General features: G+C 40.1%; 2 protein-coding genes across 8 annotated transcripts; one reads left to right on the top strand and one right to left on the bottom strand.

Moving 5' to 3' along the window:
- Positions 1-7,203: 7,203 nt before the first annotated feature.
- On the bottom strand, positions 7,204-54,295 carry LOC309879926 (gamma-aminobutyric acid receptor subunit pi-like). The gene is made up of 10 exons (XM_082764278.1): positions 54,263-54,295; positions 46,352-46,440; positions 40,312-40,415; positions 31,408-31,475; positions 29,756-29,973; positions 29,023-29,105; positions 24,245-24,382; positions 14,440-14,592; positions 13,383-13,576; positions 7,204-7,855 (listed from the first exon to the last, which is right to left on the bottom strand). The coding sequence occupies exons 2-10, from the start codon at positions 46,405-46,407 to the stop codon at positions 7,544-7,546; spliced, it is 1,326 nt and encodes a 441-aa protein (XP_082620404.1). The 5' UTR covers positions 46,408-46,440; positions 54,263-54,295; the 3' UTR covers positions 7,204-7,543.
- Positions 54,296-56,700: 2,405 nt separating this feature from the next.
- ENTPD1 (ectonucleoside triphosphate diphosphohydrolase 1) lies at positions 56,701-109,959 on the top strand. Of its 7 annotated transcripts, none has more exons than XM_082765003.1 (11): positions 56,701-56,781; positions 77,213-77,380; positions 100,042-100,175; positions 100,575-100,692; positions 101,758-101,908; positions 102,642-102,801; positions 103,382-103,618; positions 104,154-104,414; positions 105,027-105,143; positions 105,352-105,489; positions 105,646-109,959. In XM_082765003.1, the coding sequence occupies exons 3-11, from the start codon at positions 100,062-100,064 to the stop codon at positions 105,850-105,852; spliced, it is 1,503 nt and encodes a 500-aa protein (XP_082621129.1). In that variant the 5' UTR covers positions 56,701-56,781; positions 77,213-77,380; positions 100,042-100,061; the 3' UTR covers positions 105,853-109,959. The 7 variants fall into 7 exon arrangements, with proteins under 7 accessions (XP_082621129.1, XP_082621128.1, XP_082621132.1 ...); XM_082765002.1 differs by having other exon boundaries at positions 77,213-77,399; XM_082765006.1 differs by lacking the exon at positions 56,701-56,781 and adding an exon at positions 76,331-76,456 and having other exon boundaries at positions 77,213-77,399.
- The last annotated feature ends 735 nt before the right edge of the window (positions 109,960-110,694 follow it).

The raw sequence follows: 110,694 nt of genomic DNA, 5'->3' as shown, positions 1-110,694 counted from the left end.
GAGAGATTTAAATTCAGCTGGAAAAAAAAAAAAAAAAAAAAAAAAAAAAAAGTCTAATACTGAAAGAGAGCATTTAAAAAGATGAAAGAATAAGGAAATTGGAGGGGGGGGGATAGTAACATAAATATTTTCCTATAGTAATAGCAGCATCATTGCATCATTTGTACAGTTTTCTCACAAAAGACAGGCTAAAATCATAAATTCTAACTCCCTCTGTAATTTAGGAAAGAAGCAAAGGGAGCAGTGCCTCTGTCCTTTTTCCTCACATTCAGTCTCTGAGGACCAGAGAGGAAAAACTGTTCATGAATGTTAGAGCAAATGAAGCCTGATTTTCTCCAGATTTGTGTTTCTGTGTTGACTGACTCTCAAGTCTAGAAGATGTAAATTGTCATTGAATCTTTCCCCACATTTAAGGCATTTAGATGTGCTCTCTTTAGTGTGTATTCTCTGGGATCTAAAAGAGTTTGAGCTCATGCTGTCTTTTTCTCAGTGGGGAAGCAATCAGATGTCTCTCTGACTTGGACATCTCCTTTCATAAAGCTCCTAAGAACGTCCTGTCTCAGGGATTTCTATTCTTTCATTACATTTGGTGAAAAAATATAACAATGGGTTCAAAAAACTAGGTAGCATGGACTAGTGGGCAGATATATCAATATATCTGGCCTTATGTATTTTTCATCCCATCTACTTAAGTCTCTGAAGCCTCTTGTAGGGGGCCCTAGGTAGGCAGAAGTTTGGGTAAAGGTTCCCTTTGGTGTGGGTAGTGGTTCACATGAGAAATGAACCAAGACAAGAGTGGCCAGCAGCCCTGACTAAAGAGAGCCCTGCACTGTGGATGAGTTGGTACATTTTAGGGTAAGTCATCCTGCTGCTACCAGCACCCACCTGCAGAGAGGGAGATTTACACACCAGCATACACTCTCAGCATCGTGCATGTTGAAAGCCAATAGAGATAAAATTGGAAGATACAAACAAAATCCTATTATATGATAAGGAAGCCAGGATAGACAGAGACAGCAGAGAGATAAGAGGGTCATGAAAGCTAACAGAGCAATTTGGATCTGAGAAAGTGGATGCACAATTCACCAGATGCACTCAGCCACATTGGATTGCCAGATGAGCCTAGACCTTGTCAAATTGTAACAGATTAGCCTCTTCAGCTCTCTCTACATTTAAGGCTCTGGCACAGACCATTTTAGACAAATACAGATTGATGGCTGCAGTGCACACAGGAATGACACAAGACAAGAATGATGTTGAAATATCATTAAAATTGATGATTTTGGCTTGTCCCCCTGTTAACTTTCATACAGCACAGCAGTGCATCTGAAGACCTGACATTATCAAAAACAATGTACAGTGAAGGGAAATGCTAGAACTAAATAGAGGCTTATGCAGATACGTGGAAGAAACCAAAACACATTTTGGTTCTAGTGGTAAAAAGTTGCATGTTAATTCAAGTAATCTGACAATAAGAGAAATCCAGTTCTTTCCATTATGTGCACTTTCTTATGGAAAAGGTAACCAATAGCTGGGTTACAGAAACAAAGGTACAATACTGTTCAAAGACTCCAAAGTAATACATGGCAACCCAAAGCAAATACAGCTTTGAAACTATTGGACCAGAAGTGGCACATTACAAAATAGGATATTAGGTTGGAAATAAAGGAATTGTCTCTCCCTTGTGGTCTCTTACAATGTTTTTGGCTGGAGGTGCATAGAGAGACTGATTTATTGAAAAAAAAAAAAAAAAATCTACCATAATGCATAATGGATGTTATATTTCCTCAATTTTGAAAACCCTTAGTGAGGCTTTACCCAGCAGCTGGAATGTGCTGGGAAGTACAGTGACAGAACAAGGAGTCTGCATTTTTGAGTCTGGCCATTTGTTCCACCTGAAATAAGATCCCAGTATTTGTGAGCACATGAAGTTTGAAATGATGCAGAGTCTGCTATATATTTGGCATTCACATGGGAATCTTTTTTGAAATGAATGGAAATCTCTAGAGTTATCAGTTCTCACTTATCAAGATTAGCAAAAGTTGACCAGCAGTGTGTAAAAAAGGTTATTCAGCAGAATTAAAACTATCCTGAAATGTAAGAAGCCTCAGACTTCAAAGACTTTAGAGTATTTGCACATCATATTTCAGATTTTTCTTTTAAAAGAAAAGTAGGATCAGTAGGATCTCTGAATCTTTCATTATGAAAGAACCTCAGGAAGTACTGGGGTACTCATACCTGAACACAACACTTACACAATTATAAAGAACAATGGGGAAAGATGAAGAAATTATGCTCAATATCTTATTCATTTTCTGTGATGAACATAATCTTTCTGTTCAACTTATATTTAGCTACTCACAGATCTTAATCTCCTATATTATTATTTTGAAGATTATGTGATTTTGAGAGGCCAACAGTGTAACTACTTGTCAGAAATGCACTAAGGGTTGTCAAGGCAAGCCTTATAAAACTATCATGAAGATTGGACTAGATCCCTATGGCCAACTCACAGACCAATAATGTAGGTTGGAAGCTGTTCTTGTAGATCTAGTTTTCTTCACAAGGAAGAAAATTGTCTCAGGAAAGGACAGTTGTATCCATTAAATATAATCAAAACCATATTGCTATGAATGGAGATCACTTTGATTAGGACTAAATTAGCTACATGCATAGCTAGTTCAGCTTATGAGTCTAATGGACTAGTATTTAAATGCATAGAAACGTACAGAAGGTTTCCTTAGAAGAGACTAATGCACTGTTAAATGATTCCCCTTCATTCCTTCTTTCATGGCCAAAAGATAGCAGGAGATGGTGAACAGATGGGCAGATAAAATGCTGAACCTTTTGTCCACAGTCACGTAATGGTTATGTGACCATTCTTGGAAACTTATCCATGATCCTCAGTAGGGAGATCATCGGTTTAACAATGGGACAAGGATTAAGCCAGAAAGAACCTGGGATGGAAACAGGTGGGTCTTTTGCTATGGAGAAGCACTGAGATGGCCAGAATTATATCAATACCATTTGTGAAAGAAGCTATGTGGGTAAAGACAGATAAAGGATGAATCAACTGTGAGCATGAATGGAAAATATTGATAGTTTCCATTCCTGAATGCGCATATCCAATAATATTTTGATGTTGATTCTGGGGAGAAAATATGATTCCAGAGACTGTGGACCTCTGGAGGAGGTAAAGGAAGATGCAGGCAGTCTGTCTTGTAGTGGCATTCATCCAAAGCAGCTGCTTGACAAAGCAAAACTGGAAGTGGATTGAGTGAACTGGTTCTTAAAGAAACTGGGGAAAAAAGAAAAGAAAAAAAAAAAAAAAAAAAAAAATAGAGGAGACAATCCTTTCAATCCCACTGGCAAATCTTCTCACCAGTTTGTTGCTATTTCTGAAATGGGATGTTTATAGTAGCATCATTAACAATAGCATCAGGGTCAGGGGCATGCAAGCTGAGAATATAATGCCATGTAATTCAGGCTTGAAATCCATTTTATTCTTCTATTATTTTTTATTTTATTTTATTTTTTTCCCTAACTTTGCCAGCTTGTTTTCCTTGCAAAGCAGCTAGGCCTCAGTTAGACCTTGAGCTATGAGATCCTGGATCCGTTCCTTATCTGCCTTTAAACGAGCATAGTGAGATTCCCCTCCTTTCTGAGAAATCAAATAAAGTTACTCTCAAATCTTTCTACTGTCTAGGTTCCAAAACCTGCTACAGCAAGGAAAGCATCATCAACTGTTTGTGCATTAATACATACGAAGTTATCTAGTGGTTAAATCTGGATTAAATTCAGATGCAGAGCAGAATTTGAAAATTAATCAGGGCTGTGGTTTGTGTGTATGTATTATGGTGCTATTTTTTTATTATTTTTTTTTTGTCTTCTGAAGCTTTAGCTTTATTTCATCTGGAATAGGAAAATAAGGTCCATTCCAGTTTGAAAGCAAACACAGAACCCAAATTATATGAGTAAGTTCACATCAGAAGACTGAAATACCCCTAAAATCTTTCTCTCTCTGAGGATGGAAAGTTTGACTGCTAGATGAGACTAGGAAAGAAAAATGTCTCCAGATGAAAACTGATAAAAAGATGAAACTGGCAATATGATTAAACTACACGCTGGTATTAATTATGAAGTTATATAATAATATATGAAGCAATGGCAAATCCATTACAGTCTTCAAAGTCATGTCAAGCCTATCAGCTACAAACACTGTTGAGCACCCAGTTCCCTACTACAGTGAGCAGCGTCCATCCCAGTCTTCAGCACTCAGGTTGAGAGAGCTTGTTCTTGCAGTGACATCTTTAATCAGCCCAGAAGACTCCCCCTGATTCATTTCCCACCACTTCAGCAAACCCCATCTTCAAGAGAAACTTCTCCTAAAGATTTGAACTGGCTTTTATGATTAATTTGATGCTTGTGTTAACTCTTAGCAGTGTGCCCACAAATTACCTGTGAATATTTATTTATGATTTTTAAATATTGATGAGAAAATCATAGGTACTGCCACTAGTCTGCCTGTCTTGAAACACTGAGGTACTGTAATACTTTGATTTGAATCATTATAACCTGCAGGAGAAAACCTCAACCTAAGGATAGAAAAGTCAGGCATTGAACACAAGATACTGTGGTTGCGATGTTACTTCACAGGTTGGCAGAATATGCTACTGATTTAGGTGGCTAAAATGATGGCACTCTGGGTTTGAGAAGCCTGAACTTCAGTGCGAAAAACACAGTCCACCTGACTACACTGTTTTGTCTGGTTTTAATTAATCTGTTACTGAAAACATGACCTAATTACCATAACACAAAAGTCAGTTTCTAATAGCTTTTCTCTAGAGGCCTTAACTAGCCATTTAAGTTTGCTCATTCGATAATGAAGAGTAGTTAATTAGCTCCCTCTACTGCTGCATAAAGTGAATTGTACCAGTAGTGTCAGTTCTTCAGTAGCCTCTCCACATTATAACCCCAGTGGTGCTTTTTGCACTCTGCTGCACCATGCCACTGCAAGAACTGTTAGTGGAAAGCAGAAGATCTACATCTTTTTGTTTCTTCTTCTGTCACTGGCTTTACTATGAAGTATGCTTTCTTTAATCTCCAATCTTTTTTAAATTTATTTTTGAATTGCAGGGTGAAAATGTTGGATGTTATTTCTTTTAATACATATCACATGTCAAAAGACACAACTGTTCTTTTAAAATAACTATCACATACAATGAAGAGACTTGCAATGAAAGGAACAGAGCTATGTAGGTTACTGCTGTATTGATCATAAAGGTGGCCACGGTGCTGAATATGGCTACTCAGACCAACAGATGGATGGGATGCCCTTGTCTTGTGCTTGCAATATGTGTTGACTGGAGAATTCAGATAGGGCATTTAGTTGTCTAATTATATGTTAAAACAAACTTTCTATACTTATTTAAAGTGCCACCTTGGTTTATGAGTTAGTGAATGCCTGTTCCAAAACGTCATCTTTTTAGTATGTGCCTTTTGATTTAGGTGGAATATTTCAGATACAGTCATAACATCCCTACCAGCATCTCACTAAGCAGGCTGCACGATACTTACCTAAAATATAGTTGACTCTGAGAAAGACAACAAATAATTGACAAAGAGAAAAATCAGCAATTGCTAATACCTTCAAATGTCTAAAATCTCCAAAAATATATATATTGTGGTATTGTAAGACATAGCTCAACAAATAATTTTATTTTCACAATAATTTACTGTTCTGTTAAGAAACAAACCACCAGAAAGATGAATTATCTCTAAATTAATTGGAAACTACGATGTTTACTTTACAACTGTAGTAAATGTTAATCCTAAATTTAGTGTGAACACAACAGATAATTTGTACCATATGTGTGAGCTATTTAAAAATATTCAGGGTCAGTGTAAACTTCAGATTTAGGAAACTAAATACAGAGCTCTACTTATGCTTCCTGTGAATTTTATGGTGGAAAGAACTGAAAAAACTTCTCAAAATCCAGTTTTACAACTCATTTCCAAAATAAACAAGAAACAAAACTCCCATAATCTGTTTCTGAATACAAAGTTTAAGATTAAATCTGCAACAGCAGAACGATTTAAAGAGAAGTACACAATACATCTTGTTTCTTACACCTCTTACGGATTTTGCTGCAAGGGAGGGCAAATCAAACTCACTAATATTTCATGCTTTCTTCCTTCTCATAATATTGTTCACCTTCACAGGCATCATACTGCCAAGAAGCTAAGTCCAAGACTGTTAATGTTATGGAGGATTTCTAATGTATTTCTACATGTGCAGTGTTGCATATCATCATAAATATCAAGGTACGCAGTTTAAGTTGCACGTATACGCATCTGTACATATACATAGAATGGTTTGGGTTGGAAGGAACCTCAAAGGTTGCATATACATGCAACTGGTGCTTTTATTACGGTAAGGGAAAAGTGCAACAAGTGCTTCTAAACTTCCAAACTGCAATACAGGAAACAGGTTGCCAGATCAGTAACTTCTGTAACACCTGTCAGTGAAGTCAACAATCAGAAAGACTGTGATCATTTTTCATCAGGTGTAATCATTCTGTAATGTGGGTCGTAAGTTTATCTGTGTAAAACCTTCCCTCTTCTCATCAAGAGTTATTGCATACCCAGGGGTTTTCTTGTCAGCTTTGGAAGTAAGCCTTTTCATCTTTACACAAAATTCTTAATAGCAAGTGACTGAAGCAGAATTTGCTAAGCTGAAAATGAAGCATATCAAAATTTTCCTCTGCATAATAGTTACTCAGGCAGTTGTAACTGAGCAGAGTGCCGAGTACAAACATCAGCACCAATGGCCATATTCCACTAAGGATTGGCCAGCCCCTAAAATTTTCCTCACTTGGGGAAAACAATTCTTTGGATCTAAACTTTCTTGGCTCCACTCCACTTCTATATTCTGCCATGCACATATTCAGAAAAGCTACTGATGCCTTTGGGAGTTCTGTGTAAAGACTTAGGAAGAGTCTCGATACTTATTTGCAGTCTTACAAATTTGCGCATATTGTTTAGTTGGTGGTGGTAGCCCACACCTTCAAAACTGTTTCTTTCTATGAAGCAAAAATACTTTAACCTGCAATTACCCATCTTCATATATAAACTGGAAAACTTATGTATTACTGATAAAGCTAGATGGAATTGAATACTGAAAGTATATCAAGAAAACAACACTTCAATGTCTTTATTTTTCAACATATTCAACACAGTTCAGAAACAACTATAATATAGCTTTTATTTTACAAAGTTGACCATTAAAATATTAAAAAGGATTTAATGTCCATTGACAAGTAGTATAATATGGGACAGGCATACTAAAAGGAAAGTCAATTTCAGATGACAGCCATTTAATAGTGGAAAAGTGAGTTAACAAGAAAGTTGGCATAAATGCTTGAAAAGATAGCATGTCCCCTCATATCCCTTTATCCTAAGGCAGCTTTCCCATTCTACTGCAACTTCCCTACTGTATCCAGTTTCTAACCTTTAAACTATGCTATTTTTAACTTTAAAATATTTAGAAATACAAATAATATACCCAATAAAATACATTAATTATGATGAATGATAACGGGAAAGAAAATCTGGCATAGTTGTCTATGTGGTAAGGATTTTTAACATGGAAACAATCAAAGATACAACAAAGTCTTTTCATCACTGACATTGGTGAACTACATCCACTGTGTTTACTTCTCTCCTTTTTGCCATTGATGCTGGTTTTGCTGCTCTTGTTTGAATCAATTTTGTTCACATTGTCAGAGGCACTGCAACTGTTAGCAACTGCTGCCAGGACTCCATTCCTTTCTTCTTCAGCCTCTTCATCCTCAACCTGATTGGAAACAATTGGAAACAAAACAGCACAGCAGGAACTTAAGTGCACATTTCATTGCCTATTTACTTTAGAAGTGAAGCAAATAATAGGATTTTTCCTACAACTCTTCCCCTGGTTCAGCTCCATGATTCCAAGGGCAAGCATTCCCAGGCACCAGACAGCTCCTTTCAGTTTTCATAGCCTCTATATACAAGTAAAACACGCTGATTTAAACAATAGCTTACCACAGAAGCTTTCATAGGGCTGCAGAGCAAAGCTGAATGTGTTCAAATATGGTGCACTAAGCTTTATTTCAGAAAGCAGCAAATCCACAAAATGAAACCAAAAAATAAAAATAAAAAAAATAAACTGTCTTCAGCTCAGGGGAAACTCTCACAAAAGATAATGTCTACAAAGTGAGTAAAGCACAGCCCCAGCTGGCAGATGGGGTAGAGGGAGTTAGCAGACCAGCTAGTGAAGCTGGTTGAAGCCTAAATTAAGCATCCCAGAATACAAAATGCCTTCTGAAAAGTTGGCTGCTCTATTCCTTGTGCTTCATGATGAAAATAGAATTAGTTAAGATAACAAAATAAAATACAATTAAAAAAAAAAAAGACAATCATAAAAAGCATAAGCTGCACAACTAATTCAGTACTAAATAGTACATACTACTATGTTTCAAGTCCTGAAACCCATGCTTTAAGTTCAAAGTTATGCTAAGATTAAGCACATTTTTATGTGCTTTGCTGCATCAAGACAGCCCTGTGGATAATGTTGTATAAGCCTTCTGGTGGGTTTTGTTTCTTTGATTAGAAATGGCTCAGAGCCATGAAGTTCATGTATGAAATCTTCACCCTTTGAAGTCAGCAGGTTTACTGCCACTGACTCAGCTCTAAGCGAACTTTCTTGAAAGTTCTGGGGTCTTAACTCTGGTTTGGGATATTGCAGATACCAGCAGATCCAAGCCACAAAGTTTGGCTCCAGATTTGTATGTAACCTAAACCTAATTTTGAAAAGTTGGAAGGGGGAGTTGTCTTAATTGAGGTAGTTCTATACCTAACTAAGCGTCTACTGATGCTTTTATTACTTTCCACATCAGGGAGTGGCAAACAAACAAGAAAAGGCTAAAAATTTGCTTGTGAAATGCAGAATTCAGAATCTCTTTCCTCTGACCAATTCACTTGTTCCATTTGCATCATGGAAATAACTAGATTAATCAAGGACAAATTTTAGAAAAGTTAATAGGTACAACCCTATGCATAGCCACACTAAAGCTCATTTAGAAATAATACAGCTAATAAGGACAATGAATGCTCATTAAACCACCTGACAGATCGTCATGGTGGTGCAGAATGGTTCTTCTGCCCAGGGTACTTGCAAACGGCCTGGTTCTTGGGCCTTTCTTCATCTAAAATTAGTAATGTCCTTGAAAATTAAAGTGGAGTCTGGACTATGTCCTCAGACTGCTGTGAGTCAGTGAAGCAAGACAGATGGAGATAGAAAAAGGGATTATTATTGCTTTCCATTTTCAATTTGAAAAAAAAAAAAAAAAGTCTAGTATATTTTATTTGACAGAGATAATCATAGTTCATCACAATGTGACATTAAAAATACAGTGACTACAAAAACTTATTCACCCCCCACCTAGCCTCCCGCAGCTCTGTGAGAACTTTGAAACCAAAGGCCAGGACAAAAATCTGCCTGTAAAGCACTCAGAGGATCAATCCACAAAACTCCAGTCCAAATCTTAAACAATTCCCGGGCTAGTACTAAAATTCAAACCCAGAGTTTTCTGTGGAGCCCAGCTCTGTTAGAAATACCTGGTTCTCCTATTTTAGAAAGCTCCCCTGGCTGAGGAGAGCACCAGGGCTGGCAGGGGAGCCCCCGCTGCTGCAAACACAGCAAGCGCCCAGGCTATCGCCTAACGAAGGCACTTGGCGCTTCAAAAGTGAATAAAATAAAGGAACCTGTCAGAAGAATCCTGACTTTTTTTTCCAGTGCTCTCATTTTTCAGAAAGGGAAAAATAGAAGAACATCTATACGGCAAAAATGGCTGGATTTAGGGCATTTTTCTAGATAAGAGTCTATTTGTCTCTCAGGTAGGGCTGGCTAAATGTTGGTACAGAATTAGTTGTACTGCAGAGCGTGAAAGGGCATTGCGTGCGTACCATTTTTCTTTTCACACAACCACATGTGAACAATTCGCAGGAGGCTGATGCTTTATTAGGCTGTTCTTAACTCCTTTCTACTCCCTAAGAGACATTTATAACTTCAGCAGCAGATACTGTATGTGGTGCATATGTATTCGGTTCTGCTTGTGGTGTTGCAAGGCAGGGTTCTTGCTTAACAGAGATGTATTTACACCAAAAGTGCGGGAAAAGTGGCTTAAAAAGGGGAAAGTTAATCTCAAGAACAGACACGAACACTAGTTTATAAAAAAAAAAAAAAAAGAAAAGAAAAAAAACTACAATCTTATAAATTGGCACTACGAAGGGACTTTTCAAACTCATTATGGAGAAACGAATACAATGACAGATTAAGATGTTTCATATTATTAAAAAAAAAAAGCATTACAAGAGTTCAACTGTGACTCTAATTTTAAATGTCACACTACTTAGATTTCCCTGGATTCCAGCTGTCAATGAGAAAATGGCAGCTGGCGCTAAGAAGGGCTCTGTTTGGACACAAAATTGATAAAATATAGGAAAGGTACTGTACATCTTTTGACACTACAGGGGACCTGCTGCTGTGGCTGTTGTTTATGCTCACTGAAGTACTTGTTGACATCTAACAGCCAGCAGAACTGAGAAAAGTTGTTACTGCCATTGAATACATTGAATAGATGCTCAAGATTAAAAACATCTCAAACAGGAGTGTTGCACACCTGGAACTTCTTGAAGTGTTCATACAGACCACACAATGTTGGCACAGAAATGCCAAGAATGAACAACACTGCCCTTGTAACCTAATTTTCAATCTTTTCCCGTTTCTGCCCCAAAGGAAGAGGTTTAGGTGCAAGACAGATGAAGTCCAAGAATGATTTCTCTGCTTTATAGAAGGGCACAATTCACACCTGTGTATAAAAGAAGAGAAACTCATGCAGTTCACATGAATGGCAGGTTTTGTCCAACCTTTTAGCAGGTGGTTCCTCTGCTTTTGCCATTAGTTTTGAAGCTCTTTCAGTGGGTACTGCTTCACATAATGTGAAACACTAAGAGCATAGCTGTGATGAGCAGTTTCACCAGTTTTTACTACAAACTGGAGATCCCAAAGGTCTCAAAAGAACTTCATATGCCAGTGCCCAAGTGCTTTAAAGAACAAAGCAGAAAGCTGTGCAACTAATTCCTATACAAGGCAGAGGGTTACATTTTCAATTCACCTCCTAAACTTATTTACATAATTCTGAGAGCAAACATTATATCAGCTCGCATGAGAATAACAAACTGAGAGGTGAGATTTCTAATTACCCTATGTCCACAAGAGCACATGATAATGAGGAGAACACATTTGTGGTGACGATAATCACACTGAAATTTGTTAAGTGCCTGCTAGACAGTGACATGACATTTTAGCTACTACTTCTGTCTTTGTGATATTTTGTTCTTCACTGTGAAATGACAAACAGAAGCCAGGTGTGCTTTATATGGCACCCTGCTCAGTAAACAGTGCTTATCTCCTTGGCTGCAGTACAAGAAAGACATGACAGGCATTTTCCTTATTCTAAGAAGTCTTGATTTGATCTAGGACCCACTAACTGTCTCTTCCCTGTGCTTGTGTTTGTGTGGGCAAGCAGTGAGCTGGACTTGCTCACCCCTGATGCACAAGAAGGCAGGAAACATGCCTAAAGTAACAGATCACCCCTTTTGGTCATTAAGTCTATCACAAAACTGCACATTAGGTTTTCCTTCCTTGTTTAGGGCTGTACCTCCAGCTAATTCCATGAGTTCTCGCGTTTGCTCCATCTGCAAGCACTCGTGCTTGTGCCCCATATGAAAGGGAAGCTGACACAGGTAGGCAAAGGCAAGGGCAGTCATAAATGCCCTTCACAGATCTGAAAATGCTTAATCATCCAAGCGCTTGGCTTTCTTACCTCCAATAAGCTTTCTTTTTTCTTTTTTTCCACTCTATGAGCAAATGACAACCATTTACTTCACAAGATGGATATGCTCAGAGGGAATTGTCACTGATGCTATCTTGCCAGGAAAAACGACCTTCAGGCTTCCCACTCAAATCCTCAGTCAGAACCAGTATTTGCCCATTTGTAGACATTCCCCAGTTAGAGTATGATTTTTAAAACCTACTGGGCCCTTTGTGGCCCTTTTTCAAACCTTCTTCACACACCTAGATCTGATGGCAGTTTTGTTTGAACTTAGTCCTGTGCATTTACAAAACTCATCTCACATTCACACAGCCAAAATCCCATATCCATATTAGTTGTTGAACTATCTAGGCATAAACAAACACATTTCAGCTGATCTTCACATTGTTTTTAAGCTTTGTTACTTGAACTCAAGACAGTGTCCTGTTTCTTGAACCTACTGAGGAGCTTTGTTTAAGCATTTGCAATGCTCTGTTCTAGTATTGCTTAAACTGTTAACAATCTTTTTTTCCAGACATTTAACTGTACAGCACTCAACCAATCATTTTCCTGTATTGTTTTTCCTCATATTCTCATTTTTCATGCTTTATAAAAAAAAGTGAATTTTTTGATCTTTGTCTAGAAAATTTGTAAGCTGCTTTAAATTTTCTTTTTGTCACGCATATTAGACTCAGTTCCATAATTAAAAGCTGTAAGACACTCAGCTTCCAACGTTCTCATGACTTTGTTTTCACTGCCAAACACTGAAGATGAAGGATATAACAGAACTTCTTCATGAAACTGTCCTGATTATTTTAGCAAGATGACAACCACCAGTCTCAAAAATGCCTATGTTGACTTGATCCTTTTTTATTTTAAGTCTATTTCACAATATCTCACCATTCTAGGAAGCTCATTAGAGCAGCAAAAAACATTGCTATAATAATGACCCAGAACAGAAAGTGAATCACAGTGTGAGCTTCAGCTGCAGCTGTTCAGAAAGAAGGTGTAGGTGGAAGGCTATAGGGACCTGATATACCTAAGACATGAAGCTGTCTGCTAGTAAGCTGATTCACGTATCATGCAATATGCAAAAGGTTTCCTAAATGGTAGATGATAAAACTTTGTTTGCTTTTGCTGTACAGCAATAAGATCAAGCTGCCTTGCTCAGTCTAATTTTTGAGCTGTAAGAAAGCGTATGCCATGGCTTGTGAGAAGGTGCGTGCCTGATTTTTGTGATACATCTAGCACATTGGTGTTTCGGTTTGTTTGATCTGTTCCAAAAAGTTCCAGGAGTACAAATCCTTTTCCTTTTTTCTTGAGGTTATTTTGTTATCACTGTCATTATTCTAAAATACAAAATTCTTTAAATACCTTTATCATTAATGCTAAATAAGATAACTTATTCTTTTTAGCAGATATAATAGAAGTCTACTTTGTAGGTCAACAAGGGAAGAATTAAAATACCTTCGGAAGTTCCTTTGAGCTCGGTCGATGCAGAGTACAGAAATGAGCCACAGCATACTCTAACAACGCTCCGAAGATGAAACTGAAACAGATACCGAGGTACACATCAATTGCCTTAATAAAGCAATTAGCATTTGGGAGTGAAGTCCTGGCTCCCATCATCAGCGTTGTCATAGTTAGGACTGTGGTAACACCTGTGGAACACAAAAATATAAATTCTGATAAAACAAGGATAGCAATGAGGCCCTCCAATGCATTTGGGAAACCAGGATAGTTTTTTTCCTGAGCTTCACGAACACCTAGTATGACACAGAATTTAAAAGGGCATGTTTTGAAAAGGAGACTTCTAAATGCATTTACGATTCTGAAGTTAAATGCTTGAAAATACTCAAGAACAATATTTGGAAAGTGGAAAAAAATTGAAATTAGAATGGAAGAGATTTTCATTCTTTAGAATGTATATTATTAACTCATCATCATTGCAATGCAATGCAAATGCTTCCTTTAAAACTTTCAGATGTCATGTTTCTCAGTGTAGTTGTCCACCAGCCTCATTTGATGTGCAATCTTTTCTTTGCTATTCTATAGACGTGTTTTTCCTACCCCACCTGCAGTCTGATCAGAGCTGATTTGCATTTTTCCCTTTCAGAATCTCCTTTATTTGAAATTAATTATATTTAATCTCATAATTCTCTTATTATTCCTGTGTTAATTAGTATGTATCATTCACCCTCACAAAAGCCTCATAATTCTGTCTGTATATAGCATGCGTTTGAATATTTTGAAATGATTTTCAAAACAACTGTTTTTTCCTCTCCTTCCAGTAGCTTCTCCTGCTTCCAAGTCTCCTTTTGCTACCAAGGACATTTGTTTTGTTGAAGAATAGCAGAGCTTCAAGGAGAATTTGCATGATGTGCTGCAGATGGCAAACTAGAAAAGTAATTCCATAAAACTCGGAAACATTTGCACCTTTTGGAAACGGATGCCACGTACGCGTAATAAAACAAGCATCTTAATGCTCCAACCCTTGTTTTGGTTTGTTTTATTGGCTTCTCACCGATGCAGATTCTGGCTGGAACTGATGACTGGCTTATCCAAAATGATACCCAGGAGAGCACAACCAGGAGGATTGATGGTACGTATGTTTCTAGTATGAAATATAAGATGTTTCTCTTGAGTTCAAAGTGAAACACTAGTTTTGGGTAACGTCCTGTGAAAAGAGCAGGAAAAAATATTTTGAAAGTACAATTCACAAAAAGTTTTTTTTAATTATCAACCTGTATATTGCTATGCAATAAAAGATTAACAAATAAGCTTGAAAAAATTAAACACTGTGCTGAAAAATTCTAACATGAAGATTCTACATTGAACTGAAGGGAAAAATCCATATATATGATGTCTAGTCACTTCATATCCATAGCTTCATTAAAGACGTCTTGAATTAGAAATTTAGAGGGGATTAGTGTGGAAAGAATTAATCCATCAATGCATGGAAAGGCAAGGAAATTTAAAATCACCTATATATTTAGCTATGTTTATTAACAAGAGTTACCTCTATGAGCTACTATATAAACTAGCATAACATTCATAGCATCATAAAGTTAGCATGGGTCCTTATCTTTAACTGCCTCACAGATCAGGCTTATTTTGATTTTCATTTCATTTAGTATTGTTCCAGATGTAGATGACAGGTACTTTCCCTAGTAATACTGACCTAACTCTCATATTCCACTTGAAAACAATCAGTGGTTTTGCATCTCCACTATTTTTTCTTTACATTAGAGCAGTGCAGTGTTTGCACTGTTCTAAGCAGTGTCACTGTTATCACAGTGCTGTGGCACTTTTAACAGACTGACTGCCAGAAGATGAAAGTTTGGGCCCACAGAGCCAAAGACAGAATCAGGTTTCATTATGGAATAGCACACTGGTAAGCAAAGTCTGAATTTGAATTCCAGCACACTAACTGAGCAAAATTAAGCTATGCTGGGGCAACAGAAGTGTAGGATCTCAAGTTGCTACCCGTCCAACAGATCAAATTAAGGCAAAAGCTTGCTTTTTACTAATTTAAAGAGCAGAACAGACTTTTTATTCTGAAGTTCAAGATTAAGTATGTTTAACAACATTCTTTTAAAAAAAAATTATTGTACTACAATATCAGTGAGAGAATGTAATGCTTGAATGTACTGTGGTTAGATAGCCTTGGCTTCATCTGTTTTGTTCCAACAAACGTTGATCTTCAGGAGGTATGTCTGTTTGCAGTGCTGCATGCTGTGAGTCAGGGCAGAATTACAGCACAGTGAATGCACCTCAGCAACAGCATCACGTGCACAGACAGGCTATTTGTGTATCCCTCAGGTGTGCATTGAGACATGGAGTCAAAGAAAAGCACTTTTAAAAGCTCGAAGTACAAGTAATGGATGTCAAGAAATGCCTTATTGCTGCCAGACTAGAAAATGGATAGTTAAAATTCAGTTTTTAAGTGTTGTATAAACTGAATCTAGAGAACTATAAGATTTGCTAGAATTCCTAAAATCAGAGAAAATTAGTAGACTATGTAGTCTGACCTTAATCACAGGCCATTAAGTATTCCCAATTATCCCTTATTTTCAACTCATTCACTTTGTCTGGAATAAAGTTCACCTTTTACACAGACATCTAGACTTTATCTCAGTATATCAAGACAAGCAGCATTCATCAAATAATCTGTTACGTGGATTAAAATCATTCCATCTATTAAAAATGTATGTTTAATTTCTAATCTTAACCTGACTTCAGCTTTTTGTCATGTTGTCTCTGCCTTTTCATTACTGGATTAAACAGTCCTTTGGTAGGCAATTCTTTCTCCTTCTGAAGGTACGAATACACTGTATTTACGGTTCTCTTTTGTAAATTCAACAAGCTTCTAATGGTAGAAAAAAGGATACAAAGATAGACAGACTTTCTCTGTCCATGAGGCAGGAGGAACAAAGACTATTTATACCGTTGTTGTCATTTTTGTATGAAAAGAGGAATGTTAAATTAACGTAAACCTATTGATATTGTAATTTTTACACATATAGCTGTTTCCTTCAAGTTTTCACCCATCAAAATTGATTTTACGTGTTTAGTGGACCAAAGTAAACCACTCAACAATTAGGAAGTGCAACTGCTGACAGTGCAACATTACTTCTACTTTTGTCTGCATTTGTTCTTGTGCTAAATCAAGCACTGGTGCTACAGAAAAGCACTGGGTCTGTACAATAAAAGGCTATGGCATAAAGCATGTTTAGGGAAAGAGAATTAAGTTTGTACATGCAATTGTAAATCTGTGACTTTCTACTGTCCAATAGCGAGCATTTGAAACCTACATAAAAACAGTTAAGAGTATTATTAATAAGCTTCTATTTAACTAGAAATCAAAAGAGATATTTCTAAATAAAAAGATTTTCTCTGCACAGTTTGTAACCCGCACTGCCCTAACTGCAGCATGGTGGCAGTTAGTACACAAAGGATGATGGCATGGCCATTGCGAGTGAGGGAAGGGTGTCAGTCCAGAGTTGGCGTGGGAATGCGAAGGATGTGACCCATCAGCAGGGAACCAAGTCCTCCACAAAAGTCTTGTCTTTCTGTGCAAACCCCAGGGAAGGACACGGTACCATGTACCCAGGAAATGGGATGAAGGGATTGGACAGCACTCCTTGCAGAGTTCCACAGGCACTTGGAGTGACTGTGGTTCAGCCACAGAGATTTCCTCCAGGAGGGAAAACTCTGAAATAGTCAATACAGAATAGTCATACAGCACCATCTTCTCCTGGTTAGCTCCCTACATCTGTGTCTCCACTTGCCTTAGTGTAAAAGCCAAATGTGTCTATGGGAAGTTATTTCAAAATATCCAACTTGAAATTCACACTTTCCCATCTTGCTGTAATTTCCAAGCATGGACAAGCCTTTTGAATGTTCCCATGTTCTTTTGTGTTATTTTTCCTGATGCCAGAAATTTCTCAAGTAATGTGAACAACAAAGAAAAATAGAGATGTAACAGCTTATAGCTGAGTGGTTTTCAGGGAACAAAGAAAAGGCATTTCTCTAACCTTAAGGCTTTCTGCTTGCCAAAATCCAAAGGCACATCATGGACATGATAATAATGGTGTCTCTAAAGAGCTCAAAAGAGCTTTTATAATGGAAATTTTGAAGAAACCTATATATAGAATTCATATGAACTCCTCCCGTAATAAACCAAAGGAAAAAGAGGCAAAAAATAGTATGTAATGCATGTGTAGCATCCTAAACAAATGACCAATGAGATAAAATAAAGATAAGGAACTACTACAGCCCTTTTTACCTCTACACTCCATGTGTATCAAAAGTTATGTTTAAAAAGAAACAGATTTGCTACTACTGTTATATGCATTGCATATGAGATAGTGATGATGTACAACTACCTTATCTCATTGGCTTTCACTTGCACATCCAAGACTGTGATGCTATAAATCAGATCAAAAGTGAAACAGGTGCATGCAATTTTAATCCTGCCTTTACTAAAGTTAACTCCTGAAAACTGTCAAGCCTGCCCCTTGCTTGAGTGATATTGAGAACAAAATCTTTGCATTAAAGATATTTTTTTATTCAAGTTTTTGGCCCATGATGGATGTCACCTCAGTATGTGAGTGCCCCAATTTAAATTTGATTATGCGATGGAAATAATCTCTGTGCAGATAGTTAATTCTGCAGTGAAGGCACAGATTTAGCACTTACCAAAGCATCAAATCACTGTGTTTAATAGATTGTCAAATATGAGTTGAACCTGAATGGCTGTCAATATACCTATTCTTAACCTGCCAAAAGGTGAGATAATCCTACTCAGGTTACCCAACAGTGAAAGAAGATTAAGCTGAGTTACTTTGGCTTTATAGAATTTACTAGAGGGCAGAAATACAAAACTAGATAGTAGCTCTAGCTGACATATGAAGTACATATCCAGATAGCAGACTACAGTCTCTATATATACTCCCAATTCTCTCTACTGCTTTAAAAAAGAGCACCCTAGAAAATGGAAGGAAGTGAACAAAATCAAATTTCAGGTGGTTCTAGATGACTACTTCTGGTTTAGCATCCTAAAAATTATACCAGTTTCTTTCCCATTACCTAAACAGGCATAGGTCTAAGTCTAAGGCAGAATTTTCTGAATGCAAGAAAACACAGCTTATTTCTCTTATAATTTGGCTTTTGGTTTTCACTTCTAAAACAATATTCTAATTTACAGCACAGCCCACCTGACACTGTTAGATCTTTACATAATACTGATGATTTTAACAACACTACTATTGCACTGACTGAGAAACAGACAGTGAGAAATAAACCTTAAAAAAACAAAAACAAACAAACAAACAAACAAAACAACAAAAAAAAAACAGGCTTCCTTATCACCCTAGATCATCCATTTTTTAGATATGCCAAAATCATTTCAAGACCATTTTTTAGGGTGTCTGCTCCTGGCTGATGGCAGAATGCTGCCTTGCTGCACTTTCTGCTCCCCCCAAAACAGCAGACAGTCACAGCAGAGGAGCCTGAAGAAAGAACTGATGCTCTACAGACAGCATCCCCATTTTAACTTAGGAGCATCTTCCCACAGTTACCTCTTATGGACGTGAAGAACTCTACTCCAGTAAAAGAAAGCTCCACGTTACTCTTTATGTAAGAAGCAGCACTTTGGTAGTTATACTGACGTGCTTGTGTGAGATGTACATCACACATTTTATCTGGCACCCAAGGGGTTGGCATACATATTTCATGATAGGGAAGAATGTACTCTTTGTGCCTGACTGCACACCCCTGTGCAGGATACCAATGTATCACTTCATTCCCTGCTTTCACCTTTTAAGGGGACAGTACAGGAGAAAGTCTAACTGCCTTACCTACGTGCTGAATTTGTAGTTTTCACTATGCAATTTTACTTGTTTATAACATAAATATGCCTTAAGAAATAGCACTGTTTACGTTTTTACCCAACAAACAAGTTGTGCAGCTGTAAAGCAATTTATCTGACTCGTAGGATGCTAAGGGTACCAATATACATGGGTAGTATCAAAACTCCTTTGTCCCTCCTTCAGAATATAATCATAGTTTTCTGTTCTTCACAGTCAGGATCTTATAAACTACTTCCTTTCCTATTTGTTCTTCAGAGGTGAACAAAAGGAAATGAAAGATCAGGATGGGCTTTGCGTTTCATCTTCACAAAAATGCTTTACAAAAATTGAGTTTGAAATTCAAATTTCCTAAGAAGGAAACATACTCCTTCATGTCGTAGTTGTGTACAGATATACATGTATATCTCTATTTAGCTTACCTGTTAAAAAAAAAAAAAAACAAAAAAAAAAAAACAAAAAAAAAAACTTAAAGACAATTATGCCACAGGAAATTTTCTATGTGTTTGTATTTCTGTCTGTACAACAAAGAACTTTCCTGAAGTTAATAAAAAAAAAAAAAAAACCTCTTACCAGTGTCCTCAATATTCATCCAGTCCATAGCCTTTCCACATGCTTTTCTGCTACTGTAACTTTTTTAGTGCATTTTTCATAACTGTTTTCATTCTGAACAGTTCTGGCTTTGGTAAAGAGTGTGAAGCATTGCAGAAACATCACAACAAGAACTAATGATGGAAAACTTCTGTACCTCAACTCAAGTGGAAAGGCTTACTTAGAAAAAGCGATTATCTGAGTGAAGAGCTCAGATAGGTAAGTTGAACATACATGGTAACAGATACATATACATATGTAAATGCTTGAATTTTAGCTGAGGTCCCCAGATAAGATTATACTAAATACAGTTCTAGGATTGTTTTTGAGACCTGTATGTCAAAGACAATATTATCAGAAATAACACTTGGAGAGCAATTACAAATTATAAAAAAACTGATAAAGTGAATGACAGAAGTTATTCGGTGTACTGCACCTTGAAATAGAAGACCTGAAAATCCTAGAAAAGTTTGGTTGCTGATTGAGAAGAAATCTCCTTGGGGAACTGCAGAGGGTCCTGGAGGACTGAGCAAGGTAATGCGTCTATATTTGGAGAGAAAAACTGTGAAAAATCCTGCATACAGACTTCAGACAAGGAACAGCAGCCAGCTCCCATTGCAGGCTTTTTCAGGAGGGCAAATGCCTTATTATCATTGTGCATCAAGGACGGAAGGCTTTGTCTCTTCTTTCTCTCTGTTCTGCCAGAATAACACCATTTGGATGTGCCACCTTGCTGACTTCATGATTTCTAAGAGTGGAGGTCTGCCTGACAAAGCTCTCCCTGGCTTCTGGGCAGGGGTTGAGGACTCTGTGTTAGGCTGAGCAAACTGAGCCTCAGTTCTCCTGATTCTGCTGAAAATTTGGCAGGAAGACTGCAGTGAGAGTAAGGAAGATGCCAGGCAGAAAAGAGGAAAAGCTATCAGCAGCTAATTACCCTCAAGTATCAAATCCCTTTTCTGCTTTTTTTCTGATTAAAAATATAAATAGGGATTGATAAGCTATTAGTTGCTGTGAAAATAGAAGAATTTATTGAGTGGGAACACACAGGAGTCCACGCTGTGTCCAGAACTTCTCGCTACCAAATACGATGGCATACCATGGCATACAGAGTGTCTTTTAAGAGACACTGAACAGAAAGTAGTGATAGTGCACTGGAGAGAAAAACCGGAGTTCAAAATTATCTCAAAAAGTATCAGAAAAAGCCTGAGTAGAAGAAGATGCAATTCAACAAGAAGCAACTACTACCCTCAGACAGGAATTACTAGCTTGAAATTGCAAGCTGAACAAGGTCAACAATGCACAGGAATTTTCTGCAAGAAAAGCAAATATCAACCTGGAATGGATAAAGAGGAAATGCATGAAGTAATCCATTTAATGCATGAAGTGATGCATTTATTTACAGAGGACATCAGATAGGAACAGGGTACCCAGGGTACCAGCTTGTGTGCACATACAACAAAGACAAGAGAAAGTCTACAGAAGAACAGTAGCAAAGACAGGAGATCTAGAAAACTGTTTGTATGAATTAAAGAGAGGGAAAGTGCTAGTCTGAGAGATGTACCTCTTTTGAAATGGTGAAAGAGCTGCTGAAAAACAGCAGGAAATTTGTCTTCCTTATCCACAATAGACAATGCAGAGCATAACAGGTTTGAAATGCAGCAAGGGAAATCAAGATGAGATACAAGGAAAATATGCTTTTAATAATCACCAGAAAAAATCATCTAGGGAGGCCAAGGATTAGACACTTTGGAGGTTTGTCTAATTTACTCCTGAAAACATCTGTTAGGAAGTTGGATGTTGGTATAGATGATCTTATCTTGGGACATTAGAATAGATTAAGTGAACCTTATTTCTATTATTATTTACACAAAATGCTAGACTGTAACAGTCCTTAATTCTTTCATGTTTTTCCAGTAAAAAAGGCAATCTTTTTACATCACCATTTATTACTCTGAAAATGCAGGTGGTGTTGGCTAGACAGCTAAAATAAAAACCCAGCATCCACTGATGCACATACTTGGTTTTGGGGTCCAAGAGAGTATGCTTCAGTGTCTGCAGAATAAGGATTACAGTTAAAGACCTCCAGAAAGTAGTTCTAGCAATGAATTTACCTATGTCCAAAATTAAATTATTCTGTGTCAAGAAAAAAATCAACACAAAATTCTAGCCAGCGACATGGTTAATGTTATACAAAGTAACTTACTATTATGTGATTATAATAACATCATTACTATTATGTGATACATGGTGTTCTTTAAACAAGATTAATCCACGATGTTCTTTTCTTAAATTTACTGAAGTTGCTTATGCAGGAATTTTGCTGACCACATTCTAATCTTGGCTCTGTCTGTGGTCACATGTGAACTTGGGCTTGTATCACTGTACAATATTTCACTTGCACAACAGCTGTACTGTCTGTTCAAGTTCAAATCCTGATTGCTTTTTTTTGCTGGGTTAGGAAATACTAAAGAAAAGCAGTGTTGTAGTATCTTTAGCTTTAGCCTTGTGAATCATAACCGTTATTTATAAAATACTTTCAGACATCTATTAATCACGTTAAGGAAATCCAAAATATATTTTTTCCCTTCCAAATTGATTACATAGTTCCATAATTTATTTGCTTTTTTCGCATTTATTATGGGCTACAGTAGGCACTGCTTTCCTAAAAAATCTGTAGAAAATAGCACCTAAACCATAGACTTGGTAGAAAATTAAGAGGATTATGAGATTTCATGTAAAAATACTGCATAGCACTTCATAATGTGGCTTTCTTATGCAGGCAGTAGAACTGAAACAAGCAGATGTGGGAAATTTTAATCAAATTAAGTTGCATATGTTAAGACACTAAAACAAAAAGTGCAGTTATATATATGATTATTGCCAACCTAAGGAGAAGACAGCATCATTAACTGAAAAAAAAGAGCACAATTTATCTGACCATGCCACTTCAGTTGTAATTATTCCATCTGCTAAAAAATAATAGAAATTTTTTTTGGCTTTCTGGCACTCTCTGGACTCTGTGACAGAAGGTGGTAAGAATTAGGCAGTTTTCCTCTCCCTCTTTCCTGTATGGTGAACAGGTTCTAATACCCTTCTGGGCAGAACAGCAGTAAAGGCTTATTCTCCTTTGATTGAACCTGATGTTGCTTAGCCTGAAGCTATAAAGAGGAGGAAGGCAAGCAGATGTCAGTTATATAAGTAGCAAAGTACTCTGTGATCCCTGAGCCTGCTCTTATATATTTCTTTTCTACTTTTATAACCATTTAGAGAACTTTGACTTTCAGCCTAAATTAATGCCTGAAATCAGACCATGAAGTTTCCCTGTGTCCTATTGTTAAAATAGAAATACCCAACAATGGAATATCAGAATGATATATCCGTGATTCAGACTTAGTAGCATACAATCTGGTGAAACTACAGCTTTGAAGGATGTTTGCATCCTCATTTAAGGATTCCCCTTGCATATTCTCCTTGGTATGTTGGCTTGGGCAGAAGAGAAACTGAATATGCAGTGAAGAATAGCAATGAAGGACCTAAGAGCAATTCAAGGAGCAGAAAGCACATTTGGCACGTCTTGAACTCTCCAAAAGCACTGTCAAAATTTCAGAGGGAAAAAATAATAAAATAATAATAATAATAACAACAACAACAACAACAAGAGCAGACTCTTTAATGAGGTCAAGTCCTGCAGTGAGGGGAAACTTTCTACAGCTGTTTTCTAAGATCAGCAGAACAGCAGGTCTGTGGAAATGCTTCAGATCTTTTCCTGGGCAGAGGAACCACAGGACAGGCAACCTGCACTCTGCTGCCCACCAGGTTGGACAGAGGCTGCTGCAGACAAAGAGCTATTCCTGCAAGCACTAGCAATAAAGCACAACTTCTTGGTGTTCTAAGAGCACCCAGCATAATCACAGAAATTTCCATGGTCAAATAAAGGCTTTCGCTTTGTCAAATAAAACCAGAATGGAAATCCCAGACATGCTGGGAACTGTCCTGAACCGAGCATCCAGACTCCATGGTCTCACTCAAATTTAAAAGCTCAACTTACAGGTCCTTCTTCCTTTAAAAGAATTCCTCCTGACATTAAGCAGCTAAATAATGCATTTATTGTTCATTGTTCTTTAGACAATATGTAGCCTCCAAAATAATACTGTCCAAGAAAATACTTAAAAACTTCCAACCTTAAATTAGCTGGGTCTCTGCTGGTAACATCTGAGAGATTCACGTAAGGCTTCCAGAATGCAATCCAATAGAAAATGAAAATGTGTCACCCAAAGAGAAAGCATCATGTCTAGCTTCTGAATGCTGTTCAGTTTCCAGAGCTATATTCCAAAGTGTACCTAGGAAGTGTTATAAGGGTGTTTTTACCTGTCTCATATACCGCTTCAGATACCGAGGTAAAGTGGTCTTCTACTGTATACTGTGCCAGCCGAAGTGTGTCTAACCCTCGAACTGAATCATTTCCTCTCGTCCAGTAAAACATGACATCATTGATGTTGTAACCCCCTGTAGTGATACATAAGCCAACAAAAGTGTTTATTTTACACAATAGTTAATTTGTGCAGAGTACGGTTATGGTTCAGCTGTTTCTTATTTGTCTGCCTGAAAGTACAATGAGACATAAACACCGACTTTTCCGGCAGAACAAAATGCTCGTTCACAATAAAATTCCCAAAGACTGAATGTGCAAAGGCTTATCATTTAAAAGTTTGGAGGTAGTCTTTTTTAATATCTTTTTTTCTCACATAAATGATATGAACAAACAAAAGAGATTAGTACCATATGGTATTTTAAAGGCAAAAGCTATTAAGCTTTAAAGAATTACATTTTTTTAGGAACTAGAGCACTGACAGCATTTGGACTAAATGTTGAGCATGCCTTTTGTTACATGCTGGGATGCTCTTTCTTAGTCAGTCAGATGATGGACTGTGTATTTGGTCTTCCCATCAGCAGACATGAAGGGCCGAGGACACGTATGCCAGAGCTGCACTCTGAGTGAGGTTTGGGACATCCCTCAGATGGCATTTTGGCTTGGGAGCTTGGACCCTTCCCAAAGGCATCAGCCTAGAAGCTGGTGTTTCTGCAGGCTCAACAGCATGGTACGCTTCAGGGGCCGCAGGAGATTTGCTCTTAACCTTCAAGTGCTAATTAGAAGCTGAGATGGGACACGAATCATCTATCAGAAGGTAACTGTATTTTGCACACGCTTGTCAATATGCGTCACAATCATAGCTAAAATACCTCCATAGCTTTTTCCCATTATATTAAAAGGCAGGCAATTTTCAGACTAGTGTATATGATTAATTCAAGATTATGTTAATGTAATTTACATGTTAACAGGGAGCATTTGAACATCTTTTCCTTTAGCTTGCTTAGATCAATCATTCTTGTATATGACAGACTTTTATTGTGCAAGTTAATAGCTAAGCTTAGGGAACAGAACCCCGAGTAGATGATTATTTTTAGACTCCAGTCAATTGTAAGTAAATTACATTGAGAGACAATAATGCAATACATTGCACAAGGATATATGCTGCAAGAAGAACAGAATTCTAGAATCATATAAATAGAGATGTATTAAAATAAAAAAGGAGTAAAGGAGTTTAATACTTCTATTATAATGGCTTTGGGTCTTGCAATATCAAAAAAATGATTTCTTATAGCCATTTAATGTAGGAAAAACGGGAGTTCAGAAACTTCATTTCAAGGAAACAATGTGCTGTTTACCAATTAAAATGACAATTTTACCTGGAAATTCTTTCCCTGACCATCCTTTAAGTCTTTTTTTCTCTATCACTGGAAGTTTTATGAAAATTTATCATGGCCAGGGATCTCTGCTCTCCTTTTTACACTTAAAGTAATTAAAGCCAAAACACTGCTGTGTTAAAAGACTAAGCCAAAAGCATAGGTGTCCAAGCTAAAATTCTGATTCTCTAAGACTACACTCTGGGAAATATCTCTGACTTTGGAAATGAAAAATAAAATAACGTTCTTATAAACAAATGGTTACATGGTCCTTGGTCAAAATAAAAAGGTTTGTAAAACAGCTTTTATGCACAATTGACAAATTCATTTTATTCTCCTCTTAAATGAACTGCAGATAAAGTCTAGAACTACAGAGTACCACAGTATTTTTTTTTATTATTATTAGATATTGATTGTTTCAAGTAGCATGAAATGCAAGGAAATTTCAATGCCCAGCTAGGCAATAACAAGTATATCTCCAAATGGAGGTTCTTTTGCTTTAACATAACCATTTTTATTGTGTTTTCCAAAGTATTTTCGTTAGCTGAATAATTAGCAGGTTTTGATCATCCTCCATTTGAAAATACCTTCAAAATACTAATTCCAAAACTCTGTGAAGAAATTCCTTGGGGGCAGTCTTGCAGAGAGTAAAATTAAATAGCACATTGCTCCCTCTGCATAGTGTTATTCAGGGGATTAATACTTCATTAATTATAAAATGTTTTTAAAAAAATTATATCAATGAGATTCTTAAGCTATTAAGCTTTTACAAATCTCTTATTTTTACATGATACTGAGTTTTCATTCTCACTAATTCATAGAATCATAGAATATCCTGAGTTGGAAGGGACCCTTAAGGATCATCAAGTCCAACTCTTGACACCGCACAGGTCTACCCAAAAGTTCAGACCATGTGACTAAGTGCACAGTCCAATCTCTTCTTAAATTCAGACAGGCTCGGTGCAGTGACCACTTCCCTGGGGAGCCTGTTCCAGTGTGCAACCACCCTCTCTAATTCCTCAAGCCCAAAATGTTTCCTTCCTGTGCTTCGTTGATATGACGCAAGCAGCCAATATCAACGTTGATACAACGTAAACAGCTAATATCAACAGGGTTAACTGCAGGAATAGTAAATTTGGGATTAAACATTCATAATGCCTAATACAAATGAGTTTCTTTACCATTCTGTTGCTAATTTTATTTTCCCTTGATTGTCAAGCACAAGTTAAGTGCCTTCACATGGCTCTTCACTGAGTAAATGCTAAGGGATGAGTTCAAAAAGAAAATAAAATTTCAGAGATGGGCCCAAAAATAAATATGTATCTGGACTGGCCTGCGTGTGAATAAAAGGGAGGGAAATGACCTCAACACAGTGTGAATGATTGGCAGCATTTCCTCCCACATGTCAGAGAGGACAATGCCCCCACTGCACTAACTGGTGCCCTACTGTCCCCTAAAGCGATGCAGTAACAGGGAAATAAACAATAGAAATGTGGGGCTCAGATGCATTGGTGTAGAATGTAGAATTCAAATAGCATTATTAACTATTAGTAATGGAAGAGCATGTTGTAAAGGCCACGAGGGATGTTTTACTGCGTAAAGCCAGTACTTGATAATGTCATGTCGTACTTGTTTTTACATTAGTAAACATTTAATAAAACACCTAGCACTTCGATTCAGCTGAAATATTTGCTGCATGTTTTACATTTTATTTATGAGTATTTTTATGGATGTGTATTTGTGTGGACGTGTGTGCATGCTCACATTCACAACTCTTAATTCCACATAATGGTATTTGCAAGCAGTATTCTAGGATGATGTCCTTATTTGCCTATAAATTAACATTGCTTATCTCATGAGGGAGCAAACACCATTTCCAGCATACCCATAAGAAAGCATGAAGTGCACTGAAGATACAGGGCCATGGCTAAAGGCATACTCTTTCCTTGTGTAATCATCATTTCTAGCTGTTTTCCTCAACACTAAACCCAAATGACATGGGAGCATTTGTGATGACATTACCATGTCTTCCCCTTGGACAGCAGACGCTTGTGTGTTGTTGAAAAAGCAGATGGAATCATTCTGAGCAAAGCTTATTTTTAATTACACAGGGAATTCTTTTTTTTTTTTTTAATCCTGACTCCTTTAAATCCCCATGTTCCTGTGGGACATATATTTCATTCTGAAACTAGAGTAAATATTAAGTGACTCATTAAGCAATGTGTTTAATGTAAATCCATGTATTTTGGCTTACCAATATGCTCTTCCAAAGGAAAATAAATTAGAGATGAATCCAAATTCTTATTGAAATTACCATTAAACAGATCTTATCCTTAAAAAACAGCTGTTTCTAGAGGAACTGCTGTGTGAGGAAGGTTTGGGGGTTGATTCCCTTTGTTTTACAGTCTAAAATGAAATTTTGCAATCATCTTCTGTTAGTTAACAACAAGAAATGAAGAACACACACACCCTTCTGAAACGCTAAAGAATAAAACTCAGCAAGTACTGAAAAACCTTCCAAAAGAACATTCTGAATATATATTGACAAATATTTTAAAATATTTTTTCATCTTGTAGGACATCTCTTAGGTGTCCTTCCACATCATTCCTACATTATATTATAAAATATTTTGCTAGTATCTTATTCACATGAATAACAGAAAAGCATTAATTTTAAACATGCACATTTGGGTATTTGTAAAGCAACTATGTTTACAATGTATTAGGGAACATTTTTAATGAAAAATATGAGGACATTGATTAATAAAATGAGAACCTATAAAGAATATTTAGTCTCGGTCCTTCAATTTATGACATTTTTCCCACAGCACTGGCACAGAGAACTAAGCCATAGAAGGATCTGTTTATACCCATCTCAGAACAGAACTGTCTATGCAATTACCTTTTTTCAATATGAAGACAGTAAATTAATTAAATATGAAGTCTATGCCTTACAAATAAGCCTTATTCTAATTTCTTTCTTTCCTACAGGAATCACGCCTTAGGGGGAAAAAAATAAATCACAATATCCTGAAAGAGAGAAGAGAGGCAAATCTATCAAAAAACATTTTCTTGCCTTTCCTGGAAAATCCTGCTCAAAGAACTCCCCCTGCAGACCGACAGAATAACTACAGGACATCCTGCAAAACAGCTGATTAGTTTCATCCGTTTCCATAGTTTCATTTATCGTTAGCTTTTTAATACCGCCATGCTATTTTCGGTGAAGCCTTGTGAATTTATCTTTGTATACAAATACTACTGTAATTCAACAGAGAGTGGTAACGTTCTGTCACATGGCTTTTTTGAATATTCCAGCCTCTTTGATAGATCCAGTAGCCTAGGGAAATAAAAATCAGACATTTTTCTAGTTGTATAAAAATAGAAAGAGTAACTTCTCTTACAGCTTTCCAGTTGCAAGGTACATGTCTGTTTATCCATTGGGTATTTGGTTAGATCCATGCTGCACGCCACAGTTGTGGTGATCCTTGAAAAACATAGTAATGCTGATTACTAATGGGATAAAATTGTTCATCAGTAAAAGTAAAAATGACCTATGTAACTTTCTGTAACTAATATTTGTAGGCAAGTATCTATTGCAGAGAAAATAAATCTAAATTTTACTGGTTCACATTAGATACAAGTTAACAGCACTCAAAACATGAAAGGACTCCAAAACAACTGAGTTTAGCAGCAGCCAAAAAGGGCACTTTTTCTTTTTTCTCACATATAGCATACCTTTTCCCTTTGCTGTAAAATAAATTGCAAAACAGTAACAATCTTATATTTAGCAAAATCTATTGTAAAGAATAATCTGCAATAAAAAACACAAATCAGTTGCTGTATCTTTCTTTCCTCTGTGATTTCAACACAAAACTAGAATACCAAGATGCAGCTCCTGTATTTTGTGTACATGAAAGCAAAAGGAGCTATTTAGTGAAGAAATTGAGACCTAGTAGTAAATTTAAAATTTTAATCATATTAGTTAGTCATATTATGTATTTGTAAAACTACAAGACCATGAATATTCTACTTCTGAATTAGACCAGTTTCTTAAGCATAAAATCACGCTGAACTGAAAAGTTTAAAATGTACATAGAAACCAAGTACAAAGGCTGGTATGTGGTATATACATACCGTATAGCATACAACACTGTTCCATTAGGGTATATTCTTATAAGACGATTCTCAACAGTAATATCATGAAGAAAAGACTTTTTGGAATCAACTATGAAGGTATCTGGTACCCAAAGCATTTCCACAAGCCGACCATCTAAACTTAAACTCTTATTACCATCGAAACATAGCCTCTCATCAGTCCATCTCTGCCTTAAAAATATGGTAGCTGTGTAATCCTGAAATACAAAAAACATATATATATATATTATTCAGAACTAGCCACCATTATTCTGTTTTTAAAAAGTGCATGGAACCAACCACTGAGCACAGATAGCCTGTGACTCTGTGTCCCAATCCTAAGTGCTGGCACTCAGATAGATCACAGTTGTACTGGCTCTCATTCTGCCAAATTTTCCAGCACTAGATGTGATGTTGATGTCATTAAGAAATATTATCTTGAATAGATTTTGTTCTTACGGTCACTGAAATTTTACAGTAAATGCTGAGGGCTTCAGCCTGGAGCTATAAATCAGCTGAAGTCATCAGAGTTTTGTCAGCACATAATCTGGCTCTGTAAATCTTTAAATCTTAGAATGATTTATATAAGTGATTGCAAACAGCATTTTGTTCACATAAACCACTAAATAATATATTTTTAAGAAAACTTTAGGAAAAGTTGCATAAATTCAGATGCATAGTGGCAAAAGAAGTGAGTGTAATAGGAAGTTACGGAAATATAACAAATACATCATCATCTTCTAGCTCAATCTATCTTTTCAACATGACAAGGGAAACAGCAGTGCCAAATTTATTGAGACCTTGAAGATAGCTCTCAGCCCAATTTACCTTCAATTCACGTATGCCTTGTCTTACATTAAAATCACACAATTTCTTAGCACCTTTTTAAGCAACTTTTGATTTTATGGTGTGTTTTTATCAGTATAAGTTCATCTTAAGTTCTGTCCTTACTTTTTCTTTCTTAAATACCTGTGAATACTTGCTGAGTACAAAAGGGATTTTAAGATTCAATTGCTCTGGAAACCTGAGCGAGGTAAATTTCTATACACACACAGAGACAGACACACACACACACACTTTCCAGTACTGAATATCTGACTAATGATTTTTGCCTTTTGGTTCTACTTAGGCAGGTTGGATATTTCATTAGAAAAGTATATTCCATTTCATTGTTTGTACAAAAAAAAACTGATACAAAATGTAATGAAACAGCTGGAATAAATATATGACAGTAACAGAAAAATAAAATGTTTTCAGCTGTCTAAATATAAGGGAAAGGAGTAGCTTCAAAGTCACGTGAATATATCTTTGATTTTCTGACATGCATAGGGATTTAGACACTTCATTTGGAAAATAAACACTGCTTTACATACCTTTCATTAAGATTAATGCTCAGTAGCAAACTTATGTTTGTATCTACAAGAGGTATGATTTGTCTGCTTTTCTATACAAGTATTCGTCTAGAAATCCAGTCATAAGAAACTCGGTACTTATTATAGTGCTATAATTACTCTCTGTAGTGAAAAATTAATCCTTCTCCTACCTCATACTGACTGCACAAGGAAAAAAAGAACTCAAATTCATATTGCCAGTAGCTGTAAACACAAGACATTATCTTACCAACAAGCAAAAAAATGCAAAATCTACAATACCATATTTATTTCTGATATTGTATCAATGCTTGCAATATCCAGACTCATTCCAACTGACACAGGACCATCTGAAATAATAATAAAGAAAAAAAAAGTCAGCCAGCACCTAGCACACAGTGACTTAATACATGGTGTTCACAAGAACTGGCTACACAATCCTCCATGACATTTTCCATCTTTTTCTAAATGATTAGCAGCTTTTCTGAAAGTATCACTAAAATTCTGATTATGAAAGAATTTTAATGATTTCATAACCGAAGTTTGTTACCACTAGAATAACATTACCTTGGTTTTAACAAACATGTTTTATTTCCTAAGATGTTTTTATATGATTTTTCTTCACTCCCTAAAAAGTGTGCTGTGGAAAATGCTGCAGAACAAGGTGAGGAAGGCACAATCCCTGTGGTACATCACACCCTTCTGCTCTGAGGTGCAGAGCAGTGGAAAGAATTCTTCCAGTTGCAACATCTGGTCCATCAGATGTTGGTGAACAAAGGAGTTGCTCCTGGCAATGTCACATGCTTAATATGCAGATGGGATATCTGAATGACTTTATTTACTGCCTGTTTAAGAATACATTGTCTATACCGTGTCACTGATTTTAACATTGTCCACTGGCGGTTAGCTTGTGACTTAGATACCTACATTTATGAAGAAAGCTAGTCACTTTGTACTCCTTTTAATAATAATATCAGCTGAACATTTATTCAGTGTGATTAAATACCTCACCTAGGTAGTTGTCATGATGTCATTGTAGTGTTAGCATGCACAGGCTCGCACTTCCTTGTGAATGCGTATTTCACAGTGTCAGAAGATCACCAGCTGTGCTTCTTAAAAAGCAGGATTTGTGCAGAGCTTTCATGGAAACATAACACTAGTCCTGGTTGAATATGTGCAGAATATATAACAAAGCAGATACACATAGAAATTCCTATTAAATACGTGCATCTTTCCATGTACTTACAAGAAGCTGAGAACGCAATACTTAGAAAAGGAAGGAATAGTTTAGATACAATCTGTACAGCTGATGGTGCCCAGAAACCACAAGCCCACTGCTGAAACCTACTGAGGCCACTTGCAAGGTAGGTAGCTCTTATATGACCCTATGCAGCATGTAGAGATCAGAAAGAGGAGATAAGATAGATATCCCATTTGAACAACATTAAAAAAAATAAATAAATAAAGTGTCACTCTAAAAGGTATCTGTGATTTTATTTTTTTCATAATAATTATCCTTTGCAATGCAAGTGTTAAAGTATCAATGTCTGGCACAACTGTTGAGTCCCAGAAACCTGGCACTCCTGAAAAAATCTATAAATTATTCCTTCTGGACTCAGTTGAAAGTTAAAATATAAAGCTACAGCTTAAAGCAGGACCATAGGCTTGCAGCATCCCTTGATGGCAATCTGTGTGTTTATTATAGACTATAAACTGTAACTAGGAATGAGAAGAAATTATCAAGTGACACATACCTAGCTTTGTATAAGATGTCCTTCAGGCTCAGACTGACTGTCCTAGCAGACAAGTGCCTTGCAATTCAAGTGCTAACAAGTGGTGGTGCAGTTAGGTCAATACTGTCCTGCTCTGCTATCCTTGCCTGTCTCCACAGCCCAAACACTTCTGTTGTGCATCCAGCCTGTCTTGAGTCAAGCTTTCATGAAAACTCATGAGAACTCATGACATTCCCTCAGATATTTAATAGACATATACACCACAAGTCAAAGTAAAAACAAACAAAAAAGCCGCATAGTTTCACAAACTTTAACAATAATTTCTTGTGTTCCTATGTCAGTTGCCTTCAATCAAAAGATCTAAGAGTCCAAAAGAGTATCTCCCTTACAAGATTGCATTTCTGGGTCAGTGGGACACAAAGGGCATACCAGAAGGCCATGATCATTATAATCCTCTGTCCTAGCTTTCAGGGCCTCCTTCTTTCACACTTGGGCTGGCAGATGTGGCTGAGATGAGGGGACAGTGGGAATGCTGTTGGCTGGAAATGGCTGTAGGATTCCACATTTGCAATTCTGATCTTTGGGGTTATCAGGAAACTCATTTAAGTAGGAGGTGGGAGCGTATGCCAAAGAAGAAAGATTTTTTCCATGAAGGTGTGGCTTTGACATGTGTCACAAGTAAGGCACATAAATCAATACTCTGTGAAAACAATCCCAGCTAGCTTCACCCCCTATAACAGATTGAGACGCTAAGGCACGGGTGTTTCTCTGTGCAGAACATCAAGGGTGAAGGAACAGGATCATGAGTGAAATCACAAGCACTTGCTGCAGTTTCAAGAGTAGAGCTTCAACTGCAAAAACAGCAAATCCAACAAGGCAACTAAGGCATCATTGGGTACTGCCCAGAAGAGCTTTCATTAAGCAAAGTAATTGCCTCTTCTCCAGTTCTTCAGACATATTCCAGCCTGTGAGGATAGTAGGGTACAACATGCCAAGGATGGGTTGTACAGAAAGAAAACTATGGAAGGAGTCTGTACTATCACAGGCTTTCAAGAACAGCTGGGCTTTAACAGTTAGTTAAATCAGAACAATATTCTTAGTTTAAAAAAAAAAAAAAAAAAAAAAAAAGCTAAAACTGTTAAGGCTAAATGTAATTTATGGTGACTTGTTAAATAAGCAAAGCATTAATAATAGTTAGAATGAATCTTTCCATCCTATCTTCATAATTATCCACCAGAGTTTCTTCTGACCTTCCTCTGAAAGGTTTCCTGTTGACAATGTCAAAAACAGGGCAGTAGGCCAGATGAGGCAGCCAGTTCCTACATTCCATATGTTTGGCAGAATTTTGTATATAATGACAACTTCCAAAGAAATCTACTGATCTTCAGAGGAAGACTAAGTCCTCCATAAATGAATCTTAAAAACTGCCAAAGAAATGCCAAATTGTATATTTTGTTATAGCAATGGGTACACAGTCTAATTAAATTTCAGTAAAAGTTAAAGTCTATGTTATGTACAAGGGTGGTTATTTTATGCACTTTACAGATATTAACAGTAATCCCATGTGGGAAAGTAGCCAGAATAGTGACAGGCATACTATAAGGAGTCAAATAGCTAACTGACTTTGGACCACTGTAGTGATCACAGCCTGGTAAACTTCATACCAACAAAGTCAACTACCACTGAGTCGTGTATGTGTTTGATTTAAATGGTAGGTCTTGAAATGGTAGGTTTGATTTAAATGGTGAGTTACAATCAACAATATAATGAACAGCTAGTGCTACCTCTTCTTTATTCAGTTTAAGAAAGCTTAAAACAAATTTGGCATTCAGAAATTTCTTGAAAGGGATGGTCTTTTGAAAGAACACCTCATTCTTGCAGGGACTTTGACAGAAAAAAAAAAAAAAAAAAAAAAACGTAGAGAATTAGAAGCAAAAGTGTAACTAAAGTAACTTATTATATTTTTCATTAAAATGTTTTTGTCCTCCTGATTTTCTTCTTTGCTTTGTTTGAGAATATTATGGGACTTTTAGATACATGTATAGGGATACATTGCACCTGAATTTTTTCAGCGTATTTAACTTCCTAAATCTTTCTTGACAATTACATGTTATATGAAATGACTAGACAGATTAATGTAGGCCTTCTGACAGAATTCAACTGTAATAGTTAATATGAAGACATCAGAAGACAGACCCATTTCTAGCAGGAATTGGGTTCAATTCCATTTGTTCGCATCAATGATCTTTAGACAGTGATGTATCTTTGATAGTACAGTTTATGGATGAGATAAAAATTAGCGGGGATATTACTAACAACAGCTTGTTAAATAGTTTGTCAAAAAAACACAATACAACCAAACATAAGCAACTAATATGAGGACAAATAACACAAGACAGTACATACAGGACAGGACACTATCTTGGCAAACAGTGTCTTTGAGAAGGATTTAGAGATCATCTCAGATAGTTATTTCAACATGAGCTTTCAGTATTATGCTTTGGCAAAAACACTATTGCGATGGAGAGCAATACACAGAATTACATTATTTTACAATCTAGACAAGTACTGGCAAGACTGTCATTAGATTACCATGACAAGGTTTGTTTCCTACATTTCAAAAATCACGTAAACAGCAGAAAGGGTTCAATGGAGAGAGAGAAATATTCCAGAAGATGCAAAACTCTGGAACGGTAATATGAAAGTTTGCAACATGAAAATTAATGAACAGTATTTACTCAGCTCCTCCAAGAGGAGACAGAGGAACACAGAAAAGATATCCAGCTGTACAATACTACACATTTGCTGACAAAACTAAGCAAAGCCCCAGTTTATACAAAATGAAGACAACATGAAACATCAAATAAGTTGATTTTTTCCTAACCGAATCATTTTCTAACTGAATTCATCATTTGGAACCTCTAGAACTCAGCATTTTAGTAAGAAGAAAATCTGTCGTGAATGCAGCAAGTTAGGTCTGATGACAGTGGTAGTCTCATTGTGTTTCTGATTGCCATAAAAGAAGGAAAATCTACATCACCACCTGTGTGTTAAAGTTTACAAGTACCAAGTCATCAATTTACTAAATCACAAGTCTTAGGGAAAAAAAAAAAAATGGAATCCTTAATATACAAGTGGCCACACATATCCTTGGCTTTTTGCCTTTCGACGAAAGATTAGATATTGGTTGTATTTGTGGGCAGACACCAGAGCAGAAAGCTAGCTGTGCATAAAATATCTACTTGGCAATTATTTGGTATGTATTTCTTACGTACCATGTGAGCTTGTCTTATTAAATCAAAAAGTTTTAGACACGCTGAACAGCCTGATACATGTATCTTTGAGGGTAATCCGTAAACCTGAGATCTAAGCTACCGTTATCTAATTAAACTCTGTGAACTTCATATAAACAACATTTGGGAAAAATATGGTGACCGGTCTTATAGAGAAGGTTGGACTAGAAGATTTGTTTTCCTTGAATATAAACACTGAGACCCTGAAATGTATTCTCATTAGAAAGCTAAGGAAAATGATCTTTTAAATGTGGTTTAGACTAACTGATTTAAGCATGGTACTTTTTTATACCACTTGAAAGTAGCTTCCATATTCAAATACACTTAGCTGTGACCTTTTCCTAGTCTCTCTCTTGTTAATTAGAACACTTAAATTATCACATTTAATCACAGAACAAAATCTATTTGTATAAACTTATTTACAAGATTTTATGCATCCCTTAACAACCATGTGAACCTGATCCAAGCCTCACTGAAGTCAGCAGGAATTGCTCATTAATTCGGAGCGGTTTGGCACAGCACCTAAGGTAAAAAATTGGTCTACACACTTGCAGCAGAAAACCTGATGTTAAAATCCGCTTGTCTTGGTGCTACATAACCCTGACACTTCATCGTACATTTAAGAAAAATAACTGTGCATTTTTAAATCGCATGTCAACTTTTCTACAGAAGACTTACACATCTATCTAGAAGGTTATGATAGACATTATTACACTAAGGGGCACTATCTACTAATACTAATATAAAAACATTTCATATTACAGTCCAAATAATAGCTAAGATCATTCTATATCAGGTAGTCTTCTAATCTCTTAATAGAACTTCCAGGATCTATCTGCTCAAATTATTTAGACTTGCTTGATGAACCAGCTCAAACAAGAACATTAAAATGCTGTAGGTAAGAAAAGGGAACATTTTAATATTGATATTCAGATGGTAGAAGAGACAAGTAACCAGTCCTTCTGGGATTCCTGTGTATCAAACACTGCATAAATTAGCCCTGTGATTTTCTAACTGCTGTGTGACACCCAGTACAGACAAATATAAGATGTTTGGTCCATTTTACTTGTCTACTCTTGAGGTACTAAGCCTGGCTTCATCTAAACTAACTGTACGCACCCTATTTAGGTCCCTAAAGACCTAAAGAAATGGGAATGACAGTCTGTGATGGGCATAAGTGGCAGTGTTCTGGTAGCAAGGGTCTGTAAAGGAGGACAGAACTCAAAAAGTAAGTCTAAAGTAAGGTAAATTTAACCCAGGGTTGAAATCTGGAAAATCTAATCATTCAAATCCATGCAAGAGAAGACGATGTAATGTTGTTATGCATAGTCATCTAATTCAAAAGAAAAATATCTTCATATCCTCTTTAATGAGTTATATCCACTTAGATAATTTTCAGCCACCTGCCAGCCCCAGCAAAAGGATCAAACACAAACTAAGAACACACAAACTGTCATAATACTTCCTTGACTAATAAAGATTTCTTGTTTTTGCAGCGTTAGGAAAAAGCAACCTTCATTTTATGATCATCAGTTTATATCTAACGCTTTCTTTTCTGGACTAGAAATCCATTTTGCTAAATATTAAGGAGTTCAGCATCACTGATTTTATAAGGGTATGATTGTGTCTTGGCAGCAAACATCACTTCAAAAAAAAATCTCCATTTCCTGATTAAAGAAAAAAAAAAAAATCAAGGCCATAGAACTTGGAAATTACTTTGAATTACATTATTCTAGAAATCAAGCTAACCTGTAGCCATCTCACATCTAACTGAACAAACAAACAAATAAACCATGCACTCTTCTGAAAGCAAAAGTAATCTTAGCCCCCAAAAGGGATTCCATTGTTTTGGAAAGGCTGACTTCAGGTTATTACTTTAGTATATTTCTTCCCATTTTATGCGAAACTTTTCATGCACTTCAGACAGCAAACACTGATGTTAGGGTTAATGTCCATACGCATCCTGTTCTGTTCATATTTCTAGAAATACAAGTTTCCTCTTCAGAGTAAATCAGCACTGATGCAACTAGAAGTGAGCAGGCTTTTACAGAGGCTGATAATCGTCACCACTACCGGAACATCCCTGGTTATTTTTTTATTATGCATTCATTCATTAGCCTACTAAATCCTAAGCAACAGGTTAGAACAGGTTCATTTTTTTGTCAATCTGCTGTGGAGGGAGGACAAAGGAGGTAAAAAAAAAAAAAAAAAAAGGTCACAGATGAGGTGTAAGGGACTAAACTCCAGTTTCATCAAGTATTTAGCAAATGTCTTGTAGCCACTGATATGATTGTAAGTGAAGGCAATTACACTAAAAAACCCTTTCTGATGAAGGACAGATATGATGTGCACCTTCTGCATACCCATAGAAATAAGCAAAATATTACACAGAACAAGAACAGGAAAGCTATGGCCACCCCATATCAGCCTTTTTTTTTTTTTTTTGTGAAACCAACAACTCTGTGTTTACAATTGTCACCAGTAAAATGTATTTTTCAGAGTCCCATCCCATTCCTTCAGCAGTTGAGCTATTACACATCCATCAAAGATTTCTGGGACACAAGTATTTTCATGCCTGAACTGTGGTGAGCATATGCAGTGATTCAGACACTGTCTGGAAGTGCTTGACTGGCTCTGCATACGACATAGGCTTGAGCTCCTCAGGGAGTTCCAGGCCAAAAAAAAAAAAAAAAAAAAAGAGCTATAGATTTACTGCTGTCCAATAACTGAGAAAATATTCTGTCTATATTTAAATATATATATATATTTTTTTTAAAAAAAAAAAAAAGGACATTCATAGCTCAAGAGTGTTTTAGTGTTGGTCACAATTACAGTAACAAGATGTTATAATGAAATTCCAATTCCATTTGCTGTCTAACAATACACATTCATAATGGCAGTGCCAATGTGCTTCCATTACCAGCACAAAGCAATGAATGAAATAACTCTAAGTTCAGTGATCACTACTATATTTTTCATTGCAAAATCAGAAGGGGTTAGTTTATTTGTTGTCATTACTTTTATTTTGCTGATAATCTTCTTAATGACTACGCAAATACTCTATCAGCAGTTGAGGCAATTCCAATAAAAATGAACAGATGAAATAATTATTTTCCCCTCTCTCTTAAACCTAAAATATAGGTTTCTCTTAATGTTTTAGGAAATTGATTCAGAAATTGCATATAGCATGAAATGCCCTCACCAGGTGTTTAGATAGCAAGAGGTAACAACATGGTCTGATAATCTCTTTAGTCAATCACTTTTAAGTGGGATATAAAGGGATATAAAAGCCTTCATTTTTAACCCCCTAATGTTTCTGAATTCCTAATTTAGGAACAATTGCCTAACATTTATTGTCTAGGTTTGTTTTCTGACAGATACACAAAGCTTAGCATTTTTTTCAACATGCAGGATATCTTCTGTGTCAGAGTTCTGCAGTTAATCCAGGCAGAGATCTGCGCTCCCCACTCTGCAACTCCCTACTGTTTGTGATACACACAATAGCCATAAACAGGCAAGGAAGATGTTCATTACTGAGGTTTTAAGTGTGCATAGCTGACTGTGCTGCAGGGCACTAAAATCAGCCTTGGTGCCAGAGACAATGTGGGTCGTCCAACCTGGTGACTGTGACTGTGTGACACAGGGATCTGACATTTTCAGTTCATTTTCCCTTACAGTACTGCAATGAACCAGTTCAGTGACCTTTAAGACCCAAGGCAAAAAGCATTTATTTAATTCTCTTGTAGATGCACATAATACTTGATATAGAATAAGACTTACCAATGCCTTTATGAACAATTTGGTATGTAGAGCTGTCTTATCTTTAACTAAAATTTTGCATAGTTGCTATTTAGGAAATCAGGGTAAATTATACTTTTAAATAAGTGAGGTTTTGCAGTTTGCTTCACTGAGGACATGTAAACATTAACACACAAGTTTCTAACAGAGTCTGGAATTATCACTTATGAATATCTAGAATATATGGATTTTACTTTTGGCCACAAAAAGCATTATGTTATGTCTTATTATATATTAGGACATTAAGTAGATTCAAAGGAGTCACTGTCAAACAACGGGGAAAAAAGCATTAGGAAAAAAACATTTGCTCTTATTGCTGGTTTTCAAACATGACTCACAACAGTCACAGCTTTTCTACTTACTATCAAAAAATGGACGTAGATACTTGTTGTATCCTTTTATTATTTTTTGTATAGTTGGGGGAAGAATTTGACCCTTTCCTTCAGCTTCAGAAATTTGCACCGACCTAAAAGAAAATGAAAGAAAAGAAAGAAATGATTTAAAACAAAACAAAATGTAGCAGAGGCAACGTTCCAGACCAATATTGTGTTAGCGTCAAGACTGCTAATGATTATTGCTTAATGGGTAATTTATGAGATATTTGCATTTTATAGTTCACAACACTGCAGAAAAAATACTATTCTAGAAGATAACAAATTTATCAATCTGTTAATCCCTTATTCACAAAAAATGCTGCTTTTGTACCTCAAAGTCTAGTATTTCTTAATACCTCACCTGAGAAAGTAGTTCAATCTTCATTAATGCTTTCTCTGTAAATAGGACACTATTGTTATAATCTAGGAACATGGTAGGGATGTCAATTGTTTATTTCAGCATTTAAAGTTAAGCTTCTTTTTACATAACGAAATACATTCAATTTAGCTCCTGGAGGGAGACAGAAACCAGCCTTAGAGGTTAGCACGTAAAAACACTTTTAATACCCTGCTTTTACAGCAACGTTTTTAAACAGGTTACAGAAATAACCTTGTTGGGCCAAGCCAGCGAAGTACAAGAATACGCACCACCCCTGTACTCAGAAACAACTGCAAATACAATATATAGCAGTCAAACACAAATAAGTACATGCAAACTCTATCTTTGTGCTACAGCCCTTGCAGTAACATCACACGGAGGCTGCAGACTAGTGAAAGGACTGAAGAAGCCACGCACTCAAGTTATGATCCCTCACTTAGGCCATGTGAAGACTCTTATTTTTCCCCCTTTCACAAGTCTTGATGCTTAGCAGCTGTGGGAGGGACAGCCAGGCCCTTGGGATTTATTGCTCTGGCATGAACATGGTTTTTCCCTGAATTTTTGCTTCACCCCTACAGCAGCACTCCCTGAGTGGGAGCAGGCTGTGCTCCTCAGGAATTAAAACGCAAGTGATACTGACTGCTCATTGCCAGTGATCTGAGAAAAGTGGAGGTGTGACCTCTGTTTAATTATTTAGGTCAGAAACAAGCAATTGGTGTGCATGATGAAGGAAGCTCAGCTGGCTGTGGGCATAGGCATTGTCTCTCATGGAGAGCAGCCACCTGTGTATCTAGCAGAGAGAGCCTCCACCTTTCTTCCCCAGGCTGTAACTGATAGGGGTCTCTCTTCCTCCCCCAGCCCATCTTTATTTCATAGTTCTCCTGCAGCAGGTATGAAAGCTGTAGCAATCTGGCCCTGGGGAGGAGCTGTAAGTATAAAGCTATGGTTGGGGGAGCTTCTCTCTGAGTTTTCTCTTCCTAACCTTCCCAGAGCTGCTCCTGAAATCCCTGCTTGCTCTTTCCAGCTATGTTTCTGGGCCTTTGGTAGCCTTTCAGAAATGTCCTGTTTATTGGGATATTGCTTTGTTTCTGAGAGAGCTTTAGTGGCTCTGAGAGAGCTTTAGTGCTAGGGTGGTGTATTGGGTATCTCAAGGTGGTATGATACTATACTAAGATACTCTTAATTACTGACAAAGTCTCACTGAATACCTGTGAACAAAATACTCTGTGGTTTTAGATGTGGTGTCCCCTGCCTTTCGGTTTCACTGATACTTAATTCTTTTATTTACTAGAGCTAATTGTCCAGTAAGTAGCTGGCTTTCATTCATAGCCTTGATCTTATATAGCTTGCATATTTGGATGACCCTGTTTACTTCCCTTATATTAGGCATTTATTTCTTTATTTTTAGAGAGACAAGTCATTGCTCAATGGTCAGTTAAATGTGGTCTTAGGTAATGACAGCATGGAAATAAGGAATGCTTTTCATTTAAGTTCAGTTTCTTCCTGAAGAAGCTAGTGTGGTCATACTGAGTTAAAGTGTGTGTGAGTAAGAATGTTAGTCTTTATATTTCACAGAAGTGTGGGAATTAGAAATGCATTTTAATTTTTTTCATGTCTTAAATACTGTACTTTCAACAGATTTTTTTCTGCTTCTGCGATTTACATTTAATTTCATTGAAGTGTTCAATGAGCTGTATGAGTTTAATTTCAGCTTTACTGGATTTCTCCTGCATAATTTTCAAGTACTGTGAAACAGTAAAGAAAACTTGCCACTCTTCCACTGCAAGGGTATAATATTGTTCTGTGGATCAGCATGTGGTTGCAGAATGGTCTTGTGTTGCCCTTGTTAACAGCTATCTGCTGAAATGAGTCTTGAATATTTAGTATTGTTTAGGTATATGAGTACTTGCTTAAAGCACCTGTGACAATTCTTCCGAGAAAATTCTTGTTTTCCCCTTAACAACATGTGATGTGTAGCCTTACATTTTTGTTCTCTTAGAGACTTTGTTTAAAAAAAGAACTCTTTGCCAAGAGAAAGCTGTTGTGCAGTACTTGATGCAGTGAATTAACATGGCTTGACCCATTAAATGCTATTTTGCCATACAATCTTTGAGAACTCCTATAATAGCAAGTCCCTACACAAGAGGAACTCACTGTATCTTAAATATGAGCACGCTGTATTGCGAGATCCTATTCTGGTAACTTTGGGCATACCCAGAAACAAGTTGTCATTGTTAAAAGGCGAAGAACCTCTAGATGCTACATGCCTTAAGTGATTTTGCTTATCTATGTTTTAAAAGAGGATGTCTGATGCCTTTAAAGTGCTCTTCAGTGCTCATGCAATGTTCGTCACTAAGCAAGAGTGAACTCATAGCTGCCTGTAGGAAAAAAATCTGTGCCATTGCCTTGTGCAGGGATCACAAAAGATAAAAGCAAAAGCTAGGGTGGTTTCTTCTTATGCCTATGTATCACATCACTTGAGCTTTTCTTTTACCTGGTATTTATATTTATAAATACAGCTATGTTTTATTTCCTCTATTTTATGTATTTAAATATACCCTGGCACACACCACAATATGGAATTGCCTTGAAACTGCTGTTCCAGCCACTGGAGAGAATATGCTTTTACAGAAGAAAATGGAGAATATTGACAGCCTGGAGTACATATCTGTTCTGGGCTGACAATGTATAACATGTTAAACTCTTTGGGTTCAGTGACCTGTACTTGCTTCTGTAAAATATGAACTATAATGATTAAATTTCCTTTTTTTATTCCTGTGACTCAGAAAATTTCATATTTTACAGGATGGGATAAACCTGGAATGTACGACTGCAGCTTGTTATTTAAGATAGCTTCAAGCTAGTGTCTCTAACAGAATTGGGTAACTGGGGTGAGGGGGGCAGATGCTGCTCTAAAACAGCAGTACATATCACTGCTTAAAACAAAGGTGCGTTCTAGACACGTGTGTGAGAATATTTTCCCTGGCTATGTTTGTCAAGACTCTGTATTGTGAAAGACAGAGAAACACCTCAGAGCTGAGTGAGGGAGAAGTAAAATGCCAAACACAGTCTGAGAAAGCTTTTGAAATGCACCCCTCAGGAAAAACTGGGACAAAAGCTTCTTTCAGGCAGTGAGGGGTTTGCACAGGAAAACAGAGGCGTTGCTTTTTGTTTCACACCTGACATGCTTAAGGAGATAGGCTTTTCTGTTGCCTTCATAGACAAACTGCTGCAGGATCACCTACATCACTATTGATTTCTCCACTTCGAAAACAGTCTGTACTTTTGGCTAACTGTCATAGTTGAAACAGTGGCATTACATTATCGCTTCCCAGTTATTGGATAAAATACTTAAATAATGCAAATACTCTTTAAGTTGGTGAAAACATCAACATCCCACAATCTTCTGGATCCAACCCTATAAATTTTGCCTATTACCCTTTAATTTGAAAAATCTTTCCTGAAATGAATCATAGCTGTTCTTGGGATCAAATACCATATATATAAGCTAATTCCTGATAATGATTCAAACTGTAAGCTTGAATTTGATCACAAGTTGATTACTTTGAAAAAATGTAAGGCAGATTTATCATCTCCATTTCTTAATGAAAATATTTCTGGGCAAGTGACCATTCAGGCAACTCACTAGATACAGATTTCTAGTATGCATGTCTATAAAGTAACTTAACCTCACTTTCAGCACTTAACATTAAGAATCCTCATTTAGCGTCTATAATGTAACATATAAAGTCTGATAGTCTGGTGTGATGTTGTTAACAAGTGGGTTGTGACAGATCATGTCCTCTATGTGGCAAGACAGATGAGGCTATGGCTGTCTCAATCTTTTTCAAAATGTTTTAAATGTTTAAACTATTTCAGTCAGTAGAGAAAACTTTCTAACCCCATCCTTCTCCTGCTTGTGCTCAAACTTTAGCCAGAGCTTATGCAAACATGCTAGCTACTAGACCATTTGGGGAACAAATAATTCCAGCTCATGTTTCAGTGCTCCTTTGATACTGTTAAGAGATCTGCCAGAAACAGGGTGACTGAGGAACAACCTCAAAGTTGCTGATGTTTCCCACAATTTAGGCAGTAAAGCCATGCAACAGCTCTCCCTAGGGAAGCAGAGGTGTTCATAAATACTTGCTCTTTCACTGTGGATTCTGCTGTGGTAGGGTTAAATATTATTTCTCAGTTCTTGTGTAAAGTTGTATAGTTCTGATTTAAACAGCACTTTCACCATATCCTATTCACTGGAAAAAGACATCATTGCACCTCAGCATCACCTGGGCAGTGAGCTAGACAAGGGGTAGAGCTTCCACTCAGCACCTGCTCAGCTTTGGGTGCAATATTGGCATGTCAGATTGATGCTGTGACTCATGGCCTAGCTAAACAGGTGCTGTGAGCGCTCACAGCTTCCATGGATGCCATCCAGGAGTTAACTGTTCCTGATTCTGGACATTCAACCTTTTTAAGTTGTAAGAGAAGGTTCACAAGGTCCATCTGATAAGGAAGGCTAAACTCTGGGGAAGGGGGGAAGGAAGGAGGACATGACATGCATCCTTGTTACTTAGATATTTTTGGGATCTTATTGGTCTCTCTGTAGTTTTATTAGTGCAAAGCCATGAGTGTTACTCAGTGACTATAGTGTACAGCATGTCTCAACTGATGAGGAAGAAAGGTGAAATCAGAGCAACTGTGTGTTCTGGACAAAAACATCCTTATAGCACTGCAGAAGACGGGAGGGGGAGGTCTTAAACTTCCTTCCAGGAAGTTGCCATCTGCCCTCACAAACAAGTGGGGTTTTATCTAAAAACTTATGTTTGCACATCAACTTGAAAGTAAAGTTCAGGCAGAACCTTATCTTGAGGAATTCTCTGGGAGCCTACATGGGTTAGGTATAAAGAGAATTGGCTAAAGAGAATTAAAATATCTTTTGGGTAACTAAAGATTGTGGTGACAAGGCTGTTTAAGCTGTCCACGCTTGCATTTTCTTATTAGAATTGCTTGCAAAATGTTCCTTCTAAAACAACAACTTTTTTTGTTTTGAAGTGTTCTATTTCTTTTTTTTTTTTGTTATGGTAACTGTGCTGTTAACAGGATTACTTGTACATTAAAGGGATCAGTTTCACCTTCCAGCCTAAAAATTCAGCTTTCCTGAAGGTTCTACAATTTAACCTGCAAAGCATATTAAGAATACATTTTAACCAGGTAATTAAAACACTTTAACAATGAATGCATGAAGATGATTCTGCTACCTGCAGCTTGTAGTACATGTAGTTGTGCTGTCCTTGGGCGAAGTATAATAGTTCAGTCAAGGACCATGTGCCCTTCTAAATCTGCTAAGCATTTAGTATGATATTCACACTCACACAGTAATCCTTCATCTGAAGGATCATTTGCTAAAGTTGAATTCCTTTATTTTTCCCCTACCGGTCTTAGTGAAAAATATCTGCAGCTCAATCAAGGCAGATTCATGGGGTTTGGTCCTGTGTTTTTGTTACTATTATCAAGGTTGGTTAATCTTTGTAAGAGGTAAGATTCTGCTGTCAGGTGGATTTGGGTTTACCTTGATCAGATACATTTCTAGCTATAACCTAATGGTATTATATATATTGAGGATATTTTTTTTAAGCAAATGCTTCTTACCTACATAGCACCAATAGAAAAAGCACTCTTAAACTGCAGCATCTAAGAATGCACATTTTTAGGTCTGGCTTCAGAAGGTCTTGCAGCTTCTAAAAAAAAAAAAAAAAAAAAAAAGAATGCAGTGGTAATGTTTTACAGTACATATTTGCATTTGCATTACAAATACATAAGTTTCTCAGGGTTTTCAACAAACTGAAGGGTTGGTACCTTTAGGAACTGCTGCTTAAATGTATTAGGAAATATCTACAATAGTTAAAACTCTACATTTAAAAAGACATGGTATCAGCAGTGATGTGTCAATAGAAATTACATTCCAGTATACTAGAGCACTTTCATTTTTGTATCCTTTAATTATTTGTGAAAGTAATTGTTTTGAAAAATAACTGCAGACATGTGCAGCTTAATATCATAAACACCGAGCACTGCCTGTACTAGATCCACTGAGTACAGTTCAGTGTGCTCAGTGTAAAACACAAAACTACCATTTTGAAATGTAGGGCTGTTCCAGAGCAACATCTTGTGTACATGTGCAGTATCAGTACCTAGGATGCACATCTTTGGTAAGCCTTTAGTTAACAAGGGAAAGTTGTCACAGAGGAAATCTCTTAACTGTATATAAATAATCATATAAATATCTACATCAGAATGTTGGACTGAGGCAAGGTGTTTTCTGAATGGAATTTCTTTGCTCTTGTCAGTGTGATTCACAACCATAATGGTTATTTGTAAGTAATCTGTCAGCTCTGTAATCTATTTCTGGATGAAAATAGTATCAATCAAAATAATTTAATGCAGTCATTCAACAGATCTGAAATTGATGTGCTCTGCCAACTCTTACTATATATCATCAAATGACTGAGATGTTTGTAAGATTTGCTTCAAAACACTAAAAAAAAAAAAATAAATAAATAACAGGAATGCTACCTACTCAGAATCTGAAAGAATTACTAAATGTTAATAAATACAAATGAAATCTCTTTGATATTTGCTTCATAAAACTTAACAATACTACTTTCAATGTCCAGAACAAACTTTACGGAAGTGTCTTGCACTTTAAATTCACAGTAAATTACTAACAATAAAGAATTTGAAGCTTTTGTTTTACTCTTCTTCAGCTGACCAACACGCGATGCTAGCAAACTTTTTTTTTTTTGCCCTGAAGTAACCTTTGTTTCAGTCCACAGTCCTAGTAAAAGTAGTACTATTGGAATTTGCTTGATTTAATGCAATTTGAATGGTATCTGACCTGTAACAGTGGTGAAATGACAAAATAAGGTGCTAATATCTGCAAGTAAAAATGAAAGCCACTCAAATGACTTTAAGTACTCACATTCAGCATCTAAGATACTTTAAGCATACACCAGCCTGGTAAATATTAATGTCAAAATAAATCATGCGCTCCTACACCAACTTCCACAGAAAATCATGCATGAGACAGTAAGAGAGCCTTTAATAAGAAGACACAGCACAGATGAGCAGATGGTGTTGTCAGAACATTGCTCTCTAAATGCTGATTCTCTAACACCCCCGCTTCATATTGCGGTATCTCTGTTGCATATCTTGTTCCGGGTGGTTACTTTCTAGATTTGCTATCTTTATCTCACAGGAAAATATACCAAAAATAAGTATTGCCTCTCTGGTTTCCCAGGAAAGCTCTTACTGACTTCATAAAGCCTCTTTTATATTTAGCTTTTGAATTGCTACTATGAGCCCCTAATGTTTCTTAAGATCCTTTAAAAACAGATTAAGGAAAACTGTGGATATCTCTGTACTTGTTTTATTTTTTACAGTGCTGCAGATCAAAATGACTGAATTATTCACTAATCTTTCTAAAGCAACTGGTTTACCTTCAGATGTCTTGCAACTTAGCAATTTTATTGGGGGATTTTATTTGGTCCCTAACACACAAAAGGTCAAACTCATTCTGTGCTGGGTAAATTCATTTTGTATGCCAGGGAAGGGAAAAGACAGAAATGAGGGGAAGCGGAGATCTCTCTGTGTAAGAAGACCAAGAGATCCAGTTGCCATATTGACTGGCACCCCATCACTGCAAAGGGACATTTCCTGCCAGCTGAAAAATAGATTTGGGTAGCTACTGAACTCTTAAATAACTTTATAGATGGCACTTAATTTAGATGTGTAAATCACTTCTGCATGTGTGTACATGCATCCGTGCATGCTTTCTGTGCTGTCCATTTTTTTTAAAAGGGCTTATTGAACTGTTTTGTTCCATTAAAAATCCTGCCTCTTGGCATGTTTGCACATCTGGACTTCTGTCATGCAATTATCAAATACTAAATACTTGCAGCAGGATTTCTTCCTGCTTAAGTGGACCTTATTAATTATTGGTATTAAGGCTAATTCAGCAGGAACCACAGTATTTTCCTCTTTCCCACAGCCTGGAAAAATATCCATAACCCATTCTCTGCATGGAACATTGAGCCATTTGGATTTAACAGACTATTGTGCACATACTGACACACCTTCATGTTCTAAGCATACCATGAATTAATTGAGGTGAAGGTAACAAATCTGCCCGTTTCCCATATGATCAAGCAACAATGATTTCTACTTTGACTCAGATCAGATTAAGACTAAAATAGTATCTAAAGTTCTGGAATTTCTCTGGAGAACTTGGTGTTTATTATCTCAGCGTGAGAGGAAAAGAGAACTATATCCATTTCATGAACCTCTGGGAATGAAATGGGATGAGGCAGTGAGCTGGCAGAGGTAGTAGCAGTATCTCAAAATTTAACTGGAAGTGGATTTTGTGCAGATGAATCAAAGGATGAAATGCTTCATACTGCAGGATCTTATCCACAAGCAGAAGGGTGGAGAAAGTGCATCTAGTAATTTTTAGTCTATGTCATATGGTAATGGCCATATGCCTGAATTCCCATGGCTGCTGTTGCAGGCATCTAAAACTGTATATAGAATTATCTAAAAAAAAATGTTAGCAGCAGTTTTATAGATAGCATAAGCTGAATTGTCATCACAGTTGCTTTTGACATCTGCACCCAAACTGCTAAATGACAGCCTCCTTTAAGTGTTTGACTGAGGGATTCAACTGGAGTGCAGAAGGTAGCCAGCTACCTCTCCTGCACTGCCCTGCCCACACTGTCCACTACAGCTGCGTCACAGCTACAGATCTGTGTGCTTTTTATTCCATCCCCTGGCTGTTAGAATAGCGTGAATTAATTGTGGGGAAAATGATGGAAAGCTGAAAACAGTAAAAATGCACTTGGAGCTGGTGTATGGAAGGCAGTCATAAGATTTGGAAGTACAGAGACAGATAGGTAGAGAAAACTCCATGGGATACGGCCCCAGAATGTCACTGTCGTTTCCAAGCTCTTTATTCATTCTTCACTCCTGCCCTTGTTTTTATGCATTGCCACCTGACATTACTGCTTCTCCAGTTCTTGTGGGCAGTCTTCCTTATTCTAATTTCCAAGCTGTATAAGAAATTTTTTCTTAACCCCTCTTCCTTTGCCTGTGTACAAGCAGAAAGTAAAAATGGACAGTGGCTAACTTTTGCACATCACTAGGAAAAGTGAACTGCACACAACTGGGCTGTGGTCATTGACAGCGTTATGCAGAATGCAATGAAGCATTCATGTTAATCAGGCTGCCTGTCTGTAATAGCCCCAGTTTTATGGTGTTTTTTAAATCTCCCTAAAATGCATAGGTTGTGAAAGGACAAAAAAAAAAAAGCAAAATTTTCGCACTAAGATTATTTTTAATAGGTAAAGATCCATTAACACTGCAGAGAGCAAGACTTGAGTGGAAAAATGGTAAATCAGCATAAGTGTTGCAGATAAGATCTGTTTTCTTATTTTTATTAAATGGGTCAAATTAGAAGGAATAAAGCCTGGCAGCAGCAGGTCTAACTGGGGAATTGACTGAAAGTGGACCAATGCATGTGTCTGCATCCTGTGAGAAGAGGCCCCCAGTCATTCAGCTGACAAGCTGGCTGCTGGCATACCAGCGAGCTTGTCTCTAAACTCTAACCTCGCAGGGGCACAAACCATGCAGAGTCTCCTTGGGCAAGTAAACAGTTAGATTTACATGGTCCACAGAAAGTAGCTGTCTTGTCTTGTTGTCTTTTCAGAGATAGCCAGTATGGGGGCCATCAAGTGCTATCTTAAGAGCTGGGAGGGTATTCAGTTTCTACTGTTGATATTCCCAGCGATAGCTCCTAAGTGAGATGCCAGATTCCAGTTATGCTCTGTTCTGATCAATACAGTTGCCACAAGTGCCAGGTAATACAAATAATGGCTAAAATTATTGCTTTCTCACTGAAACACTCAGCATGTTCCTCCAATCTGTACAACACCCCACAAAAAAGATCTTTTTGTCAAAGATACTGCTTGACAGCAGAAGGTCTTATTAAACTAAGCAGAAGAAACTTAAGACTTACCAGACAAGAAGATCTGAATTTGCTTCTCTGGTGTAGCAAAAGCAGCTGTAAGTGAAACTTCATACTGAAGTGTTGCTTATGTGTATAGGGCATTGTATGAGTTTTTAAAAAATGATCCTAAATAAATCTATGTCTAAAAGGTACATTGATTTAAAAATAATTAGACAAGATTTTGGACAGTATCAACAACTCAATTACATATTTCAGGATCCCAGATAATGGAAGTTGACATGTAAAGTTGCTGTCTTCAAAAAAAAAAAAAAAAAAAAAAAAAAAATTAATTGAAAGACCATAAGCTGTATCAAAGAAATCTAAAGGAGTAAGAACTAGCAGTATTTTCATAATAATTAATACTGTCCAGTTGTTAGAGACACTTGCCTTTCTAGGTTCAAGTCTGTATTTCTCACCAGGTTCTCTGCATTATCAATTTCATAAACATCAGTATTATTTATATAACAGAACAGGATCATAATTTTTATATTTATCTGTTTTTGTGCATTCTAAATAGTTTGATGTGTATCTTGGGTTATCTGGAAGATAACTGGTAGGAAATTTTAGTGTTATATTAGATGGACAACAACTGGGTGTTTAGAATGTTATGATTCTGGGAACATCTTCAGGAAACAAAGGAGTAACGTCCTATGTTATAACATCCTAACATCAGGTGTCCTACTTCCAAGCATTGTAACACTGAAACATTAATATTCACAGTAAACAGTGTTTCAAGAATCTACTAAAATGGAGATAGTAATGAACAAACAGAGTAGAGTTTAATAAATACAGTTAAGTGTAGCTTGTGATCGCTTAAGCATGGTATTTATTACAGGCTCTGCTCATATATAAAAAATTCTATAGCATGCGTGCCATGAAGGCCAATTTCTAGTATTAAAAAAAAAAAATGGATTTAAGTAATTTATCTACGCTTTGTTCTTAAATCTGCTTTTAGACAGCTGACATCCGAAAGTCCAGTACATCAGTGGCACTTGAGTCATGATTACTGATTTGTAGTTATCCAAATTAATCAAACATTTGTGGGGTTGTTTATCTATGTGTACATATATGCTTTATTCATTTAAATACTTCACTTGGTACATCTCAGTTCTCCTATCCATGCTGTTGGTCTTCTACTTGCATCTGTGGATGTTTAAGGGTTGTCTTGTATGAAATTCCATCTTTAAAATGAGTCCCTGCTGGTTTTAAAGGTACACACCAACAATGCAAGGTGCTCTGAAGTTCAGTCCTGTAGATGGTCAGGGCTCAACTCCTGCCACCACAGCAGCTGAGTGCCTCTCTGCTCTTAGTTCTGGTGCCGTTTCAAGCATAAATCTTTAAATCTAAGAGCTAGGCAACCTTCAGAGGCACTTTGGACTTGCACGGAAGATGCAAGCAGCTTTCTCATAATGAACACCAATCTCTTGAGTGGCAGCTGCTGGCTTCCTGAGACCTGGCAGCTGCCTGGGTGACCACTTTGGGTCACCAGGTTTCTAAGGGGTACCTACAAGTGTGGTTTGAAAGCAGATACAGTGCTACTGCAGCATTGATACCATACCTCAGTAGTTACACAAATCAGCTTGTTTCTGTAGCCTGTAGCAAAATGAAGTCACAGTTTTGGGCACTATCAAAATAGATATGATTATGGATTCTCAGCTATTTATATAAAAGTTAGACAGAATATGCTGCTTCAGGTTAAGAAAGTAGTAACTTGATTTGAAAAGACAAATGAAACGATGTCTTTCTGATGTCATCTTAAATTATTATTCCTCATGAAAGTTAAAAGCTGGGATCTTCTGGCTTATGACCTGGAGGAGAGAGTCTCCCCCACATAGACACTGATGTCTGTGGGCTTTACTTGAGCATTCTGGTGTGGCAAAAACTATTCAGGACCCAACCAGTGTGCCCTCAGCTTCCATCCATGCAGCCTGTGGCACAGGAGAATAAGGGACATCTCTCTGTATGTCACCAAACACATGCCTGGGGCTTGAGCCCTGCAGTAGCAGATGAGGTCTAAAGCTATCTCCGTCTTTGTAATGGATGTCTCTCAGCCAGGAGGAGAGATGTTCCTCTGAGATTTACAACAAAATTAGCCCCTTGGTTTCGATTAATTTTGTTTGTAGTTGCAAAGGATGAGGTGGGAGAGAGAGAGGATGTAACCTAACATTGCCTTGTTGTCCATGCAAAATATGATTTTGAACAACAGATTATCTTTTTCCTTCTCACTCATGTAAGAGTAGTCAAAACCTCTACATGAAGAATGACTTTCTTGAAGATGCTAAGCCACTCTGCACCTGCTCATCAGTTCGAGTCTGAAGTTTTTAATTCCTTGTTGAATTAGTAAGTGTCCTGTAACCAGGAGATTTCTAAGATAGCTGTTTTGAGCAGTGCAAAAGGATGAAAGACTGGGAAGGAGAGAACCAAATTTTAAAACAGCTTTGTTTTTTGCTGTCTATAAAGTTGATGCATTTGAAACAAGCTGGCACAAATTAATGTAACTAAAATTAGTAGAAACATATGCATTAGTGAATGATATTCACAGGAAGAAATACTCCTAATTATACAAAAACAGAATATTGAATATTGAAATTCAGTGCCCTGGGCTCAGCTGGACACTTGTACCTGCCAAGACTAAAGTCAGAGGCATTATTCTAACAAATGTAAATCTGAGCTCCAAGTCAGCAAGATCTCTAAGGGGAAATCACGAAAGGGACTTTGACAGTATGTGGTATTTTTCAATAAAACATGTATTTTGGATTTTTTCCCCACTAATATGGATTTGGCTGATTTTTCCCACGTGGCTAAGTGTGTAACTATTTCAAGGTCTTCCTATTCTTTAAGTACATACTGCATTAGCTTTATTCTATGACAAGTCATTAGAATTACCTAGAGTTGTCATGCTAAAAAGTAACCTTTAAGAACCCTATTTATAAAGTTTGAATAGACACTGAAATTGTGTATAGGTGGGTGATTTTTATAATTAGGAAGTGTGCTAAAGAAATGCTTTCATTTAATTCAAATATTTCCTTCCATCATGACTCAATAACCGGTTTAATCAACAAATTGTTTTCCTTCAGATATGGCACACGTTTTAAAGCACATGCACACTGTCGATCTGCATATTGATTTGAGGTGAGCCACACAGATTTCATGGTGAGTTGGAGGAAAGATGGAAGCTGGCTCCTGAATTAACCTTCCTGGAGATGCTTCCCCATATGCCACTCACCATTTTTAAAACAAGTTTTTGTAAGCTTTTTTTCTAGGGAAGGAGAACGGGCATAAATCACTCCTCAGTTCTTAGTTTTATCTTCCTAATGGCAATTTGAGTTATTCTGGCTGTTGTTTTTAATCCAGCAGAATGCATCTTAATACCTAAGGGAGGGGGGGAATAACACTTAAAAAATAACCATAATAATCTAAGGGGGGAGGAATGCGAAGGGAAGGAAGGGCAGAGCACCCCGGGGAAGGAGCAGCGCTTGGGGCAGGCTCCCGGCGCGCCTTACCTGCGGGCAGGGCGGCGGAGGACGGAGCGCTGCGGCCGGCTCCGTGCAGCCCGGCGGCCGGCCCGGAGTGCGGGGCCGCCGCGCCGCGGGTTCGAGCCCGCCCCCGGCCAGCGGGGGTGGGTGGGCGCTGGGAGAGGGGGGGCCCCCTGCTAGCACTGGCTTAACGCACGCACACATGCACACACACGCACTCGTAGGTTCCTCTAAGCAGCCTCGTCCTCCTACTGCCACTCCTTTGCTTGCTCTCGCCTTGTTCAGTTTCTAGTGGGCTTTGGGTAAACTGTGCTAGAGGGGAGAATTGGTGAGGGATGTCTGCCAAAAGAGTCAGGGCAGCACTTCCCAGCATGCTGCTTGTGTTGTGGCCCTGTACCAAAGCTTGCATAAAACTTACTGCCTCAAACTTATTTTCTCATTTTCCTTCTTGCAATAGTTGCACCCTAGCTACCATGGGATGAAACTTCCATTCTTCTTTTCCATCTGATGTAGAGATGTTCTGGAGGTTTCAGGTAACACTGAGTCTTTCCAGCAGTGACTGGAAGGAAAAAAAAAAAGGTTTTGCCATTGCTTTCCTTTCTGACCTGTTACCTCTGGAGCTGTCTGCAGCCTGCATGTGCCCAGAAGTATCACTTTGGGGTAACGCTGTTCCATGCAGCACAAGATGAAAGAAAACACTTGGAGAATGAAATTCCCACACCAGGCTGTATTAGGGGAGGTAAATTCTGTCAGTTTGATATGCCAGAAGCCACTGCCTGCAGTTAAGATATAAGGAAGAGCAAAAGAAATCCTTCCTGACAGGGTCACTATCAGCAGTACCAAAATATGGTATTGCTGGTCCAAGCTGTGGAGGAGAGATGGTTTTGACAACTGCAGTTTCAATCACTAGCATTGTTGTTTTTTTTTTTTGATGTTGATGATAAAGGCAAAGTCTGAGAGATCCCAGCCCTGCATCTTCCAGCAGTAAGTACCTTCAGATTTAGTTCCCTTTCTCTAGTGTGTGCTGGTCTCAGTTCAGTAGGCATGTGTTGTTTGCTTTTTCTTTACTTTCTCTATAAAATGGCAAGTGATGCCTCATTATAGGAGGCTGCTTTGACACCACGTGCCTGCTGTTGCTGCTCTGGAAGCTCACCCCAAGGTACATGACATGGAAAGGGCTGGCGCCCAGAAAGGAAAAGCACATCTCTGGCAAAGTGGAGCGTATTTCTTTGCTGCTTTGTGCCTTTCTGTTACTGTTATTGCCTAAAGCCCTTATTTATTACTGCATCTGTGGGCAGGAGAAATTAGAAATGTAAAATCCCACATTCTCTGCAAAAAAACTGAACGCTGATCCAATTATAAGTCAAGAATATGTGCTGAGTGTGCCTGCTCTGGGGTAATCCCCCCCCCCCATCATATCTCTTGTTTGAACACACTCTAACTGTAACATGTTTAGTGTTTGTCTTTTATCAGTCAAGCAGAAAGCTTGAAACCCAGTGGGGAAAAAAAAAAAATCCCTGATTGTTTCTATTGCAGAGCAGCTGCAAGTAGGAGAATCAGCAAACTTGGTCCCATTTGGCATTTCATAGCATTAGAACTGAGAAAATGGCCTTAAAGACTATTCTATTACCAACTGGCATAGAAACAACGCTGATGTTTATTATTCCCAATAGTACTCCAAGAACAGATTATATCTAATGGATAGTATCAGAAATTGTGAAAATTCTAGGGAACTTCTCCCATCTAAATCTTAAAACCTATTTCGAGTTCCCACTAACTAAAGGTCATAATTTAAATAGGATGAAAACAGTCTCTGAAAATTTGAAGCATGCTGTTTCAGTTGTCAACACTCAAATGGAAAAATCTGAAAAGTAATCCACTTTCAAGGAAGTGAAAATTGACACCTGTCTGACTTTCAAGCTTTTTAAAAGACATCAAGGCAGTTGAGATGCATTTGACAACCCCGTGCAGTGTGCATTCCCTCCAGAGAAGAACACGGAGCAGTAGCTGCCACTGGGACTTGAGATCACCTGAAATAGCACCCAGGCCATGAGCAGTGTGACGGTGTCTGCTGGAGAGAAGCAGGTAAATGACAGTCTTAAAAATGAATTCAGTTCCCAAGACAAACCAACATAAGGTTTTAGGCTGTCAATGAAGTCTGTTAATATAAAACTAAAGTTCATGTTGGTTTGTCTAACCCCGGATTAGGCAGGTCCTTCAGAGTGCCTGTGGTTGTTGCACCATCAGCAAGGGCTGTGCTCCCTCCTTCTGCAAAGCCCGTGCCCTTTCCCATTGTAACAGTGGGACCTCTGAGGTGCCAAACCCCTGTCACCTGCCCTTGAGTTAGTCCCAGAGCAGGACGGCTCAATTATTAACCCAAAGCTCAAGTCTTTGAATAGAGCCATTCATAGGCTGGGAAAATCAGCTGACTCCATCCTCAGGCTGGTAAAGACTAATGAAATTGTTTCAGAGCACACACAAAATCTGGCTATCCACAGTAAGAAATCATCTAACTCTACACATTTAGCCCTCTGCATCCGTATCGGGTAAGTTGTTTTTTAGTAGTTTTTCATTATAAATAGCAACCTCAGGGGTTGTTGTAATCTGCATTGCTGATTAAAAAGCATTATAATCTGTAATGACTTTCAATAGCTGTCATGCTAAGAATAATAGAAAATATAGTGAAATCCTAATATCCCTGAGAATCCTGGAGATGTATTAAATTGTGATCAGCAGGCTGGCTATGGGTTTTTAATTGCTTGAACTGCTTGCTCAAGAATAGATTACCCTTATAAATAAGCCAATATCATCATCATTTAATCAGATTGATACACGAAATACTTAGTGATGTATCATAAACCAGAACATCCCCATTTTTAATTACATTAACATTTCATTAGTATCATTCTTGAGATGTTAATGCAATGGTAAATGCTTGGAATTCTAACTAAGCCAGTCCTGAATAAAAGCAGTATTTGTGAGGACCTGAAAGTGAGACCAAATAATATAATTCTGTACCTAAGCTAAATGCAAAACAAAAAAGTCTGAGAATGCCCAGTGACACATAGAACTGATTTAAATCTTTCAACTTTAATGAGCCAATATGTAATACTGATGTTGAGGACTTACAAAATCTGCTAATTGGAGAATATCTGATATTACTATGAACTACTCTTTCATTATAGAGTGCCCCAGTGAGTGTAATGGAATGGATGCAAATAACACAATAAAACATCCTCCATCTTTAGAATTCTTTAGGAAAAAGTTTTCTGGTTATTATATATTGGAAATAGAGGGAGAGTCAGTTAGTGTCCTAAAATATATGGACAAACATTCCTACTTGAGTATAGACCCTGAAAATCTAAATTCTTATACCTAGTACAGACTGCATGAATAGTTGCATTGAAGTGATTATTATAATTCTCAGTGACCTGAAGGCCACGTACTCTGCAACTGTTCCACTTTGAGTGAAAATAAAGGAAATAGAAAATAGTTCAAAATGTAAGAATTCAGTCTTCCCTTTTGTATCTTGCTGACCAGTCATACAGAAAGGAATTTTTGAGTGTTACCTGCAGGAAGAGACACACAACACAATCATTGTTTGAGTATTGGATGTTTTCAACATTTTGTTTTAGACCTATCTAGGACTGAAATTTCTCTGCTCTCAGTAAGCTTTTACTTGTCAAGCAAACTTTGTATTTCACTTCTCACCTCTGTGTTTCACTGAAGTCACTGGGGCTTAATGGCTTGCTTTAATGTTCACTCGACCTCTTGTAGGATTACTCATATGCTGAAATGTTCTTACTGAAGTTGGGGCTCTACTACCCTGCCTTTCAGCCTGGAGCACTGTGGTTCTGTTACCTCAATGGATGCCACTATTTGCAGCCAGGATGCATCTCACATGTGAACACCTTCAGCTCAGGTTGTAGCATTCTGGCACTTTTGTTAACCTTTACTCCTCACAAGTAGTGTCAAAGCACTCCAAGGGGATACCACCCCAAGGGCAAGGCAACTTCACCTGAAACCATTGTTTCTCTAAAGGCTGTTTTGAAAAGCACATATTTTGGGTTGTATTACTTGTCAGTTGCTTTACAGCAGTAAGGATGTATTTGGCATAGCTTTGTTAGCTCTTGCTACACTATTGAGTATGTCCAGGTGCTGGCTTTAATGAAGTACTTATGTTTCCATTATGCCCAGAATAATGTCAATACTTAAGAATTAGATGAAATGAGTGAAAGAGCTGAAATGAAGACACTGGATTTGATTATCTCGGGTAATTGATTTTTCTTTGTATGATTCTGTCAATGCTTGAAAGGCCAGGTGGATTAACTGATTCTGTCAAGAACAGACAGGCTTGTGCTAGCCTTGCATCATATACAATTTTCCAGTTTATTAGGGCAGTGGAAATGTGTAAGCCTCTGGCTGTGATGCGTCTTGCTGGCTTGACAGGTTTTTTTACCAGCCCAAAATGCTCATTTTTAATTGTGAGCAGAATGTACCTGTTCAGCTATCGATTAAAAAGCCTCAAGCTAGTGCATTGCTGAAACATCAAGACACAGTTTTCACCATCCCCATTACTGCAGGGAACTGTATAGATATTAATGCACTACATCATCATTATAACGTCTCTAGCCTGGGCCATGATAAATACACTTGAGTATAGGTAGGAAACCTCAGCTGTAAGTAGAACCAGGAAGAGGTGTGAGGCACCAGACGTGGGAACTGTCTGGCCAAACAAGTTCACTGAGTTGCTGTTATGCAGTCCTAGTGGTAATGGCCAAATCACTGGAAAATGGTTGACCTTTCTTCCCCAAAGCTGGAGTGGTTATTGAACCTTTCCTACTCTTTATGAAAGTAGTTCTTAGAAGTGACGCTTTCTGCGCTCTCCTGCTTATGCTCTGTCTACCTAAAGATGCCACCAATGTTCATGACTGTACATGATCACTTTCTATCATCAGCTACGCAGGTATGAGACATGCTAAAAACTTAAGAACTATACATCAAAGGCTCGCTTCTTAAGCCCTACCTGCTGTGTGATCTGAGCAAGATGAAAAGGATTGATGACATAATATTGAAATGCTGCTTTAACAAAAAATACTGTTTTCCAGCTCAAATGGGGTTGCACTGTGCTGTGATTATATGCCCCAAGGGTCCATCTGTTTACAATTTAGTTTATACCTCTGTAATCTGTCAACACATGACATGATGTTGAGAAGATCACGTAGAAGCTTGTTTCTTTTACAAGGAATAAAAAACTTATTTTGTTTCTTTCTTTATTTTCAGCATGAGCTATGAGTTCCAACTGCTAATGTACTCCCAAGTTTGAAAAGCAAATTGAGGAACCACACAAATTTTGTTTCTAAAGCTGGCTGTGCACTACCCCATAATCAAACTCCTATTTGTGTTCTTAATTGGTTCTTAATGTACCATTTATTAAGAGTTAGGCTATTTATAAACAGAAAAGGTGTTTAACAGTGTTTACTTTAAAATTTACTTACGAATGTGGAGACTGTTTCTAACAGGTGCTTGTTAGACTTCCACTTATGAAAGCATACAAGAAGAATAATAAGACAATAGCCTACTAAATATATGATTGTAATTTAAAGGATGTTTATCAAATTAAAATGCAATGTTTGCTTTTGTCTGCATTATGAATATGCTGTGTATGACCCCCCATGATGTAGAAATTCTAAGCCGTACTGTGTATTTAGGCCAATAGCTGGTGAAGTTAAACTTTTCCAATGTAGGCAATGACAACATTATTTTTTGATTGGGAATAACTCTTTGTAAGGCTGTCAGTTTATAGCAGGATTTCCAGGAAAAGAAAATTCGTTTTAACCTCAAAATAAAATTCCTTAATTTCTCTAAAAAGCTTTGTTAGGGGAAAATTCATAGACCACAGAGAAATAAATCCATAAATACATAAGCTTGGCTTTATGGAAGTTTGGAGCAGCAGGTTCCTCAAGTACATGATTTGCTAGAGGTATACTTCAGTGCCACACAACTGCACTTGTAGTACTCATGCTGAATCCTGCCTGTGGAAAAGTGTTGGGCAAAGGTGCTGACGCTTTTCACCAGATGCTTCCGTAGTCCTCTGGGGAGGACACAGACAATCCATTCAGCATTAAATGTCTGCTATAGTTTGCAATAAGCAGGGTGATATAGCCTAGGCAGTGTTAAAGCAACACAGCAGTGGAAAAATCTCAGATGAGATCTGTCTTCATTAGAAAAACATCATAAGAGTCTCTTTTTAAACCACTGGGGCATACTTATGTCTCTGCATTCCTGGAGCTATTCAGATTGATAGTTTCAGATCTGTATAAAGAAATCACTATCATGATGTTCTGTCTTTCTCAGATTCTTGTGCAATGGATGGAAATTATGCCTCAATTCCTGTGATTTTTGAAATCACAGGCTATGCTGCTAGCTCACAAGTGAATGAAATAAGTACAGAGTATCAGGCTAGATTACAATCCTAAACCTAAATATCCATATTTTAAAAAACCGTAAAAGGATCTGACAGATTTCTGTCATGTTTTAATGTATCTGAACTTCAGGTCAATACAGAGGACTTCCACATCTTCCGCATGTTCCTATTTAAATCAGAAGCAAAACTTTAATCTGGGTAACAATGGACCTTAATTCCACAGGAGAAACTGTTATCTCTATTATCCTCAAGGCAAAAGTGTTTTAAATTGCCAAAAGACCATGTGAGAAATGTATAATTATGTTCAAATCACTTTCAATTTTCCTCAAGAATGCATGTGGAGTTACTTTAATTCAAAAAATATATATATAATATGTCCGATCTATTAAACTAGAATAAAAAAATAATTCTGAGAACAGAAAATGCCAAAGGCAGTTTAAAAGGAGTTAGATATACATGTACTAAAATCTTTCAGTAGAAATTAATGTGAGTCAACGTCTACAGTGGTCTTAGGTGTCACATGAATTTAAAATCATACAGTAATTGATGGAAATGGAGTGAATTATCTTCAGTGTCTGTTTTATTGAACTCAGCGGAGAAAACTCGGCAGAGAATGAAGTTCAAGCCTACTAAATGAACCTTCCTTGGGATGTGCAATGCTCACATTACACATCACTTACATGTTTAAAAAGCATACCTTTAGCTGTATATGTACTCTTAAATTTGGTAAAAGACTAAAAATATCATCTAAAAATTGAACTGTAGCTGTCAGCCACAACTTTTTTGAAAGTATTTGTATTTTTAGCTTAAGACTATTTATTCCAAATATAGGTTTGGGTGTTGTTTTTTGTTTTTTCTTTGGGGGGGGGAAGGCAGGGAGGAAGGGAGGAGAAGGTGTGTTTTTTCCCAGCCTAATCACTCCTGGTGTTTTCTTATTATTCTACAGTACTGTTTGTCCTGCATTTTCTTTATCTTCTGCTCTTAAGTGTATTTTATTAAAGGCTTGCAAAGTTGCATTGAAATTTTAATACCTCAAGTTGAAGAATTACTGTTAAACTCCTGGTCTAATTTACATTATGATGTAACAAAGTTGTATACAGATAATTTTACAATTCCATTTCCAGACTATGGGAATACTACAGTGCTGCACTGAAGGGGGAGCCTAGAAAACAGCATATATTGGCCAAATACCCATAGCTGGTGTATTCACCTCAGAGGAAAAACAAGCCTTGATGCTTGGCTCTGGGATGAGAGTAGACAGCTGGAAAATGGAAACTATTTGTACCTAAATTATGAGGAGCGAGATTATGAAAGCCCAGCTCCTGTATTTGGCCCATAGCTGGTGTCTAAAAAGGGGTCTGGGTTCTGTGCTGATGCTTTGTCCCAACTGGGGTATCGGCAACAACTCTTGAAGTTTGTGCTCCTTAAAGGCCAGATAAGGTTAAGTTCAGGATTCCAACTTTCTTCTGGGAAGAAGGCAGGATACTGAAAGATCTGTTTTTCCCTTCTGTGTTTATTTTTGAATAACACTATAAATTTGAAACTAATCATCTGTCAAATTAGTGTATTCAAAATTAATTACTGGGAACTTTGAGGCTAATGTGTGTAGGCAATGACATATATTTTATTTCCTTAAACAACTAGATTGAAAACTCAAAACTGCAGGATTAGTGAAATAAAACATTTAAGATTTTGTCAGGTCTGTAATGACAGTGTGATTACATAATGTCAATTCTACACTGTCAAGAGAATAAAATATAATTTCAATAGCTAATGTGCTGACGTTTTTGAAGAAGCATCAGTTTTATCTCTGAAGTAAACTAAAGCTTTTTGGGAATTTTATTAAAAATGAAAACAATGTACACCTTTAGCACTTGGAAAAGCTAAAATTTAAAATAAGGGTAACTTTTAAAGTTGTACTAAGTCAATTCTGCATGTGATGTTCTTCTGTATTTTGTGTACTGAAATATATTATCTGCAACTACTTTGAGTAGCTACGGACCTAAAAATTTGAGAATTTGCCTCCTGGAGGTAAAATAATGTAGAATACTGTTTGCTTTCTGTGAGTAAAATTTACTTAAATGAATTCATCTACTGCCAATCATATAAAATAGCAAATGTTAAGGAAAACAATTTATTTACAATATATTAATATGTTACACCGTAAGCCTAAAATATATATAAAATGTGAGGGTTTGGGCTCAAGTTGCAATTCTAGTCTAATTAGTTTTGTGTAGTCAGTTAGTACTATTTGTGAAATTTTCTTCTAGGATGTTATTTTCCTGGTCACTTTCAGACAAATGTGAAAAGAAAATGAAAATGTGGGTTCAGATAAAAAAAAAAAAAAAAAAAAAAAATGTTGTCACCTTTATTCAAGAATTACCACCTTGATGCTGTTACATCTCTGTGATCGTCTTCTTGAAGGGTATATAATGTTTGTTACTGAGCAAATGCAGACATAAACATGGACAGGAAATGGGGACTGTACTGTTTTATACCCTGAACATGATCAATTGATTAAAGGAATACAGATTATACAGAGAAGAAGATCTGGTCTTGATATAAGTAAAAGCTATTCCCAAGTGTTTCTGAAATTATGGGTTTTGTATTTCTTAAGCCGATCACACAAACTTGAGTGAGTGAGAAATCACAATTGATTCCAAGGTAGATACTTTAAAACAGGTACTATGTTGAACCGATTCAAGAGCTGCCTTAAAGGTAAGAAAATATATAAGTATTTAAATTATAGAGGGTAATGATAGCTAAAGTGTCCATTAAGTATGCCAGCAAAACATGAACTGTAACATTTTAAAATCAGATATGTTATACAAAAGTGGTTCTTGTAGACTGTTTTGGTATGCTTATATCCAGTGGGGAAAATGAAAGTTACTTGGTTCTGATTTCTCAGCCAGTGTATATCTATGAAAAAGACATATCAGACTTCTTCATTAAGAATATTTACCATTGTAATTGTTTGTCAGTCTGTCTTTACATACTGTCTCCCTGTATCCAAAGAGGAGCCTCAGCAGAACACTGCAAACTGTACTGGTGTAGGTGCTTCAACTTTTTATTTCCTGCAAATGCGACGCTGCTTGTAATAGCAACACACAGTGGATGGGAGACAGGTTTATGTCTCACAAAGTGAAATCAAGATCACTTGAGGCTCTCTTTTTTTGAAAGGAGGAAAATGCTCGCATTAATGATGATTTGCTGTTCCTGCTGAGGGTGGCAGTGTGGTATCATCCTCAGAACGAGGAAAACCCTGCTCTGCTTCAGCAATCCCCACTGTGGGGTGAAGGTGCACATAAATCCTGCAGCCTAGGAGGCTGGCTCACAGTAATTACAGCTAACATAATGAGGCCTAACTCAGGTGAGGTGCATACAACAGCATCTGTAAATACAGTGAAGTCATGAGAGAGACTGGCCAAAGCAAGTTGTGTGTGGGGGGGAAATATTACAGTCAGGAATGGCAATTCCACCCCCAGGGAAAGAGCAACTGTTTTGCTTGCAGGGGAAATGCTTTTCCCAAGGTGGATATAAGGGGTTTGTGGCTTTGCAGCTGTGGAGAGTCTGAAGCCAGCCTGCCAGTACATGTAAACAGCTCCTACAACTTAAAAAGCTTGCATAAAGCACTGACACACCTCTGTTGAAAATGGCTGATGTACCTGCAGGAGCAGGGCAGGTAGACAGGATAGTGATGACTCTTTGTTTAACTATGGACTGATTTTTGAAAATATGTAGAATGTATCTACGTTATTGACTGCTGATGAATTCTGTTTATCATCAATGTTTTATTTACACGTACAATAGCTTATTTCAGCTAGTGGCTTTATATAACCAAGGATTTCCTGGTAGTTGTTTACCTATCTCCTTATCTAATCAGTACTCTGTATTGTGAACAGTTCTGCTGTTTGAATGTTGATCAGTGTTCGGGTAGCTCTCAAGTGCTTTAAGAGCTTTATAATCAATATTTATATTGTTACCTTTAAACCAGGTCTTTAGCAATATTACTATATTTAAACACTATTTAAGTAAAGTATTGTAAGTGCCAGTGCTGTTTATGCTAGCCAAGGCATTTAAATAGTGGAATTATTAATGTACCCCATGCAATTAAGATACCCAAGACCTGTAGCCCCAGGCAGCCAGCCCTGCTTTCTAATTGCAGCTCAAGCTCTTCCTGCTGTGGTGCTGGCAGCCTGAACCTGGTGTCACCCTGCTGGGAGAGCTGCTGCTGGAGGGCTGTTGCCTCTATAAAGTTGTTGAGATTTAAGTTCTGTTGGAGCAAATGCTCTGATAAAGCTCTAAATATTTATTATAATGTGTTAGTGAAGACATTTTTTTAATCTCAAAATCATGTCTAAAAAATTAGTTTGTTGGATTAGTTAAAACTTTAACTGACATGTGCAATGTCACCTTGACACTTTAAATCAGCGGCTTAGTAATGAGGCTATACAAACATCTCTGGAGATTAAGTGAGCTGTCATTGCATTCAGTCTAGAACAAGAATACTGCAGTCTTGGCAATGGGGAAAAAAAAATGTTAAAAGTGCTTAAATGGGTTAGGTGAACTTCATTGTGAACTTTTAGGTTCCTGTTTCTGCAGTGTGATCACTAGGTGAACATGCATAATTGTTATACTACTTTCTCAAAGAAAACAAGTATTTTTGCTGTAGTGCACGTCAAAGACAAGCTTTGAATGCATGAACTAAACAAACCTTGCACGAAGTGGTAAATTAGCATTCAATGACCAACATGTTTTCAAAATAACTGAAAACCTTGGGTTTCACTCTGCTTATAAATTCTTTGTTTGAATGTTTTCTGCTAATTATATTTCAAAGCCTTAAGCCACCACAGCTGCCTAAATTTGGATAGGCTAGAAAGTCATTCTACCTGTGACAGAATTTTTGTTTACTTTCCTTAAAGAAATGGTCATATTTGCAGTAAAATTCTTGAAATATTTCTAACTTCTTTGCATCTGTAGATTTTTCTTTAACTTTATTTCCATTTGCACAGGACATCTTTTAGAAGCAGGCCATGGTACAAACTCAGAGTATATGTCAGGATAGATCTCTCCCATGCCTTTCTAACCCATTCATTGCTGCTTGGCCACATAACGGACAGCCCACAGGGCATGCTGCCTGCTAACTCTCAGATGCTCATGTGCACAGCCTTGGGCAAGCGCTGTCTGAGTTTCCCTGAGTACTTTCAGTCCCAAAGGGATGTTTGTTTCCAAGAAACTGCATAAATCCTGCTCTGATTAAAAAATACAAAGAACATTTTGGTGATGGTGAGGACAACCAAGGGACGTGCATGCAACCCTGAAAGGCACTGTGCTTTGGGTGCACTGTGCCTGAATACAATCCCACCTCTTCCTCCCTCTGAGGAAACCACAGGCCTGGTACAGACTCGTGGTCTTGTAACAACAAATCCCAATGTTCTCTTGCTTCTTGTTTTATTTTCTCTTTTCTGTGGGAGAAACTAAGGTCTATAAACACCCTGAATTAGGAGACTAAAGAAACAGGCAATCAAAGCATGGTTTGATCCCAGATTTTTGGCTTTTGCCAAGAATCTCAAGTAGTCTACAGAGAAATACTCCTTGTATATCTCTGAACCTTAGTGAACCTCAGCTTCTAAATGTTTGAATGTTTATCTGCATTCAGCGCCTGCTGGTCTGCTTGCTCCTCAGTGGCCGTGCAGAAGCATAGTTAATATAGTTAATGTCTTATGTGGTGGCACTCAAGGGAGGTGACTTGGCTGCCATTTGTTTTGAGTTTTCAGCTCTTGCCTGAATGACTGGGTGTTCTTTCACTCGTGCTGGATTTTGGCTGGAGTCCCAAATTGCTCTTGAACTCAGACTTCTTGAATTGCCGTTGAAGGAGTAAGACCAGGATTCAATGAGAAGTGCCTGAGGGTGTTTGACATTGAGATTTTGTGTTGCAGGTTTTCCTTTGTTGCTTGTCTTCTCCTCAGTTATTCTTTTTATAGTCATGTTAACAGCTTGTTGGAGGGTAAGGTAGATTTATAGATTTCCTTATTAAAAAGATGATTGAAGGAAGGGCTCAAGGAAGATAGTTTCATCGAGATTTACTTGGCTGACAAGTTCATGAGTAAAATAAAGACACAGAAAACTACATGGAAAGATACATTGAAATGGGAGTAAGAAGATAAAGGGATTGTGAACAGAGTTGGGTGAGTCTGAAGAGGTAACAGTCATTACCAGAGAGGGGGCTTGTCTACTCCTCCTATAAATTAATGCTGGTGGCTAAGCTATCCTTATTAAATCAAAGTTAAGGGATGGATGACAAATATTTAACTTCCATTAGAAAGAGGTGATGAACTTTACCTGGAATAATCATATTACAGTTCTTTTATTAGTAATTTGTACAGATGTGTGTATAAATATACATAAAAGAAAAAATAGATCTTCAAAATATATACTGCACTCTTGTATTTTGACTTTCCTTTGTCAAGAACAGTCATCTGAGCAATCGATTTGAGATAGGGTCAATCTGGGGTTAAAAGGATGAAGTGGGGGGAAATAAAATCAGAAACCATGCTTATGTCTTCTTCAAATAAAGAATTGTCAATAAGGATCAAAACCTTATGTTCTGTAGTTTGAACAAGTGCAATTATTAGAATGCTAATACTTCAAAAACTAAATCAAGACTGTAAATGCTAGTTTTCTGCAGGTGGCTGTTACCATCATTTCAAAGTAGCTTTTTAATGTATTTTGTATATAAATCTTGCTATATAAGAAATGGAGATAAGAGCACTTATGAGCCCATTCTGCAGTAGATCTTCAGCTTGTCACTGCTGTCCTTCACTGCTATCACTACTGTGTCTTAAAATATATTAAATATGTGCAAAAGGATTGCCAAATTTTAGTTACAGGCAGTCATTTTGAGGAGCAGCAATGAGAGACTACTACATAAATCATGCCATACTTTAATTAGTAAATGTTGTCATCTTTAACATAGTCTTACAGATTACATCTGGGAACAATTTCAAGTGATGTTATTACGGTTGTTGTAAAGTAAAACCAGTCTTCATGCTTTAAACTTAGTTTAGCAGCATTTTGTTTAGAATTTCTTAGACACAAAAGCACACCAATTGTAAGAAGTCTTCTCCAGAGAAAAGAAACATATGAAAAACTCAGATAAAATAGCTTAATGTAAAAATATTAGATTTTTTATTATTATACCAAGAAAAGGAATAATATTAGGAAGTGAGAGGAAGGACTTCTTAAAAGGGAAAGAGCAAGCTTCAGATGGAGGAAGGGAGTAAAAGAAGTGAAACTTTAACTTAAAAAGAAAAAGGAAAAAATGAATGCTAGGGGAGGGGCTTAAAAATAGCAAAGAAACTATGTAAGAAAAGACTAACACATTGAGGTTGGCAGTATTTGCATTTGTACATGCTATTGTAGCCCCCATCAGGTACTCCAGGATCTCTGTAAGTTTAAATGAGAGTTTACTTTGGGAAAATGCATTTTCCAATTTCATAATGCTAGGCAGGCCTGTATCACAGCGGTAGGTAATGCAGTTCTCTGAATTCCAGACTGTTCTTTGAAACAGTACAGGAAAAAAAAAAAGTGCTCAGAGTAAAAGAAGCAGAATAAGCTGGGGCTAATCTGCCAACACTTGGAGGGGAAAAAAACATTTTTCCCAGCCACAAAGAACCCTATTGTTCCAATGTTAAATACTTAATTTTGCCTGCATTTAAGCCAAGCTGTCTTTAAACTCTGGTTTCGTACTATGGTAAAGCATGTGCTGGTTAATGTGGCAGTGTGCAGTGGCACAACTCCAGAGAAGAATTGAAATATGGATTTTTCAGGGTTGTTCACTTTTTCACAGCCTGCTTGCACTGATTTTAGTGGAGGAGAGTGCAATCTGCCTTTTGGGATTGTGAGACCTTACTGTGTGTTTAGCACCTAAGAGTTGGTACTACATGAGGGGAAACAAACCCATGAGAAATCTGGGCATTTTGGAAAACATTGGATATTAATGACAGATATCTGCATATGGCCTTCTGGTAAATCTTATTAATGGGTGTTCAGTATATTTGCTTTCATATTGCCTATGACACTAAGTGTTCAAACTCAATTTAATTTGCTGTGCACATTTATGTACGTATGAGCTTTTCTTCATAGTTAACAAGATAATGATACTTGCCTATGAGGTGTATGTCACTGGTAGGGCATCAAGTCAGGGAGAGAGACAGATCTCAAGCAATTATTGAAGAATTTCTACTTCATTTAATAGAAGTGAAGCTGTTATTAATATAATAGATATATAATCTGTTATTAACAGATACTATTCACACGGTGCTTTCAGTCATTTCCTTCTACAGTCCCATGCAAACACACACAGGCATGCATTTGCTCTCGCTACCCAGTGAGGAGGTAGAAAAGGCTGGCATGCTGCTGTGCTTGCTCCAGCAGGCCAGTTTGACATGTACATAATAGAAATATTCATAATAGAAGAAACCAAGAGGAGCATGGGGAGGACTGTCAGCACACAAATATGATTTTGTAGCACCAAATGACATAGCTTTTCTTTTTTTCCGGCAGCACTCTTAGATGAGACTGCTTCTGCCTGTCACTACAGTCTGGTAGCCTCAAGTTATGAGGCAAATTAAATTTGAAGACAGTGGATAGTTCCCTTGATAACAAGTGGAAAGCTATTTGTGTTGAGTTAGCTTTGACTTGTAAAGATGTTATACTTAAAGTTCTCTTACATCTTAGCATGTCTGGATAACTTGTTTAGTCATATGGAACAGAAGTCTAAAAAGCATAAAGTTGTTCCAGAGTAATATAGTTTAATAGTACTATGGTTTAGGCCATAAGAGGATGAAACATCTGAAATCTCCAGAACATACTGACCTGGTATATTTTTGTACTGTGTGGCATTGTTGCTTGGAGAAGTTCCTTGATGCTAAAAATAATCGTTTCTACACTGTTTTCTATCTCCAAGGTTACTAAATCTTTCTAACCTAGGCATAATTAAGATTATACCTACAAGTTATATTTTTAGCATGCTGGTTTTTTAGTGTGATGTAATTTTATTCCAGCAGTCATAGCTGAGTTCAGAGGAAGTCTGTTCCATGTAAAAGTGAAAAGTAAAAGAAAAATACAGCAACTTCTGTAGGCAGTTGTTCTCTTTTGCAGCTTCCAGCATTAGTCCAGAAATTTTGATTAATGACTCACAGGTCTTTAAAGACCAGCTATCAATTTATTGAAAGAAGCTTAGAATGCTCAATAAGGAAGTTGAAATCTGAAATTTGAAATCTGAGTTGGGAAGTTTCAAATTTGACATTCCCTAATGGGCTTGAAAACAGAACTATTTGTTGATTCTACTTTTTAAACTGGTTTCTTACTCTAAAGTCTCTTAAGAAATGGACTAAAACCCATAAACTTGTATTTGCAGCTGACTGCTTTTGAATGTTAGTAGTGACTCTGCTGCTGGATCCAGTGGTGCTGGTGAGAGCTGAGCCAGGAGGTGGCAGCTGATGTCTTGCCTTTCGCTTCGCATCCCTTCCTGACCAGTGCTACACTGATCTTGCTCCAACCATGCCACCTTCCCTACCTGAGTGTCCTGGCATCCAGGGCTGCCAGTGATGGCATAAGCTTCTTACCTGCTGAATTCAAGTGCCGCTGTAAAATGCACAGGTGACTAATTTCTTTATCCAAGCACAGAAAGCATGCTTGGGAAGTGTGGAACTGTATAAACAGGGTCTTGTCTGCAACTGAGGACTGATCATACAGCCTAGTAATCTGTAACTAAGCTAGTTAACATACCTAATTTGTGAGATTCTCTACCTAAAAGTGGTTTGCACAAGAGACTTTAAAAACTGATAGTTCCCTTAAAAGAGAAACTGCCGTGCAGGAATTCCTTAAAGATGGTTGAGTATATTTGTTTAGTACTGTATGAATCTTTTTAGTTGAGAATATTTTTTTTCAGACTTAAATATCTCTTTACTCATGTATTCACAGAACTCCATTCCTCTTGTAACTTCCTTTTTTCAAAGGATGTGGGGGGCAGGGGGGAATATAAGTAATTAACAAACTAATTTGTACAATAATCTGTTTAATAGAATTTATCAGTATACTCATAGCCAAGGAAGTTGAAGGTTTGAAGAGTTAATGATTTAATGACAGATGCTGAGATGTTTGGCTTCAGGGGGGAAAAATATCAGATTGAAGAGCCTCAGCTATCAGATAATGCTGAGATGTAGAAAGGCTATTCCTGAAGGCAAGATTGTCAGGTAAAAATTTAGTTTTAAGTAGGTTCACTTTTAAGTAGGTTTTCACTCATTTAAGTAGGTGAAGATACTTGTGCTTGTCCAGGAGAGCACTAACAATGCAAATGACAATTTGGACTAGATATGGAGCTGGAGGCGTGTTAATGGAAAAAGTGAGTTGAATGATGTTACCTGCGTGCTGAACAAGTAAAGCATATGTTTAGGAGAAAAAGCTAAATATGATCTGAAATTATACAGGTGTATTTAGTAAGAGAAAAGATCTGTACATGTATTAGATATAGATTGTGTAATGAAGATGTGACACTTGAAGTTGGTGATGGAGGAAAAAAGGGGAAGCCAACCAGTACAACTAATAGAAAGACTGGAGAGCTATTTATATCATGAAGTGGATATAAATGAGTCTTTAGACCCCAAAGTGATTAATCTCTGTTAATACATGCACAAACTCATAAAATTACAAATTAGGCTTCCAACTTCAGATTTCATGTGAAGCTTGATACAACTGGAAATCGTCAAGCTTAACCTTTTCTCCACAAGCTCTAAATTAAGTCAAGTACACAAAAAAAAGTTTTAGCAGAAAGAAGTAACTGTTGTGCTTAACTTGTTAACTTAAAGAGAATCAAAATATGGTGAAGACTTTCTGTAAACCAAAAGTACTAGTACCTGTGGAAGCAGTGAGTTAAGATACAGTGTTTTCTGAAATTCAGGGCTTCTTTGAAGTCTGTCCTTTTTTCTTTCCATTTTTAACAGTCTGAAGTACAAAACTAAAAATGAGAACATGAAACTGCACAGAAACTAAATAAGATGACCACACTGAAATGCTTTTATTTAAAGTGATGTAAGGCACATATAAATTCACGTGGAGAAATATCTCATAGAGTGAATCTGAAAGCAAGTCTTAATGGAAGTATCTTAAACTCTTATCTCTAGAGACAGTTCATTGTAGCGCTAACATGCATAGGACATGAGCAAACTCAGAACAGACCTATGGAAATTAGGTGAGGTGTAAAGAAGGCAACAGGTTTTACAGCTGTGAAGATCTAGTGCATTCCTCTTTGGTAAAAGGCAATAAATGGTCCAACACAAACTGATGCTTACTGATCTCCCATGGCAAAGCCTACTTTCTGTAACTCTGCTGGAAGGGAGAATATTTTGTTTCAAGAACACAGCAAAGTAGGAGGGATGATTTATCATGTGTGTATTTATGGCTAACAAATATATGCAAATTAAAGATACTCAGGAATTTTAAGCTATCTCCCTTTTCAACACTATCTTCAGATAGTCCCTCTGGATGGATACAGTCAACTTCTCTTTTGCTGATGGTCAAAGTGTCTGTGTGCTGCAACTGGTCTTCCTCTGCAGACGCTCACTTAATAAAGAACAAATCACTTAACAGAGGGTGAGTGGGTAGTCAGGCTGAATTCAGCCTTTTTTCTTTTTTTTTTTTTTTTTTTTTTTTTAAAAAAAAAAAAAGCATTTATTTTAAAGTTATTTTTTTTTTCATTTTATGCATATTTCCTGCATTCTGTGTACTCTTATCTGAAAAAAATAAAATAGTGACTTAATCTGATCTAAATATGTACAGTTCTTTTTCAAAAATAGCTGGTTTGGGGGTTATTTTTATATTTATCTTTGTCTTAGCTACCAATGTATTGCATGATAATTTTTGTCTTTTTAAATCTTAATTTAACTTTGGTCATAAACCATAGAGAAGAGCTGGTAGCAAAACTTTCCTCCTTCCTTCAGTCATAAGATAGTAATTATTCAAGACCTAAAGGCATATTGACAATTTATTTTTCTTTTTTCATTCTGCAATTTAAGTTTGAGGTATTGTAAAGTTCTGCTTACTAGACTGGCAACTGGTACTCACTGTCCCATTTCAACATATGATATGTACTAAAGACTTTTCTCATATTTCTTTCTTCTCTATCTTGTTCTTGATATAATCCTCTTAGGCCATTGAGGATATTTTTCTTCTGTATTTTTCTTACTCCATTTTTTCTTGTGCCTTAGTACACTCTCTCTGTATATAGATATTTAGCTATACACACACACAATGCATAGTACATCATAAGTCTTACCTATTTTGCCTTACGGATCACCTTTCTTTTCAAGGTATTAGTGGCCCAATAATATGAACAGTGAGACCTGAGAGATTAAGGTGGTTGAGAGCTATGGCCTGTGTAGTCAAGAAGTGCTTCTGCTCTATGGGAATGATGGAAATTTATGGAAAAGATGGAAACTTTTGCTTTGATAAGCTAATATAAGAGTGTCTGCCACTTCTGCTGGATAAAACGACAAGAAGATACTAAAAGATGCAGAGCATAAGAATAAAATACTCAAAAATTCCACCAACGCTAGCATATTTGCTCAAAAGCAGTAATATTACTTGTTTTTCCTCTCAGGAAACTAGGTATAAGAGCTCTGTCCCCAGCAGGGGAGTATGATGCATTGTATAAACATGATGGGTAATGATACAAGAAGCAGACTTACAGGGCAGGGTGTTGCCTTGTTTGGGACTGTGACTGTTTTTATTAAAATTGGCAAGTAAAGTAAGATGCTCTGGAGTTTGGTTTAAAATATTTACAGCTGATAAGGAATATGAAAGAATATGAAATAACCTGAGCAGAAAGAGCTGTTGGTGTTTTGTTAACTAGGTGGTTAACTAATGAACCCTGTGACACATTAACATTTTAGAGTATATTTTTTTATACTAAGATGTAGAGTTTATGAAGGTGAATTGGTTTTACTTTTAGTATGTTAATATATTTTTAAGTGAAATGAAAGTGGCAAGAGGATCTTCAATGAAATGAGATAATAGCGTTGAAAGTATATTGAATCCATACGATATGGTATTGCAAGCCTGTTATGGAGTTCGGCACTTTGCTAATTAATGAACATATAAAATAGATTGGCAGCTCAAGATATTTAAGCATGGGCCTTTGGTACTGCTTTAAAATATTTCAGTGTCCATCCATCGTTCATATTGCTTGTCATCCAGAGGCTGTGTGAAAACTTTTTCATACGTTTCATTTGCTGAAGTTTTATGTATCTTTAACAACAAGGGTGTTAACTTGTATTTGTACAAAACAAACTAAACAATTAGTGCTAAATGGCTGTGATGTTTAGAGGAACAAACCTAATAAATCAACTAGAAAACTGATTCACCTCTACAAACAAATGCAGGAACTCTTTTTTGACCTGTTTCAATGAACGTAATTTCCTCTGTTATCAGTATTGTAGACATCACATGCAAACAGTAGATAACTAATGGGTCTGCTGAGCACTATGATCCCTGCATCACTAAGAGTTGACCAAAGGCTACGAAATCTGAACATGAATGGAGAAAAATGCATCCAATAAAGTTGATGACGGGGTAGTGGTTGAGTAGCAGACAAGTTGGATGTTTTTCTGTTGAACTTGATAACAAAATAGCGTCAGGATTTCTGAGGAAATTATGTGGAAGTAGAAAAGAAGCCAGCGATACAGATATGGTATGGTGCAAGAAACAGTGAAGAAATTAAAAATAAATAAATAAATGAAAGGGACTTGTAGATATTAAGACTGGGTGATAGAAGTGATAGTAATGTTTACTGATGGATTAAAAAAAATATAAAGTAATAAGTAATTTAAAAATAAAGTAATAAGTGAACAAGAATGCAGTAAAAAGGTTTATCATAGAGATGATATGCAGATTTTGGATGATGAGATAAGAGTATTGGTGACAACATAGTGATATCCTGTGACAATTACAAATATTTAAACCAAAACAAGGAACTAACATGTAAGAAAGGAACTTAAGGCATCTTTACAGATAATGCATTTCATAAGCTTAATGCTGAGGAGTAGAGGAAGTAATGATGCTTGTTGGTGAAGGTCATTATCTTTTTTTACCTAAATTGCAATAGTAATTTCTCCTTTATAAAGAATGCAGTGATCTGATCATTTTCAGTGTACAAATAGGCAAACATTGTAGAGCTTGTTGCTTTCTTCTGTTTCTTCAGAAGTCATGCAAGAGGTTTGGCTTTCATGAAGAAAGTGTTTGGGGTATTCAAATTAAGCATTTGGACATTATCTATTGCAGATAAACCTAGAGATGTGGGAAGAATTTGACCTACTGTGTTGTGAAAACTGTCATGTCTGGGGGGGTTGCAATGTGGGATGTGTAGGCCAAGGAGACTGAAGCTGGAGAGGGAAAAAAGCGTCTTGGCACCAGCAGTGCTTTTGGTAATTTGTCTTTCTAATGCCTGCCCCCTCTTCTCAGCCTCCCTTTCCAAAAGGAAGCTGTCTGAATTGCTCAAAGCAACCTCCCTTTGTAGGAAATTCTGCTCCCTGTACTGCCAGCAATTTACCATGTTCTTGGAAACCTTAACTGCTTATCTGCCTGGCGCAGAGGTGTGGGGAGTAGCGGGCTGCATACCTGCTGCCCTCCTTCCCAGGGCTGCTGCTCTGGCTGGTGGGTGGTGAGACCAACTGGCACACAGGGCTAGAAACCTGGGAAAGCCTGAGGGGTATTCAGCCTATCTCTGTTAGGGCCAGTGTTTACACACACAGTTTTTCTTGAAGCTTCCACTACACTCTGTTAAAGGTGTAGAGAGTGATATGTCAATATCTAAATACATACCCCTAGGCCATGTCCCTAAGCAAACACAGACAGAATGACTTCAGTATTGTTCTTCAGTGGTGATGGGATGGCATGTTTCTGTTTAAAGTATTTTAGATGTTTTCATACCAATTCTTTCTGTAGAAACAAGCTACTTTTGTCTCTAATGCCTGAAGATCTGTTCCCAGGCTCCTTAACTCTCCTCTCTCATGGCTCTCTCATTTCATCAGCCCCAAACTGTGAGATTTTAGCTCCAGATTCCAGCTTTATTGCCTTCGTTCCTTCTGTCTCCTGTTTGCTGGAAATGGAGCTAATGTGTCCCAGGGCTCACTCTTACTCCTTTTGAGTCCCAAAGGCAGCACACCTCATCCTCAATATAGCAAATTCAAGAATGAAGTAGTGTGTTTTTAGACATACACACATACACTTGTGTATACTCAAAGGAGGAAGGTGATTGAGACTAATCTCTTACTGTGGTTAGAAAGAAGATGGATGTTTAAGATATATTTCGGTCTTCCAAAATTGCACAGGATCCTTGGTTTTGACCTAGGAGCAGAAGACTAATCATCTCTTGCTTTGCTATTCTTACCCTTGTTTAAGATGTGTGGAAACTACATCCTGATCTCTCTAGTTTCCTCTTTTTTATTTCTGTTTTCAAGCTTCCTCCTCACACTGTCTGGAACCTTATCTGAACATAAATGCCCATCTCCGGGGCTGCATTTTTTTCTCTCATTTTCTTTCTTAGTGGAAATGACGCAAGATCTGCTGTTGCTTTTGTTAATTTGCAGCTTGCAGTCAGGGGTTTACCCAAAGGCAGGAGGATTTGAAGGACTCTGAAGCCCTGTATGTAGCTGTGGCTCTCTGGGTCCCAGCACCGGCCTGTGGAGTCCTGCTCTTCCTGCCTCTCCTCTGGACATATTCTGTGGAAACTGGAGGTGGGCAAAAAGCTGGATGGCTCCCAGCTGCAGGGCAGCGTGTCCCCTTGTTGGGCTGCAGAGAGACACCCCTGGGAGCGGAGAAGCAAGACAGTAAAAGCAATGCCTACGAAGAGTAGGCTCTGGTACCGGCAGGGCAGCTGGCTGTGGGTGGTGGCAGCCTGTGCTTGTCACTTCATCCTCTGGGTGACCAGCAGGGAAAGACACATGGGGACAGGCAAGAGCCCTGAGGATGGGGAGTGGGTGGGCACTGCCTTGAAAAGGAAGTGAAAGAGCTGGGGTAGGTGGCAGTTTCCCTTGGAGTGGGAGGCTGGCAGACCTGAGGCAGGAGTGGGGGGGACGTGTGGTGGCTGAAAAGGGCCTGAGTGCCAGAGGCTGTAGAGGAATGTTGCTGAGGCTCATCCAGCCCTGACCTGTGTTTGTCACTGGGGTGCAGTCCACCTGGGAGGTGTGCAGCTGTGGGGTGAGGAGGGGTCCCTTAGAGCCTTCCTGGCAAGTAGTCAAAAACTTGGCCCCCTCCAGGAGCTGCAGCCAGGGGTGCAAGGTCATTCTGTGGTGCAGGCACAAAAGGCAACTCTTTAGCTGTTATTGGAAACTACTGCATTATTTTTTTTGGCCCCTGCCAGCTGCACCTGAGATATGAAGATGGTTCTCTTTGCCCAGCACAGTTCTCTTTGCGTACCTCCCTGGTACAAAGGGAGCTTGCTCAGCATTATGCGACTTAAAAAAACCTGACAGATCACCTTTCCTCTGCAGGCACGATGACATCTTGCCCTCGGAGCCAGCGATGCGACCCCTCTTCAGAGCGCAGCCCCAACGGAACAAGCGGCGGCCGCCCCCGCCGGTAGGCACCGGGACGCCCCCCGCATCCTCCCCCCCGGCTCTGCGGGACCCTCTGACCCGGCGGGGGAGCCCGAGGCACCGGTACGACGGCGGCTGGGAGGTAATCTGTCCTTTAAGGGGAGCGGGAGGTCAGCCCACGAGTCGGAGAGATTGAGGCACGTAGAGTTGAGCTAACCCCTCCCACTGCCATGGACCACTGGAGCGCCCATTTTCATGAGCACCTCGCACTGAGGCAGCTCAGAGCCGGCAGAGGCTGAGGAAGGAAGAGGGGGAAGAGCGAGGGAGGAGGGCGCGACCACCGACCCCGATGGACGAGCCGAAGGGTAAGGCCGAGCCCCCCGCCCCGATGCTGGCGAGGGGCCGCGACCCTCGACGAGGGGGGGCGCGGGGGAAGAGGGTTCCGGGCCGGCATCCCGCGGCTCGGGGGGGTGTGCGCGTTCCCGAGGAGCTCCTGCCCTTTCCCCGGCCGGCAGCGAGCAGCGGCTGCGGCATCCCCGGCAGCGCGTCCCCTCCGCGCCCGCGGGGGGCTAAGGCTGGGCGGAGGGGGACCGGTCTGGGGGTGTCCCCCGCAGCCCCTCCAAGCTCAAGCCGGCCTCCAACCTTCACAGTCCCGCTCGGCTGGGTCGCCTCTAAAGGGTCGCAGCCGACTGCCCCCCAACTTGCGGTGGTGGTCGCAAGCCGGGGGCGGCCGGGGGCTGGCGGCTCCCCCGGCGCTGCGGCTCCGCAGCCGAGCGGGCGGCAGCGAGCGCTCCGCTCCGTGCTTGGCGTTTGCAGAAGTTTGGCCGCGTCAGTGCGGGGGATTCCCTTCCTGGCCGTGCGGGGGAAGAGGCGGCGGGGCCGGCGGGGGCTCCCCGCCTGCAGCTCGGAGCCGCCCGCAGAGCCCGTGCCGAGCCCAGGGAGCGCGCTGCGAGGCGAAAAGAGCAAAAGCTCGGAGGAAGGCGATGGCTCTCTGGGGGGAGAAGCGCTGTGCTGCCTGCCGGGGGCTCTCCCGGCTTCAGCTCGGGGCCAGGACCGGCTCCGGAGCGCAAGGAAGAGGAGGATTCCCCCCAGGAAGCCCTCTCGCCTTAACTGCAGTGCCAGGCAGCGCTAGCTGAAGATGCTCATTGCACAGTTATCTTTTTTTTTTTTTTTTTTTTTTTTTTTTTTTTTTAAGATATCTATCTTGTCCCAGGGCTTGCATTTTATAATCAGCCTGCTCGGCACACGTAATGTGAAGCATAGCAGTACAAGTCGCACTTAACATTTGGCAGAAACATTTTTCCAGTTTAGAGTCTGCTTTTGTCTATCTGGACGGCTTACAGTATTTACAGCAACTTCTGCAACACGGGCTGTCTTTCTATACTGCTGACAGCACTGGGCTCTTTGTGTGGGGCTTTTAAACACAGAGCAGGAACGCAGACAAACGAGCAAGTAGCAGTAAACTGGGAAAAGATCTGGGCAGAAACTTAGCCACTAAATTGAGTGAGAAGCTTAGGGATTAACAATTTTCGCTATTTTGATAACTTCTTATTCAGTACTAGATATAGCCTTTCAGGGAACAACAGCCTTACAACAACAGAGAATCAAAAGGTGATCTGTCTTTCTTTTTTCCCTCCTCAGAATAAATAAAATGGAAAATTAGACCTCTCCAAGTTTTTAACATCATAGAATGTAATGAATGGTGTTTGAGTGGAAGAAGAACTTTCTCAGTCTGACCTAAATCAAGATTTAAAGCAAAGACTGGTAGAAGTGGGGGGTTAGCTCATTAATTTGTGCAGTCATGAGTGAAGATGGAAATATTTAGAAACAATTTGCCTCTGCTGAGAAGGGAGATAAGAATAGCTTTGAAACCAGCCTTTAGAAAGTTTCATTCCAGAAAGGAAATGTAATGCATGAATGGAGATGCCTTTTCCAGTGAGGTGAGGAATCACAGGGAAGAAACTTAGATGGTAATTGATACAGCAAAGACAACTGAATGAGCCTTCATTTAAAAACTGGGAGTTTTAGTGAGAAGGAAATTGACAATTAGTGCTTGAGCTAGTTCTGGAAAAGGTGATGATGGTGTCAATGGGCTGATGTGCAGAAAATGTCGGTCTACTTGTAAAGACTTAGTGGAAATTGTTGCAGTGAATAACAACAATAAAATATAATAATGGGAGAAGAAAGAAGGCACCATTTTTAAAAAGGCCTCTCATGCTATGTTTCCCAGAGGCAGCAGTCAATAGTCTCAGCACAGAGGAGTCCGAGGCAGCTGGCATCTATCAGCCAGAAGGAGTTTCCACCTTGAAATGAAGCACAAGCACACTAATAGCATATCCTTTCATCAAAAAAGTATTGCTAGGGGATGTCTCAGTGTGAGACAGACCTGTTACCCTGCAAGTTTTTTCTACAGGGAATACAATAAGCTTCTCATGCTGCTCCTCAGCTGAAGGAGACCTGTGTGTTTAATACTGATACTGTCAGCTCTGCCTTGAAATTTGGATTGATATGCTAATGGGCCAAGGGAGAAATTCTGTTTGGGTTGCTACAGAGCAAGAGATGATATCTATGATCAGTGTGAATACCTTCTTGTGCACTCCTGTAAAAGATGTTGAATGTAACAGAAAAGGTACTGAACTGAACAAGCAGCAGTAACTCTGTTTTGGAGTTCTATGTACATGTTGAATTAATTGCTGCAGTCAGAGGACCATTCTCTATGGACCAGCGATCGTTCCAGCATGGAACAGTAAAAAGCACAATCTGAGGGGGAAAAAATGTAAAGGAATGCGAACGAAGATTGCAAATTCAAAGAATACATACCAGCTGGTACTCCAAAAACAAGAATAAGAAAGAGTTTGGCTAGTTCTCTGAGGGCAGTGAAGGTAGCAAATAGAAGTTAAAACAAGTAAATGCAAAGGAAGTGGAGAAAGAGGAAATAGAGAACATCTGATACCACATAAAAGCTGTGAATTGTGGAAAATTATAATTTTCTCCTGACATCTTTATTTTCTTTAAATAAAATCAGCAGGACCAAGCACAATTCAAAGGAGGCATTCTCTGTGTCTTAGGAACAAACTAATGTATATCCAGCAACTGCATAATCATTATGTAGGTGGAGAGCATAAGATTTTAATGATACAGAAAAACCCACAATGGTGGTGGTTAAATACTTTTCAAAATTTGGGGTTGGGGTGGTAGATGAATTCTGATGTGAATGAATATTTTATATAGTATAACTAAGTAGCCTGTTTTGTATGTTTAAGATTGGGGGAAGATAAAGTTTCATAAAAATTTGAGATTAAATGCAGGAGAACACTAAGGAAATCACAGACAGCAGGAAGGAGGATGACGTTGAACCAATATCCCAGAGAAATGTTACCAATTTAGACTGATACCAGTTGGAAGTTATTGGGGAAGCCTCCCCACTGATAAGTCTTAAGAGGTAGCTTGATTATATTCTTTTGTTTTTGTAGAGCATGAGACTTGCCAGAGTAGCTTTCAGAATAACATTATTGTGGAAATGGACAGTACAGGCAAAATGAATAATGGAAAGTAAAGCACCAAGAAGGAAATTACTTATCCCAGATGGAAACAAACCTGTGAGTTCATGTGGTCCACTCAAGCGAGGTTATTAATCTGTGTCCTAGAATGGAGATGGTCCCAACTACAAGAGCCTGCAGCAAGAACTTTAAGGATTACATTCCCTTTTCTTTGGAACTCTGTGGCTGGGGAATGCATTTATAAGGGATAAAGTACTCCAAGTAACTTTCAAGTACCCAAGTACTCCAGAGACCTTGCTTTCAATAAAAGTTTTAGTTTGGTTACTTTACAAAGTCATCTGACTTACAAAATAAATGTTAAACAAGACTGACATAATTCTCATTTGAAAAAAAACAGTCTGTTTTGTCTTATGTTATTCCTACTAACATCTTCTGGATTTTTTTCAATTGAGGCTGGAGGCCTACAAAAGTTTTAGGAAAAAGTACTCTTAAAAATCAAGTGCACAGTGAATAAATCTAGGCTGTAGGTTAAGAAACTCCTAAAGCCTGAGTTCACTGATAGTTCGGGAACCACCCCACACAGGAGGAACTGAAAGAAGAAATCTTCCTGGCTGGCATTTGATAGCCACGGAGTGGGTTATGAGTGTAGGACTGGGGAGGCAAAGGGTCATTTCAGAGCTATTTTCCAATGAAGTATTTGTTCTCATTTTATTACAGAGACAGCAAACATGGTTGCAGAAAGTAAATACAAACCACCCATGCTTCAACTTCTCCGTATCATAGAAGCATTTCTGACTTTATTCTTATTATGAAAGTCTCCTTTAGCAAAGAATGAATTAATGGATTAAGACCTGGTTAAATGACAGACCTCAAAAATATTTACCAAGGGAAATCATGATTCAACAGCTGTATTTGCAGAGGTATTCTGTAAGAGGCCTGATAGCATTAGATACTCTCAATAATCTAAAAAAATACTTAAAAGAAAAATCATTGCTGATTTACAGATGGGGTTTGTCAGTGCTAGGAGGACCAGTATAAATACCAATTAAGTCAGAGGAAAGTCTAAGCCAAGAGTGGTTGGGAAACATAAAGAGCAAATAATAGGCTACAAGCCAGCTTGTAAAGCACAGCTCGTGCAACTTTGGGAAGAAAGTTGGATATTCAAATACAGAATAGGCTAGAAAGATTTATTGGAAGTTTTGTTTGGGAGAAATCTGCAGAGGTGTATGGGTATGCTTATATGTATGTGTGTGTGTGTGTGTGACAACCCTAACTCCGTTTATTTATGGTCTTGTATGCATGGCTGCATTGCATGGTAGAAGGAAAAGTTGTTCTCTATGCAAACTTATTGTGACCATGCAAACCTGTGTTTGCTTCTCCAATTGTATTTACCAGAAACACGTAGGAAATGCTTAAGGAATTTCTGAAGGAGAAAGAATAAATTTCAAGCAGGACACCTGAAAAGGGAAAGGTTACAAGAGCTATAATTGATAGTTTTGGGACTTTCCTAAGTTGTTTAATTGGCTTAATATGGTGCAAAAATAGCAAGCCTGGTTACATTCCTTCTTTTCCCCAGGCATCTTTAGCATAGGTTGGTTTGAGAGGAACTAGCAAGCCTGACTTTGCAGTTAACACCCCTAACCCAAATCTTCTAGTGCTCACTGACTGTTTACCGTGAAGCTGGATCTGACTTGAAGTGGGTTGAGACAGGAGTCAGGTTCTCGACTTGGAAATGATCTGTTTCGAGGGTTAAGATGTGATTAAGGCAGAAGTGTTTGGACTGAACCTGGGGGTGAGCTGTATGATGCTGAGTTAACACTGGTTGAGGAGCCAGTCCGCAAGGGATTAGTGTTGCTTGAGACCAATCAAACTTAAATTGTAAGATTCTGGACACGAGAAACACTTCAGCTGATTTTGTGAAAAACAAGTTAGATAAGAACATTTCTTAGATTGTATTTTCATATGTTTTTGTCAGGTGGATGTGAGCACTGGCTTTCTCTCTTAGCTTGGTGGAAACTTCTCTTTCCTGAGCAGAGCTAAAGTTCTATGGCAGGCACTTCCAGTATGCTTGTGTGGGGAAGAGCAGAGCCCAAGGCTGCACTTCTGCTATCAGTGTAGTTTGACATAAGTCTATGCTGCTGAGATAGAAAAGGGACCTGTCCTTGTCACTAGCCTTGATTTTTATTTTTTATTTTTCCCTGAAATAACTCTTAGCTTCTCTGACTTGAATGCCAACACTAGCCCAAGTGAAAGAGGAGGAGGAGGCAAGGGTGAAAGTCACTCCGATCAAAGCTATTGTGTGGGCTCCACTGTAAGACCGGGTGTGACACAAAACCAGCCCTGTGCTCTGAAACAGTGCTGCATTAGCAGTGCAAATTAAGAAATGAGTTAAGGGAAAAAGTGTGAGAGACCAGATGGAAAGGAACAAAGTCGGCTAAGTGCATGCTGTGCAAATTCATCTGCTCATGTCCTCCTGTGCACTCACTCCCCCCCATCCTTCTCCATGGGCCCCATCTCCCTACTCTGCCATCCCTCTGTCCCTTGTGTCGTGCTGGCTGTGAGCTGCTGCTCCTGTGTTCAAGGGTGAGAGCTGGTCACTGCAGTCAGTGCTCAGCCAGCCCCAGCAGGGCTGCAGATGCTTCATCTTCCACCTGCTATAGCTCTTGCATGTGAACCCTTTTGGGCTCTGTCTCTTAGGGGGAGCTTCCAGGGAGCTTCTGCAGAGCTGCTTTGCTGTCTGCCTTCACATTCCCCTTGTAATGTCAACATATTTTGTAGATAGTGATAAAGTTTGTGGTAGGAGACGTGTGCCTAACAGCCTGAACTGTCCTGTGCTGCTTGTGACTTTTATCTAGATGCATGCTACGTCTCTGCTGCCCCAGCAAAATAACCCTTACACAGTGCCTGAATGGTTCACAGGCTGAGACTTGCACCTTTGATCAAGCATTTATAATTTGCACAAATAGAAGTCAATGGCTCTTAGCTCAGTTTGTTTTCTCCTTTTTTTTTTCCTGATCCTCCTGAGAGCCTCCTTCCTGCTTGTGCATGGTAGTTAGTGCTAGATCCTCCTCAGGGAAGAGAGTGAAGAAGAAAATCAACCTGTTTTTATAAAAGAATGAGAGTTGGCTGGCTTCTCACTCTCACGGCTTCTCAGCTAGAGCTCAAATCGTAACTGGCCTCTGAGCTTTGCATGCTGCCTGGAAAAGGTGACTCAGCAGCTGAGGACATCAAAACCACTTCTGCACCTCAGTTCACAGCATTTTCACGCTGTGCTTAAAGGGCTCCCAAGGCAGCGGAGTGACAAACTGCCGTTATGGCCGTTGTGGTTTCTGTACATCAACCAGCAGTGAAGCTGCAGATGGCCTAGGGGTGTCAGCACCCTCTGCTCTCTGGCAGAAGGGGAAGGCTCCTCCAAAATTGAGGGATGGGGAGAAATGCGAGCCTCTGCAGCCCAGTTAATGGATGAAGAAGTCCATGGTGCACATGGCAAAGCCCAGAGAGCAGGCACACGGTGGAAGCGAGGTCAGAGCTCCTGTATGGAGCATGGGTTGGAAGTGGGAGCAAATGAGAAAGTGGAGTTTGTTCCTTGGCTGGAAACCTTCCCTTCTTCTTATCTACTATTTGCCCAGATAGCACTGGGCAGCTCTTGCCATGGAGGACATCTGCTCTTGGCCAAGATCAGCCCTTAACTGCTAGCTCCAGCAGCTGTGTAGGGATCACATTGCAGAGATGCAATTTTGCCTTGAGCTGAATGTGCCCAGTAGGTTGATCTCCAGCTGTTTAGTCTTGCTTTCCTGAAACAGTATAGGAAGCTTACTGGTTGTTAGTTTTGTCTGAGACTGCAGTAAACAAGAAACCAGCCAAAGCTGAAAAGAACTTTAATGTAGTAAAGCAAGTGATCAAGTTCTCATTTGCAGAGTTGGAAATACTGGAAGTAGTGGAAGTCATAAGACAAAAAAAAAAAAAAAAAGTTCCAGCAGTGTTGTTCAAGACTTCTTCTGTCATTAGAGAGAAGTAAGGCCTTATTTTGAAATGAAATAACAGTTTAAAGAAGAGCAAAGCATGTGGTTTAGCATGGGGAATTGGGTTAAGCTGTCTGCCCTGCCCATTGAGCAGGGCACTCAATCCCCTGCTCCTTTCCCATGCTGCTCTGTGATGCTGTTAGCACATGTGTGGCTCTGTCTGCCTCACCAGAGAACATGGCCTGTCTGAAGGGTTCTGTGGTAGAAAATTTAAAAAGAGTCTGTACTTGTACATGTGGAAGATATAACACTGGCAGAAGACAGGCAGGATAGTCCCTTTTTGTGGCAGAGCGCGTGGGTGAGTTAAGACAATTGTGAAACTAAGCCTTTGTACTTCATCATAAAAATAGTTTGTCTTTTTTTTTTTTTTTTTTTTTTTTTTTTTTTTTTTTACAGCAGAACCTGGCCCCATGCTATGAAGTCCTTGTTAAAGGCAGTAATTTTACAGTTGCTTTTTAGGTTACAAAGTGTGTCTCTGCTTCATAGACTAGTGATTTCTCTCCCAGTTTAAGGACCTTTTTGTGTTGTGGCCACTTAGTGGCTGTGAGATTGCAAACTGGATCCCATCAGCCTTGCTGGGAATAGATACCTTCTGTAAATAGTGATGTTAGAGAGCCTTTCTACCCATTTACCTCTCAGGAAACTGCAACCATGAATGTACATGGTAATATGCTGCAAACTGCATCACAGGAACTTCTGTTGTGGGTGTAGCAGCTAGTCTTTAGGTTTACTGGCATTTCATAGAGATTACATATAACACAGCAGGACTGCTGTTAGGTAGTCCATAACTCCTTTATGAAGTAGTAAATAACTCTTTCACTCTCCTGGTTTCTCCTGCCTCCATCTCTGAAGCCGGACTGTGGGGAGGAGACCAGAGGAATGCATTCTTTCCAGCTATGGGGCTCTGCTGCCTCTGTTTCTCTTCATCATGTTTCTTCTAACCTAAATGACATCTTTCCTTTTCCCACACTTTTAAAGTTCCAGGAGAGCTACATAGATCTTGTAGCATGAGTCATGTGTGTGTACTTTACTAGGCCAATAATCCCCACGTTGCTATTAGTGTGGTAGAAAACAAGAGAGAACACACCAAAACAGTGGAAGACAAGTTCAAGAGTAGGTGTAGATGGAGTGTGTGCTGTTCCTGCCTTATACCCTGGGAACTCTGCCTGGGTGGGAAGGAGTGTGCTGTGAGAATTTCCCTGGCAAGTGGATGGAGGTGGTTGGAGGACAGAGCATCTGCTTTCTGCTGCTCTCCTGTGCTTTTTCCCTATCTGGACAAATGGGGCAAATAGTGCTGTGATACATGCATGGAAAGCACTGAGACAAAATCAAATATTATGGCTTGGTATTAGGGAAAGGCTGATGTACAGCAAACAGAAAAGCCAAATATGATGGTTGGCTCCAGCATTATCTGTTTGGTGTTAGCTCCCCTCATGTTCTTGAGCAGGCAGGACTGCTCGATGACTGCTGGAGTCATCTGTGAAAACCACAGAGTCAAGGTGAGCCTGGGAGCAGTGGAAAGCAATGAGACAGCCCTGGCCTTGTGCGGCGTCCGTCTGCTGAGAGAAGGCTGTGACATGAGCATGGGAAAATGTCTGCGCACAAAGGCCTCCTTGTGTGTCCTGCGGTCCTGCCATGGGATAACTGCAGCTATCCTGGTTGGCCAGGAACTTTCTAGGATAAGCTGATGTTTGTGCCAGCCCTGCCGTGTTAGCCTAGTGACAGAACACTACCAGCTCAGGGCTGCAACAGTGGCAGTGGTCTCACCCCGCACCATGCCTCAGGCTGCTTGTGCCCTGGTGCTGCCCTGGGTGCTCTGTGCTGGAGTACAGAGCTGTGTGCAGCAGCACGGCCTGGACCCACCACCTGAAAGTCTGCCTCCTTTGCTGTTGTGCTGTTACTGGGGTCACCTGTAACCTAGCCAAGACAAGCAGACCTTTTTGCTGCCACAGTGGAGGTCTGGGAAGCACAGATCCAGGCATGGCATGCAGATGAAGGAGCAGGATATTAACTGTTCTGAATAAAGCACAAACAAAAGTGTATATAACAGGGCTGGATGAAGCAACAGAGCAAAGGCTCAAAGCATGGTCTGTGCTGATAACTGAGGTTGTGACTGAGTGCAGTAAAGCTGGATAAACATTGACAGAGGTGGTGCTTGTGACAAGCCCTGCATCCTGCACCCTGATAAGGGGTGGCTCGTCAGAAGGAGCCATGCATGCTGATAAAGCCCCCATGCAGATGATTCCTTGAGACAAAAGCTGTGTTCCTATAACAAGATGATAGTGAGGTTGCAGCACATCCCCTACGCACCACCTCCTGTTCCAGCAGGAAGGCAGGCTGTAGGCATAAAGAAACACAAAAGGAGGAAACAGGAGCCTAGCTGGGGCAACCAGCTGTCGTGAGGTACTCAGGAGCTGAAGTAGGCAAGGTTTCAAGGCATACTATTAAGTCCTAAAGATGGCAAAATACCTGCACAAAGGGGCATAGGCGCCACTGAAAAGGAACCCAAAGGATGCAGTGAGGACACTTAGCACCCCCAGTCCCACGTCACGCAGGATCCTGCCAGACCTGGACACGTGAGTACTGTGGGAACGAGTGTGGAGGAGGGAGTGAGTGCAGCTGAAACGATTTTGCAAAACATGCATAATCTTTCTGTTCCGTAAGATCTCGCGCTGCTGTTATGTTATCATAGCCGTACCATAGCTATGCTAAAAATTATTCCGTTCTTAAATGAGAAAAAGATGTGAAACCTTAGATTGTTTATAACTGGTTTATAATGTCACTTTGGGTAAATACAGCAGAGTTTAAAAAGTTTGCTTTGATATGATTAGCGGTACAAAAATGGAATCTCAACAACATTGAGTTTTGACCTCAAAAAAAAAAAAAAAAAAAAAAAACTATTGAAAATCATTTGGCAAAAATATTGGACAAAACAGGAGAGCAAGGAAAGATGTTAGATCCTTTTGGTAATAGAGCAAACCTGAAACTTCTCACTAGCTTTTTGCCTTCACCATTCCCGCATGAACCAAGTTGTTTTCCAGGGTGTCTGTACGAAGGGTGATCAGGTCATAGTCCGGGAGGAGACCCACTGCTGGGAGTTATCTGAATGGGTGGTGTGGGGAGCCCAGCCAAACAGTTCCCAAATGTTGTCAAAGCTAGGACTCCACATCTGCTCTGAGCAGCCCCACAGACATCCCTGTGCAGAGCTGCTGTACAACTCCCATTTCTCCTTCAGCCTGTTACCCTGTAGTTCCACATTTCACATCTCCTGAAGTAAGCCCACGTCTCTTTGGAACCAAACCCTGTTTCTCATTAATGTTGTCTTTCTGAGTATCTGAAGTTTGAATTGTTTTTCTCGTGTTTGTCTTTTCCATGTTGTATTATTTCTTGTGTAGGATGGTTTCCGTAGATACGATGGATATTATTTATCTGTCCTCCCTGGCTGTGCAGTTCCTTCCAGTGAAATTTACCATTTTTATTTGAGGCCTTTGTTTCTTCATCCATATCAGTGATGGCTTTAATGCTGTCATACCATATCCTGTCATCTTGATGTGTTGCCTTCTGCTCTTAAATACCATTCAGTCCACACAATAGAACTCTTATCCCAGCCACTTTAATTTTTAAAAATGATACATTGCATATCTATTTTAGGGAATTTATACTTCTAATTGCTGGAAACTTCAGCTCAGCTTTTCTCTGCTATGGGTAACTCCTAAACATAACAGTGTGTTGTTATTCTTTGTTCTCCTTCCCACTTGAGAAATGTTATCAAAGGAAAAAGTCTGGTAAAATGTTCAGGACTATCTGAAAGCTCAAATAGCACTGGATAGTATTGTTTGAGACAGCTCTCACATGAATTTTCCCTCTCTGTCTTGTTTCTACTTTGTTCCAGAGGAAAGTGTACGTCCTGGACTGCAGAGGTAGAAGTAGATGTGAGTCACTGTTCGGTATTTAGTGGTGAGAAAGTTGACCACTATCAGTCTTCCCAACTAGTAGCAGAAGCCAAGAAAAATCTGTTCACAGCATGAGTTAGAGCTTTCTTCTTCGGGGCACTTCTATCCTTATCTGGCTATTTACTGCGCAAGCAGGGCTGTTCTGCTGATTCAGCATCACAAGGAGCAGTGCCAGGGCAGCTCCAGGCCACACTTAAGGAATTACAAAGGAGACCATTAGAGTCACAAGTTTTCTCCTCAGATGATTTATAAACGGATTTGTTTTCTTTCTTGCTCCTTTGTCCCAGAGCTGTTAATAAATAGCCTTTTAAACCTCCTGCAGGAGATGCAAGGAAAAGCCCCCTGCTCAGGCCTCTTTTGTGCACGCTGGAGACAAGTGCTGCAGCTCTAGGGGACCTCCAGTCCCAGAGGGAGAGCCCTGCTCAGATGGGCTGGGGCAGGGAAGGAGCAGACCTTTGGCTGTTTTTGTGGGGGCCCAGCTGTGCTGGCTATTCCTGCTACACAGAGGCTCTTAACAGAGCCAGCTGGTGGCTTTTTTTTTTCCGTACTGGAACTCCATCCCCTTTGCTGCTGTGTCTCAAGCTCTTCAGCTGAATAACCTCTGCTTTGTTGGCTTTTGATGGTGAAGACTATTGATGTCTCCATCGTGGTAGGCACTTCTGGTCAAAGAGGCCAGAGCATGGAGTAGAGAACTGGAGGCAAATGTTACTGAAGAGCTCAAGAGCTTTCTTTCTTGCACATCCTTCCTGCTCTTGCTTCTCTAGGGTGGGGGGGATGTGGTGAGAAGTTGTAGCTGCACCTTCGGTTTGTGGGCCAGCCCTGGTACGGTCTGTGCCGAGGTCACCCAGAGCAGATCATCATGGTTTAATGCCTCCGTAGCAGCCCCTGGCATGCTGCATGCAGACAGGGCAGCTGGGGCACCTCTCACAAGAGCCCCCTGTCCTTGTCATTGCTGTGTACCCACACTGCCTTATCCAGAGCATTTTGGATTTGTATTTTGAACTGTTTGAGGCAAGGATGTTGTAAATAAATAAATAAATAAATAAATAAAAATAAAATAAAATAAAAAAATAAGGAATGAAGTGAGGAAGACATGTGGTTCATACTGTGGTTTGATTATAAATGAGTTTCTTTTCCTAAGCCTGAATCTTCCAGGGATTCACAGTATCTCCCTGTAATAAGTAATCTGAACTTTGGAGGCTGATGAGTTCCTGTCCCAGACTGTTCACCCAGCAAAACTTACTTGCTGTTTTGTTCCGCAAGGCCCTAGCATTTGCAAAGTGCAAGGCTTCCAACCACGAAAATTTAGATTCGTATTTAACTTGTACTGTTTTCTCAATCTGCTTTTTATTACCTTTGCAACCTCAAAGGAGTAGTTCTTCCTCTTCCACTCAGACATTTTGCTGAGGCCCATGCCCCACTACAGGCTTTGGTCCCTTGTTCTTCCCATTGGTTGTCCTTGAAAATACCACAGGGTAATTTGTTTCCTGCTATTTGAAATGGAAATAGTAGCAGCATGAGGAACAGAGTGTGATATTCATGCCAAATATCATGAGCTGAATTCTCCCCATGGTTTGTGGGAATCCTAGTTATTAAAGCTGACCTCTGAGAAATCAGTATATTTTTCCACAAAGCCTAGACAGTGGGGGCATTCCTCAGTGGGAGACAAACTATCCCAGCTGTTCCCAGTGTTGTGCTCTGCAATGAGGAAAGGAGATAGCAGTGCTGACAGCTGGAGGTAAGTGGGAGAAGCTGGAATTATTTAAGTAGCGATCAATCACTTTCACGTATGCAGTCTTAGCCTTTACTTATTGAAGGGATGCAGTGAGGCTGTTGCCCTGCCTTGATGGCAAGGCACCTCACACTTCATCTGCTAGAACTAGTTGCAAAGGAAAGGCCACTACAGTTTTGGGGTACTGTGCAAATTAGGGCAGGAAAAACTCGCTCATAAAGTGAGTTTTTATGATAAAGTGGCCTTGCCAGCAGCTCTTCTCTCTCCTGGGGCACTGTTCATGCTTCTACAGTCTCCAATGGTTTTTGGTCCCGAATGGGAAGTGAAACTTCAGGAGGAAAGCTGGTTGCTTTGCTGTGCAGAACCACTCGGGAAGCTCTGGTTTTCCACGTGCCTGTTTACATGTGGTTCTCTGGGTAGCCGTGTTTTTGTTGTGGAAGCAGGGGAAGTAAGCCCCTGAAAAGCGGTAGTGGTGTTTGATGTGCAGGGCAATCCCAGGAATCTGTGATTCAGAGGAAAAACGTCCCTGAGATGCGGCGAGTGTATTGCAGCCTCAGCGCCTTTGAGGCAGTAGCAGCTGCCAGTGGAGAGGGCAAACAGGGAAACTGGTGGCTTTTAGGAGGGCATATTTTGACACTGGGGAATGCACAGAGCAGCACGCTGTGGGTGGCAAGGGATTTGGATGTGTTTTCTCTGAGGTCGTTTCCCTGCCAGAGCCTCCTGTTGGGAGGTAGCAGTATCTACTGTGCTCAACACTTTGTTTTTCAGGAAATTTCTGAACTTTCTGGCCCAATGTGGTTATTTGGGGGGTGGGAAATGGTTCTCCTCAAGGCTGTTTCCTTTGTTTTGTTGTGGTAATTTCTGCATCCTCCTGATGCAGGGAGGCTGATGGGCCTGAGGAAGGGTGGGCTGCTCTGCATCAGTGTTGCGACTTGCATGTCACTGATCTTCCTATTAAAGTCTCCCTATTAAAGCAATGGCCCTGCTGCCTTTACCAGCAGCAACAACAGGTAAATGGTCATAAGCAATAGATCCGCGGGGCTGAGCTAGGAACCACCAACCAATGCCAAGCGGGTGAAGGTTAGTGCCTGTTATCAGCCAGGATGCCAGAGAGGAGCAATGACTGCCTCTATAGTTAGCTTCATGAAAAGCTGGTACGATGGCAGATGTCTGTCAATAACAGGGTAATTCCTCAAAACCAGGGGTGATAATCTTGTAATTTGCAATGCATTGCTTCCAGTGCAAAAGAAATGTATGCAGGCCCTGTCTTGATAGAGAAAGAAATAGTGCTTTGAGAGTTAAGAATTATTATGCAAGTAATACACATCTATTCTGTATTAACAAATAATGCCTAGTAGCTCTTTAAAGAAGTGGTTTCCCAAATTTAAAATATTTGAGCTGAATCAGCTGAGGATTTAAAATAATCAAATAGGAATGCAAGTCAGAAGCAGCCTATTAACTTACTCTGTTCCTCAAAAGCCTTCATCTAACAGTCGAAAGTTATGCTAATTTAAACAAAAAATCCTTTAGAAATATGCATGTTTAGAGAGGAAATAAAAAAAAAAAAAAGGAAGCTGACTGCAATTAATGCAAATTCAAACTTAGAAGATTTAGAAGATGGTCTAAAGAAGCATAAGGAAAAAATTATAGCCAGAGAGTTGAGAACAGCAAAGAATTGAAAGATGTTGAGCACAAAAGGAAGCCTAATGGGAACACTCGCCCATGGCAAGTCAGCATATTGGAACTATCAATAATAAAAACAAATGAAAGGTGTCAGTGCTTCATGCTGCTTTTTTCCCTGAAAGAAAAATGGATATCTTCACGTCATGTGATAACCAAATACATTCAAACAATAACTTGTGTGATAAGTTTTGGAGGCCAAGGTAAAAAAGCCATCTTGAATTCACTAGATGTTTTCTGATGAAACTTCAAGCTTTGTGGTTAATAATAAATTTTCTTCAGTTAAATTATAGCTTTGATGGACTGGTAACACAAATTAATGCCAGAAGTTGTCTGGTAGGGGACGGATGTAACTGCTAACAGTTATTTCTTCTGATTTGAAAGCCTCTTTGATGTGTGAATCCTAAAGAAAAGAGCATAAGCAGGGTCCAGATTTAGAAGCCTAGTAAACATCGCATAAATGTGAAAATTAATTGTTAGAAGGTCACTGTGTCAGCCCTATCCTACCACTTGTTGGTTGTATTTGAGAATATTGAGCATCTCTGTCTGACTACTGGGACATAAGCCAGCCGGATATCTTCCCATAGAGGGACGATTTAATGAGCGGGGGGGCGCGGGAGCTGTGATGTGGCTGGGGAGGCGAGCAGGGCTGGGAAGCCACACGCACCAGATGTGGGAAGGTCTCCGGCCGGGGATGGAAGGGGTTTGTTGGCTCCCGTCCATAGTGCCCTGATGTGGCTCCCCTGGCTTACAGCCACACCACGGTTCCAGAGCACGCGGGGGACGTGGGAGTGCCCCCGGCACTGAGTCCCCCTGTGCCCCTTCCGGATGCATGGGCACAGAGAGAAGGGCAGGGAGAGAAGGGCCCTGTGTGCTGCCCGCTCCTTTGTTTCCCTCTCATGCTGCCACTGCTCAGCTCTTGCAGCCTCCAGCACTCCCCAGCTCTCCAGGATTGCAGTGTGCTGCTCTATTATTTTTATTTTTTTTCCTGGAAAACAGGGCTACTCCAAGGCATCCTGTGTGGTTTTCCAGGGTCATGCCACAGTCGGGACTTGAAAAACAGCAGGAGGATGAGGTACTCCCATCCAGAGCAGTGCTGTACGTGTGGGTGGTGTAGGTGTAGGTCTGGATGTTACCTAGAGCTTTACTGGGGGGAGGAGGTGAGACTTATTTGAGCACATGCAGCTATATCCCATGAGGGTAACATACGCACTGCCTTGGCCCTTCCTAATGGCATGACTTTTGAATGCATCACCCTGCTTTTGTTAATCCTCAAAGAAACAGATCTGGGAGAGAAGTCCAGGATCCACTCCTGCCTCAAGGCAGGGTCAGCTATGACAACACCGAAAGATGACCCAGCAACCTCATTAGCTACCTTCCCTATGACTTATTCATCCTCACCGTCAGAATTAGCTTCCTGATGTTTAGCTTAAGCTTTGCTAAAATCCTTTTTCTTCTGCTTTTTATTCGTCTGAAGACAGTTAATGTCTCCCTTGCTCTTTTTTCTAATCCAAACAACCCAATTCCTTCAATCTTTCCTCATAGGTCAAGTTTTTAGACCTCTGATCTATCTATTTTGTTCTCTCCTGGAGTTTCTCCAAGTGGTCTACGTCTTTCTTGAAAGGCAGTGTCCAAAATTGGGCATAGAACATCATACAAGGCTTTACCCCTGTTAAATGAAGGGAAGAATTTCTTCAAACTGCTATAGCTGCAAGAATGTTCTCTCTGGGTGTGCGCCTTAACCAGTTGTTCATCATGCTGTCTTTGTGTGATGCCTGTTTTCTAAACGTTATATTTGCTCTTGTCCTTACTAAAGTGAGTTGGATGGGTTCCCCAGGCGTGTTCTCTGTTTACCAAATTTATTCTGAATTCCAGTCCTATTCGTCAGTGTGCTTTTACTCCCAGCTTGGTCCTATCACAAATGCAATAGGCACGTTCTTTATTCCATCTCCTAGCTCACTAACACACACACGGGATCATGGCAAAAACTAATTAAAGTTCTTTGTCTGGTTGCACAGTCTGGATCTATACAAGTCTGCTTGTTTTGGGGATCAGTAGATAGGGCTGTGCAATTTCAAAGCATCAAGTGTCTCTGAAAAACTCCATTAAAAAAAAAAAAAAAACAACTATGGTTAATCAGTTCGCTAGGATTTTGGTGTTTGTATGTCAGCATTTATAAGCACGTCATCTGGAAAACTATAACGCGGTAAATATGCATTTGAATTGTACATAACACCCCAATGAGGGGCAGCTCTCATACCAGTATTAAAGCCAACATCTTTGCCATATGAATAATTAAAACTTAAAGCAGGACACCCTATACTACTCTACATAATGTCTGTAAAAGTGGTGTAAAGCCTGGTCTGGAGCTTGAATTGTAATTTCAGCATGTTCAGTGTCTTGCCTGGTATTTTGAAATAAATGCTTCCAAACCAAAGCAATTGCATACAATACTGTATATGGGATTGTGTCTATATGCTAAGACAAAACTGAGCCTCTTGCCAGCCTAAGAAAAGGCTTTCCTGAAACATGTGGTTCACATTATTTTGCAGAAAAATATTCCTCAAACCCTGCTGTGAGCTCAGCAGCCTCACTGTGTGTGCAATTCAGCCTGACAAATGTTCATTTTCCCCTGGCAGAAGGATAATGTATGTACCCCATATGCACCTTGGCAGAACAGCAGCGCTGCCTGCTCCCACCCCCTTTCCCTGCCGTTACTGCAGGCAGAACCTCAGAGACGTGAGTTCTCGCAGTTTATAAACGGGCAGGCTGTGTTGCCAAAGACCCTGTCTGCAGGGCTGTCTGGTAGACTGGGTGATGTTCCTCTGCAAGTGCCTGACCCGAGGGATGCTCCTTGTGCCTAAGCCACCCAACCTGTGCCACCAAGCCCGTCACTGGCTCTACGTATGTTCAGACTTTTGTGGGATTCAGGTGCCCTTCGGTCATGGGCTGCTGTGCCTTCTGGCTGCAGCTGGCAGTCAGGCAAGCACATAATTGCTCCTTGCTTTAAAAATACGGTGAATCATTCGTTTCAGCCTGTTCTGTTCCCAATTTGTCAGTCAAGTCTGCCTGTTTTCCTTTGGCAGGTTCTCAGCATTGAGCTGTGTTTGTGATATGTTTGGGTTCAGGAACTCTGCGGGCTGTGCTCCTGTTGTGGGCTATGGGATCGCACAAGCACCCAGCAGCTCTCCCCCAAAGACTGGACGTGTGCTTAGGAAACCAGTCACTGGAGAGACTCCCAACAGGCTGCAGCAGCAATGTGGGTGATCAGCAGCAGAGGCAGCTGCCGGCTGATGGGCAGGATTCAGTGTGACGCTGTCTCAGTCTGTCGTCACTGCAAGTCCTGTGGGTGGCAGGCAGTGTGCCTTGGAACTCCCTTTCCTTGCAGCATGACAAACAGCTAATTTAACTAAACGCAGTTAAACGTAGGTTTGCTGGGGTGGCATAGTAGAGGTGTTGGGATGTCTCATCGCTGGCTGTGATGGCAGGTGATTTTGTGTCTGAAGCAGGGACACCTAGCTTAGGTGTGGGGTCTCCACCTTGCTTCATTTAGGCTGGGACTGCAGCGTCTGCTGTAACTGGTATGTTACTGCACAAGGCTGGTCTCTCTGCGGATATGGTCAGGGATGCTTGAGAAAAATAAATAATTCTGCATGTGGAGAAGGGCTGCTGGACTCTTCAGGTAGATGGAGAAGGTTAGAAAGACACAATCCAGAGGGGACCATTATTTATCAATTGGTTAAGAGAAAATTCAGGAGGAATGAGAGTTGCTGAAGTTTTGAGGCAGAGGTGGACCAAAGACAGAGGATTAAAACAGAAATAAATAAAATGAGGCTGAAAATGAGAGTGTTTCTGATCATGCAAATGTGTGCTGAGAGCGTAAGGCGATTGTGAGGAGCCAGCACGTGTCAGGGGGGCACTTATGTGGCGGAAGGGTTATGGCCTTACCTTATAGCCTCTTATGGTCCCTTCTATAATAGGCTGAATGTGGGAATCTGGAATCCAAAGGAAAGAGCAAACACCAACTTCAGCCTTACCTCTGTTTATTGCACCTCTGCAAGTAATTGGCTGCCTGATTTCTTGTAGCGTTTGTGGCTAAGTTATGTTTGGTGAGAAGGGAGCAGGGAGGTGGGCAGCCCTGGCCGTGAGTGACATCTCCTGGCTCGCAGGGCTGCGAGTGACAGCGGGATTTTGGCTGGAGGAACAGTTTCCTATTTGTCTTACGGCTCTGGGAGATGATGGGGAAGATCCTGCTCACTTGCTGTCGCACAGAGCTGCCTCCCACACTTGTGCAGGCCTTCCTGGGTTCTTCACCAAGAGCAACAGGGTTTCTGCAGAGAAACGGCTGTCAGCTGAAGTGCCTGCCAGCATCACTCTCTGTTGATAGCTAACTCGGGGACAAAAAAGATAGCAGACCTGTTTATGCTCTGAGCCCCGCAACAATCACTTGATGGAGCCAGTGGTAGCCCCTATATAAAAAAAGAAAAAAAAAAAAAGAGAGAGAGAGAGACCAAAATTAGAAACAGAGATGCTGGAGCAACTGGGCTGGGCTCCAACATCTGACGAGTGCTTCGTGCCTACGTAGCCGGACAGGGCTACAGCACCAGGCAGCTCCGAGCTTTGGGGTGGGGAAGAAGAAAAGCAGCACATAGCTTCTATGCCTGCTTATGGCCTTACATGATTATTTTTTTTTTATTTTTTTTATCATCGTTTACAGTGGGGGCGCGATGGGAGAAGGCACAGAGGCATGAGGTCATGCCTTCTCACTCTTTGGCTAACGAAAACTGCTGGTGTCTGGCAGTCAAAGAGGTGCTGGAGGGTGAAGGGCTGCCTTGCTCGGTGTTTGCACAGCTTACAGCAGCAGGGACATGGTGCAAAGGAGCTGGGGAGGCTGGGGAATGAGATGATTCTCTAGGCATTGAAGAACCTGCAGTTACGTCTAGAGATGATGGTGGAAACCAAGTGTATAGGAAAGGGAACTTGTGCAAATACTTCACCTTTCTGAGCAAATTGCAGATGCTTTATTTCAATTGTGTTGAATTCTTTATCTGGACATGCAATGTTTAAAACAAAACAAAAAAATCAAGTACTCAATTTATGTGCTTTTAACGGGATGTTTGGCAGGTTATTGTTTTGCTAGTTTATCCTCTGCGTTATGCTTGTCATTTGTACTTTTTCAAGTACAAAATGTTTCAACAAAGTACTGTTTGGTAGCATAGGAGGTCATGCAGATGGATGCCTTGATATGGGATACAACGATGAAATCACTGTCTACAACCCCCAGAGCCCTGACAAGGACTCGTGATGCTGAGTTAGAATTCAAGAGGCGAAAGTCATGTTCAGAGCTAGGGAAATAATATGCCTTGGAAAAGAAATGACTAATCTGAGGTTGCAGGTGGGATGCAGAAAATTATGTCTCTGCCTACAGGCAAGGGATTTCTCTAGCTGCTTATTGAAAAGGCCAATTTTGGTAGGGAAATTATTCCTGCTTTGTTGCTAATACCACTACTTCCAGAGAGCTGCTGCTAAAAAGATACATCAGAAAACAATACCCATCGTAACAGGAAATGTGAAAATCTTAGAACTGGTGCAAAGGCACCCATTCTTGAACCCTAGGACTGTAATCGCCAAACAAAGCCATTAGTGACTGCTTCTAGACAAGATCTCAGAGTAAGGGTGGCAACAATTACATGGATTTGCTGTGTAGCTGTCAGCAGCAGTTCCTGTTTTCAGCCATACTATGCAGCTAATTATACATTCTATCATCTGCTTTTATTCATTTTTTAGTGTTAAAATTCTTTTTGTTCAATGGACATGCTCAGTACACTCATAACCTGAGCCAACTGTCTCCATCGAGAAGAAAAGTCTCCCAGCTGTCACACATTGCTGTTTCTAATCAAGTCAAGCCATGAGTTCTGGGGCCCTTTTGAATAAAGCTGTGTAAAACGCATTCTTCCCTCCTACTGTCTGGTATGTGCACTAGACTGTTTTTTTAAGCTACATTCTTGGAGATATTGGCAAGCATGCTGTGCCTCTAACAGGCACTCTTAAAATGTGAGCATAACAAGCTTCCAAATTTCAGTTAGCCTCGGCAGATTTACATGTGAGTGTAATGAGAGAGCACAAAACTCCAGGTTAGCATCAAGTTTCCTATGAGGAAAGCCTGTGGGGAGATTTTCAAAACAAGCTCTCTTGACACTTTTAAATTCCATTTTCTTTAGATATATGGGAAGAAATGATTAGTCTACAGATGTAGAGATTCCCAGAGCCCGCCGTACCTTTTTCAGAAGTTTTCCCATGTGAACTGATCCTATGATGCTGGATCATTTGTAGGGTCGGGTAGCACTTTGTGTAGTTCTGGCATCTGGGACTAACATTTGTTTGAAACAGAGTGGTTAGATGATGATCCTGTTCAGAGCTTGAATCCTTTTCATATTTGCCTAAAAGGCTGGAGAATGAATGACCTCTGGAACTCAAGTTCTGGTGTGCAGATGCAGAGCAAGCGCAGTTACTTCATTGTCTTGGAGTGTGAAGATGGTTGATGTGGTTGCCTGCACAGAGGTATGATCACCCTGGGTGACTTCTAAACATCTCCTAGAGCACTTGTATATAAGAAGGGAAATTAGCACCCATGTGCACAGTAAGAAAATCAAGTGCTTTTGAATATGAAACTTCAGTGTGGATAGAAATGGATTTCATGTAATAATGGGAACAGACATTAGAATGCCAAAGCTATTAGTTAGTTGTAACTGTTGAATTTACAGCTAGGTTATAAAGTTGGAAAATATTTTTGCTAGTACCTTGTCTAGAGCTTTGTGTTGAGGACTGTATTCTATTAAATACCAAAGTGACTGAGCCTAAGTTGTAAAGTGAAATTTCCATTGTGGGATATATGAAGGAGAAGCCAAAACAGAAAAATGCAGTATACAGCATTATGCTAGCCACTAACAAATGCAGATATGTTAAAGCTGAAGGCTCAAGTGCCGTATCAGATGGTGGAAATAATTCAGAACCATAAGTAGCTTTTTTAGAAAATTGTACTGCAACCTGTGTATTTCAAACCACAAAATATTAATTTGCTGGGTAGGTCATAGCAATTGTATTGGTAACAATTCAGAGATCAATCTACCACAAGTTCTGCAAAATGTGTGATTTTTTTTTTTTTACTGTATTATGCCAGTTGTGCAAATACAGACTATTCACCATCACCGGTCTTTTGAGGAATGGCATTAAAAATCTCTGTAGGTTTCTTAAATACTCTGTGGAGTGCAGATATTTTCCATGTAGCATTGCCAAGGTGCAGGACAGTGCAGCCTAAACCGTGACTGCCACATACTGAAATGTTAGTGTTAGACTTCCTAAATGACAAGGTAACTAGTGACAAGGATGCTGTAAATTCTCATCAATGTTGTGAAAAACACAACGAAGCATGACATATACTATGACAAAGTATAGCAGGGGTTAAAGCTTTTGGATCCATGTTTGTTTATATATTAGCAGTCCGATGTTGTTTCAGCTTCTCTGAGATTATTGAACCAAAGGCAGAGCTACAGAACAAGTGTGTGTTTGTCCAATGCAGATGTGTTTTGTATATGATTTCTCAGCCTCCTGTGAATATCTCAAGGACAGATTAGCCATAAGGGCATCCTGAACTTCTTCTTCATCCCCACTTGGCCCATGGAGGTGTGTCACGGCCTGTGAGAGCACACCTGCAGGACACCAGGGTCAGGCTCTGCATCGAAGAAATCCCACATGAGGACACAGAGAAGGAGATAGGAGTGGAGATGGGCAAAGGCAGATGCTTCAGAGCAGAAAGGGACTGCAGAAACATTCCTGAAAATTTTTGGGGTGAGGTAAGATGGGTCACTGGGTTACTAACGTGTTTTTCCTGCTCTAGTCACAGGTACCAAACCAAAGATGTCCTGGACAAGAAAGATTCTACTCATCCTGGGATTCCTCTCTACTTTGGCTGCAATTGCTTTAATTACTGTAGCAGTGACCCAAAACCAACCACTTCCGAAGAATACTAAGGTATTGCAAGCTGGAGCTTTTATAGGAAAACAAGCCAAGTGGGGGTTTGAGTGCATGAGGCTCTGGGACGTGTTGCTGTCCTTGCTGGGTCTGTCTGATCTCTCCTTCTGGCTCCAAGCACCTCAAGCACCTCCTAGTACAACCTCTTGGTAGGAAACAATGTGACTTCACAGGGGATCATCTCCTAAGCAATCATTCCCAGTTTTGCTGCTTGTCTGCTCTCATTCTCTTTGATAGAAGCTTTGAACTGAAGCGCTACTGAGAAGAATAATGAATGTGGCATGTGGCACAGTTGCCAGATTCACAGTTCATTATTTCTGGTCCCCTGTGCGTGAAGACCAGCACACTCTGTGTCCAGCCCTGGCTCAAATGCGATGACAGGATCTCTTTTGTCCACAGTATGGGATTGTGCTGGACGCAGGGTCATCCCACACTAACCTGTACGTGTACGAGTGGCCAGCGGAGAAGGAGAACGACACCGGGGTGGTGCAGCAGGTGGAGGTGTGTAAAGTCGAAGGTAAGAGGAGGAAAGGAAGCAGTGAAAGGGGCATGGGCTGAAGAAGAGATGAGGTAGCCAAAGGGTGGGGGAGAAGAAATTTGGAGGAAGGGGCCAACAGTGATCGTTACCTGTGGGCTCTAATGTATCTCCACTGCTTCCAGCTGAGAACTGCATGTGCCTGACCTTCTTGAGAGGAAAGTTGGGTCCATTTTCCTTTTGTTTGGGGATGTACAGAATTAAATGCTTTTTGGAAAGAGCTACATCCAGGAGTGCACTTAATAACAAAATTTAATTTCTGCATGCATCTCTGATGAAGTGGTGCTAAACATCAGCAAGTGGGGAGGGCAGGATTTTATCTCATGTTAAAGGCTTCTGCACAAGCTGGGCTCACGTGGCAAGGTTGCTCAACTTATGCATGTCATTGTTTACTTCTTGTAATATTGAATTGCTGTGTAAATGGCAATTTTATGATTTAGGAAGGCATTAAAGAAAGCCCAGAGGATACATGTAATGAGGAACAGAGGAGAAGTGGTGTCAGCCTGCCCTGGGCCATTTTGCCCTGGCCACAGCACTGGGGAGCGCCCTGCTGTCAGCAGGCTGTGAGAGCTGCTGCAGCGTGCATGCAACATGCAAACAAATCACATTTTCCCCTGGAACGCCCAGTGTAGCAAAGGGTCAGGCATCTTCAGGCTCAGATCCATGACCTACAGCCAGCCAGGAGCAGATATGAGCCTGAAGATGTCCGATTTGTGCTAAACAAGTCCCGTGTCCAGCACAGCCCTCATCTATGGCTCATGGCCTGCTCCATGTAGAGTGGAGGCAGGTGCCCAGTGCTGCAGCCATCCCTGCATGTGTTGGGCTTCCTTGTGGCTTCTCACTCTTTTTGTAGGGCCCTGGCTGGCCCAGAAGGTTGCTGCATGTCAGAGAAAGGGATGGTGCTGTAGGATTTCCAAAACTCAAATGGGGCGGTTGAACCTGATGTTGCTGCATGTGATAGTGATATGGTTTAGCATAAGAGGCTCATGGCAGCCCTCTGGGGTTATGCTTGGAGTTGGTGCAATGAAGTCTCCCCATTCTTTGCAGGCCCTGGGATCTCAGGTTACTCCCATGACACGGAGAATGCAGGCCACTCTCTGGTGCAGTGTCTCCGACAAGCACAAGGTGTGATTCCCTCGAAGCAGCACCAGGAGACCCCTGTCTACCTCGGAGCAACCGCTGGCATGCGGCTCCTCAGGTACTGCAGGGCTCTTCCCCTTCTCCTGCACCTTGGGCCATCATGGATGCTTCCTGGGGGCCTCTGGGGTGAGCTTGTTGGAAGCCTCTGGGGTGAAGTCCTTGGAAATGCCACCAGTTCACATTTTGCCCAGATACCCCCCTCTGCTGCTGGCCTCTCTGGGCACATGGGAAGGATGCTCAGACATCCTCCACAACCTAGTATTTATTAAGTTTCATTCAGGATTTTTGTGCCCAGTCATGTTTTAATTCCTCACATGCCTTGACTCTGCTTGAGTCAAGCTAAGGTAAGTCAAACTGAGGTAACTTTATAATCATATCTCCTTTAATTTATTTTTTTTTTTTTATTTTTTTTTTCCTGGGGCTTTCCTAGACCTGTTACATGGCTGGAGCAGGGAGCTAATCTCTTATATGTATTGCCTGGGGAAAATCAGGGTATGAGAGGTCATGGAGTTCTGTGATGGTAGAGTGAGGAGGATCTCCCTGATGAATCCTCACCAGGTGATCTGCAGAGCTCTGCTCCAGGCCCTGCTGTGGGGTCTGTAAGTGTCAGAGCTGGTGGCAGCTGTGTGACAGAGAGGGACATGGCCAGTTACGACTGGATGTACCCATATGAAGGACTGTTAGCTTATAACTGATGCTTGCTGGGGATTTGCAGCCTGTCTGGTCAAAGCCCCTCTCTCTGCAGAGAGCTGTCAGCCAAAGTCACACCATCCTTTCTTCCATTCATCCAGCTTGGAGAATAAAAACGCAGCTGACAAAGTCTTGTCCTCAGTAGAGAAGACACTGCGGTCAGCTCCCTTCAGCTTCCAGGGTGCCAGAATCATCAGCGGTCAGGAAGAAGGAGCCTATGGATGGATCACCATTAACTACCTGCTGGGTAATTTCAAGCAGGTATTGTATCAGTGGAAAGTCTGTGCGTGAATCATCAGCTGGCAGCACGTCATAAATTATGCCTTGCAGGAGGGTATTGTAGGCACAAACTTTCAGGATGCTGCATATCTTGCCTCAGCCGTTACTGGAGTCAGGCTTAGAGCACTGAAATACACAATCAACACATTCAGTAATTTCCCTTGGGTACAGCACCAACCTCACTCCCTGACCTAACATATTTCTGTGCCTGGGTGAATATCTGTAAAGTGCTGCTATAACTTTTCAGTTTTCAACTACCAAGCTTATAAATTATCTGGGCACTGAAACAGCAAGCTGACTTTTTTCACATAACAGTTGTGTTATATTGTATATTCTTAGTCCTCCCCCAGACACTCAGACATGATCCATCTTTTGCTTTTTTGAGCCTGCATCTTGTTCTTGTCTTATTTCAGCTCTAATCTCATGTTCTCCTCCACATCTTCCTCCCTTTTTTGTGTGTGGTGCTTCTGTTACTCTCCTCCTAAGTGTTTCTCTTTTTGTTCCCAAAGACATCATCTACGTGCCTGACGTATGTGTCTTTGATTTTTCTTTTTTTTTAAAGTCTGGTTGGACAAAACTTCTACATTCCCTGAAATCTGTAAGTGAGACATCAGGAGCATTAGACCTTGGAGGAGCTTCAACACAAATTACTTTTGTATCAGATGAAAGCCCTTCTGAGTCCCCAGAGAACCTGCTGTATTTTCGCCTCTATGGCAAAGATTACCGAGTGTACACACACAGCTTCCTCTGCTACGGGAAGGACCAGGCTCTGCAGCAGAAACTGGCCAGGGACCTACAGGCAAGTGCATCTGTGGTTGCAGGTGGAGGTTCTGCAACCTAAGCTTTGACATGCTGCTGCTGCAAATGTTGTTGTGTTCCAGTTAAACGTCTCATCCCTTAGCCTGGATTTGGGAAATGTCATTGTCCTCCATAAACACAAAACAAGTGTTCAGAGAGATGACAGCCAACAATTTCAATGGTACTACCAACATGAGGTGCCTCGATTTGTTGTCATGGGATAGCACAGGAGTACTGTGCTTAACTGAAAAACTTGGGGGATGGCATTTTGCCATCTCTGAGAATCCCACATCAACAGCAACTTCATGAAGTGTGGCTGGCAGTAATATGCTCAAGGTCATACAGGGAGGTCGCAACAGAGCAAGAAGCAGTAGCCACATTTCCCAGATTACAGCTAATGCCTTTTAAACCCATCCTCACCACTTTGCCCTGACGTGTATGTATCTTGGTGTGACGTACCCTGACAAGTGCCTTGTGGTCACCTTTCCCAGTGTGTTACTGTGAAGTGTAACAGCTTGAATTGATCTTTCTTTCAGAGCACAGAGGGCAACAGCATCCTTGATCCATGCTTTCACCAAGGGTATCAGAGAACTATAAATATCAGTGACCTCTTCAAAAACCCTTGTACTTCAGTCGGGAAAAAGCAATTTCCTTTTAGCCAGCTGTACGTTATGGGAGAGGGGAATTATGAAAAGTGCCGAAGAAGCATTCAGAATCTCTTTAACAAAACCAGCTGTCCTTACTCCAGCTGCTCCTTCAATGGGATATACCTACCTCCGTTGCAGGGGGACTTTGGAGTAAGTCTTTGTATTCTTTAACTTTCTATAACCCAGAATTTTGGAAGAGCAGAAACTCAGAATAATACTAAAGTATGTTATCCATGACTGGGGCAGCAATTCAATTACAAGATGACTTTCCGGACACAAAACTAGAAGTCTTGTGCTTGCTGTGAGGACAAATGTAAGAGCTGCTGTAGTAGATACTGGCCTATCAGCCAGTGTTGCTCCATTTTAGTGATTCATTCTTTAAGCAGTGCCCCCCGATGGCCAGCACCAGGGACAGGAGGGCTTGCTGCAGGCTCCTGCAAACCCTGTTTCCTGAGGTTAAAAAAAAGTGGCACCAGATCAGAAATTGACACAAGTGTGTGAGCATTACTGAAACTGGTCAGCTCACCTGTCTGCTTCCCAGATATGATGGGGAGGCAGTACACACTGAACACATGTGACACCATTACACCAAAAAGCAGTTCTAGAGCTGCAGGTCTGCAGACGCTATGAGTGATGTTGCTTTTGAAAATATATCTCTTTTTGTATGTGTGATGTTGTTTCTTATATTTCTCTAAATAAAACTATTTTATTTTGTGGGATTCCTGTTGTCCTGCTCAGGTTAAAATATTCTCTCTCCTCCAGGCTTTTTCTGCTTTCTACTTTGTGATGAACTTTTTGAACCTGACAAACGATAACCCATTTGCCCTGGACAAAGTGGCCAGCGCTGTTCAGAGCTTCTGCGCCCGGCCTTGGCACGAGGTGAGCAGCACCGCATCTCTGCAGCAGGGCAGAGAGCTTGGGTACCTGAGCTGCTTGTGCTCTGCTGTAGGATAAATGGCTGGGGGTAATTTCCAAGGGAGGTGTGGGAATGTTCTCCCCAGCACCTGCACTGAAAGCTCAGGTGCAAGCTGCAGCTATGGCAACCTGGTTTGGCAGCCTGGTGACTTCTCCCTCCCTCCCTCCCTAGGTAAAGCAAGCATATCACCAAATAAAAGAGAAGTACCTCAGTGAATATTGCTTCTCTGGGGCCTACATCCTCTCTCTCCTGGAAAATGGCTATGAATTCAATAAAGAGAACTGGCAAAGGATCCACTTCCTTGGAAAGGTAGGGTTTGTGGCGGGGAGGGCTCTGCCCCACTGAGTGATTGCCCCTTCTGTAATAGAACCTGGCCTGTCTGCTGCAGGGGCTGCTGCCTCCCCGGCAGTGCCACAGGCTGCCCTTGGACCTTCCAGCCCTGATTCTGCTCTTCTCCCATTCTAGATCGGCAGCAGCGATGCAGGCTGGACCCTGGGCTACATGCTGAACCTGACCAACATGATCCCCGCGGAGGAGCCCGCTGCACCCCCTCTTTCCCACGGCAGCTACGTGGGGCTGATGGTGCTGTGCTCCCTCGTGCTGGTATCTGTGCTAGTGCTTGCCTGGCTTCTCTTCCACAAGCCCAAGTGCCTGCAGAAGGGGATTGTTTAGGAAGAGCCATGGAGGGAGAAGGGCCGTGACACCCCAGCCGCTCAGGGCCAGGAGCCTGCTGCAGGGCAGGCTGTACCACAGAGCCCTTCTTGCTGAAGCTACTGACTGTGTACAACAAGGGCATTTATCTCTCTTGACTCTCACTTGCACTGACAGACGTCGGGGCACCAGGCTCGCCACCTCCCTCTGCAAAGGACTGACAAGCAGGTGTCCCCTTCTTGAATGGGTCGTACTTTCGTTCACTGAAACTCTGCTGCTTGTTGGTTTTTTGCCTTGTGCACAGCATTATGAAGAGAAAAGCAGCAGCAATCTTTGGGAGCCGGTGCTCCTGCAAGGGTTATCTCAGGGTCCTACATGCCACTGAGCTCTTGGGAGTGCTCGCACACAGGGTGATCCGGCTCCTCCTCTGCTGAAGCTGTTCCCATTCCCCAGAGCCCTTCCAGCAGGGAAACTACACCAGCATACCTCTGCTGGGTATGGTCACCTGTAGCCTGCTGGTCCCCAAAGGCTGGCCATGCTCCCCAATGTCACTCTGGAACAAGAAGGGATAAGGATGAAGAAACTGAATGTGCTGGCGATCATCAGTCCTTAGCTGGGCTCTGGGAGCAACCTGCTCCTTTCACAGGTGGCAAGAAGCCTCTTTCCCACGTCTTCCTGATGTTGTTGCTGGACCAAAGCTGGCTCGCTGTTATGCTGAGCCGTTCCCATGTCCCTAGGGTGCATTGAGACGTGAGTTCCCAGACAGGCATTGCTGATTTTTTGTGGGAAGAGCTCATACTGGTCATGGATCCTTGACCGGTAGTGAGCACTTATGCCTGCAGGGACTCTGTTCTGATTAGCATGCCTACAGGTAGATATCTACTAAAGCAATCCATTGTCACTGTGCTGATCATACAGCAGTCTCTGACCCAGGGAAAATGTTTATCGGGACATGTTCCTTTTTATTAAGACAGCTGGCAGCAGTTAGCTAGCATGGGCACACACAGATAGAGCCACTCTTTCCGTCAGCAAAATCAGTGAAAATTTGCTTTTTCATCCCTTATGAGCTAGACTTATCCCAAGACTGTAAGACCCAGGGTCTGCAAGTGCACATACCGCAGCCCATCTTCTAGCATGCAACTAGGGGGGTGCCACTGATCAGAATTATGAATCTTTCTTGTATTTCCCATTCTTTGGTCATAAAAAAGAGGTAAGTCAGAAATCCATTTTTATAACACTTGGAAACCACTGGTGCCTGTTTACCTCCCAAGAAATCTCAGAAATCTCTTCTAATGACATGTATGTGCTGAAGGCAAAAAGCAGATACTGCGGAGAGAAAGACGTGGCACACAGACACCTTCATGTATTTCCCCAAACAAAGATGCAAAAGTTACAGGGGAGAATGTGCAACCTGGATAAAGCCTTCTCTTTTGGGCAAGCACGGACTTAGAGCTCAGGGCTTTTGTGCTCTCCCAGCTTGTCCCTCTGCCCAGTGCAGGCTGGAAAATGTCCCCCAGTTATTTCTACTTCATGCCTGGAAGTAGGAACCATAACATTGAAGGACCTAAAGGTAAGGGGAAAATCTATCCTGTCTTATGGTAAGATGTCTGGGCAGTTCACTGTTCTTCCAAAAATCTGTCTTATTTTTACTCTGAATTAGCTGGCTTCAGCTTCTTATGAATCTTGATCTGCCCATTTCAGAAAGACAATAACTCTGCTATCAAAATCCCTTTTTCTTTGTTGGTGCTTGCAAGTCGTCATTGTATCACATTAAATAGATTGACCTTCAATCCGTGAAGTGCTTTGTCGTGGCCTCACTTGTAGCTCTTGAGTCAACTTCGAATATTTTTACATCTTTCTGAAGTTTGGACACCAAAGCAAGTGGTAGTAGACACCCTAATAGTGTATATAAAAGTAATACCCTCTGTTGCTGATCTACACTCTTCTTTTCCTATTCATATATCTCAGGGTCAGATCCGTTCACTTCAGAGAAAATTTTATAAGGGACTATTTTGTTCAGTTTAACTATTGCATCTTGGCCTTTTTCCCCCATTGTGGCAAAAATGGCCGTGAAGAGGCATCAGAATGGCCACTGTCTTACAGCATACATTGCTGTTTCTTATCATGAGATACTTTGCCTTCCATGTGGCTCTGTGCATACCATTCTACGAATGTTTCCCCAAGCAAGTGATCCAGGCCAACCCACAAATGACATTTCCCCACACTTTGTTCATTTGCCAGTTTATTTTGTCTGCAAATACACTGAGATGTGGGGATTCATCTAGAGACAGAGTCTTCCTTCTGATCTTTTCAGCGAAGATGCATAGATAAGAGATTAACAGGAAGTTTTGATCATGGAAGCAAGGAAGGAGACCTCATGGCAGAACAGCCAGCTGCCAGGGCTGCTTAGGTTTGTCTGTGATGCTGGAACTGGCAGATCCACCAGTACGTTTCTGAAACTGATGTGGAAACTGGTGTATAGTGAATATGTGTGTTAGTCTGGTCCCTGCTAAGGGTTTATGCCAAAGGAAAAGAGATGGGATACAGACAGAACCTGGGTGAAGAGTTTTAACAACACTTTATATCATTACTGCATCTATTATGTCCTGTTTACAAAACAAAATAAACAAAATGCAAATGTATTTTGAGTGCAACCTAAAGGCCCAAAATTGAGAAAAAATATAAAACAAAACTTCCATTATTTTAAACCTTATGACTTTTAGATCACGTTTATGAAACAATCTCCAGAATTAGAATTTCTGGGGGAGATACCAGACATACCACCTAGAAATCAGTTAAGCAAGCTGAAGCTCCAGGAATTGGTTGACTGAAGCTATCCTACCATGGCAAGACCCTTTCATATCATTAGCTGGAGTTGAAACATCACAGAAAAGGGTATGGTTTTTCTTCCCCACCACATTCTCTGCCATTGCAGGACTTCATTTCTGGGGGCTGCCCAAAATCCTGGGTTGGAGTTCAATTTTAGTGGATGTTCATGTGTTTACTTCTCTGCTGTGTCTGACCCAGCTGCATTTGGCTCAGGCATGTATTCCAGAGTCACCCAAGGACAAAACCCACCATGAAGACTATGAAAGATAGCGGGGAGATATGTCAGATGGTAATAATGTGGTATCACTTCTCTTGTTAATGCAGTTGATCTGTCTCTCTGATAACTATCTGTGCCTTATTTCTAATTTTAATAGATTCTGTCTTTAATTTCCAGCCCCTGGCTCCTGTCGTTTTGCTGTTCTAGGTTAAAGCATCTTTAAACACCATGAGTTCTTGTCTTGCAAATATTTACACGCTGCTTAGCTCAGCTGGGCTGCAGCTATCTCAGACCTTGCTCTCTCCTGTCTGTGTATTTTGTCATGGAGCCCTGAGAAGTGCTGCAGCGATCTGGGGTGGGTGTCCTGGGATGAGGTCTGACTTGGGCATGGGTGCCAAGAGGTCCCCTTTCAGGAAGGCCCCTTTGGGACTTGCTCGTTTGGCAGAGCACAGGAGCAGTCTGACCTCTCTGGGACTGATGACTTCCATGAGCTCTCTCCTGTTCACCTTAGGGCTGGGTCTGAGGCAGAACTATCAGTGAGACTGAGAGTTTAGGGGGAAGGAGAAAAACTGCAGCTCTTGCAGAGAGCAACCTGTCCCCACAACAGGCTCTAACGAGTACCCTCACTCCTCCCCAGCCCAGCTGGCTCTCCTCTCAGTGCAGGCTACAGCTGCTTTCTCCAGCCCTGCAGCAAAGCCCAGTGAAGCCAGCCAGCTCGCTGGAGGTCTCCTCTCGGAAGTGAGGCCGTCACCTCTGTGGTGAGATGCTGACTTGCAGTGTTGGCGCTGCCCAGGGCTCCCCAGCCTCTCCAAGAGCAGCTCCCAGCTGGACCCATGCCTCATCCTCATCTGTCCCAGCTCCCTCCCTGGCTGCTCTGCGCCAGGGCCAGGCCCTTTGTGGCTCCTGGCTGTGGCCCAGAGCCCAGCAGCCTGTCGGGGCTGGGGGCCAGGCCGAGGTCAATAGTCCCTGTGCCCTGCTGCACTGGCCCTGCGCTTTCTTTATGGGGCTCAGCCCTGCTGAAATGGATTTCTGTTTTGCTGCACACACCGATCTCTGTATCCTCATCACAATAAAGACTTCTCAACCTGTGCCAGTGATGTTTTTGTGCTGTTTTCCAGACCATGAGACCTGGACAGTAGCGGAATGGAGCTTTTGGCATAAAAGATGGAAAAGGCCTGAGGAGGGATTTCCTCCTGCCAGCTTCCCAGTGCCCTGGGTTGCATGTGGAGCTGCTGTAGGATGGACAGGCAGCACTCGCCTGTGGCAAGGAGAAGCACCATGCCTCTTCCTGGCTCCAGGCCCCTCCCAGGGTGGTCTGTCTCTCTGGAAATCTGCTAGCGCCCAAACCCCACCTTTCCTTGGCTTAGTTTTACTTTGACCTCCCTGAAGCAGCTTTGTCCACCCAAGCCATGGGCTGCAGGCCTCTGTCCCTCTGTCCTGCACTAGCTCCGCTGGCTTTGTGCCAGTGCTGCGGTCCCTGGAAAACAGGTGAAGGACACAGGGCCCATGCCTCGTGCCGGGGCTGCGCGGCTCTGCCTCTGCATGCAGCCACAGCTGCAGCTCAGCCAAGGCAAACATACTTGTCCCGGTTCATCATTTTTCTTTCAGCACACGCTCTCCCCAGTTTGCTCATTCTTACATCTCTTAACTAGAACTTTCCTCACATTTTCCAGCCTTCCCCTGGTAACAAGATGGCCAGAATTAAAGCTAAGGCACCATGTGGAGTCTTTAGAGGGCTGGCTGCAGAGGGATGGGCTCCTGCGACCTGCATGAGCCAAAGGGGGATGGGGCTGGAATTCATATCCCTCTTGCCACTG

The sequence above is a fragment of the Aythya marila genome (genome assembly GCF_965140915.1).
Source record: "Aythya marila genome assembly, chromosome: 7".
Lineage (NCBI taxonomy): Eukaryota > Metazoa > Chordata > Aves > Anseriformes > Anatidae > Aythya > Aythya marila.
This window is presented reverse-complemented; position numbering and strand designations above follow the sequence as displayed.

Excerpts from the sequence above, each read along its gene's own strand:
- ENTPD1 (XM_082765001.1), top strand. Across the intron at positions 105,144-105,351 it reads GCGCCCGGCCTTGGCACGAG|GTAAAGCAAGCATATCACCA; the intron begins GTGAGCAGCACC and ends CTCCCTCCCTAG. Across the intron at positions 105,490-105,645 it reads GGATCCACTTCCTTGGAAAG|ATCGGCAGCAGCGATGCAGG; the intron begins GTAGGGTTTGTG and ends CTCCCATTCTAG.
- LOC309879926 (XM_082764278.1), bottom strand. The coding sequence starts at position 46,407 with ATGTGCATTCTTAGATGCTGCAGTTTAAGAGTGCTTTTTCTATTGGTG. Across the intron at positions 29,106-29,755 it reads ACAGTGTTGTATGCTATACG|GATCACCACAACTGTGGCGT; the intron begins GTATGTATATAC and ends ATGTTTTTCAAG. Across the intron at positions 7,856-13,382 it reads GCTCAAAGGAACTTCCGAAG|GTTGAGGATGAAGAGGCTGA; the intron begins GTATTTTAATTC and ends GTTTCCAATCAG.